This window comes from Medicago sativa, chromosome 4 (assembly GCF_051527215.1).
Source record: "Medicago sativa cultivar Bolivia chromosome 4, Bolivia_mono, whole genome shotgun sequence".
Lineage (NCBI taxonomy): Eukaryota > Viridiplantae > Streptophyta > Magnoliopsida > Fabales > Fabaceae > Medicago > Medicago sativa.
Genome location: NC_140752.1, coordinates 25,807,856 through 25,952,034, shown reverse-complemented (window position 1 = coordinate 25,952,034; position 144,179 = coordinate 25,807,856). Strand labels below are relative to the sequence as shown.

The following is a 144,179-nucleotide window of genomic DNA, read 5'->3' as shown; positions in this document are numbered from 1 at the left end:
AGAACAAATAGAGAGCTATGGACTAAAGAAAAGGAAGCTTAAAAGCATCTGAAAAGAAGTGCATCTGAAGTCATAAGTGCTCCTGAAGAATGATGACGTCATCAGAAGCTGAAGATCATCAGAAGCTGAAGGTCATCAGAAGCTGAAGGTCATCAGAAGTTGAAGGTTAACAGAAGCGGATAGCCTTCAGAAGCGAATAGTCATCAGAAGCAGATAGTTCAGAAGCGACTTTATCAGAAGCTGAAGCTCATCAGAAGCTGATTATCACCACAAGCTGAAGATTCAAAGATCAACACTTCAAAAGCTGTCTATTGGATTCGAAAACACTGCAGAAGACTAGTGGATGGTTGCAACGGTCATTTTGGTGAAGATTTGAAGGCATTGGAACCTTATCTTCAAAAAGCGTTGACATTGTACTTTGTACGAACTGTACAACCACCTTCTCCACTACTCTGTTTTGTGTCCACGCTACAGGACAAGAAAACAGCTCCAGAATAACAGCTTGCCTGCAAAGATGTTCCTTCACAATGGGAATGGATTTCAAATTGGTTCTTCATAGGACAACAACCAAATCAGGCAAAAGATCATTGGTGAAAGATCAATCTTCAACAACGACTCTTTGATGTGCTGGCAATTTCACAACGTCTCTTTCACACCTCTATATAAAGTAGTGAAGACTTAGAGATTTGGTAATGTTGAGCGAAAGACTCACAACATTTTTACAAGTGCCAAACCTCTGCTGAAATTGTTCTGCATTCACTTAGAATTTCTGTTTCTCAAAGTTTCATCTTAGAAATTCTTAAGTTATTGAGTCTGTATCTGATTTGTATTGTGAGCACCTCTGATTGTATAACAAGTGTTCAACCTTAAACAATTTTCTGTGTAATTTTGTTTAGTTAGAAGTCTCATGCAGTTGTGCTTGAGCAGGGAAGTCTCTTGATTGTGTTCTTGAGCATAGGAAGACTCTTGCAAAGTGTGCTTGAGCAAAGGAAGTCTCTTGCAGGTGTGCTTGAGCAATTGTAATCATATATTAGTCTTAGTGAAATCTCCTTGGAAGTGCAAGGGGGACTGGACTACTTCCGGATTGTGGAAGGAACCAGTATAATTGCTTTGTGTCGTTCTTCTTCTCTCTCTCTGTTTTATTCCGCTGCATTTAGATTCTGATTACCACATCAGAAGCTGTTTCACTTAGCTTCTGACAAGTGTGTTCAGTTTTTAGGAGAAACGAAGAATTTTCCAAAAACACAATTCAACCCCCCTTCTTGTGTTTTTCTCACCTTCACACAACCCATCCCCGAATCAAAACCGATAAAGAAAGTGATGAAAGAATGAAAATGTTGAAGAATAATGAGAGGCTATTTATAGCCACAAAACGGTCTTGGATTGTAACTTCAGTAAAAAAAACATTTAAAACATTCAAACCGACGATAAATGCATTAAACACACCACAAGCCATCCAAACATTGTTTGTAACACCACTGTCCATATTTAGAAGTGGTTCGGATTTTATAATCCATATATATTCCTATATTTTTTTCAGATTATATAATATGAAACATTCTCGGACTATGTTAAAACTTGAGGTTTATAGGGTTTGACATTATTCAAATTATATAATTTGAATCGTGTCTAGAACATAGAAAATAAAATAAAAATGTCATTTATTAATATCATGAAAATATCTTACCAAAGAAGCATCTAACTCGATTGGTCCCTTAAAACTATGCAAACCAAATATAGAGAACATGGTTCTCACATCTATGTTGTTCTGAAACTTCATATGGGTGCCTGTCACTTCAAACTGAGTCATTCAACGATCGATGATACTCAACACTGGTCAGCCACCTTTTTTCTCTATGGTTTAGCCGACCGTTTATTTGGTCAATTTGACCATTCAATCCAGACAATGTGACATTAACGTGGAACCTAACAGATTAGGTTTCCCCCCATTGTAGTAAACTACAACTAGCTTGATGCTTACATCAACTTGGTAAGTGGTAACAGTTTTATGGTGTAGTTTGAAAATTAATAAAACACATCAATTTATAAAAGTGTTTGTACATCGTGGACCACATAAAATGTTGGTGCAATATGGACTACCGAAAAATGTCAGTGCGTCTAGGACAATATATAATTCTAATTGAACCAAACCTTCCAAAGTACAATTTTTAACAGAGCTATTGGATGTTTCAGGTAATATAATACAAAATAATATGGGAATTATTTTTGATTATATTATCTGGAATATGTCAGAATGTGGACGGTTGCTTGGTCAAGATGGTTGGTTGGCTCCAGGGTTATTTAACATGTGCTTTTTTACTGCTCGAAAAGATTGGCCACAATTTTTAGCTTCCATTGACTGTCGTTACAGTCAATGTTTGCATTATGTCCCTTTAAATTGTCATTCTAATTTTTGCAATTTTAATAATTTTTGTTATTGTAATTGAAAAACTAGTAAACACAATTCAAATTTTATAATCCGAAAACAATCAAATATGCTTCGGGTTATAAAATTCAAATGGGATAAAATGGTCAAATGGGTTGAAAGCCTCTAACAAGAAGATATTAAGTCAAAGGAAAATTAGATCTATCGATATGAACCATCATGGTTGCGTGAAGGATATTTTTTGAGGAAAAATTCTCACCCCAATTGATATGATTTTCATGCACTAAAGTTGGAAGAAATGTTAACTACATATTGAATGACCAAATTTCATACCTTCTACCTTATTATATGCTTATATAATTTTACAATTTTTAAGATGAATTTGCTCTTTATTTCGTTGACGCCAACAAGTTTAACAATAATAAATGGGTTGAAAGCCTCTAACAACAAGATATTAAGTCAAAGACAAATCAGATCTATCGATATGAACCCTCATGGTTGCGTGAAGGATATTTTGTGAGGGAAAATTCTCACCCCAATTGATATGATTTTCATGCACCAAAGTTGGAAGAAATGTTAACTACATATTGAATGACCAAATTTCATACCCTTTACCTTATTATATCCTTATATAATTTTACTATTTTTGAGATAAATTTGCTCTTTATTTCGTTGACGCTAACAAGTTTAACAATAATAAATGGGTTGAAAGCCTCTAACAACAAGATATTTATTAACACATGAAGAAAATGAAGCAAAAGAAGATAACTTGGCGCGCAAGACAACTAGTTAAAATGCATTTGTATTTTACAATTTCATTTACTTGTAATTTCATGTGCATTTAGTTAGTTAGAGTTATCATGAGCTGGCACTATTTGTGTATATAAACAGTTTGTAACAATCTTTCACTATCAATGAAAAACAATTATCTTTCTCTCTTTCTCTGAAGCTTTTTCTTCCACCTTCAATGGCGGTTTATTCTTCTTACATGGTATCAGAGCAAGTTCATGCTTGCTCTGCTTCCGCAAACGTTACTACTCTGATTTCTTCATGTTGATTACGTGTTTCTCTTCATTGATCACGAATCACGTTTTTTTTCTTTCTCTTTTCTTCGTTTGTTTCAAGTTGAATCTTGATTCAATTTTTGCTTTTGTTCTACGTTTGATTCAGATTTTCTTCAGTTGATTTCAAGTTGAATCATGGTGAGAAATAACAATAATCAGAATCAAGATCAAAGTCTTGATCCATTTTTTGTCCATTCATCAGAAAACTCTTCAACGGTGAGTGTTACACCACAGCTAACTGGTGATAACTATCATGCTTGGTCCATGAAGATGCGAAGAGCGTTGGCCATGAAGAACAAGTTCAAGTTCGTAGACGGTTCCATTCCAATTCCTGATGAAGATGATTTGAACCGGAGCGCTTGGGAAAGGTGCAACAATCTGGTACATACATGGATTATCAATTCTATTACACCTTCTATTGCACAGAGCGTTGTTTTCATAGAAAATGCAATAGATATGTGGAATGATCTGAAAGATAGGTTTATGAGAGGTGATAGAATTAGAGTTGCTCAACTGCATCAGGAAATTGCTAATTTGAAACAAGGGAGCAATAAAATCACAGATTATTTTACTGAATTGAGGGGTCTATGGGAAGAGTTGGAACAATATAGACCAATGCCTCATTGTAATTGCCCTATAGCATGTACTTGTGCTGCTATGAGAAATGCTAGAGACTTTAGAGCAGAAGATAGAACTATACAGTTTTTGATTGGCCTGAATGAAGAGTTTCAAGGAGTTGCTTCTCAGGTTCTATTAATGGATCCTATGCCACCAATAAACAGAGTCTTTTCTATGGTGATGCAGCAAGAAAGGAAATTGCAATATGGTGTTGTTAATGTTCAAAACACACCACTAGAAGATAATACAAGTTTGGTTAATGCTGTGAATGGACAAAAGCAATTTGGTACTGGAAATGGATATGGTAGAGGTAGAGGAAATAATGTTTCTCAGGGTAGAGGTAGAGGCAATGGAAGGTATTGCACTTTTCGTGAAAGAACTAATCACACTGTTCAAACATGCTATAAGAAGCATGGTTATCCACCAAACTGGGGAAAAGGTGGAGGAAATTCTTATGCAAACATGGTTGATGGGGATGATGTGGAAAGAAAGAAGGCATCTGCATCTTCTAGTAGAAATGAAGAAAGTACAGGACTCAATCTTACCATTGAGCAATATCAGAATTTGATGTCCTTGTTGGAAAAGAACAATCTTGAAACAAAATGCTCAACAAATGTGATTAAAGGTATCAATCTCTGCTCATCTAGTGGAGGTAATGCTAATTTTGATAATAAGCATATTGATACTGGTTGGATTGTAGATACAGGAGTCACTCACCATACTTGCTTTGATATGAAATGATTTAGTAATTGTACTAAGATTGAACCTATTAGGGTTAATTTACGCAATGGAAATACTACAGAAGCAAATTGTAGAGGAAGAATAAGATTAACACAGGAGTTGAGCATAGATAATGTTTTGTATCTGCCTCAATTTGCTGTAAATCTTATTTCTGTTTCCAAGTTGATTAAAGAGCAAAATTGCACTTTGCAATTTAAAGCTAATGAATGTATCATACAGGAAAGGAACACTTTGAGGAAGATTGGTTCAGCTGAAGAGAGACATGGTCTCTATTACTTGAAGATTGATGATAAGAACCATCAAGTTTCAGTTTCAAGTGTATCTGCTTCAGAAAAATTACAAAAAGAACATGTGCCTAATGGAGTTTTCTGGCATCTCAGGCTTGGTCATCTGTCTAAGGATAGAATGACATGCATGAATAAACTGTACAGCTATGTCTCCACTAGTCAACACACTGCTTGTGATGTTTGTCAAATGTGTAGACAAAAGATTTTACCTTTTCCTGTTAGTAGTAAGAATGCTAAGATTCCTTTTGAATTAGTTCATTTTGATATTTGGGGACCATTTGGTACAGCTTCTGTCCATGGTCACAAATACTTCCTTACTATTCTAGATGATTGTACAAGACATATTTGGATTGCTATGATGAAAAATAAATCTGAGACTTCTCAGAAAGTGAAAAGTTTCATTTCTATGATTGAAAGACAATTTGAATGCAAGGTTAAGACCATTAGGAGTGATAATGGTCCTGAATTCATGTTAAGGGATTTTTATGATGAAAAGGGAATCATACATCAGAGAAGTTGTGTGTATTCTCCACAGCAAAATGGAAGAGTGGAGAGAAGACATCAACATATTCTCAATGTCAGCAGAGCCCTTATGTTTCAGTCCAAACTACCTAAGAAATTCTGGTCCTGTATTGCATGCTGTCTATTTGATAAATAGAATTCCTACTAGGATTCTAAACAATAAATCCTCCTATGAAGTGTTATATAATGAGATCCCTGATCTTAGCAATCTCAAGGTTTTTGGATGCCTAAGCTATGCATCAACTCTACCTGTCAACAGACATAAATTTGATTCAAGGGCTAAGAAATGTGCTTTCTTAAGATACAAGTCAGGCATCAAAGGCTTTGTCCTTGTTGATGTTCATACTTCTGAAATCTTAGTGTCCAGAAATGTAAAGTTTTTTGATCTGGAGTTCCCTTTTCACTCTTCTAGTATCACTCCAGTTTCCTCTACACAAATGTACTTTGATACTTCTAATATACATATTGGTAATATTGGTGTGAGTTCTTCTGATGATGATATTGAAGTTCTACAGGAAGAATCTATCAGTGATACAGAAGAAAGGAACATTGAAGTTGCACCAGTTACTATCAGAAAGTCATCTAGAAATACCCATGCACCATCTTACTTGCAAGATTATGTTTGCAATTCAAAGGATGGTAACTACTCTATAAATAACTTTGTCAGCTATTCAGCTCTTTCTCCTAAGCATCTAGCCTATGCATACTCCTTGAACATTGAGCTTGAGCCCACTAGTTTCTCTTCAGCCAGTAAGGATTCTAGATGGTTGACTGCTATGCAGGCAGAAATAGAGGCACTCAATGCCAACCATACTTGGGTTTTTGCTGACCTTCCCCCAGATGCCAAACTTATAGGTAACAAATGGGTGTACAAGATAAAGAGACATGCAGATGGTACTATAGAGCGTTTCAAAGCACGTTTAGTTGCACAGGGTTTTAGTCAAACTGAGGGACTGGACTACTTTGAAACTTTTTCACCTATTGCAAAATTATCCACCATCAGAGTACTGCTTGCCCTAGCCTCCATTCATGGTTGGTAGTTACATCAACTTGATGTAAACAACGCTTTCCTACATGGAGATTTACATGAAGCAGTGTATATGAAGGTACCTCCAGGTGTCTCTTCTCCCAAACCTGGTCAAGTTTGTAAGCTTCTAAAATCACTTTATGGGCTTAAACAGGCCAGTAGGCAATGGTTTGAGAAACTTACACAGTTTTTGTACGCTCAAGGATTCATTCAAACCACTGCTGATCACACATTGTTTACTAAGATCACTGCCACCTCATACACTGTAATTTTAGTGTATGTGGATGATATAATCTTAGCAGGAACATGCCTCAAAGAGTTTGATTCATTGAAACAGGCTCTTCACAATACATTTCGTATTAAAAACCTAGGGGAACTCAAATTCTTCTTAGGTTTAGAGGTAGCACGTTCTTCTAGGGGCATCTCTCTTTGTCAACGCAAGTATTGTCTAGAACTGCTTGCTGAAGCAGGTTTAACTGATTGTAAACCTGATTCCACTCCTCTTAACCCTTCCATACGTTTGTCACAAGATACCAGCTCTCTTTATACTGACATCACTGGATATAGGCGTTTGGTTGGGAGATTGTTGTATCTTACCACTACACGTCCAGATATAGCTTTTGCAGCCCATCAACTAAGCCAATTCATGGCTTCTCCTACTGAGTTACACAACAAAGCAGCACTTAGACTTTTACGTTACTTGAAACGTTCTCCAGGCAGGGGTCTCTTCTTTCCTCATTCCTCTGAACTTCAGCTGCTTGGCTTCAGTGATACAGACTGGGGTGGATGTGTGGATACTCGTCGTTCTATATCAGGGTATTGTTTCTTCATTGGGCACTCTTTGGTTTCCTGGAAATCAAAGAAACAACCAACAGTTTCTTGTTCATCTGCTGAAGCAGAATACAGAGCTTTGGCTTCTGCAACCAGAGAACTGCAATGGCTGTGTTTTCTTCTTCATGATTTGAGACAAGCTCCTTCCCGTTTGCCTGTGCTCTATTGTGACAATCAGAGTGCGTTGCACATCTCAGCTAATCCGGTTTTTCATGAGCGTACCAAGCATTTGGATATAGATTGCCATTTGGTGCGTGAGAAAATTCAAGCTGGAGTCATGCGCTTGTTACCAGTTACTTCCCAGCATCAAACAGCTGACATATTCACCAAGGCCTCTGGTCCCAGGCAATTTCATGAATGTATGCTCAAACTAGGGATGGTAGACATCTACCAACCTCCAGTTTGCGAGGGGGTATTAACACATGAAGAAAATGAAGCAAAAGAAGATAACTTGGCGCGCAAGACAACTAGTTAAAATGCATTTGTATTTTACAATTTCATTTACTTGTAATTTCATGTGCATTTAGTTAGTTAAAGTTATCATGAGCTGGCACTATTTGTGTATATAAACTGTTTGTAACAATCTTTCACTATCAATGAAAAACAGTTATCTTTCTCTCTTTCTCTGAAGCTCTTTCTTCCACCTTCAATGGCGGTTTATTCTTCTTACAATATTAAGTCAAAGGCAAATTAGATCTATCGATATGAACCCTCATGGTTGCGTGAAGGATATTTTGTGAGGGAAAATTCTCACCCCAATTGATATGATTTTCATGCACCAAAGTTGGAAGAAATGTTAACTACATATTGAATGACCAAATTTCATACCTTCTACCTTATTATATCCTTATATAATTTTTCTATTTTCGAGATGAATTTTCTCTTTATTTCGTTGATGCTAACAAGTTTAACAATAATAAATGGGTTGAAAGCCTCTAACAACAAGATATTAAGTCAAAGGCAAATTAGATCTATCGATATGAACCCTCATGGTTGCGTGAAGGATATTTTGTGAGGGAAAATTCTCACCCCAATTGATATGATTTTCATGCACCAAAGTTGGAATCAATGCTAACTACATATTGAATGACCAAATTTCATACCTTCAACCTTAATATATCCTTATATAATTTTATTATATTTGAGATGAATTTGCTCTTTATTTCGTTGACGCCTTCTTGTTTTCTATTCTGTAAGCCAATTTTATTTATTTCTCTGTGCTACTTTAAAAGACATTCATCTATCAAGTTTTGTATCTCATCATTGACAAAGGTAAATAAGATAGCTTCTTGTATAGCATACCATATATGCATGTTTCAATCAACTTTAAAAATTCCAACAGATTTCTAAGAATTAAACTTTTTTAACTACAAAATGAACTTAATAAATCGAAATGACTGAAGTACGAATAGTAATAAAGCCATGTGACATGTATATGTACAAAGGGGTATGATGATACCAATTGGTCATGAGATGAGCCCTGAGAATTGTCCATATTGGACTCAGAGCAACTACACAAGTGAAAGAGAAACCCCAAAACTTTAAGACATAGGATTTACACAAATATATAAATAAATAAAAAATAAAAGAATTATAATAATCAATGTCGAATTTAAAAAATTTCATTAAAACAAATAAGTAAAATACAACATTAATTAAATATAAAACAAAACAACCAACTTCGGTTGGCCTCATGCTATTGACTTGAGACCTTGGAGTTTGCTCCTCTTCAAGGTCATAGGTTCAATTCTCTTCTCACCATTGCCAATTTTGGTGAGCTGATTTATCTTCTTAAAAAAACCACTTTTTAAAATATATTAATTAATGTTGAAATTAATAAAATTTAATTAAAACAAATAACAAGGTCATAGGTTCAATTCTCTTCTCACCATTGCCAATTTTGGTGAGCTGATTTATCTTCTTAAAAAAACCACTTTTTAAAATATATTAATTAATGTTGAAATTAATAAAATTTAATTAAAACAAATAAATAAAATAAAACACCAATCTAAAATGGCTAACAAATCAACCCTTGTTTCCAAATCTCAACCACCACCTCACTTGATTTTCTTTGTACTAGACCGTCAACCCATGCTCTATATGGGTCCTATCAACTAATGAGGCATCATTTTGTTTGTGCATAATACTTTTTTCTAAGGAGTCTTACCATAATAGTTGTCAAAAAAAATATTATAAAAAATTAAAGGATAGTTCTCATATAAGTCGTATCATAAACATGGATTATTTCTAATCATATCATGAAAACATTCATATTGATTCACACTAATTATATCAAGAAAACATTCATATTTTTGAAAAATACTAAAGACACCATTAGTTATGATAAATTACGAAATACTTCTCTGTAGACCACATTTGACGTCACATTAGCATCTCCACCGTCTTCGTCGTCGTTTTTTAAGATAGATGACATCACTATTTTTCTAAAGCCCTATTGTTAAATATTAATGAGGATACAGCATTGTAAAAATCAACTAAAAACAATAAATTGTAGACGAAAATTTTGTGAACAACTAAAATAAGCAAAATAAGATAATCCAGAAAAATGATTCAAATAACTTACCCTAAAAAAAAGGATAAAGCAGAACAACATACACAATCTTACCCTAAAAAAATCAGATCAAGAGTCTGAACAAAAATAAAAGACGCATTAAACAGTGCTTCAAATGACAATCTTCCCGCTATTTCACTCAGAAGGCTCAACTTTAACAGAAACCAATATATGTGGCTTAGTAGCAGATGCATCTCCAATTTCAACAACGATAACGTCACGGGGATCTACACTTTCATATGACCGCTTCACACTAGATTTGCTGGATAGAGTGTTATTGATGTTAGTATTGCTACATGAATCGCCACACTCCAAAGTTTCCTGTATTATAAAAAAATCAATTAAAAATCAATCAAAGTTTCCCACATCATTATTAGCCATCGTTTCAATTTCATCATTAGCATATTCAACAGAGTTCCCTTCGTTTCACTTCGGGTGATATTAAAATTTGATTAACTTCTATAATATAACATAAGTAAAAAACATGTTAATACTACTTGACATACTATGTTACCTTCAAATTATATTCAGTCATAAACTGATGAATGGTACCACCTACATCAATAGTCTTCGACGGTGTAATTTCATAACTTCCTATTCACATTTTTCTCATTAACTTCAACCTTGAGAAGAACCTGCTTGTTTACGAATACGTTGAATTATGGAGGTTAGTCAACATCTTTGTTTAACTGAAAAATAATGCAGATTACATATGAGCCACACGAACCTTCACCTTCAAATCTTTTTAGGTTTGAAAATGAATAAATTAAACACGTCAATTTATAGAAATTTTTGTGCGTCGTGGACCACATAAAATATCGGGGCAATATGGAGTCTGGAAAAATATCGGTGCATCGTGGACAACATAAAATTCTAATTGAACCAAACCCTCCCAAGTACAAGTTTTAAAAAAGCATGCAGATGTTTCAGCTAATATAATCCAAAATAATATGGGAATTATTTTTGATTATATAATCTAGAATATGTCAGAATGTGGACGGTAACAAGGTTAGTTGGCTCCAGAGTCATTTAACATATTTTTTATTTTTTATGGTGGGAAAGGTTGACCGCATTTTTTAGCTTTCATTGACTGTCGTTATTGTCAATGTTTTCATTTTGCCTATAAATAGCACCTCATTCTTCGCATTTTCTTATGTCACTGTAAATTGTCATTTTAATTTTATGTTATTGTAATTCAAAAACTAGTTAAACACAATTCAAATTTAATAATCCGAAAGCAATCGAATATTCTTCAGGTTATAAAATCCAAATTGGGTAAAATGGTGAAATTGGAGGGCGCATGAGAAGTAAGTAGGGTGAAAAAAGAAATTAAAAAAGAAAAAAACCAAACTTATTCATTTTACGAATCTTGATAAATGGCCCACCAATTGCTTCTCAAAATTTGCTATAAATACAAAAAAATTTGTCTCTTGGATTTAGGGTTTCAAATTACAAAATTCAATTGCCACAGCTGCTGCTCCATTGTTTGTTATAACTTAGATCTAATCTTTTGAAATTACACATAGACAAATGCTAGCTGCCATGAATTTGTTTAAACGTCTTTGTTCCTTTGTTTTAATAACAGGTATATGCCCAATTCTCTTCTCTGTTGATTCATATGCTGCGTTATTTTTTTTAATCTCGCTCTAATCTCTCCACCTTTCAGGGAACACTTTGATGCGCAACATGTTGAAGATTATCTTTATTTTTTCACCCTTGTCATCTACCAAGCGTGTTAATTGGTCGATCATCATATACATATTTTTTATCATTTCGACCAAGTGTGATTTCTTTGATTAAGAACACAAGAGGGAGCATGCACAACCCAAAACAAAAAGCTGTCAGATTTGTGAATTTGCATCTCAGATATGTTGGCTCCTTCTGTTGTTTGTATTTATAGCAGGATGGTTGACAGCATTCACGGCCATTGATGATGGGACCAAGTGTAGATATGATAATGTCCACAGATTGTCATTCATCATCTTATTTAGTTGGGTGTTTCTCTTTATCTTAAAGAATACTTCATTTCCATGGTTCAGTCAAATCATTAAAAAATAGATTTTAAAGCAGTTTTCATGAGCCAAACATCCAAGATTTTGTTAGTCAAAACAAGCTCAAGTCGAAACAAGCCGTCAGATTTGTGAGTGTGCATCTTGATATCTGTCATGATAAAATGTCATATGGAAAATACTCATATTTTGGCAGCTATTGTAATTTGTAGATTGTAAATATACAAATCCTTTACCTATTTCTTCAAATACTACAAAGAATATTAAAGTTGGTGAATTTTGTTTGAACTTTGTAATTGCCCTCTGCTGTATGCTTTTACCCACAATTGGTTATGTTTTTTAGTTGGTTTACCTTTCTTAACAAGAAAGAGTGTATATAAAGCATTTGATTGCAAAAATAAAGAAAACGATGAGAAAAGATATAACATGCTGTTCATGAAAGATAACAATAGGGAAATTACGGCTTTCTGCCTCGTGATGTAGATTTAAGTTATGTTTAGCACATTTTCTTAGATAGATTACAGTTTTACATGACCACGGAATTTTAAATCTATAAATCAAATATTAAACACAGTGCCAAAAGAAATAAACACGAAAATTTGTTAGTGATAGAAAAAGAACGATAAACACAGACTAATATCACATGAATGTCAACAATAAACTAAACATGATTTTTCTCTAAAACTTCACATCAGATACGACATATAACCTGCTTCTGAATTGGTAAGAAGTTTCTGTCCTTTTTATTAAAAGGAAAATGCTGAATCTCGAGAAGCTTGGCTTCACGATGTTTCATGAATGAACATGTTAAATCTTAATTAGTCAAATAAAGTGAAGTAACTCATGTGTACTAGTAGTCTATTACTATGTAAACGCCTGCATGTTGCATCTATGATTCAATCTCATTACCAAATCTCCCCTTCTACATATCAACTTGAAAACCCGTTAATGGTGGATGCAAAGGTGGTTCTTAACTGTATCAGCCTCCGCGACGGCATCACCGTCAATGGTATGTGCCTCACCATAATTCACAGTCGATTGAAAGCTTACCTGCACCGCATGCTTTGAATACACTTGTGCATCTGTTAACAACACATCAATAACATAGCACACCATAGTTCTAGAAACTTTTTATAACAGATTTGGCAAAGCTTTTTATTGTAGCAAGGAAAACCTTGTGGCCAAGTTTCTCATTGTCGGCAAACGGTTGCATTACTTTCTTATTTTAAAAAAAATTAAAAATAAGCATAGTATACTATATGTTAAAACCAGATTCGTGATATATTCGTGAGGATACACGTCACGATATATAGCATTTGTCTTATAAAATGCTATTATTTCGATAATTATGACCTGCATCCATTAGTAATGCTCGCATAAAAGCAAATGTTAAATTTGTGCTTGATTTGTACTAGACCTTCAAGCATTTAATTACCGTTTACTTTATACTACATCTTCTAAAATATGTTCTACTGATTTGAAAATTATTGTGGATGCACGTCGCGAACATATTTAATTACTTTCGATAAATATGTTCTACTAGACCTTCAAAGAATGGGTGGATTTGTTGTGTCATGAATCTCTAAGACTTTTAACTTTTGATGCATGTTCATATGTAATTTCTCTTGATTTGGAACACTTATTCTATATGTTATTTGATAGAAAAGCTTGATTTACATCCTCCTTATTGAAGATTTAAACTGGGATTAATTTGAAAATCTGGGTTGATTTTTAGATGCTTATAATTTTTTGTAAACATGAATTTTTTTTATATCAATACGTAATTCCTGGCACATGTTGTGGATTTAAGTTATATATGTTTGGCACATTTGCTTGGATAGACTGCCAGTTTTACATGAATGTCAACAATAAACTAAACATTTATTTTTCTCTAAAACATCACTTCAGATACGATTTATACCCTGCGTTTGAATTGGTAAGTAGTTTCGGTCCTTTTGATGAAAATGTTATTACTTCAATAATTATGACCTTCATCCATTAGTGTTTCTCACATAAAACCAAATGTTAAATTATTGTGATTTGATACTAGACCTTCATCCATGAATGTTATAATATGTTATACTGATTTGAAAATGATTGTGGGGGAGATTAAGGAGTTAGAGTTTGATATCCTTCCAAATACAATACAAAAGGGCTATCACCAAATCCCAATGGCACGCCAAAGTTCCTGCCTTGAAGATGAAATATTTGCATGCATTTTAAAGATAACCTTACTTTATGCTACTGTCTCCGGATAAACTAAATGCGTTGATGCGTTTGGGATCGTTTAATGCTCCAAGCAGCACTTGTTGATATCTACGGATTTAGTACTGTAAAATAGTTTAATTCCAAAGGCATTTGTTGTTTAATATCTTCTTTCTGAACGGTTTATGAAGGATGATTAGCCTAGCGACATCATTTTATGTGTAACGTTTTGAGGATAAATCATCATGGCTATTAAAGCTATATCCTTACAAATAAAATTAATAAATTTAATATTTATCTAGTTTGTGACTCATACTAATTTGTACATCAGAGACAATTTTTCCACAAAGGGTCATTAACATGTTGATTACAAGTCTGTGGCAGTCATATTACATCCTCTTAATCGAAGATTTGAACTAGGATTAATTTAAAAAATCTGAGTTGATTTTTAGATGCTCAGAATTTTTTGTATACTTGAAAAAATAATTTTGGGTAATATTCATTACCACTTTCTTATTTTGGGTATTTTAAAGATTGTATTTATTGGGTATGGAAAATATTTTGTTGATTGTAGAATGTTGAATTGTTGTACTTGTATTTTGAGTATATCAACACAAGTTTTTAATATATGTGATAGGATATTATCTATTATTTAAGAAACTACTAAGGACATTCTCATGTGTTGAGTTCAACGTGACCTTTTATTTGTTTTGAATCAGCAAAATATTATTAACGGATAGCATATACAAGAGGCATTGACCTAGCCACAGATGAACTACAAAACAATGGAATGAGAAGGCCTTGACTAAACTGCTACTGCCCCCAAGCCAACTGATAGCAAAACCGACAAAAACAGCTGCAACATAACAGGGCTGCAAAAAAGAAAAGTATTGGAATGAACTGAAAACCCTAGGGCAGCGGTGAAAACCTCAGCAGAAAATGCAAAAACAACAGTTGAAAAGCTGGAAAAAACAGCAAAAATAGAACCTTCAAAAGACACACCCTCTGCCTCACGAGGAAATCGTCGACGGGGTTACCTTCAACCTCATTAAACTCCATCAAAAAACAGAAACAGTAGAACCCACTACAAGAAAACGTAGCATTTACTACTAATATTTTACTGCCAACTGTGTTGGTAGCAAATCACAATTAAAAAAACCTCTGTTTAACCGGAATATACTACAATATTTTACTGACCCATGTTTTTTGCATAAACAAACAAACCATTATATTTTTACTTACAAAATAATTATTATTCCCAAACTCTCAAAATTCAATTGTGATTCTTCATCCTCCACCATCCACGAAAATTGGTTCTTCATTCATCCCAAGAAAATTCTCATTCTCCAGAATCACATTCTTCATTGTTGTTCCTCATAGTCGGAATCCCTAATCAAAGTGAATCTACGCATACGATTGAATTTTTTCCATCAATTTAACTAATCACGAACCCCTAGCTATTGTTCCTCATAATCAGAATTGTTCATCATTGAATCCCTAATTGTTGTTCTCATTCATCACCAAATCCCTAATTTCTCTTCGCATTATGGCTTATCACCGATTCTCGATCTCATCTGAATCGTTCATATCAGAATCGTTCTCAGATTTTGTGCAACACCCATACTAAATTGTCATTTTAATTTATACAAGTTTCATTCAAGCCATTTATTTGATCAAGTGGATCATTCAAGCCAGACAGCTTGACATCAACGTGGTGCCTAAACAGAGTAGGTTTCCACCCATTGTAGTAAACTGATATAGTTTGATGCTTACATCAAATGGATAAGCGTTCATAGTTTTTTTTTTTTTTTTTTGACAAAAATAAAGGATATTCATTCATTCAAATTGATAGAGTACATCGATACAATGAAAATTCGCCAAAAACAAAAAGGATGAATCTGTGAACAAACTCACAACATCCGTGTTAATAGCATAAAACGGCAAAGTACTAAAGCCTACACATATGACTATATTTAAATCACCGGAATATTCATGTCTCCGGATCTGCAACATTGATGGCTCCAAAGTCATTGATTTGATCTGCACTAGATCGAAGCTGATCTGACAATCTGAACCAAACAAATACCTGAACGAAATAAAAAAAAGACAAACAACGTCGCACAAAGACGACGAACAAAACAACGTCGCACAAAGACGACAAAATCACAAAAGAAAATTCGAAATAGATGTGAAAATCACTTATTTCAATAAAAGGGAAATAGAAAAAACGAGTTAGAGGGGTGATTTTGGGTCAAAAATTGACCCTAAATCACCCCTCTTTGGTGGATGAAGGAAGAAACTAGGGTTTTGACGGGAGTCACTTAAGCGTTCATAGTTTTATTACGTGGTTTGAAAACGAACAAAACACATCAATTTATACAAGTTTATATGCGTCGTGGACCACCGAAAATGTCTGTGGAATATGGATTAGGGAAAAATTTATGTATTTATTTGGTTTGGATTATATAATTCAAATTGAACCAAACCATCCAACTTACAAGCTTTTACACAACTTGGGGTTGTTTCAGGTAATATAATCCAAAATAATATGGAATATTATTTTCGATTATATAATCTAAAATATGTCAGAATGTGGACGGTGGCTTGACCAACAAGGTTGCCTAGCTCCGAGATCATTGGACATGTGTTTTTTTTATTGGTTTGAAAGGTTGACCATATTTTTTAGCTTCCATTGACTGTCGTTATAGTCAATTTTTCCATTTTGCCTATAAAGAGCCCATCATTCTTCACAACTTTTTGTTGAGTTGTTTATAATGCATTTGTTCCATGGTTGGTCTTTAATATAAAGGTTCTTGTCATCTTTTGGGATAATATAAATGGTAATTGTGGGTTGTTCCACTATGCAAATTTGTACCCTCTGTCTGGATCTGGGGTTGCTCTTCAGAGTCGACTTTTCCTACTTCGTCATCTTGTATTCCCATATTCTCTGAAGGGTGTGCGAGGGGGATGGCAAACGGCAAACAATTTCCTTATTCTCCCTCCATCTTCTATATCACCACATTTAGTATTAGGTGTCTAATACTTTGTCGTAATAAGTGTTATGGTAATCTAAATGTATTATGAATTCTTGATCGGATAATAAAATATGTTGAAGGCTTGCCGATTTATATTATGTCTCTTTAAATTGTCATTTTATTTTTTGCAATTTTAATAATTTATGCAATTGTAATTGAAAAACATGTTAAACACAGTTCAAATTTAATTGTATAATTTAAAAACAATCAAATATGCTTTTGGGTATAAAATCCAAACAGGATAAAATGGTCAAAATGGAGGGCTAATGAGAAACGAGTAGGGTGGAAAAAGAAATAAAAAAAAAAAACACCAACCTTATTTATTTTATAAACCATGTTTATAAATGGCCCACCAATTGTTTCTCTCAATTTGCTATAAATACAAAAAATCTGTCTCTTGGATTTAGGGTTTCGAATTAAAAAATCCAATTGCCGCAGCTGCCTTCTCTCTTTTAGATAAATGCATGCTGCCATGAGTTTGGTTTAACAGATACCTTCTCTCTGTTGATTCCACATCACACGTCTTCTTTGTTCCTATGTTTCAACAACAGGTATATACTTTTTCATTTATGATTCGTTTAATCCCAGTTCCATGTTGATTCTTATGTTGCATTTTGTTTTTAATCTCGGCCTAATCTAGATCTGCAACCTTTCCTCCTTCCAGGGAACACTTTGATGCTCAACATGTTCAAGATTACTTTTATTTCTTTGTCATCATCATCCACCATGTGTGTTGTTTGGTCGATCATAAGATACATTTTTTTTATCATGTCAACAAGTGTTATTTCTTTGATTAAAAACACAAGAGTGCACATGTTCAAATCAATGGGGATGCAATTGTGCACTTCTGATGGTCAAAACAAGAAGCCTGGGATTTGTAAGTGTGCATCTGGCTCCTTATGTTGTCCTCATTTTTTTAGGAAATAGTTTTTTGTACTCTATCAATGAAAAAAAATTAGACACAAGGCATATGAGAGTAAAGAAGAAAATATGATCATCACAGTAATGCGTCCTTCAAAAAAAAAAATTATTTATAGTAAAAAGATCCATCTGTTTTTGCTGCATGAAGTAATTTGTATATGGTTACTAAGCTATTCTAGAACCTTCTTTAGTTTGTTACAGTACAAGTTCAACTAGTTGTATAAATAGTCTAATAGATGCCGGGCTTTGTATCTTTTGCATCAGTTTCTTAAAAATCAAACTCAAGGAGCCACAGGGAGGAGGTTTCAAAGAGGAAGTTCCAAATGACGATTTGGAGGGAACAATGCAAGTAAAATCCAAAGTGAAAGAGGATTCAAACACATTGGAAAAAATTGATATGAAACATGCTTCACATGATTATCAACAGCTCAAGGAGCGCAAAAGTTATATAAGGAGTTTGTTTGATGAAGGGGAAAGTGAAGTCACGGATAGCTCTAGGATCGAACAGCCTGATAGGCTATCTAATGGTAAACATAAGAGGGGTTCAGAACTGATTAACATTGATGACAAATCTGAAGGTGCAAAGAGGTTGAAAGCAGGAGACTTCGCTCACGAATCATATTCTCCGGATACAGATGTGCAAATGTTTGGGAACTCTAGAAATTTTTTACCATTTAAATTTACTGAAGACACTGGTAGAGCTGACAGACAAAGAAACTGCAATCTTGGTTTCCAGAAAGGATACAGTCGAGCATTGCCTGGAAAGGTCAAAGGTCAAAGGTCTTTTGACCAAAGACCTCAAGGAAACCCTTCCTATCCAATTGAAAAAAAAAAAAGAATCTCAATATATGTTGGCTCCTTATGTTGTCTGTATTTTTGCAATTATTGTAATTTGTAGATTATAAATATACAAATCCTTTACATATCAAATTCTATAAAGAATAATTTATAAAGTTGGTGAATTTTATTTGAACTACGTAATTGCCCTTTGCTCCATGCTTTTACCAAGAATTGATTATGTTTGAGCTGGTTACCTCACTTAACGAGAAAGAGAGTATATATATATATATATATAATAAAGCATTTGATTGCAAAAAAAATGTCAACAGTAAACTAAACATTTCTTTTTCTCTAAAACATCACTTCAGATACGGCAGATACCCTGCATTTGAATTGGTACGAAGTTTCAGTACTTTTGATGAAAATGTTATTACTTCGATATTTATGAGCTGCATCCATTTACTTTATACTAGATCTTCTATAATATGTTCTACTGATTTGAAAATGATTGTGGAGAAGCTTAAGGAGTTAGAGTTTGATATGATTTGAAATTTTTTGTGTGGCATTTATTGTAAATAGGTTAATTCCAAGAACATTTGTTGTCCAATTTCATCTTACTGAAGGTTTGAAGAAGAACGGTTCATGCAAAAGCTATATCAGGCAGTAGGATGCTATACATACGGCCTACAAACCTAACCTACTCTGCTAAATCCTTACCAATAAAATTAATAAATTTAATATTTATCTAGTTTGTGACTCATACACTTGTACATCAGAGACCATTTTTCCACCAAGGATCATTAAAATGTTGATTTACAAGTCTGTGGCAGTCATATTACATCCTCTTTATCGAAGATTTGAACTGAGATTAATTTAAAAAATCAGAGTTGATTTCTAGATGCTCGGAATTTTTTGTAAACTTGAAAAAATTATTTTTTATCTCAGTTTGTAATATTCATTACCACTTTCTTATTTTAGGTATGTGATTGCATTTATTGGGTATGAAAAATATTTTGATGATTGTAAAATGTTGATTTGGTGTACTTAGATTTTGAGTATATCAACACAAGTTTTTATTATTTGTGAAATAATAATATTATGATATGTCTTAACTAGTGGTGGGATATGATATGATCTGTTATTTGAATAATTACTAAGGACATTCTCATGCGTTGAGTTCAATGACCTTTTATTAGTTTTGAATCAGCAAAATATTATTAATTAACGAATTGCATATACAAGACACATAGAGCTAGCCACAGATGAACTACAAAACAATGGAACGAGAAGGCCTTGACTAAACGGCTACAACCCCCAAGCCAACTGATTGCGAAACGGACCAAAACAGCTCCAACATAACAGGGCAGCCCTGAAATACTCAGCAAAACTACAGCAGAAAATGCAAAAACAACAATTGAAGATCAGCTGGACAAAACAGCAACGGTAGAACCTTCAAAAGACACACCCTCTACCTCATGAGGAATTCATCGAGATCCCAACAACACTTATAATGATGGGGTTACCTTCAACCTCATTAAACTCCATCTCCATGAAATCACCTTCGGGTAATTTTAAATAATTCTCTCATTTCTAGTCTTCCAAAGCACCTAAATCGCCAATTCCCAAATTAAGTAAAACCCTCCTCCGAATTTTTCTGTTTCTAAACTCCCCACTAAAACACTTCAACAAAACACAGATTTTGAGGTATTATCTAGGTGAAACCAAGCCAATGAAAGACTTTCACCCAAACCAAACATGCTACAATACAATGCCAAAAAATGTGAATGAATACTCCTCATGGCCTTTGGCAAAGAGGAAAATCGCTAGAACTGTCCTGAAGCATCACATTACTATGCGCAAGATTTCCTTTTGTTCGGATATGATCAAAAGCAAGGTTCCAAGAAAAAGCAATCTCTAGTTCAATGTGATCTAAATTAAAAGGATAGACCAGAATCAGAATTCAAAACACTGTCGAGATCTGTGACTCATCTGAAGCATTTTGTTCTGTGCTAAAATTAATAACTAACTAAAAGGTAGCTTTGATTAATAAGTGGCATGTTACTATACTTTTGTACAATGTCTTAGTTCATCCAAAAAGATAACATTCAAAACATGTATAAAGCAATTAGAAAGCCATTGTAAAAAATAGGAATCATAGAATTGTATGATACTGATTTTGTGACAGATTTGGATCAAATTTTTAATGATAGTATATGTAGCTACCGTCCAATTGTTTTGATTTTGCTCCTTACCCAGATGATTTAATGTTGTTATAAGAAATTTATACATTCTAATTTTAGATATCATTTTACGCTAATTTGTTTTTCTAATCCTTTCATCTGACAACTTCGAAGGGAATTAAAATTTTGTTGTCCCTTGACACTAAGACTTAGAAATGGAACAAGATTGTGGTTTGAAGTTTAATATTAGGAGAATTTGTATATCCCTCTTCTTAGGCAAGTCTAATATTTCTCTATCTTTCATTGCAATGAATTCAATGAACTGGTTTAATATCAATAAATGTGTTGAAAGCCTCTTACAACAAGAGCTGAAGTCAAAGGCAAATCACATTCATTAATATGAACCCTCATGGAAAAATTCTCACCATTAATATGAACCCTCATTAATATGTGACTTCACTATTTTTCTAAAGCCCTAATGACAAAAATATTAATGAGGATACAACATTGTGAAAATCAACTAAATACAATGAATAGTAGACGAAAATTTTGTGAACAATTGTTTTTTTGAAGAAATTTTGTGAACAACTTAAATAAACAATATAAGATAATCCAGAAAACTAACTCAAATAATTTGCCAAAAATTGACATAAGTTTTACGGCAACACAAAAAGGATAAAGCAGAACAACAAACACAGTCTTACCCTAAAAAATCAGATCAAGAGTCTGAACAAAAAGAAAAGACACGTTAAACAGTGCTTCAAACGACAATTCATCCCGCCATTTCACTCAGAAGGCTCAACTTTCACACGAACCAACTTATGTGGCTTAGTAGCAGATACATCTCCAATTTCAACAGCGATAACATCACGGGGATCTACACTTTCATATTGCTGGTTAGAATGTTATTGATGTTAGTATTGCTACATGAATCGCCACACTCCAAAATTTCCTGGAATATAAAAAAAAAAATCATTTATATTTTTGCGCACATATTGTAGTTTTGGATATACAAACTGGAAAATTCTTACCGCCGCATGATTATTAGCCATCGTTTCAGTTTCATCATTAGCATATTCAACAGAGTTCCCTTCGTTTTACTTCTGGTGATATTAAAATTTGATTAACTTATATAATATAACATAAGTAAAAAACATGTTGATAATACTTGACATACTATGTTACCTTCATATTATATATAGTCATAAACTGATGAATGATTCCAAATTCATCAGTAGCCTTCTTGACGGTGTAATTCCTAAATTTCCTATTCGCATATTTTTCATTAACTTCCACCTAGGAACGAACCTGTTTGTGTACGAATACGTTGAATTGTGGAGGTTAGTCAACATCTTTGTTTAACTGAAAAATAATGTAGATTACATATGAGCCACACGAACCTTCACCTTCAAATCTTTTTAAGTTTGAAAATGAATAAAACACGTTAATTTATATTAGTTTTTGTGCTTTGTGGACCACATAAAATGCCGGGGCAATATGGAGTACGGAAAAATGTCGGTGCGTCGTGGACATCATATAATTCTAATTGAACCAAATCCTCCAAAGTACAAGTTTTAACAAAGCCTGCGGATGTTTCAGTTAATATAATCCAAAATAATATGGGAATTATTTTTGATTATATAATCTAGAATATGTCGGAATGTGGACGGCAACAAGGTTGGTTGGCTTTCGGGTCATTTAACATGTGTTTTTTTGTTGGTGGGAAAGGTTGACAACATTTTTTAGCTTTCATTGAATGAGGTTATTGTCAATGTTTGCATTTTGCCTATCAAAAGCACCTCATTCTTCACACTTTTTTATGTCACTGTAAATTGTCATTTTAATTTTATGTTATTGTAATTGAAAAACTAGTTAAACAAAATTCAAATTTTATAATCCGAAAGCAATTGAATATGCTTCGCGTTATAAAATCCAAATTGGGTAAAATGGTGAAATTGGAGGGTGCATGAGAAGTAAGTAGGGTGAAAAAAAAATTCAAAATAAAATATAAAACCAAACTTATTCATTTTATGATCCTTGATAAATGACCCACAAATTGCTTCTCTAAATTTGCTATAAATACAAAAAAAAAAAAATTGTCTCTTGGATTTAGGGTTTCAAATTACAAAATTCAATTGTCGCAGCTGCTGCTCCATTGTTTGATTTAACGTAGATATAATATTTTGTCTCTTTGGATTCAACATAGACAAATGCATGCTGCCATGAGTTTGTTTTAACGTCTTTGTTCCTTTGTTTTAATAACAGGTATATGCCCAGTTCTCTTCTTGATTCATATGTTGCGTTATTTTTATTTTAATCTGGGTCTAATCTCTCCATATTTCAGGGAACACTTTGATGCGCAATATGTGAAGATTATCTTTATTTTTTCACCGTTGTCATCTACCAAGAGTGTTAATTGGTCGATCATCATATACATATTTTTTATCATTTCGACCAAGTGTGATTTCTTTGATTAAAAACACAAGAGGGAGCAGGCACAACCCAAACCAAGAAGCCGTGAGATTTGTGACTTTGCATCTCAGATATGTTGGCTCCTTTTGTTGTTTGTATTTTTCATTGAAGCATAGTAGCATGGTTGACAGCTTTCAAGGCCATTGATGATGGGACCAAGTGTAGATATGATAAGAAAACAATTGAGTTAATGTCCACAGATTGTCATTTATCATCTTATTTAGTTGGGTGTTTCTCTTTATCTTAAAGAATACTTCATTTCCATGGTTCAATCAAATCATTAAAAAATAGATTTTAAAGCAGTTTTCATGAGCCCAACATCCAAGATTTTGTTAGTCAAAACAAGCTCAATTCGAAACAAAAAGCCGTCAGATTTGTGAGTGTGCATCTTGATATCTGTCATGATAAATGTCATGGAAAATACTCATATTTTGGCAGCTATTGTAATTTGTAGATTGTAACTATTCAAATCCTTTACCTGTTTCTTCAAATACTACGAAGAATATTAAAGTTGGTGAATTTTGTTTGAACTTTGTAATTGCTCTCCGCTGTATGCTTTTACCCAAATTCGATTATGTTTTTGAGTTGGTTTACCTTTCTTAACAAGAAAGAGTGTATAAAAGCATTTGATTGCAAAAATAAAGAAAACGATGAGAAAAGATATAACATGCTGATCATGAAAGATAACAATAGAGCAATTACGGCTTTATGCCTCATGATGTAGATTTAAGTTATGTTTAGCACATTTTCTTAGATAGATTGCAGTTTTACATGACCACGGAATTTTAAATCTATAAATCAAATATTAAACACAGTGCCGAAAGAGTTCACCCAAAAAAAAAAAACACAGTGCCAAAAGAAATAAACACGAAAATTTGTTAGTGATAGAAAAGAATGATAAACACATGATTTTTCTCTAAAACATCACATCAGATACGACATATAACCTGCTTCTGAATTGGTAAGAAGTTTCTGTCCTTTTTATTAAAAGGAAAATGCTGAATCTCGAGAAGCTTGGCTTCACGATGTTTCATGAATGAACATGTTAAATCTTAATTAGTCAAATAAAGAGAAGTAACTCATGTGTACTAGTAGTCTATTACTATGTAAACGTCTGCATGTTGCATCTATGATTCAATCTCATTACCAAATCTCCCCTTCTGCATATCAACTTTGAATACACTTATGCATCTGTTAACAACACATCAATAACATAGCACACCATAGTTCTAGAAACTTTTTATAACAGCTTTGGCAAAGCTTTTTATCGTAGCAAGGAAAACCTTGTGGCCAAGTTTCTCATTGTCGGCAAACAGCTGCATTACTTTCTTATTTTTAAAAAAATTAAAAATAAGCATAGTATACTGTATGTTAAAACCAGGTTTGTGACATATTCGCGAGGATACACGTCACGATATATAGCATTTGTCTTATAAAATGTTATTATTTCGATAATTATGACCTGCATCCATTAGTAATGCTCGCATAAAAGCAAATGTTAAATTTGTGCTTGATTTGTACTAGACCTTCAAGCATTTAATTACCGTTTACTTTATACTAGATCTTCTAAAATATGTTCTACTGATTTGAAAATTATTGTGGATGATATTAAAGAGTTAAAGTTTTGATATCCTTCCAAATACAGTACAGTTTTTGTGTGGGGGATTACCGGCCAAAAGGGCTTTCAACAAATCCCAATGGGATGCCAATGCTAATGTCTTAAAGAGTTTAAGATGTTCTGAATATTAAACTTGTGCATGCATTTTAAAGACAGCCTAACTTTATGCTGCTTTCTCCGGACAAACTAAATGCGGTGACATGTTTGGGATCCTTTATTGCACCTGGCAGCACTTGATGTTTTCGGATTAAGAGGATGCTAGGATATGATGCTTGGGTACAAAGAATGGGTGGATTTGTTGTGTCATGAATCTCTAAGAATTTTAACTTTTGATGCATGTTCATATGTAATTTCTCTTGATTTGGTACACTTGTTCGATACGGTATTTGATAGAAAAGCTTGATTTACATCCTCTTTATTGAAGATTTAAACTGGGATTAATTTGAAAATCTGGGTTGATTTTTAGATGCTCATAATTTTTTGTAAACTTGAAATTTTTTTATTTTTTTATATCAATACGTAATTCCTGGCTCATGCTGTCGATTTACGTTATGTTTGGCGCTTAGATAGACTTCCAGTTTAACATGAATGTCAACAATAACTAAACATTTATTTTTCTCTAAAACATCACTTCAGATACGACTTATACCCTGTGTTTGAATTGGTAAGTAGTTTCGGTCCTTTTGATGAAAATGTTATTACTTTGATAATTATGACCTTCATCTATTAGTGTTTTAACGTAGATCTATCATTTTGTTTCTTGGATTTAGGCTTTGAAATTCAACATAGACAAATGCATACTGCCATCAGTTTGTTTTAACGTAGATGCCACGACCCACGTCTGTGTTCCTTTGTATCGACAACAGATATATGTCTTTTCATTTATGATTCCACAACCCAGTTCTCTTCTCTGTTGATTCATATGTTATGTTTTTTTTTAATCTTTGTCTAATCTAGATCTGCAATCCCTCCACCTTCCAGGAAATACTTTGATGCACAACATATTGAAGATTATTTTTATTTCTTTGTCCTCGTCACCTACCATGTGCGTTGTTTGGTCGATTACAAGATACATGTTTTTTATCAATTCAACGAGTGTGATTTCTTTGATTAAAAACACAAGAGGGAACACGTTCAAGTCAACAGGGACGCAAATTCAGTCTAGCTGGGTGTTTCTCTTGGATAATACTTCATTTCCATCCTACAAGTAACCGTCGGATTTGTAAGTGTGCATCGCAATATATGTTAGCTCCATATGCTGTGTGTATTTGTCATTGAATTTGTGAATATTAGTAAATAGTTTTTGGTACTTTATCAAAGAAAAGAAATTAAACACAAGGCATATGACAGTAATAAAAGTGTTTAATATGGAAAGGAAGAAAATATGATCATGATAAAATATGATGGATGGGGTATTTTTTGGTCTTGAAGTATGAATGATGAATTTGGATTAGAAAGTTGTAATCAAATAAGTTGTCTTTCATGACTAATTCTTTGTTTGTGCTTTATATTTTTTGCTTTGTGTCTCTAAGTGCATGCTTTATAAATCGTCTTGTTTTTATTTTATTTTTATAATTGGACTTTTTAGGTATGTGTTGACATGCTTGATAATTCATCTTCTTCTGTAATTGCTTCAGATGAGCACAATAGTGTTCGAGTCATGGAAAATAAAGGTGGACGAGTCATGGAAAGTGAAAGTGGATTATGTGATTCAAAGGTGGTTGATCCAGTTCATCAAGAAAATAGTTTAGATGGTGCTCTCTGGGATATTTTTCGGAGAGAGGATGTACCTAAATTGAAGCATTTTGGAGATATCTATTGCTCTCCTTTAAAGCACGTAAGGTCAGATATGCAAATAAGAGATCTCAATTTTCTGTTAACATTTTCCTTCATTTTCTATTGTTTTCTCAGCTAGTGATAAATAAAACCTGGTTGGTTCACTAATTAAGTATGTATGTATCTTCTTGAATGACGTATTTATTGGTAATGTAGGTTATTTACCCCATCCATGATCAGACCTTTTATCTTACTAACAATCATTAGAAGAAGCTTAAGGAGGAGTATGGTTCGTAGTGTTTAACATGTAAGTATATAGTAAGAAAATATGATCATGGCAATTAAGTGTATCTATTATATGGATCGATATGTTGTTTTGAAATAAAATAAAAAATTTTAACTTTTGTTTGAGTAAGCTTTGTTCTACTGATGACAGAATCAAACAAGATCATCAATTTCCGATCCTTAATTTGCGAAGGACAACAGTGGGAACTTTATCGCATCAACAAGAAAAACAAGATTCTTTTAACACGGTTGACAATTGTTGATGGCAACCATGTGCAAATATGTACTGATAACATAATCAAACAAGATCAGCAATTTCTGATCCTATGCCAAGCACAACAGTGAGAACTTCATCGCGTCAAGACAAAAAAGATTCTTTTAGCATGGTTGACAGTTGATGATGGCTACCAAGTGCAGTTAGTATGAAAAAAAACACAATTATTGGTCAAATTTGCAACAGATGCGCTGCTGCGACACGAAAGTCTAATTTGTAATTTGTCCATTAATCACTAATCAGGCCCATCAGGTTAGAATAACCTATATGTAAACACATTAGCAACGTAGGTATTATTTGCCGCTGTTGCGATGCTGAACTTTTAGATGCATGCAGAAGGTGATCATATGCAACAATACAAACATATTTGGGTGATCTGATAAGATTAGTGTAAAGAAATAAGGGTTGATTTCTAGGGATCTGGATTAACTACATATTATTGTACATGTACTTCAGACAAGTGGCTTTGATGCCAATAAAGTTGGGATTGTTTGGTTTCTTTGGAAATGTCATATAGAAAAATACTCATAATTTGGAAACTGTTGTAATTTTTAGATTTCAAATATACAAATCCTTTACCTATTTCTTCAAATACTACAAAGAATAATTTATAAAGTTGGTGAATTTTGTTTGAACTATGTAATTGCCCTCTACTCTATGCTTTTACACACAATTGATTGTGTTTTTGAGTTGGTTTACCTTTCTTAAATAGAAAGATTGTGTATATAAAGCATTTGGTTGCAAAAATGGAGAAAATGATGAGAAAAGATATAACATGCTGATCAGAACAATAGAGGAATTACGGCTTAGATAGATTGCCAGTTTTACATGACCACATCATTTTACATCTATAAACTAATTTTAGATCCTGTTGACACAGTGCCAAAAGCAATAAACAAACAAAACTCGTTAGGGATAGAAAAGAACGATTAACATGAACTAAGATCACATGAATGCCAACAATAAACTGAACATTATTTTTCTCTAAAATATGACTTCAGATAATTGGAAAGAAGTTTATGTCCTTTTGATAAAAATGGTATTACTTCGATAATTATGACTTGCATCCATTAGTGATGCTCCCATAAAACCAAATCATAAATTTTTGCTTGATATTTACGAGATCTTCAAGCATTTACCATTTACTTTATACTAGATCTTTTATAATATGTCCTAGTGATTTGAAAATGATTGTGGAAGATATTGAAGAGTTAGAGTTTGATATTCTTCCAAATACAGTACAATTTTTGTGTGGTATTACCGTCCAAAAGGGCTATTAAATCTATATCAGCGAGGAGGATGCTAGCATATGATGCATGTTCATATGAAGTTCTCAAAGAATGGGTGGATTTGTATGTCATGTCATTTCAATGTTCCTACTTTCGCAGCAAAGCTTTAAATTACAAATAAAAATTATCAAAACTATAAAATTCATTCTCCTTATAACCAAACAGGTGCTTATTTTACATGAGTCTGATCGCTATGAGGGTCCTCTCGTTTTGGATTCAATTCGACTACTCAGGCATGTTGAATCAGTACTCTAAGCATAAGCATATCAATGATGAATTCATATTCAAAAACTTGAGCAATTAAAGAGACCAGAAACATTGAAAATTAAGAATGGAAGAGTAATCTAAACGGCAGTAGCAATTGCAAAAATTTAAAGAAAAACCACAACAGTTGCAATCGCAGCAACAGTGAATAAGAAATTGAAAACTTGAGTTAAAATAAGCACTTAAAAGCTGTTTTAAACTAATGAGTTCGATGTGTAATCAAGCGTAAATGAAAATGAGTTTCTTTGTGTTTTTTATAGTCGAAATCCTTCTTTAAAAAGACTCCAATCCGTCAGAAAAAGAGTGGAAACGGTTGGATTCCAGTGCATAAAAAAGTGGAAACTGTTGGATTCGATTCAGAATAAGTTGCGTTTTTCCTGGAAATCGTGTTTCTGGGTTCCATGACGGGCGTTATGGAGGCTGACATTAAAACACCAGAAATCAATTATGCAAAGCACAATAAATGACTCTAAAACCAGAGCAAATCAAGCTATTTAAACATTTATCAAGGACCACTTCTCCGTCATATTGAGTAAAAGTTTTGTTTTCTGTTAAAAGGTACTATTGAAGACCATTTATCAAGTTATGCATCGCATCATTGACAAAGTTAAGTAAGCTAACTTCTTAGATAGTATACCAATTATGAATGCTTCAATCTGGTATAACATTTCCAACATATTTTTACGAATAAAAGTTATTTTTAATTGCAAAGCAAATTTTATTTGATCAAAATGAGAAATGTACAAATAGTAATGAACCCGCATATCAGGTATCCTTATTTATTAATTTTGTTAGGTCTATAGCAATTTAACCTAATATTTTCCCGCTCATATGCTGTATTAGGTTAGCAGTAATTTAACCTAACAAATTTCATCTAAAAAAATGTATCGCACCAATTTCATTCCTATCATGTTGCCTTTTTTTTACAATATTTTCTACACTTATTTAATACATTTACAAACAGAATACCCTAATCCTTATTTATTAATTTTTTTAGGTCTGCAGCAATCCCTTATGTGTCAATCCCTTTACAATGAACCTGTGTGGAGCACGGGTCAAAAATCTAGTAAGTTCAAATGGTACTCTACCAACTAAAATAAAATCACCCAAACTATAAATTAGTACAAAAAATAGGATTTGAAAATACTTTTAGTAAATACAAACGCCATTTTCTTTCTTGTTAAAACAACCTCTAAGGGGTGGACTTAATGGCATCTACAACTTCGTAAACCACTAGTAACATAGTTGTGAAAATAATTCAATTTCTACCCTCCTAAACTTCCAATGGGTTGTGTGTCAGATAAGAGTTAGGCCTTTATAATGAATCTTGTTGCAGGAAGAGGAGGAGAAATAATAGGTTTTTAGCACAAAAGGGACTAAATACATAAGACCATCTTTAATATAAATTTATTGAATGTAAGTTAAATAAAATCAAATCAAAAGTAGTTTAGACATAAACCTTTTAAGTGAACAAAGAGAAATTAGAAAAAGAACAAAATACGTCGGTGCTTTGTGGACCACAAATTCGAATTTAACCAAGCCCTCCAAACTACATGTTTTTACACAGCTTGAGGATGTTTTAGGTAATATATTCCAAAATAATACAGGAATTATTTTTAAATATATAGTCTGGAATATGTCAGAATGTGGACGGTTGCTTGGTCAACAAGGTTGGCTGGCTCCAGGGTCATTTAACATGTGTTTTTTAATTGGTTAGAAAGGTTGAGCACATTTCTTAGCTTTCGTTGACTGTTGTTTTAGTCGATGTTTGCATTTTGCCTATAAATAGCCGCTCATTTTTCACAATTTGTTTTATTCCAACTCACATTTTATTCTTTTCTTTCTTACTTTAGTTTTGAGTTGTTTATGATACAAATATTCTACTATTTGCCTTTCATATAAAGGTTCATGTCTTCTTGTGGGGATAATATAAATGGTAAAAGTGTGTTGTTCCACACTATGCAAATTTTCATGCTTTGTCTGGATATGGGGTTGGTCATCGGAGTCCACCTCTCCTACTCCGTCATCTTGTATTTTAATCTTCTCTAAAGGGTGTAGGAAAGGGATGACAAATATTTTCCTTATTTTCCCTCCATCTTCTTGCACCATAGATTTAGCATTAGGTGTCTAATATTTTGTTGTAATAAGTGTTATGTTAATGATAAAATTTGTTTAATTCTTGCTGATTTATATTATGTCTCTTTAAATTGTCATTTTAATTTTTTCAATTTAAATAATTTATGTTATTGTATTTGAAAAACAAGTTAAACACAGTTCAAATTTTATTATTTAAAAACAATCAAATATGGTTCGGGTTATAAAATCCAAACGGGATAAAATGGTCAAATTGAAAGGGGCATGAGAAGTAAGTAGGGTGGAAAAAGAAATTCAAAAAATAAAACACCAACCTTATTTATTTTACTAATCTCGTTTATAAATGGCCCATCAAATCTCTCTCAGTTTGCTATAAATACATAAATTCTGTCTCTTGGATTTAGGGTTTGAAATTACAAAACACACTTGCCGCAGCACAGCTCCATGAGTTTGTTTTAGCGTAGTTCCATTGTTCCTTTGTTTTAACAACAGGTATATCCCACATGAGTTTGTTTCAACATAGTTCCTTTGTTTCTTTGTTTTAACAACATGTATATGCCTTTTCATTTATGATTCCACAACCCACATCTCTGCTGATTCATATGTTGTGTTTTTTTTTTTTTTAATCTCTGTCTAATGTAGCTAGATCTGCATTCTCTCCACATTGCAGGGAACACTTTAATGAGCGGCATATTGAATTTCTATGTCGTCATCATCTACCATGTGTGCTGTTTGGTCGATCACAAGATACATGTTTTGTATCATTTCAACAAGTGTATTTCTTTGATTAAAAACACAGGAGGAGACATGTTCAAGTCAACTGGGATGCGAACTCATGATCATCTTCATTAGTTGCGTGTTTCTCTTTATTTTAAAGACTATTTCAAGTAGGTAAGTGTGCATCTCAATACATGTTAGCTCCTTATGTTGTCTGTGTATTTTGTTGAAATTGTGAATATTAGTAAATAGTTTTTGGTACTCTATCAATGAAAAAAAATAAAATAAACAGAAGTATTGATCGATCTGTTCTTTTGAAATAATTTTTGTTTTCATTTTTTTTTTTAGTAAGCATTGTTCTATTGATGACAGAATCAAACAAGATCATCAATATCTGATCCTTTTCCAAGCACAACAATGGGAACTTCATCACATCAACAAGAAACACAAGATTCTTTTACCATGGTTGACAATTGATGAAGGCGACCTAGTGCAGCTATGTATTGATGACGGAATTATACAAGGTCAGCAATTTCTGATCACTTGCGAAGCACAACCGTGGGTGGGAAATTCATCGCGTCAACAAGACAAAAAATGTTCCTTTTAGCATGGTTGACAGATGATGATGGTGACCATGTGCAGTTATGATGGAAAAAAACCAGTAATTGATCAAATTAGCATCATATGCCGCTGTTGCGATACGAAAGTCTAATTTGTAATTGGCCCATTACTCACTAATCAGGCCCACCAGGTTAGAATAACCTGTATGTAAACACATTAGCAAAGTAGGCATTATATGCCGCTGTTGCCATGTGGAATTTTGAGATGCATTTGCAAGGTGATAATATGCAACCATACAAACATATTATTGTACATGTACTTCAGACAAGTGGCTTTGATGCTAATAAAGTTGGTATTGTTGGGTTTCTTTGGAAGTGTCATATAGGAAAATACTATTGTAATTTGTAGATTGTAAATATACAAATCCTTTACCTACTTCTTCAAATAATACAAAGAATAATTTATAAAGTTGGTGAATTTTGTTTGAACTATGTAATTGCCCTCTACTCTCTTTTACCCACAATTGATTATGTTTTTGAGTTGGTTTACCTCTGTCGACAAGAAAGAGTGCATATATAAAGCATTTGATTGCAAAAATAGTGAAAATGATGAGAAATGATATAACATGATGAATCATGTAAAATGATGACAAAATGATGTTGATTTAAGTTAGGTTTAGCACATTTGCTTAGATAGATTGCCAGTTTTACATGACACCAGAACATTATACATCTATAAATCTAATACTAAATTATGTTCACACAGTGCTTAAAGCAATAAACAAGAAAATTTGTTACTGATAGAAAAGAATGATAAACATGAACTAATATCACATGAATGTCAACAATAAATTGAACATTTATTTTTCTCTAAAACATCACTTCAGATACGACATATACCCTGCTTTTGAATATGTCCTTTTGATGAAAATGTTATTACTTCAATAATTATGACTTTGCATCACCTTAAAAAATTTACCGTTTACTTTAATACCAGATCTCCTATAATTATGACTTGAAAATATTTGGGGAGGAGATTAAAGAGTTAGAGTTTGATATCCTTCCAAATACGGTACAATTTTTGTGTGGCATTACCAGCCAAAAGGGCTATCACCAAATTCCAATGAGACACCAAAGTTGATGCCTTGAAAAGTTTGAGATGTTCTGAAGATGAAATTTTTGCGTGCATTTTAAAGACGGTGTCTGGACAAACTAAATGCGGTGATGCATTTGGGATCCTTTAATGCTCCTGGCAGCACTTGATATTTTCGGATTTACTATTCTAAAATAGGTTAATTCCAAAGGGATTTGTTGTTTAATATCTTCTTTGTGAAGGGAAAAAATTAGAGTAAAAAATATCATTTTACTCTAATTTGTTTTTCTAATCCTTTCATCTGACAACTGAGAAAGGAATTAATCCTTGCCTAAGCCTTAGAAATGGAACAAGATTGTGGTTTGAAGTTTTATATTAGGTGAATTTGTATATTCCTTTTCTTAGGCAAGTCTAATATTTCTTTATCATTCATTGCAATGAATTCAATGAACTGGTTTAATATCAATAAATGTGTCGAAAGCCTCTTACAACAAGAGCTGAAGTCAAAGGCAAATCAGATCTATCAAGAGCTGAGTGAAGGATGAATTTGTGCGGAAAAATTCTCACCACAGTTGATATGATTTTTGTGCATAAAAGTCGGAAGAAAAGTTAATTAACTACATAGTGAATGACAAAATTTCATACCTTCTACCTTATATCCTTATATAATTTTACTGTCTTTGAGATGGATTTGTTATTTACCTCATTGATGTCTTCATGCTTTCTATTCTCTAATCCAATTTCAATGATTTCTATGTGCTACTATAAAAGATTCATATGTCAATAACAAAGTTAAATAAGCCAATTTCTTAGATAGCATACCATCTATGAATGTTTCTATCTGGTATAACATTTCCAACATATTTTTACAAATAAAAGTAATTTTTAACAACAAAACAAATTTTATTAGATCAAAATGTCAGGTACAAGTACAAAGTACAAATGATACTCTACCAACTAAAATAAAATCACCCATACTATGAATTAGTTCAAAAAAAAAAAATAGAATGAGGATTTGAGAACGAGTCGTAGTACATACAAACGCCATTTTCTTTCTTGTTAAAAACAACCTCCAAGGGGTAGATTTAATAGAATCTAAAATCATGTACACCTCTGGTACGTTAGTTGAGAAAATAATTTCATTTCTACCCTCCAAGACATCTAGAGGGTTGTGTGATAATGAAATCAATACAACCAGCAATACTAAGGTTATAAAAAAGGGTAACGAAAAATGTGATTAATGAAAGAAATAATGTGCGAAAATAGGTCTCAACTTCATAAAGAAGAGGGTGGATACAGTAATATGTCATACTTGCATGATAAGGTTTGAATATTTTTTTTTTATTTGGCTTGAAAATAAAAACAAATTGGTGTTGTTAGTGTAACCCCATTTCAGTAAGAGTTGGTCTGGATTAATGTCGATATTTCTTTTGATAGAAGTTTTCTAAATGGTCACTAAACCTCTTTTCTAACCACCTAACTGTTGAGGCAAAATCCCTAATTAATTTTAAAGATAATAAACTTTAATGATTAAAGGATTAAATGGACTTTGATTAATTCCTTGGTATTTAACTTGTGCTCTTGAGTGTTTTTACTAAGACAGGAACAGGTTTAAAACATACCAAATCAAAGGACATTTGAAATCATGAACTAACTCTGAGTTCAGAAAGTTAGTTCAGAAGGTTGTTCAGAATGTTGATCAGTGAGTTGATCAGAATGTTCTGATAAGAGTTCAGAAGCTGAAGCTGAAGTTCAGAAAGCTGAACGTTCTGATGGAAACCCAGAAAGTGTTCATAAGCAAACACAGGATCATCAAGAACGTGAAGAACCTGCTAGTACATTTGATATAAATGAAAGGTCCAGAAAAGTACATTTGCATGGGTCTATCAACAAATAAAGGCATGAACAAGGAATCATGTGTAAAGGATCTTTAATGTTCATCCAAGACTATGAACATTAAAGTACTAGGAATATTCCAATGTGAATTTAATCCTAGATGTTGCATTCACTGCACTTCAGTAGTGTCCTTACTATTAGGATTGATTACATTAAAAGCTAGTCTTACAAATCATCCTAAAGTAAGCACAAATAGAACATTCTGATGGTCAGAATGTTCATGTCTGCGCATGCTTCAACCAATGAACAGTGTAGTTGGTGAAAAGTTAGCAAGCAAAGCAAAAGAGATCTTGCATCAGAGATAACCTGACCTCTGAGCTGTAAACAAGCAGATTTCTTTGAAGCATGGGCCTGAAGTTGCAGATCCACTGCTCTCTCTCTCCTGCACAAAGTCCAAGACAGATTTGGTGTACTTTATCCCACCTTTTCCAGCAAAACTGGATGCATATGGAAAGGCTACTTTTTGGAGGATAAAACTCAAACAAATCTCACATCACGTGCTGGGCAAGCCCAGAAATTCATCCAACATTCATCCATGATGAACCCAGATGAAGAACATCATGAATATCCAACATTCTGATGAAGAACACAGCAACATTCTGATGTTCATCCTGGGAACTCAACAACATTCTGATGGTCAGAATGTTCACCCAGATTTTCAAGTAAAAGCTTGTGGGGCCCAGGACACGTGGCATAACACCATTGGTCACCTTACAACGGCTATATGAGCCCAAAAACTCTATAAATAGAGATCAAAGGCTCAACATTACTTGCACCATTGCAAAGCATACAAGAAAACAACTTGATTTTGTTTGAAGCTCTTGCAATCTGAAATTGATCAATCTCTAAGGCGTTCATTACTTAGTGCACATCAATACTCTTTGTTATCTTAGTCACAGATAACTTCTTCCTTCCTCTCTTCTTTTGTTTGTCTGATTCACAAACAAACTTTCACACAAATTGTAACAAAGTCTCATCTAGCTTTAGGGGTTCTAAAGTGTTAGCTTGAGCAAGAATTGTAAAAGTCTAAGTGGTTAACTTAGCAAAAAGGTGCAAGCCTGCTGAGTCTTAGTGAATACAGGTTGTAAGTGTTCAGGTGAACACAGTTTTGTAAGGTGCAGGAGTTGAGAAGTTATCTCAAGCATCATAGTGGAAAACTCTCACAAGATTGTGAGGAGAGGACTAGCCCACATTGGGTGAACCTCTATAAATCTCTGTGTGTTCTTTCCTTCTTCCTTATACTCTTTAATTTCAGTATACACAACACACACCAACACATTTACTTCATTAATCAGTTTCTGTGTATGAACTTCAGAACGTTCTGAGTTCAGAAAGTTAACTTAACCATTCCAAGAATTTTCTTGAGAATTATTTTTAAGTTACAGGTTATTTTTAAAGGGTCACAATTCAAACCCCCCTTTCTTGTGACTATTTTATCTACTTCAATTGGCACCAGAGCCTGGTTCTAAGGGTTTGAACACTTAAACAAGTGTTAGAGAAAAGATTCAGGAAGTATGTCTAAAGTCAAATACATAGCTGAAGGAGGATCATCAAACAGACCACCTCTTTTTGATGGCTCAAACTACTACTTCTGGAAAGGCAAGATGGAGCTCTTTCTCAGATCTCAAGACAATGATATGTGGCAAGTCATCACAGATGGAGACTTTGTTCCAACAACCAAAGAAGGAGCTGTCAAAGAAAAGAGTTCATGGTCAACAGATGAAAAGGCTCAGGTATTGTTAAACTCTAAAGCTAGACTCTTTTTATCATGTGCACTAACCATGGAAGAAAGTGAAAGAGTTGATGAATGTAAGAATGCTAAAGAGGTATGGGATACTCTGAGAATACATCATGAAGGTACATCTCATGTCAAAGAAACTAGAATTGACATTGGGGTCAGAAAGTTTGAAGTCTTTGAAATGAGTGAAAATGAAACCATTGATGAGATGTATGCTAGATTTACTACAATAGTAAATGAAATGAGATCTCTTGGAAAGGCATATTCCACTCATGATAGGATCAGAAAAATCCTAAGATGTCTTCCTAGTGTGTGGAGACCTATGGTCACTGCAATCACTCAGGCCAAGGATTTAAAAACCATGAATCTAGAAGATCTCATTGGTTCACTGAGGGCTCATGAAGTTGTACTTCAAGGAGACAAACCAGTAAAGAAGGTAAAGACACTTGCCTTGAAAGCATCTCAGCAAACTCCATTAGTAGCTGATGATGATGTGCAAGAACCACATGAATTAGAAGAAGTTCATGAAGAAGAAGCTGAAGATGAACTTGCTCTAATCTCCAAAAGAATTCAAAGAATGATGTTAAGAAGAAATCAGATCAGAAAGAAGTTTCCAAACACCAACAACAGCACCAGAACTGAAGCTGACAAAAGCCAAGTCACTTGTTATGGATGCAACAAAACTGGACACTACAAGAGTGAATGTCCTGACATCAAGAAAGTACAAAGGAAACCTCCTTTCAAGAAGAAGGCAATGATCACTTGGGATGACTTGGAAGAATCAGAACCTCAAGAAGATGAAGAAGCCAACATGGGACTCATGGCTCAATCAGATGATGAGGAAGAGGTAATTATCTATAAAACTGATTCTTTATATAAAGATCTTGAAAACAAAATGGATAGTCTCTTATATGATTCAAACTTCTTAACTAATAGATGTCATTCTTTAATTAAGGAACTTTCTGAGATAAAGGCAGAAAAAGAAACACTTCAAAACAAGTATGATGAGTCTAAAAAAACCATACAAGTTTTGCAAGATGCCCACTTTGAAATGTCAGAAAAACAAAGAGAACTAAACAGAAAACAAAGAGACATTATTTCTATACCTTCTGAAATAAAAAAGGAAAACATACTTTTGAAAAAGGAAGTTGAAACCTTAAAAAATGATCTTACAGGTTTTATAAAATCTACAGAGACATTTCAAAACATCTTAGGATCTCAAAATGAAAGTTCTAAGAAATCTGGTTTAGGCTTTAAAGATCCACACAAAATTATTGAAAATTTTGTACCTAAGGCTAAACCAAGAACTAAATGTTATTTTTGTGATAGGTATGGACATAATGAAACAGTATGCCATGTTAAGAAAAAACTTATCAAACAAAATAAGATTAATCTTAGTTCAGAACGTTCTCATCTCAATAGATCAGAAAGTTCACAAAAGGCTGAGAAGGCTAAGAAGTCATGTTCCTACTGTAACAAATCTGATCATACAAGACAGAATGTTACAATAAGGAAAGATCTCTTAGAAGAACTAACCCTCAAGGACCCAACATTACATGGGTACCTAAAGTTTTTATCTTGTCAAATGTAGGTCCTGCATCAGGGTGCTAGAACAAAGCCATGGTACCTGGATAGTGGTTGTTCTAGGCACATGACAGGTGACAGAACCTGTTTTCTGACCTTTGAAAAGAAGGATGGAGGACTGGTAACATTTGGAAATAATGACAAAGGTAAGATCAGAGGTAAAGGTACTATAGGTAAACCTAACTCTGCTAAAATAGAAAATGTTCAGTATGTAGAAGGTTTAAAACACAATCTACTTAGCATAAGTCAATTGTGTGATAGTGGATTTGAAGTGATCTTTAAACCTAACATATGTGAAATAAGACAAATCTCCTCTAACAAACTATTCTTCACTGGATCAAGAAGGAAAAATTTGTATGTTTTAGAACTAAATGACATGCCTGCTGAATCCTGCTTTATGTCTCTTGAAAAAGACAAATGGATCTGGCACAAAAGGGCTGGTCACATAAGCATGAAAACCATTGCCAAACTTTCTCAACTTGATCTAGTTAGAGGGTTGCCAAAGATTAGCTTTGAAAAGGACAAGATCTGTGAAGCTTGTGTTAAAGGTAAACAAGTAAAAAGCAGTTTTAAAACCATTGAGTTTATTTCAACTCAGAAACCTTTAGAGCTTCTTCACATTGATCTTTTTGGTCCAGTTCAAACTGCAAGTCTAACTGGCAAAAGATATGGCTTTGTTATAGTTGATGACTTTTCCAGATTTACATGGGTTTTGTTTTTAGAACACAAAGATGAATCTTTTGAAGCATTTCAAAACTTTTGTAAAAGAGTTCAAAATGAAAAAGGTTCTAATATCATCACAGTAAGGAGTGACCATGGAGGAGAATTTGAAAATGCATCCTTCAAAACATTCTTTGATGAAAATGGTATTAAACATAATTTTTCTTGTGCAAGAACTCCACAACAAAATGGAGTTGTTGAAAGAAAAAATAGAACTTTGCAAGAAATGGCTAGAACAATGTTAAATGAATCAAATGTTGAAGATTATTGTTGGGCAGAAGCCATTAACACTTCTTGTTACATTTTGAATAGAGTTTCAATAAGAAAGGTTCTCAATAAAACCCCATATGAACTCTGGAAAAACATTAAACCTAGCATATCTTATTTTCACATATTTGGATGCTATTGCTACATTCTGAACAACAAAGAAAAATTGGGTAAGTTTGATCCTAAATCAGATAAAGCTATCTTTTTAGGATACTCTACAACTTCTAAAGGTTATAGAGTGTACAATCTAAAAACCCAGACAGTTGAAATTAGTATGCATGTCATATTTGATGAATATGATGAACATTCTCAACCAAAAGAAAGTGAAGACACAGAAGTGCCAGCACTTCAGAATGTTCTCAGTCAGAACACTGAAACTTCAGCAGAGAAAGAAGATGATCAGAATGTTCAAGATCAAACCTTCCAAAGTCCACCCAGAAGTTGGAGAATGGTAGGAGATCATCCTGTAGATCAAATCATTGGAAGCACAACTGATGGTGTAAGAACCAGATTGTCCTTTCAAGATGCCAACATGGCAATGATCTCTCAAATGGAACCCAAGTCAATCAATGAAGCTATTATTGATGACTCTTGGATTGAGGCCATGAAGGAAGAACTTTCTCAGTTTGAAAGAAACAAAGTTTGGAACCTAGTTCCAAATAATCAAGAGAAAACCATCATTGGAACAAGATGGGTTTTCAGAAACAAGCTTGATGAAAATGGTAAGGTTGTCAGAAACAAAGCAAGGTTAGTTGCTCAAGGTTACAACCAACAAGAAGGTATTGACTATGATGAGACCTTTGCACCAGTGGCAAGGTTAGAAGCCATCAGAATTCTTCTTGCATATGCTGCACATAAAAGCATTAAACTTTTTCAAATGGATGTTAAAAGTGCATTTTTAAATGGATTTTTAAATGAGGAAGTTTATGTAAGCCAACCTCCTGGCTTCATAAATGAAGAAAAACCAAATCATGTTTTCAAACTCACTAAAGCACTCTATGGTCTTAAACAAGCTCCTAGAGCTTGGTATGACAGACTTAGCACATTTTTGATTGAAAATGGTTTTTCTAGAGGAAAAATTGATACCACACTTTTTAGAAAAACACATAACTCTGATTTACTAATTGTTCAAGTTTATGTGGATGATATTATTTTTGGTGCTACCAAAGAAAAAATGTGTGAAGAATTTTCCAACCTTATGCAAATTTAAAGTGAATTTGAGATGAGCATGATGGGTGAACTTGGTTTCTTCCTTGGTTTACAAATCAAACAACATCCAAATGGAATTTTCATTAGTCAAGAAAAGTATGTCAAAGACATTCTTAAAAAATATAAAATGAATGAGGCAAAAATCATGGTCACCCCTATGCATCCATCTTCAAGTTTAGATAAGGATGAGAGTGGAAAATCTATTTCTGAAAAAGAATATAGAGGCATGATAGGTTCATTATTATATTTGACTGCTAGCAGACCTGACATAGTGTTTGCAGTAGGACTATGTGCTAGATTTCAAACATGTGCAAAAGAATCTCATTTAACTGCAGTTAAAAGGATTTTTAGATATCTAGTAGGTACTACTGATCTTGGGCGCCTTTGGTATAGAAAAGGTTCTAGTTTTGATCTTGTAGCATATTGTGATGCTGACTATGCTGGAGACAAAGTTGAGAGGAAGAGTACAAGTGGCTCCTGTCAATTCTTGGGAGAAGCTTTGATTGGATGGTCTTGCAGAAAGCAAAACACCATTGCACTCTCCACAACTGAAGCTGAGTATGTATCTGCAGCTAGTTGTTGCTCTCAAATGTTATGGGTAAGAAATCAGTTGGAAGATTACTCATTAAGGTACACAAATGTTCCTATTTTTTGTGATAATACAAGTGCAATTAATCTGTCCAAAAATCCTATTCAGCATTCTAGGTCTAAGCATATTGAAATTAAGCATCATTTCATTAGAGACCATGTTCAGAAAAAGAATATTGCATTAAGCTTTGTTGATACAGAAAATCAACTAGCTGACATTTTCACAAAACCCCTTGTTGAGGATAGATTTAATTTTCTTAAAGAGAAATTACAAATCATTAAAAATCCCAATAAAGATTGATCATTAAATCACTAAGGGCCTAAGACTTACCCCCTTGATATTATCTGATTTAAATCAGTAAGATCAATCTTAATCTAAACATTCATCAGAATGTTCTAGAGTTCAGAATGTTCATCAGAATGTTCATACAATCAGAATGTTCATCAGAATGTTCATCTGATAGTTCAGGTCAGAATGTTCATAAGGTTCAGAATATTCAGTCTTAGATTCTGGATAAAAATCCTGTACGCAGGAAATCATGGGATTTAATCCAGTAATCTTCTCAAAATCTCTAGCATTTAATGCTTGATTAAGGGTTGTTGTGTTAAAGCTATGTCCATTAGACAAAAGCTTAAAAATTATTTCAACCACTCCCCTTCCATCTTGTCAAACGGCTAGTTCTTTCTCTCTCCCACAACTTTTCAGTTTTCATCTTTCCCAATAAAACTGCCAACACTCCTTCCCTTCCTCTTTCCACTCTTACACGTTGGGCTATAAATTATTAAACCAACTCCAAACCTTTCATCACATCTTCAAACATTCTTTTTCTCTCAAAAATTCTCAACACTCTGTTTTTCTAACGAAAATGGCGAGAACCAAAACCACCTCACGCTCTCACTCCCAATCACCACCACACGCTGCTGATCAACACTCTGATCATTCTCCACTCAACAAAACTGATGTTCATACCATTCTTCCTGATGAGATCATTCCTCTATTTGACTCTCCTAAACCTAAATCTTCTAAAAAAATCTGTCAAACCAAAACCTAAGGCTACTAGAAGATCAACAAGAATGAAAAGAGGATCTTCATCAACACCAACCACTTCTCACTTGGACCTAGTCTCTGATGATGAGAAGAAAGAAAAGGAAACAACTTCTGAGGAAGGAACACACTCTGAAAAGAACGAGTCTGACAAAACAGAGAAAGTTGAGGAAGAACTTTCTGATAAGGGAAAAGAAATTGCTCAAGAGGAAGCAAATTCTGAAGAAACTGGTGAAACTCTTCTTCAAATGGCTAAAACTGCTAAGAAGGTTTACCAAAGGAGGAAGAAAATTGCTGCTGATGCTCTGCCTCTAGAGAAAACTGCTTCTCCATCTCTGGAAAATGAAGAAGTTGGAAAAGAAGAGAATGTTGAGGAAGAAGTCCCTTCCTTGAGAAGAGGAAAAGGCAAGGACATTGCCATTCTTGCCTCTGCTTTGAAGGTTCAGAACTTGGAGAAAATGGCAGCTAGGCCATTAAGCAGAGCAAAGTTCTTTGATTTTGAAAGTCTCAAAACAAAGGGCTGGAACTTGGAAGTTTTCACAGATCCTCAAGGATGGTCAGGATTTGTCTCTACACAAGAACCAACCTTTGAGGACTTGGTGAAAGAGTTTTATGCATCAATGAGAGTCAAGGAAGAAAAAGGAGAAAAATTCCTAGAGTCCACAGTCAAAGGAGTAAAGTTCCAAGTCACTCAAGACTCTCTCTCAAACATTCTGAACATTCCCAATCAAGGTAAACAACTCTTTAACACTTGGTTTTCTTGCTCAGATGTGACACGTGAGCAACTCATCCTAGAGTATACCAAACCAAACCTTGATTTCACCTCCACAAACCTCAAAGATGCTCCCAAAATCCTTCATAACATGATTAGGCACACCATCCTACCTAGATGTGGAACCTTTGATGCAATCACAGATCTAGACCTTTGCATTCTTTATCATCTTATGAACAAGACTCCCCTCAATCTCTGCTATGTCATGATTCAATACATGATTGACCAATGCTTCTCTATCAAGCAAAAGGTTGCTGGCTTACCATATGGGATGCATCTGACACCCATCTTTAAAGCTGTTGGTATCTCTCTAGATGGAGAAGAAGGTCAGGATACCTTCATGAAGTTCACAGCTAAAACACTACTACAAAAATGAGCTTATATAGCGCTTTTTTTTTGCTTTAGATAGCGCTTTTGAAGCGCTACTGTAAATGGCGCTGGTAAAGGTAATATAGCGCTTTTTTTTTGTATAAAGCGCTAGCTAAAGTAGGGTTTATATAGCGCTTTATGTCAAAAAGCGCTAGCAGAGGTTCTCCTTAGATAGCGCTTTCGGAAAAAAAAACGCTATCTAAGACAGGTTTAAAAACAGCGTTTTTGTTTTAAAAGCGCTAGGTAACAATATGTTTAGATAACGCTTTATAAAGGAAAAAAAAGCGCTAGGAGAAGCATTTATTTTATTTTTATTTTTTTGTCAATTTTTTTTTCCTTGCAGATATCATTTTTTATTAATTTAAAGTAAAATATATATAAAGTCAGAAATTTAAAGGGAAATATATATAATTTTGGCACATTATAATTGAGACTATTATTTATCCAATAAAACTTAACCATATCATAAAAAATGTATGTATATATAGCATAAAAATCAGAAATGTATAGCCTCTAATATGGTAACATTGATATCTCTAAGAGTTACAACTAATTAGTTAACACAAAGATCAAAATCTTCTATGGTATCATACAGTCTTCATTTATCTTCTTGGTCTTCTCAACATTTTTATTCAAAACAAGCAGACAAATCATCATTCATTTTTCAAATTTCGTTCACTCTCCTCCACCTGAATCCTCCACCTGAATATATACCAGAAAACACCATTGAACAATAACACTATATTATATTAAAGATAAATTCAAAGTACTACCGTACAAATTAAAGCAAGATTATAAATTAAAACAACTACCACTTCTAGCAAATATATTTAGAAACATGAAACCCACCTTATCATAAAAAATATCATATAACTTTTAGGTTGATCATGAACTGACACCATTCTTGTTAGATTTCTCTCAGTTTATCTTTTAAGTATGTCTCACACTTGAAACCATCAATGTACTGCATATATTATAAGAAAAAATAACCATGTTACTTAATAAACTTAATTATATACAAATATTATACTTTAATATAAAAATAAAATACCAGCTTTGGAATCTCATTTAGTTTTGAAATGAGATTCTCTTTCATAAACATCATCACAAAGTACCCGCAATCTATACCGTTTTCTTGGCGAAGACACTACAAAAAATAAAATAAGTAATTGTATCAATAAAATTATTTAGATTATTCATACACTAATTTTTTAAGGTTGCTATGTTATATTATTAAACATGTACTCGGACCCATGATATGTTGTTAAATTTATTCTTTGGTACTTGAGCTTCCCTTCCAGAGCGAAATACTTTTAGAACTCTACAAAATAAGGTTACATACAACTGACCTATATATATATATATATATATATATATATATATATATATATATATATATATATATATATATATATATATATACTTACGTGTCAAACTTGTCTAGGCATTCTACTATCAACCTAACTCCCTAAAAGATTAACACTTTAATTGCTTGAAGGAACTACTGTTTCATCAAATCAATTGTGGAATAGGTCAATAGAATGACACAAGAAAGGGACTCAATCCTCAATGACATATAAGTAGGCGATTGGACCTACATGAAATTGCAGCCATAGAGATTGATGTCATTAGCCAAAAAGATGAATGAGAAACCCAATCCAAGATTGCATGGCCTATTGTCAACTCAATAAGATCATATTGATCATTGAAATAGGATTAGCAGGACTATTTCATAATGGACACAAAAGATAAAGTGTTGGTTACCATGACCATGATCTAACTCACGTGTTTTATACTCCAAAAAGCCTTATGTCTAAGGCATCAGTTTACAAAAATTGTACTTGAGGGCAAAAGTTAGCAGAACAAAATTAATAAAATAAGTATAGCAACTAAGTAAATAGTAGCAGCTTGTTAAACAGAAACAAAAGTTATGTCAATCAAAAGCCCAAATTCAGTTTCACAACACAATTTCAGTTTCCATTGATAAATTATCCTAACTACTAACACTGCAGTCTTAACTTTAGTTTAAACCCTAAAACTCTAAAACATCAAATATGAAGAATTGAAGATTAATTGAGTGAAATTGAATTGACAAAGGAATGGTAAGGAAAGAATTAAGATGGTACCTTGAATGAAAAAAGACGGAAACCGGTCGACGGCACATCGGAGAGAGGTGGTGGTCGATAGGTAGGAGAGAGACCGCAACTGTGAGAGGTGGTGGTCGTACCATAGGCTGTATGTGATGAATGAATCGAAGGGGAGAGACATGGTGGTTCTGGAATGAATGGATGGTGAGAGTGATGACTGAATGGAAGCAGAGAGGCGGTTACGGAATGAATCACCATCTAAGAAAGTTTTTGAGGAAGTAATTAAAAAAAAAGATTTTAGTTGAATTTTTCTATTTTTTTGGAGGATCAAACAAAATAGCTCGGTTAGTTTTTTTTATAAAGAAAGTTAGTTTTTTTTTTTTTATAAGGAAAAATAGCTCTTTTAGTTAATTATAGTGTTTTTAAAAATAAAAAAAAACATAGAATTCCAAGGATCGAAAAAATAAAAAAAAAACATAGAATTTTGGACGGTCAAACAAAATAGCTCCGTTAGTTTTTTTTTTTTTATAAAGAAAGTTAGTTTTTTTATAAAGAAAAATAGCTCTTTTAGTTAATTATAGTGTTTTTAAAAAATAAAAAAAACGTAGAATTCCAAGGATCGAAAAAAAAAAAAAAAAATAGAATTCCAAGGTGACAAGCGACCTGGAACTTAAGCCGAACAAACTTAACCGCTAGGCTGAAGTAAATCAATTAATATATAGCGCTTTTCTTCAAATATAAACGCTACCTTTAGTCAAACATATGCTAGCGCTTTGAAAACGCTATTTAAGGTTGAGCCATAAATAGCGCTTCCTATAATAAGCGCTACTGTTAAATAATCCAGAATTTTTTTAAAATTTATTATTTTTTAAACGAGCATATGCTGACGTTTTGCAAATAAAGTGCTATATATAGTTAGTATTAAAGATAGCGCTTTTTGTAAAAAAGTGCTATCTAAGACCTCCGTATTTCAATATATAGCGCTTTAGTGTTTAAAGCGCTATTAACAAGGCGCTATTTTTTCCATATTTTGTAGTAGTGAAACCATAAGCCAACTACGTCTCACTTCAACCAACATGCCCATTCCTCAAAGGACTGAATCAGTAAAAAGAATTGCTGATCAGAAAGTTCAAGAAGTTAGGAAGAAACAGAAATCTGACAAGCCTACCAAGAGGGAAACTGGATCCAGCTCTCACAATAATGAGAAAGGAAAACCCACCCCAGCTCAAGAAGTATTTGCTCATATTGCTGAACACGCAAGAGAGCTGGTTGAAGCAAGCACTCAACAGTTTGAAGCCATGCTTGCTAGGAAAGTTGTTGAGAATGTTGGAGAATCTGCTGAAGGTCAGCAGAAAGTTGAAGCACCTTCTGGAGATATAAGAGTTGAAGAAAATACTGAGCAAGATGCTCAGAATGTTGAAAATGATACACAGGAAGTTGCTGCAATCCTGGCATCAAACACTCTTGGAAGTGAGAATCAACAAATGGAAGTTGATGATGAAGTTCAAGTGAATGTTGGAACACATTCTGATTTTGATCTCAACATTGAAGATACTACAAATGATCTCTATAATGAGATCTTTCAAGATGCTCAAGGAGAAGACATTCAGCCAAATGATCAGAATGTTCAAAACAATACTGATCAGAATGTTCAGGAAGCTGGAGATCAGAATGTTCCCACTGAGCAGCTGTCAGCAGATCCAAATCCACTGGATTCAGGATCTTTGCCCTCTATGGAAGTTCAGCATCTTGTTCAACCTAATCAGAATGTTCAGGTTAATCAGAATGTTCCCTCTGATCAAAACATGGAACATGCTCAGTTTGTGAACTTGTCAACATCAACTATGGGGTCTACTGCTGGAATTAGCCAATATTTGGTGTCCTCTCTACCAACACCAAACACCATTCCATCATCCACACCACCACCTCCTCAATCCAGAACCACTCCAAAGCTTCCAAACATGTCTGCCCTGTTTGACTCTTTGAACACTTTTGTCACAGCCAATAGAGAGAAATCTGAACCTTCTCATGCTGCTGAACCTGCTAAGCCTTCAAAGGCTGAGAAGTTAGCTGTTAGGGCTCTCAGGGTTTCAACAAAAACCCACAAGATTGTCTGTGCACTTGCTGATTGGACTAAGAATGTTCATGCTCCTGGTCTGGCTATTGATCCACCAATCTTTGATGATCCATCTGTCTTTGAGTCTGAACCATCCTCAGATTCTGGGGACTCAACTCCCTGAATCATTTCTGATCCTACTCCCTATCCTTTTTGCAGATGACTAAAGGGGGAGAAGCTTTAGGATATTATGTCTTAAGTTTTCTAAGTATTAGGCCCTAAGTAGGCTAAGTGATCAATAGTTATTGAAGTCTTATAAAACTTCATTTTTGCATGATCATATGTACTTTGAATTTCTTTTTTGTTTTTGAACCATGTTCATCATATAATTGTACTTCATGAATGATAAGTAATGAATGAATATTGATGTTGGTTCAAATTTGCATATTTTTATTTATGCTATGGATTATAAAAATGAGGGGGAGCTTTTATAACTTCTAAAAACTCAAAATGGATTATAAAAATGAGGGGGAGCATTAAAATAAATTTTTTAAAAGCTCTAAAATTCTTCATATATAATCAAAATCCATAATCCTAAATCACAAGTTTATCATCTTCAAAAAGGGGGAGATTGTTGAGGCAAAATCCCTAATTAATTTTAAAGATAATAAACTTTAATGATTAAAGGATTAAATGGACTTTGATTAATTCCTTGGTATTTAACTTGTGCTCTTGAGTGTTTTTACTAAGACAGGAACAGGTTTAAAACATACCAAATCAAAGGACATTTGAAATCATGAACTAACTCTGAGTTCAGAAAGTTAGTTCAGAAGGTTGTTCAGAATGTTGATCAGTGAGTTGATCAGAATGTTCTGATAAGAGTTCAGAAGCTGAAGCTGAAGTTCAGAAAGCTGAACGTTCTGATGGAAACCCAGAAAGTGTTCATAAGCAAACACAGGATCATCAAGAACGTGAAGAACCTGCTAGTACATTTGATATAAATGAAAGGTCCAGAAAAGTACATTTGCATGGGTCTATCAACAAATAAAGGCATGAACAAGGAATCATGTGTAAAGGATCTTTAATGTTCATCCAAGACTATGAACATTAAAGTACTAGGAATATTCCAATGTGAATTTAATCCTAGATGTTGCATTCACTGCACTTCAGTAGTGTCCTTACTATTAGGATTGATTACATTAAAAGCTAGTCTTACAAATCATCCTAAAGTAAGCACAAATAGAACATTCTGATGGTCAGAATGTTCATGTCTGCGCATGCTTCAACCAATGAACAGTGTAGTTGGTGAAAAGTTAGCAAGCAAAGCAAAAGAGATCTTGCATCAGAGATAACCTGACCTCTGAGCTGTAAACAAGCAGATTTCTTTGAAGCATGGGCCTGAAGTTGCAGATCCACTGCTCTCTCTCTCTTGCACAAAGTCCAAGACAGATTTGGTGTACTTTATCCCACCTTTCCCAGCAAAACTGGATGCATATGGAAAGGCTACTTTTTGGAGGATAAAACTCAAACAAATCTCACATCACGTGCTGGGCAAGCCCAGAAATTCATCCAACATTCATCCATGATGAACCCAGATGAAGAACATCATGAATATCCAACATTCTGATGAAGAACACAGCAACATTCTGATGTTCATCCTGGGAACTCAACAACATTCTGATGGTCAGAATGTTCACCCAGATTTTCAAGTAAAAGCTTGTGGGGCCCAGGACACGTGGCATAACACCATTGGTCACCTTACAACGGCTATATGAGCCCAAAAACTCTATAAATAGAGATCAAAGGCTCAGCATTACTTGCACCATTGCAAAGCATACAAGAAAACAACTTGATTTTGTTTGAAGCTCTTGCAATCTGAAATTGATCAATCTCTAAGGCGTTCATTACTTAGTGCACATCAATACTCTTTGTTATCTTAGTCACAGATAACTTCTTCCTTCCTCTCTTCTTTTGTTTGTCTGATTCACAAACAAACTTTCACACAAATTGTAACAAAGTCTCATCTAGCTTTAGGGGTTCTAAAGTGTTAGCTTGAGCAAGAATTGTAAAAGTCTAAGTGGTTAACTTAGCAAAAAGGTGCAAGCCTGCTGAGGCTTAGTGAATACAGGTTGCAAGTGTTCAGGTGAACACAGTTTTGTAAGGTGCAGGAGTTGAGAAGTTATCTCAAGCATCATAGTGGAAAACTCTCACAAGATTGTGAGGAGAGGACTAGCCCACATTGGGTGAACCTCTATAAATCTCTGTGTGTTCTTTCCTTCTTCCTTATACTCTTTAATTTCAGTATACACAACACACACCAACACATTTACTTCATTAATCAGTTTCTGTGTATGAACTTCAGAACGTTCTGAGTTCAGAAAGTTAACTTAACCATTCCAAGAATTTTCTTGAGAATTATTTTTAAGTTACAGGTTATTTTTAAAGGGTCACAATTCAAACCCCCCTTTCTTGTGACTATTTTATCTACTTCACTAACACACTTTCATTTTTTTTCTCTGGAGGGTTTTCCCCCCTTTTCATTGTAAAGTTAATTGAATTCAAATAGACACGTAAATTTTGAAGTATTTTATTTAACTATATTATGTTACAATGTTGTAGATATAAAGTTTTCAACGTTACTAATCTCCATCGATCTGAACCCTAACTACTTTTCATAAGGGGTTCAAATGAAGTTGCTCATGTTCCAGCTAAAGAGACTACATCTCTAGTTGTTTTCTAAATTATAACATTTTCATTTTCCACAAAAATTACGTAACAATTGTGGAGATTGTATGAATGGTCAACATTGACCATGGTATCATAAGATGGGAGGAGAGGATAATTCAAGGTTCTCACATATAAGAAAAGTGTAATTTACTCTGAAAATGACTTCCTAATAATAAATAACCTCTAAAATATTTAATAATAACTCAAAATTAAAACATGACCATCATTCTAAATATACATCTTTAATTACTCAGCTTCCCTCTCAGATTAGGTTAGACTTTTTTTGAAATAGATTAGGTCTACTAATTATAGATTTTGTTAGCTCCTTGAGGGTTTGGTTTTATGTCCCCCTCAGTTATCTTGTTTTGTTCTCTTTTTCTTATTGAATATATTATGGGGTTGTAGTACCTGCTACAATTTCCTTTCTTAAAAAAATTACATCTTTAATGAATGACAAGTCTCACAGCATATTTTAAAAACATTTCCCCTTTTCGTACTGTTGTGTTTGACTACTTGTCATACAGTTGACCATTATCACATTGCACAAATAATTGCGATTGAAGAATTCATAGTAGTGAGAAATCTATATTTTGTTTTATACATTTAATGGCGATTTACCATTTTTGAAGAATCCATAATGGTGAATGTTAGAGAAGGATGGTGAGATATGATTAAAGCTTAATCGTTCTTTAAAAAAAATTATTTTATTTTATATATTTTTTTGAGGGAATTTTTATAACTATTCTCAATAAAGATAATGAACAAAATAATAATAAACATAATAATATTGTTGGAAGGGTTAAAAAAAATTAATTAATTAAGGGCTCAGGGACCAATACCAAGGTGCAGGGACCAATATTAAAAGTTTGGAATCTTTTATTTATAAAAATTATAACTTTTAATGTGCCATAAGGCGTGTAATAATTGGTCCATGTGGCACATTGTTAGTATTGTTTTTTTAAATGTGTACTTAACAGAAGAACCAATTGTAAAATTTTTAAAAAGTGCAGGGACCAATGTCAAATCTCGTAAAATTTTTAAAATGTGGTGAAAGTGTATGGACTAATAACTTATTTAAGTCTTCTTTAATTATATTGGGTTACCATGTCGTAGATATAAAGTTTTCATCGTTAACTAATCTTGTCCAATTTGAACTCTAACCACTTTACTTAAGGGGTTCAAATCTCTTACAACCAGAATATGTTCATAGTTGGTACCGTTATTTTATTTACTATCTATATTAAGGATTGACAATATTTAAATATGGTCAACACTCAAGTGTAAGTTTGGTATGGTATAAACCAATGAAGTTTCTCATGTTATAGGAAAATTAACTACTCTCTTGTTTTTTTTTTATGACCAAGACTACATCTCTAGAGAAAGAAAGACTACGTAAAAATTGTGGAGATTGTATGAATGGTCAACATTTACCATGGTATCATAACCTCCCAACCGAATCAACCTTTTCTTAATATCATGAAAATATCTTACTAGAGAAGTATCTAACTTGATTGATCCCTTAAAACTACGCATACAGAATATGAAGAACATTGTTCTCACGACATAGTTGTTCAGGAACATCAGATGTGTGAACCTGACACTTCAACCTTAGTCGATCGACGATAGATGGGAGTCAACACTGGTCTCGCATTTTTCTCTATGGTTTAGCCATCCGTTTATTTGGTCAAGTTGGCCATTAAATCGAGACAATGTGACATCAATGTGGAGCCTAAACATATTAGGTTTTACAACTAGTTGGATAATTACATCTACTTGATAAGTGGTAATGGTTTTATGGTGAGGTTTAAAAATGAATAAAACAGGTCAATTTATAGAATTTTTTGTGAGTCGTGGACCACATAAAATGTTGGTGCGATATGGAATACGAAAAATTGTTGGTGTGTCGTGGACCACATATAATCCCAATTGAACGAAACGCTCCAAAGTACAAGTTTTTACACAGTTTGGGAATGTTTCAGGTTATATAATCCAATTAATATGGGAATTATTTTCGATTATATAATCAGCCCCTCATTCTTTGCAAAAAAAAAAATATTCCAACTCACGTTTTATTCTTTTCTTACTTTTGTTTTGAGTTGTTTATGATGCAAATGTTCCAGTGTTTGACTTTCATATAAAGGTCCGTGTCTTCTTATGGGGATATATGGTAAAAGTGTGTTGTTCCACTATGAAAATTTGCAGCCTCCATTTGGATATGGGGTTGCTCATATGAAGAGTCTACCTCTCAGACTCCATCATCTTGTATTCTCATCTTCTCCGAAGGGTGTGCGAGAGGGATGCCAAATATTTTCCTTATTCTCCATCCATCTTCTTGCACCATAGATTTAGCATTGTGTTTGTAAAATTTTGTTGTAATAAGTGTTATGTTTTTTTTTTGGTCAGGTAGCCTAGTGGCTAGAATTCACCTTATAAGGTGAATAAGTGGGGTGTCCAGGGTTTGAACCCGGCCCCTGCATATAATAATGCATTGTCCTACCAACTGAGCTATGCTACGGGACTGTAATAAGTGTTATGTCAATGTAAATGTATTATGAATTCGTGATCAAATAATAAATTTTTTTTTGATTCTTGCCGATTCATTTTATTCTCTTTAAATTGTCATTTTAATTTTTGCAATTTTAATAATTTATGTTATTGTAATTGAAAAACTAGTTAAATATTATTCAAATTTTATAATCCGAAAACAATAAAATATGCTTCCGGTTATAAAATTCAAATGGGATAAAATGGTCAAATTGGAGGGGGCATGAGAAGTAAGTAGGGTGGAAAAAGAAATTAAAAATGAAAAATCAACCTTATTTAGTTTACGAACCTTGTTTATAAATAAATGGCTCACCAATTGCTTCTCTAAATTTGCTATAAATACATAAAATTTGTCTCTTGGATTTAGGGTTACAAATTCCAAAATTCACTTGCTGCAGCTGCTGCTCCATTGTTTGTTTTAAAGTAGATATAATATTTTGTCTCTTGGATTTAGGCTTTGAAATTCAACATAGACAAAGCATGCTGCCATGAGTTTGTTTTAACGTCTTTGTTCCTTTGTTTTAATAACAGGTATATGCCTTTTCATTTATGATTCCACAACCTAGATCTCTTCTCTGTTAACTCATATCTTGCGGTTTTTTTTTTTTAATCTTGGTCTAATCTCTCAACCTTTCAGGGAACACTTTGTTGCACAGCATGTTGAAGATTATTTTTATTTCTTCGTCGTCATCTACCAAGTGTGTTATTTGGTCAATCATCAGATACATATTTTTTTATCAGTTCAAGTCAAGTGTGATTTCTTTGATTAAAAACACAAGAGGGAGCCTGCTCAACTCAAAACAAGAACCCGTCAGATTTGTGAATGGTCATCTCAAATCTGTTGGCTCCTTACGGGCGTCTCAAATCTGTTGGTTCACATAATTCAAAAAAATAAAAATAATCTGTTGGCTCATTATGTTGTTTGTATTTTTCATTGAAGCATCTTAGCATGGAGCACTAGCATTAGCATGGTTGATAGCTTTCAAAGGCCATTGATGAAGGGGACCAAGTGTCAATATGATAAGAAAACAATTGAGTTAATGTCCTCAGATTGTCGATCACAACAGGCATTCTTCATCTTATTTAGTTGGGTGTTTCTCTTTATCTTAAAGAATACTTCATTTCCATGCTTCAGTCAAATCATTAAAAAATAGATTTTAAAGCATTTTTCATGAGCCAAACATCCGAGATCTTGTTAGTCAAAACAAAGTCGAAACAAGAAGCCACTAGGTTTGTGAGTGTGCATCTTGATATTAAAGTTGGCATTTTTGGATTTATTTGGAAGTGTCATACGGAAAATAGTCATATTTTGACAACTATTGTAATTTGTAGATTGTAAATATACAAATCCTTTACCTATTTCTTCAAATACCACAAAGAATAATTTATAAAAATGGTGACTTTTCTTTGAACTATGTAATTGCCTTCTACTCTCTTTTACCCATTATTGATTATGTTTTTTGAGTTGTTTAACTCTCTTAACGAGAAAGAGTGTATATATAAAAGCATTTGATTGCAAAAATTGAGAAAATGATGAGTAAAGATATAACAATAGAGTAATTTCGGCTTTCTGCCTCATGATGTAGATTTAAGTTATGTATGTTTAGCACATTTGCTTAGATAGATTGCAGTTTTACATGACCAGAACGTTTTAGATATATAATTAAATCCTGTTGACACAGCCAAAAGTAATAAACGAGAAAATTTGAATTGCAGTTCGATAATTATGACCTGCATCCATTAGTGAAGCTTGCATAAAACCAAATGTTAAATTTTTGCTTGACTTGTACTAGACCTTCAAGCATTTACCGTTTACTTTATACTAGATCTTCTATAATACCGTTTACATGATTTCAAAATGATTGCGGAGGAGATCAAGGAGTTAGAGTTTGATATCCTTCCAAATAGAATACAATTTTTGTGTGGCATAACCAGCCAAAAGGGTTATCACCAAATTCCAATGGGACGCCAAAGTTGATGCCTTGAAGAGTTTAAGAAGTTCTGAAGATGAAATTTTTAAAAATAATGCTACTGTCTCTAGACAAACTTAATGCAGTGATGCATTTAAGATCCTTTAATACTCCTGGCAGCACTTGATATTTTCGAATTTAGTTGTATAATAGGTTAATTCCAAAGGCATTTGTTGTCTAATATCCTCTTAGACTTTTAACTTTGGATATGATAGACTCTTTTGATGCATGTTCATATGTAAATCCTCTTTATTGAAGATTTAAACTGAGTATATTAACGCAAGTTTTTATTATTTGTGAAATAATATTATGATCTGTCTTAACTAGTAAGGACATTCTCATGTGTTGAGTTCAACGTGACTTTTTATTTGTTTTGAATAAGCAAAATATTATTAACGGATAGCTTGTACAAGACGCAGAGAGCTAGCCACAGATGAAATACAAAACAATGGGCGTCCAAATACCCTAAAACAGCCACAAGAAGGCCTCTACTAAACTGCTAATGCCCCCAAGCCAACTGTAGCGAAACGGACAAAAACAGCACCACCTGAGCTGCAAAAAACCCTAAGGCAGCCGTGAAAACCTCATCAAAATCAAAACTACAGTATAGAAAATGCAAAAACAACAGTTGAAGAGCTGGAAAAAAAAGCAGCATTAGAACCTTCAAAAGACACACCCTCTACCTCATGAGGAATTCATCGTGATCCAAGCAATACTTACAAAATAAGGACGACGGGTTGTATCATCAACGATATCTAGTACAACCTTCGGATATTTTAAAAATTTCTCTCATTTCTAGTCTTCAATGCACCCAAATCCTCATGTGCCAAATTAAGTAAAACCCCCCTCCGAATGTTTCAGTTTCTAGCCTCTGTTTTAAATCACTCCAACAAAACACAGATTTTGAGGAATAATCTACATGAAATCAAGCCAACGAAAGACTTTCGCCCAAACCAAACACGCTACAAAACAATGCCAAAAAATGTGAATTGAATACTCCTCATGGCCTTTGGCAAAGAGGAAAATCGCTAGAACTGTTCGGAAGCATCACATTACTGCGCGCAAGATTTCCTTTTGTTCGGATACGATCAAAAGTAAACTTCCAAGAAAAATCAATCTCTAGTTCAATGTGATCTAAATCAAAAGGATAGACAAGAATCAGAATTCAACACTCTGTCGAGATCTGTGACTCATCTGAAGCATTTTGTTCTGTGCTGAAATTAATAAATAACTAAAAGTAGCTTTTATTAATAAGGGCATGTTACTATACTTTTGTACAATGTCTTAGTTCAACCGTAAAGATAACATTCAAAATATGTATATAGCAATTAGAAAGACATGGTCAAAAAAAAAAAATATCATAAAATTGTATGATACTGCTTTTGTAACAGATTTGGATAAAATATTTAATGATAGTATATCTTTTCTACTTATATTTTTTCTACTTATATTTTTTATTTTACTCCTTACCCGTATGATTTTTTCTACTTCCGTCCAACTGTTTTGATTTTACTCCTTACCTATATGATTTTTTCGACTTATATTTTTTCTATACTTTCAACTTCTAACCTATTTGGAGGCTCTTATTTCATCTGATTTAATGTTTAATGCAAGAAGGGTTTTGTCGGCATTTTCACCTATAACAAAGATCTTATTCTTCTTCCAAAAAAAAGACAAAGATCTTATTCTATTTTTGCTTTTAAAAATGTGGCCGAATTCTAATCAATTGCATAGCAGATAGAATAAGATCTATCAATATGTACCCTCATGGTTGAGTGAAGTATGAGTTTGTGCGGGAAATCAGATCTATTTGTTTTCCAAAAAAAAGACATAGATCTTATTCTATTTCTAAATATGATTTTACTCTAATTTGTTTTCCTTATCCTTTAACCTGATAACTGAGAAAGGAATTTGTTCAAATTTGTTGTCCCTTGATCCTAAGATTTGTAAATGGAACATGATTGTGGTTGGAGTTTTTTTTTTTTTTTTTTTGACAAAAAACAAAACGATATTCATTCATTCAAATCGATAGAATACATCAGAATCAAGATCGCTAAAAACGTAAAGGATGAATCTGCGAACAAATTCACAACACCCAAGTTAATAGCATACAACGGCAAAATGCCTACAAATAACATGATAAAATCTAAATCACCAGAATACTCTTGCTTCTGGATCTGCAACGTTGACGTACAAATCATTGATTGAATCTGTGATTGACTAAAGCTGATCTTTCAATATGAACCAATGAACACCGCAACAAGATGCCAAATCAAACAACGCCGCACAAGACGACGAACAACACAAGGTCGCACTCAGACGACGAAATCACGAAAAAACACAAAAGATAACGCTTGATATTTGTGAAAATCACTTATTTAGATCGAAAGAAAGGGGAAAAAAGATGCAGAGGGATGATTTTAGGATAAAAATGACCTAAAACCACCCCTCCTCGATGAGTGAAAGAGAAGGAAAACTTAGAGGGAAGTTAGAGTTTCTCTCATTAAAAGGAACAATATAAGTTTGTATCACAGGTGAATTTGTATATTCCTCTTTTTAGGGCAAAGTCTAATATTTATTTTTTCATTCATTGCATTAAATTCAATTAACAGGTTTAACAACAATAAATATACTGAAAGTCTCTTACAATAAAAGATTAAGTCAAAGGCAAATCAGATCTATCAATATGAACCTTCATGGTTGAGTGAAGGATGAGTTTGTGCGGGAAAATTCTCTCCACAATTGATATGATTTTCATGCATAGAATTTGCAAGAAAAGTTAACCACATATTGAATGACAAAATTTCATACCTTCTACATTATATCTTTATATAATTTTAGTATTTTTGAGATGAATTTCTTTTATATCTCATCAACGCCTTCTTGTTTCATGTTCTGTAATCCAAGTTATGTATCTCATCAATGACAATGGTAAATAAGCTAACTATGGTAGGTATATGTACAAGGGGTACGCTGATACCACTATTTGGTCAAGAGAGGAGCCCAGGAAATCGTCTATATTGGACTAAGAGCAACAACACAATTGAGAGAGACACCCAAAAATTTTATGAAATTGGATTTATACAAACATATAAATAAATAAAAAATAAAACAAATATGTTAATTAATGTATAAATTTAAAAAAATTCATTAAAACAAATAAATAAAATAAAATACCATTTAAAAATAAAACAACACCCAACTTTTTAAATATATTAATTAATTTAGAATGTAAAAAATTTAATTAAAACAAATAAATAAAATAAAACACCAATTAACAATTGCCACCAACCAAAACCCTTGTTTCCAAATCCCAGCCACGACCTCACTCAATATTCTATGTATTTATACTATATATAAAGAAAATACATTGTTTTGGTATGGCTTTTCCCTTCCAATTATGCCCTTAAACAAATTTGAGTATAAAATTGTAATTTTGTTGGTGTCATTCAAAAAGATAGGAGAAACTGACAAGGACAACCTGGAAGAAGATAAAGTCACTCAAGAAAAAAGAAAAGGATTTCAAAAGTTTGGTGACTAGAACTTTATGGAAGAGATAGGGGGAAAGTATGGATGAACATAATTCAAAAATTTGGTGACTAGTGGACATCAAAAAGATGAAGAGGAAGACAAGAAGCCTGAAGGATTGGGGCTCCCAAGATCTCCTTCGACAAATGCGTCAAGCTCGAGACGCTAAACAAGCAATGAATGGGAGGTAACACATACATTATTTTTAATATTTCAATTTCAATCATTTATCTAGCAAATTGAAACACCCCTACTAGAAAATTACATAGAATATCTAGCATGAGTGTTAAACTCGGCATCGGGTACATTAAAATTACAATAATTAAAAACTCTCTGAACAATACATATAACTTCTCACCTGTTAATTCAGAAAAAGTACCACTGACGTGTACTTTATATGGTCTAGCTACTTCTGCTCCTTCCTCAAGTATCATCCTGTCGTATAACAACTCGTATATCTGAAATAAATAAAAGGGATTGGAATGAGACAAGATGTCTCAGTGAGTTCCACCTATCCTAGGCTATAGGCAACCTCGGGGAACCTAGGATCGCCATCTGTTTCTAAACTTAACCCATTTCGGGTTTATAGGATTTCACTACGCATAGCTGAGCGATTAGGGGATAACTAGAATCGCTCTCTCAAATACTACTTTGATTATATAATTCATATAGTCATACTCATAACCTTAATCATAATTTCATAAACATAATCACCATAATCATAATAATCATAAACATATCTCCAATATATCGTATTCTGGTATAGCTTACATTCTGACATACTTATCTACGTATGTTTCCGATCCTTTTCTGATAACAACTAGTTTCGGCTAACTAAGCCGGAATTCCATAACTAAAATTCCACATTTCCTACTTTTGATAAAAAAAATGCCCATGAACTATTGCTTCGTAGCTAATTCATTCTAAACATAATTTTCATGATAATATGCGTATGCTATGTTAATATTCATGTTGGAGGGTCCTTAAAATTTTTCCTTGGTTCCATAATTTTATTTTTTATTCTCTTTCAAATATTATTCGAACAATTCTTGACTTAATTTCATATCATTGATTATATATATATATTTCATTTGTTACTATGAGTCGTACCTCATAGGCTACATTATCTCTTCGTTGTAGCAAACGGAGTTTTCATATTCGTTACTATGACCCGTACGTCATAGGCTACATTATCTCTCGTTGTAGCAAACGGATATAGAATTCATTACTATGACCCGTACGTCATAGGCTACATTATCTCTCGTTGTAGCAAACGGATATACTATGACCCGTACGTCATAGGCTACATTATATCTCGTTGTAGCAAACGGTTTACTATGACCCGTACGTCATAGGCTACATTATCTCTCGTTGTAGCAAACGGTATACTATGACCCGTACGTCATAGGCTACATTATCTCTCGTTGTAGCAAACGGTTTTTCCATATATTCTCTTTTTTTTTTCTTTTTCTATGAGCATGTTACTCATTTCAATTTTTTTCTCCTCATTTCCATTTTTCTGCGATTTTCTATAATTCACTGTGAGCATATTACTCATAGGATGCATTTCAAATTTTTCTTTCAATTCTTTACTATAAGCATATATGCATCAATTTCGTTGTTAATTTCCCTCCAACATTTATACTAACATCACATACTAACATCAATTAATTATGCACAATTAACATTACTATCTAATCACTTATTCTTAAAATCATCACTTATAAATAATATAAACAATCCTCTTACAATTATCACTTATAAATAATATAAGCAATCCTCTATAGGTTATCAAACGTGGGAAAACCTCGATAACCTAAACTAACCGACTTGTGAACATAAATGATCGTTACATCAGAACAATCACTGACAAGTTAGTTATCTCAACACTAATAGGTAAGGTGGAGATATATTAACTCCGATAAACGGTGCCCCGTTTACTCCTTCTTACACGTCACGTCGTAGACGGAGAATCCACCTAGCTAGGATGAATCCTAATTTTCTCAGCCATAGCATAGCGAAATTAAAGTTTTCTAAAGCCCACTTCATGTTAAATTCTGTCTATTTTTCCAATGGTACAATTCTCACTCAAAAACAATTCCTTTACACGTACTTACGACAGTTTTTCCGACAGCAGGTCTATAGGAATTTTAGCCAATTATTCATAAAACTCAACCGTAACCAATCTAACAATAGCATTCAATTTCGACAGCAACACCAATTCAAAATACCACAACAACTGTACATTTTAAGGTTATTAAATTACTATCCCCTTAAGCTATCATCAATATCAAATTCATCTCTATATATTACAATTTCAAACCTAGAAAAGGAACTCACCTTGTAAATTGTGAATGAACTACCATTGATGAACATAAGCTCCAATTCTTTAAAATTCTCTATCAATTCTTCTTGTCCTTGCAGCTCCAAACATACATGTCATACCATTCCTCTATACCCCACTTCAATTTCTTGCCAAGAACCAAGCTTTTGCCTCAAAACCACAAACACATAACAAAACTACCAATTTAACAAATTTCCAAGCCAAGAGAACAAGAGAAAGGATGGGTCACGTGGCATAGAGGGAATAATAAGGGGATTCAAAGCTTGCTGAAGGTTCCTAGTGTGTTGAGGAACAAGAATGATCACTTGCATATTGATTTCTAAAAGGATTAAGGTTGGATATTGGTGGTTTTTTTTTGAGAATGAGGGAGTGAGCCGAGAGGGAGGAAGAGATAGGGGAAAGAGCTTTTCAGCAAAGTGAGAGGAAGTGTGTGGAAGGATAGAGAAAAATGTGGACTTTTCCACTTAAAAAAATCTCAAGACCCAAATTGCCAAAATACCCTCCAAGGGAAAAGACACATTTACCCTCCATTACTTGTTACCATATAATTTCTCAATAACTAATTAACCCTTTAGAAATTATTTCGGTCTTGACATGCTCGACTGATACATCAGTCTATTTATAATTTCGCGGGATATTACAATCTACCCCCCTTAAAGAAATTTCGTCCTCGAAATTTAGCGATATACTTGCTAATAAGCACAAATAATTTCTCCAACTTTCAACTTTAGATTCCAACATACGTCTGTTACGAACTGATTCTTTCTGACTGACTAATTTAAACTGCACAGGTACCAGCCACCATTGGCGTTGAATACTTCCTTAAGAGAATTCATTATAAACTTCACATCATGCCTTTCCTTCTTCGTACACTTCATTCCTCCAAGGTCCTATTCAGCTCTCAGACATTTGTTCTAACTGTCATATACTAGTCTGAGTTGATCAGGCTCAGCAGACATGACATTTGGAATAAATATCTGGAACCCAAGAACCACACTACATCTTATTGAATTCTAATGACCCAAGGCACGATCTGAATCGACCTGCTCTGATACCAAATTGAAACACCCCTACTAGAAAATTACATAGAATATCTAGCATGAGTGTTAAACTCGGCATCGGGTACATTAAAATTACAATAATTAAAAACTCTCTGAACAATACATATAACTTCTCACCTGTTAATTCAGAAAAAGTACCACTGACGTGTACTTTATATGGTCTAGCTACTTCTGCTCCTTCCTCAAGTATCATCCTGTCGTATAACAACTCGTATATCTGAAATAAATAAAAGGGATTGGAATGAGACAAGATGTCTCAGTGAGTTCCACCTATCCTAGGCTATAGGCAACCTCGGGGAACCTAGGATCGCCATCTGTTTCTAAACTTAACCCATTTCGGGTTTATAGGATTTCACTACGCATAGCTGAGCGATTAGGGGATAACTAGAATCGCTCTCTCAAATACTACTTTGATTATATAATTCATATAGTCATACTCATAACCTTAATCATAATTTCATAAACATAATCACCATAATCATAATAATCATAAACATATCTCCAATATATCGTATTCTGGTATAGCTTACATTCTGACATACTTATCTACGTATGTTTCCGATCCTTTTCTGATAACAACTAGTTTCGGCTAACTAAGCTGGAATTCCATAACTAAAATTCCACATTTCCTACTTTTGATAAAAAAAATGCCCATGAACTATTGCTTCGTAGCTAATTCATTCTAAACATAATTTTCATGATAATATGCGTATGCTATGTTAATATTCATGTTGGAGGGTCCTTAAAATTTTTCCTTGGTTCCATAATTTTATTTTTTATTCTCTTTCAAATATTATTCGAACAATTCTTGACTTAATTTCATATCATTGATTATATATATATTTCATTTGTTACTATGAGTCGTACCTCATAGGCTACATTATCTCTTCGTTGTAGCAAACGGAGTTTTCATATTCGTTACTATGACCCGTACGTCATAGGCTACATTATCTCTCGTTGTAGCAAACGGATATAGAATTCATTACTATGACCCGTACGTCATAGGCTACATTATCTCTCGTTGTAGCAAACGGATATAGAATTCATTACTATGACCCGTACGTCATAGGCTACATTATCTCTCGTTGTAGCAAACGGATATACTATGACCCGTACGTCATAGGCTACATTATATCTCGTTGTAGCAAACGGTTTACTATGACCCGTACGTCATAGGCTACATTATCTCTCGTTGTAGCAAACGGTATACTATGACCCGTACGTCATAGGCTACATTATCTCTCGTTGTAGCAAACGGTTTTTCCATATATTCTCTTTTTTTTTTCTTTTTCTATGAGCATGTTACTCATTTCAATTTTTTTCTCCTCATTTCCATTTTTCTGCGATTTTCTATAATTCACTGTGAGCATATTACTCATAGGATGCATTTCAAATTTTTCTTTCAATTCTTTACTATAAGCATATATGCATCAATTTCGTTGTTAATTTCCCTCCAACATTTATACTAACATCACATACTAACATCAATTAATTATGCACAATTAACATTACTATCTAATCACTTATTCTTAAAATCATCACTTATAAATAATATAAACAATCCTCTTACAATTATCACTTATAAATAATATAAGCAATCCTCTATAGGTTATCAAACGTGGGAAAACCTCGATAACCTAAACTAACCGACTTGTGAACATAAATGATCGTTACATCAGAACAATCACTGACAAGTTAGTTATCTCAACACTAATAGGTAAGGTGGAGATATATTAACTCCGATAAACGGTGCCCCGTTTACTCCTTCTTACACGTCACGTCGTAGACGGAGAATCCACCTAGCTAGGATGAATCCTAATTTTCTCAGCCATAGCATAGCGAAATTAAAGTTTTCTAAAGCCCACTTCATGTTAAATTCTGTCTATTTTTCCAATGGTACAATTCTCACTCAAAAACAATTCCTTTACACGTACTTACGACAGTTTTTCCGACAGCAGGTCTATAGGAATTTTAGCCAATTATTCATAAAACTCAACCGTAACCAATCTAACAATAGCATTCAATTTCGACAGCAACACCAATTCAAAATACCACAACAACTGTACATTTTAAGGTTATTAAATTACTATCCCCTTAAGCTATCATCAATATCAAATTCATCTCTATATATTACAATTTCAAACCTAGAAAAGGAACTCACCTTGTAAATTGTGAATGAACTACCATTGATGAACATAAGCTCCAATTCTTTAAAATTCTCTATCAATTCTTCTTGTCCTTGCAGCTCCAAACATACATGTCATACCATTCCTCTATACCCCACTTCAATTTCTTGCCAAGAACCAAGCTTTTGCCTCAAAACCACAAACACATAACAAAACTACCAATTTAACAAATTTCCAAGCCAAGAGAACAAGAGAAAGGATGGGTCACGTGGCATAGAGGGAATAATAAGGGGATTCAAAGCTTGCTGAAGGTTCCTAGTGTGTTGAGGAACAAGAATGATCACTTGCATATTGATTTCTAAAAGGATTAAGGTTGGATATTGGTGGTTTTTTTTTTGAGAATGAGGGAGTGAGCCGAGAGGGAGGAAGAGATAGGGGAAAGAGCTTTTCAGCAAAGTGAGAGGAAGTGTGTGGAAGGATAGAGAAAAATGTGGACTTTTCCACTTAAAAAAATCTCAAGACCCAAATTGCCAAAATACCCTCCAAGGGAAAAGACACATTTACCCTCCATTACTTGTTACCATATAATTTCTCAATAACTAATTAACCCTTTAGAAATTATTTCGGTCTTGACATGCTCGACTGATACATCAGTCTATTTATAATTTCGCGGGATATTACACCTATTCCATCTAACAATTCTTTTCTTTTATTGTCTAAAGCAAGTAATTTGGTTTCTCAATTGAGCTGTCTTACTCGGGGAAAGTATCTTGTAAGGAAAGCTTTTTTCCACTCATTCCATGTTGTAATTGAGTTTGATGGGAGAGACTGTAGGCATGTTCTGGCTTTATCTCTTAGGGAGAATGGAAAGATTCGAAGCCAAATGGCTTCTGGGTCTAGTCCGTTACACTTCAAAGTATCAGAAAATTGTACTATCACGGAGAGGTGCAGGTTCGTGTCCTCCGTTGGGTTCCCGGAGAATTGGTTCTGCTTCACGATTTGCAGCAGAGAGAGTTTCAATTCAAAATTGTTCTCTACAATTGCAAGACGAACAATGCTCGTAAGAGTTTCCTCCTGTGAAGGAACAACGAGGTCCTTAAGGGACCGGTTGCCATTATTGATATTGTCACCCATTTCTGTGTGAGTTTTAGAACCTGACGGGGTGTCAAATTGCAATCGGCATATAACTCAGAAGTATAGCTCAATTTCATCCATGTACTTAGTAAGATTACCGTCACCTCAGGTTTTTCGCATGCAATTAAAAATAAAAATAAAACGGGCCTTAGTCTAGACGGCGTAAGAATATATTACGATATTGCGTTAAAAACTTGATGCGCCGCAAGTGTACAGTGTATTTATTACAGCTCTAAAACTCAATGGTCCAGACTTGGAGCATCTTCTAATACATATTGGTCGCAATTACTATTTAAATAAGAGTATTAAAAGAATATCAAAGATTAAAGACTTTGAATTCATCCAAAGAACGATCAGCCCTAGTAAGTTATGGAAATAAAGAAACATAGTAGGCCTTCACACTAGTTTGGTCTACTTCATCCAATCAGATTTTGTATGTTATATACATTTATCATAATGAGAAACTCTTAACAAATAGATAAGGGATGATTTTCATGTATAAATTCAATTAAGTTTTCTCAAATTGAGATCTTAAGAATGTTTCAAAAACAAATTCGGAGTCTAAGTTGTAACCTCATATAGTTGAGAGGACTATTCCATTAAAAGCTATCTTCATCAATTCATTTTCATTTGAAAAATATTTCATAGTAAAAATAGTTGTAACCATGAATGTCTTAGTAAAAATAATTGCCACCCTTATGTTTTTACAAGTATACATTGTTTTTCACTTCCTCAGAAACAATCATAAACACTACAAGAAAATATGTGATTTCCTACGACCAATTTCGCAGCTACTCCGTAGCTTATTTCTAGCAAACCCGTTTTGCTAGAGATATACTACGGATTAACTATTGAATCAGCCGTAGCATGGATTGAGAGACAAATTTGCTAGGGAATTAATTCCTAATAAATCCGTAGCCAGTAAAACAAAAATCCTAGCAATTATTTAGTTAATCCGTAGCAAAAAGCATTAAATATGAATTTTCCGTAGCAACTTATCTATAACTTCCCATGGCAATTACGCAACAAATATGTAGCAACATAACTGAGGACATTCAAAGCAATTGCACATCAAATCTACAGCGATATAGCTATGGACTTATCGTTGCAATTTCATATCAAATCTGTAGCAAAATTTTAAAATGAAGTTTTACATAATTAAATGCCTGTCCATAACCAATCCTAAACAAATGCATAAATTTGAAACTATATATCCCCTTTTAAGACTATTCCTAGTTTTGTCTACAAAAAAAAAAGACTGTTCCTAGTATAGAAACATGTTCGTATATCCCCTTTTAAACATGTTCGTATAGAAACAAAGACACAACCAAATCAAGTAAAATAAATTTGTGTATGCATAAATGTCAATAGAAAAGAGCCAAGCAAAGTTAAGAAGACACTTACAATGACAAGAATAGAAGCAAACCAGAAATATTTGTGCCAACCTGGAACAATAAGCAAACATCTTAATTTTGATTTTGACAATGGCATAATTGTGACTTCTATTATTCATATAAGTTTGTTACAGGGTTAGAGACCGCCTCGACAGATATAATTGTTCTCCTATCATGATAACATGGCAGACCTTGTGTCCACATATGGGAAAGTACACCAGTTCTCGTATGTTAGTCAAAACTGTTTACATGCTCTATCATCTAAATAAAACTAAAATCTGTCAATTCCATCAATGCTAACCACATTTCAGGATCATTAGTACTATTACCTGTTATGTTTAATAAAACAAATCTGTCAAAACTGTGTGATTCCATCAATGCTAACCACATATGGGAAAGTACACCAGTTCTCGTATGTTAGTCAAAACTGTTCACATGCTCTATCGTCTAAATAAAACTAAAATCTGTCAATTACACTCGGTCAATTCAAGTTACACTAAGTCAATTACAAAAGTAAAATCTATCAAATGCATACCTTGTGTTTGATTCTATCATAGGCATCAAATTTTGAACCTTCCAAAGCCAGACTTGCAATCACTGCCTAAAGTTACATGACATAACAAATTATATAGCAGGTGTTAATTCATATATTTTCCAATGATTCTCTTGTCTGGTTATATGTATTGTTCAATAGAAGAGGAAGTACCCTACCACATCAACAATAACAAAAACCACTATTGTAAATCAAGTAACAACTTGTAAAGTACAAATGTGGATAGGTCTTTGATTTACCTCTGGTCATGAATTAAGGACTCTAAGAGACATTCCAAATTCCAGCACCTACAGGCCATATGCTACAATTGTATTTTCAGTAAGAAACAAAGAATTGGACAGGTCAATATGGACAACTACATAGCCCTGTGTTTACATAGCCCTGTATTTACATCATCCTTGCCCGTGCACTGAGAATTGCACAATCCGGAGTCGAGTAGAATATTACTAGCTTTTACATCATGGAGCACAATCCGGAGTCGTGACTCCTCGTGTAAATCCGGAGTTGGGACAAGTTTTGGCATCTCTAGTTTAATGCGGATGATGAGTTTTTTTTTTCGGAACACCCTTTTACAATCTGAGAGTTGTCTGAAATCTCGACTCCGCTGCACGCCGGTGTTAGGGACCATATTCTAGATCATTGAAACAACCACTATACCTGCAAAGAAAACACACATGTAGACATGTGTCAGCAACATAAAACCCTGCTTCCCTAATACACCCAAAATCTGTCCCAAATTGCTCAAAAAACTCTACATACAAGATGATATTGGTGAAGATATACAAAAGGCTAGAGAACAATGAATCAAAAGAGTATTTAGAGAATAGTCCAATATCAGCTAATTCACACCCACGTTAATCGAAAAGAATTGATCAATTGTGGTCTTAAACGATGAATAATTGATTGCACTGATCACATCATGATAGGCAGATTGTTAGGCATCTGATAATGACAGTGTATTTCTTCCTATCATGTTATCTATATATCAAGATTCAATATTTTTTGGAAAAAAAATCTAAGGATTTATAATGCTGCAGAATGAAAAAGGCTTAAAGTTAAAGAAGCTTACTTAACAGCCCCGTAACCAATTGCCTCTGATGTTTTCTCAATCTCCTCCTCAGACCAATCATTAGCATTTCTAGAAGAATATAGAATATGGAATGTTACCTTTCTGGTGTCTAGACACTAAAACATCACCAAAGGAAAATAAAATAGGCACACTCACAGTCATTCATGGATCTTGATCACGAAGGCACACTCATTCCGTGGAAGCCAACCTGCACGCCTAAAGGCCTGAAGGAAAATCAAAGGGGAACTTAGTCATCTTAACTCATTGAAATATTAGTAGTACCACTGGTCTCTGATTATTCTCTTTCAAAAAAAGCAAAGAAAATGAAACGACTGATGCAATAAAAGCACTTTAAGAGATAACTATTATTTAAGGGTGATATCAGCAAAACCTATAGAAGTTGATAACAACTTATCAAGGAACAATATAACGTGGTAACCATAATATACCATGAAAATCATGAAAACAATTCAACTTTATTTTATCATTTGTTGTAGAACTAGCTTATGTAACCTTATAGATAAGCGCTTATCATGAAAAGTACTTTTGCTATAAGCTCCAAATAAGCTGTTTATCTAAACAGACCCTAACAAGGTTGATTCAGCATAACAACAACTCACACATACTACAACATAATTTCAACCTTGAATAACACCAAGACAAGTTTCTAGGTTGCAGAGGAATGAATTGAACTAAAAACAAAAGTGAAAATTTACAGATTTCATTGAATATTTCACTTACACAAACACACTTTCATTGCAATTCAAAGAAAATGATAGTAATTCAAATCAATTTGACAACAAGCTAGGTTATTGGTGAAGCATTAGAAGAAAGTCATGTAGAAGATGAAATTGAGGTGAAAGTACAAAAATTAGGGTTCTTACCGAATAAACATAGATCCGAAAATTGATTGTATTGGAAGAGATCAAATTGCATGAATCAGAAATGAAAGGAAAACACAGATCGATAAACTCGTCGGATTTGACAGATTGGAGAGTTAGATCAACAGAACTCCCATACAGAGGTAGATTGGAGAAGTGGTGGATATCGGCGCTATGGTGGTGCTGCGGCGGAGATCGGCGCTCCGGTGGTGCTACGGTGGAGATCGGCGCTCCGGTGGTGCTACGGTGGAGATCTACGACGGTGAAAGAATTTGTTCTTAGATAGCGAAATGGTGCACGTGTTTTCTGTGTGAACGTGTTTCTTTTGTTTTTTTAACAAAAAAGATTTTGACATAAAATTATTTAAATATACAAAATCTAAATAAAACTAATTTCAGTGAAATGGTAGCTTATTATATTGATATTTGCTACCGTTACATTCCATAGCACAGTTATCCTAGCATATCTTATATTTTCTTGTAGTGAAAGTTGGAAATTGAGAACAAAGGTTAAAATCAATCATATAGAAGAATAAAAACATATCGCAACAAAGGGGGAAGAAAGTGAGTGATACAATATTATCCCAAAAACAAGTCTGAAAGCTTATGATATTATCTAGATAAAAAATGGCTTGAGAAAACTGCACAAAAAGAAACTACCAGAAGTGAGTAGCAAAACAAGGCGCATGCACGCATCAGAATCAATCATTCGTATTACACGAGCAAAGTTTGTAATACTGTTTTCACCACAATAGACCTATACCCTAAATGCAACAATAATCAATAATTTAAGAATATCTGAAACAGATCTGCTTTTACCTTATAAACTCTCATTTTACTGTATAAACTCTCATTTTTATTTCAAAACAAGAATTTAAATTAACTTTTCCCTCAAAAAATAATTTAAATTAACTTTTAGTCTAAACACAATTTAGAGTATGTTTGGTTAAAATAAGCTATAAGCTTCCTATAGTGACAGAAACTTAGAGTCACTACAATGCAAAAGATGAGCTACTGGACTCGCCTCTTCCATGGCAGTGGCAACATCAAACTTGGTTCTTTTTCTTGATGACATAGACTTCTCACGTGCCTGCAATATGAATTTCAAAATCAATGAACGAAATAATACAGTGAATGTCATAAAGCACCTACAAAAAACAAATCAAATCATATCAATTCATAAACTATAAATCGAATCCATGAAAAAAAAACAGCGAAAATACCCAGATCAGATAAACTAACTTGCTGAGCTTTATAATAAATTCAGTCTTCACGATCAACAATTTACCACTTTTAGCATGTGTTCGATACCGGAGCACGCTAAATGTGAGGAGTGTGCGCTTCATAGGTTGTTGAATCCAAATATAGTAAACAACAAATCAATGTGAAAAAGATATTAGGCTTCAGATTTTCATATTTCAATTTCTGAGAAACAACCAAAGCAAAAACAATATCTGAAAACTCACATTTACAAAGAAATTATAAAAGGTATACATGCTATCCGTTAATAATATTTTGCTGATTAAAAACAAATGAAAGGTCACATTGAACTCAACACATGAGAATGTCCTTGGTAGTTATTTAAATAAGAGATCATATACAACCAATTAAACATGCTACAATCATCAAAATATTTTCCATACCCAACAAATGCAATTTTTAACATACCCATAATAAGAAAGTAGTAATGAATATTACAAATTAATATTAAAAAAAGAGAAATGCTACATATCGCGAAAGAACTTATCACGAAATTTTCACGAACCTGTACAAGCACTGTAGCACACCAACTTGCAGTATTTTATTATTATATTATTTAATTAAAACAAATTCAGCTTCTCTCTCACCATAATATTTCTCAGCATCTCGCCGTCTCCAATCTCCATCCACATACCACGATCACTTCATCTCTCTCACTACTTAACACAATGATTTCACGGCAGCAAAACTAAACTGAAAACTTAGGTGCAGTCTAAATTATGCAAGACTTGTTGCAAGAAATGGGAGGAGAGATTTGGTGTTGTTTTGTACTGTTTATATGCAGGTTGATTGTTTTGATAGAAGGATAAATATAAGGATAAGGATGAAGTAAAGGAGGCAAAATGGCAAATGGTTATGTAAAAAGAAAATATATCAAAGCTTCTTAAACAGGACCCACTCATGAATTCTACAACCGCTCCTACTTATGCTAAAGTGAAGATCTAACAGTGATGGGGCACTCGGGAAGTATTCGGGAAATCGTTGTCGCGTTATATAGCAACGCTCTTAAAAAAGTATAAAATTTTAAGTTTACAAAAAACCGTCTGAGCATCTAAAAATCAAACCAGATTTTTCAAATCAATCTTCAATAAAGAGGATGTAAATCAAGCTTTTCTATCAAACACCATATCAAATAAGTGCCAAATCAAGAGGAATTGCACATGAACATGTATCCAAAGTTAAAAGTCTAAGAGAACAAAACGAGAGACATGACGTAACAAATCCAGCCACTCTTTGAGAATTTACCCAAGCATCATATGCTAGCATCCTCCTCCCTGATATAGCTTTAATAGTCACGATGATTTATCCTCAAAATGATCCACATACTTTTGTAGGAATAACTCATCAGACAAATAAAATGGTGTATGTAGCTAGGCTAGAATCGTCCTTCAACAAATGCTCCCTGATATGTCTTTAAAATGCATGCAAAAATTTCATCTTCAGAACATATCAAACTCTTCAAGGCATCAATTTTGGCGTCCCACTGGGATTTGGTGAAAACCCTTTTGTCCGGTAATGCCACACAAAAATTGTATTGTATTTGGAAGAATATCAAACTGTAACTCTTTAATCTCCTCCACAAGCAAAAATTTAACATTTGGTTTTATGCGAGCATCACTAATGGATGCAAATCATAATTATCGAAGTAGTAGAATTTTCATCAAAAGGACATAAACTTCTTACCAATTCAAAAGCAGGGTATATGTCGTATCTGAAGTGATGTTTTAGAGAAAAACAATGTTCAGTTTAATGTTGGCATTCATGTGATAGTTCGTGTTTATTGTTCTTTTTTATCACTAAATTTTTTTCTTTTTTAATGCTTTTGGCACTTTGTCATCAGGATTTAGTATTAGATTTATAGATGTAAAATGGTGTGGTCATGTAAAAGAGCAGTCTATCTAAGTAAATGTGCTAAACATAACCTAAATCCAGATCATGACCCAGAAAGCCGTAATTGCTCTATTGTTATCTTTTCTGATCAGCATGTTATATATCTTCTCATCATTTTCTCTATTTTTGACTCAAATGCTTTATATAACACTCTGGTTAAGAGAGGTATACCAACTCAAAAACATAATCAATTGTGGGTCAAAGAGATCAGTATAGGGAAATTACATAGTTCAAACAAAATTCACCAACTTTATAAATTATTCTTTGTAGTATTTGATGAAATAGGTAAAGGATTTGTATATTTACAATCTACAAATTACAATAGTTGCCAAATTATGAGTATTTTTCCTATATCACACTTCCAAATAAACCTAACAATCCAAAATGTATTAGCATCAAAGCCACTTGCCATCATCAACTGTCAACCATGCTAAAAGAATCTTTGTTGTCTTGTTGACGCGATGAAGTTCACACCGTTGTACTTGGCAACGGATCAGAAATTGGTGATTTTGATTGATTTGGTCATCAATACATAGCTGCACTTGGTCGCCATCATCAATTGTCGACCATATTTTTGTCATGTTGACACGATGAAGTTCCCATTGTTGTGCTTGGCAAAGGATCGAAAATTGATTATCTTAATTGATTCCGTCATCAATAGAACATAGCTTACTGAAGGAAAAAAAAGTAAATTAAAAAAAAATTAAAACAACAGATCTATCCATATATACTATATAGATACACTTTATTATCATGATCATATTTTCTTCTTTTCTCATATTAAACACTTTTATTACAAAACTTAACACCGACATGTAATGACTCATACAATGAGCAACAATGTTCGATTCCAAATTACAACAAAGTTTCAGGACATATGTATGAGATGTAAAGGAAATTCTTGATTAAATAAATTATAACATGGTTGTCGAGGATTAAAATCAAAACGACTGTAAAGTATGAGAAAAAATTCTTTAGGGCATGCACAATGCCAAACAAGATCAAAAACAAAATATAGTGATGTCAATAAGATTAAACGGCCATTTCTAAACAAGTATCACTAGCTTACCACTTCTTAGGTCACTCACATCTAACACATCATCATGTATCAAACTTGCAGTAGGAATCATTTCAACTATCTGAGCTAAACGTCGATGCTTTACAGTATGATCCCTGCAATCATTCATTTCAACATGAATCTTCTAAATTTTTATTGTCATAGACATAGAATTTTCAGGACAAGAAAATGACTTCTCTTTGTGTGTGCAAGCGTGTGACAGGGAGAAAGATAGATTTCTATACTTACTCAAGGCCATGTAGCTCTGCGGTCGCCCTTGACACCAAGAACACAAGAGGCGGTCTCATTCTCTTCCCACCAGCACTAAAGATCTGCTCAGTTGCAGATATTAAACTGGATTCTCTGCGCCTACAATCTATCAAGAGCATCTTCATCAGATAAAACTAACATATAGGCAACAAAAATCAAATCATTTCCACCCTACAATCAAATCATTCTGGTCTGTTGACGTCAAAAGAACAACAGAAATACTCAAACAGACAAGACAGGACACAATTATAAGCAACTAAGCCGGGTAGTAAAAAATGGCACACAACATGAATATAGAAAGAAAATAAGTACTTACAGACTGAAGATTTTTATTGAGTGTTAGAAGATCATCAGAGAGTACTTCAAAAAACCTATTAGGTGAAATAGGGGTTTCTGGATAACCCTTCAAGTTCAATCCTTTTGCAAGGTCTTTAATTGCTTGAGTTCCACCTATTCAAAAATCAAATCAAATCTTCTATATAGTTTTTGGTACTCTATCAATGAAAAAAAGAAGCTAACATATATGGAGATGCACACTCACAAATCAGCATCTTGTTTCAACTTGAGCTTGATTTGTGGAGTTGAAAATTTCTTTAAATTTTTTTTTAATGATTTGATTATAGGGTGGAAATGAGGCGGACAAAGAGAAACACCCAACTAGATGATTATGAATTTGCATCTCCATTGACTTTAATCAAAGAAATCACACTCGTTAATGATGACGACGAAGAAATAAAAATAATATTCTAACATGTTGCTCATTACAGTGTTCCCTGCAAGTTGGAGAGATTCAGATCTAGATTAAAAAAAAAAAAACATATGAATAAGCAGAGATCTGGGTTGTGAAATCATAAATGAAAAGGTATATACCTGTTGTTAAAACAAAGGAACTACGCTAAAAGAAAGAAACTCGTGGAGCATTGCTGCTGCAAGTGTGTTTTGCAAAGTGCCAAGAGATAGAATTTATGTATTTATAGCAAAGTGAGAGAGATTTGGTGGGCCATTTATACACAAGATTTTTAAAATAAATAAGGTTGGTGTTTTTTTTTTAATTTCTTTTTCCACCCTACTTACTTCTCATGCCCCCTCCAATTTGACCATTTTATCCGGTTTGGATTTTATAACCCGAAGCATATTTGATTTTTTTTCGGATTATAAAATTTGAATTGTGTTTATCTAGTTTTTCATTTACAATAAAATAAGTCCCCGTGAGCTTAACTCAATTGGTAAGGACAATGCATAATATATGCAAGGTCTGGGGTTCGAACCCTGGACACCACCAAAAAATTACAATAAAGTAAATTATTTAAATTTGCAAAAATTAAAATGACAATTTAAACAGACATAATATAAATCGGCAATAATCAAACAAATTTTATCATTAACATAACACTTATTACAAGATGATGGAGGGAGAATAATAAAGAAAATATTTGTCATCCCTTTCGCACACCATTCGGAGAAGATGGAAATACAAGATGACGGAGTAGGAGAGGTAGACTCTCATGACCAACCCCATATCCAAACGAAGGGTGCAAATTCGCATAGTGCCGAACAACACACTTTTACCATTTATATTATACCCACAAGAAGACACGAAAACAGTGGAATATTTGCATCATAAACAATTCATATGCCCATTTATGTTCTACTCCTTACCCATATGATTTTTTCTACTTCCGTCCAATTGTTTTGATTTTACTCCTTACCTATATGATTTTTTCTACTTATATTTTTTCTATACTTTCAACTTCTAACCTATTTGTAGGCTCTTATTTCATCTGATTTAATGTTTAATGCAAGAAGGGTTTTGTCGGCATTTTCACCTATAACAAAGATCTTATTCTTCTTCCAAAAAAAAAGACAAAGATCTTATTCTATTTTTGCTTTTAAAAATGTGGCCGAATTCTAATCAATTGCATAGCAGATAGAATAAGATCTATCAATATGTACCCTCATGGTTGAGTGAAGTATGAGTTTGTGCGGGAAATCAGATCTATTTGTTTTCCAAAAAAAAGACATAGATCTTATTCTATTTCTAAATATGATTTTACTCTAATTTGTTTTCCTTATCCTTTAACCTGATAACTGAGAAAGGAATTAGTTGTTTGTTCAAATTTGTTGCCCCTTGATCCTAAGATTTGTAAATGGAACATGATTGTGATCGGGAAAATTCCCTCCACAATTGATATGATTTTCATGTATAGAAGTTGCAACTTGTAAGAAAAGTTAACCAAGTATTGAAGTTGCAAGAAAAGTTAACCAAATATGAAGAACATTGTTCTCACGTCATAGTTGTACAGGAACATTATATGTGTGAACCTGACACTTCAACCTTAGTCGATCGACGATCAATGGCAGTCAACAATGGTCACGCACCTTTTTTTCACTATGGTTTAGCCGTCCGTTTATTTGGTCAAGTTGGCCATTAAATCCAGACTATGTGACATCAATGTGGAGCCTAAACAGATTAGGTTTTACAACTAGTTGGATACTTACATCTACTTGATAAGTGGTAATGGTTCTATGGTGAGGTTTGAAAATGAATAAAACAGGTCAATTTGTAGATTTTTTTTGTGCGTCGTGGACCACATAAAATGTTGGTGCAATATGTAATACGGAAAAATGTCGGTGTGTCGTTGACCACATATAATTCAATTGAACCAAACCCTCTAGAGTACAAGTTTTTACACGATTTGGGAATGTTTCAGGTTATATAATCCAATTAATATGGGAATTATTTTCGATTATATAATCAGCCCCTCATTATTTGCAATATTTTTTTATTCCTATCTTCTCTGAAGGGTGTGCGAGAGGGATGCCAAATATTTTCCTTATTCTTCATCCATTTTATTGCACCGTAGATTTAGCATTATGTGTGTAAAATTTTGTTGTAATAAGTGTTATGTTAATGTAAATGAATTCTTGATCAAACAATAAAATTTGTTTAATTCTTGCCAAGTTATTTTATGTCTCTTTAAATTGTCATTTTAATTTTTGCAATTTTAATAATTTATGTTATTGTAATTGAAAACCTAGTAAAGCATAATTCAAATTTTATAATCCGAAAACAATATATAAAATATGCTTCCGGTTTTAAACTTCAAATGGGATAAAATGGTCAAATTGGAGGGGACATGAAAAGTAAGTAGGGTGGCAAAAGAAATAAAAAAAAAACCAACCTTATTTATTTTAGGAACCTTGTTTATAAATAAATGGCCCACCAATTGCTTCTCTAAATTTGCTATAAATACATAAAATTTCTCTCTTGGATTTAGGGTTACAAATTTCAAAATTCACTTGCTGCAGCTGCTGCTCCATTGTTTGTTTTAACGTAGATATAATATTTTGTCTCTTGGATTTAGGCTTTGAAATTCAACATAGACAAAGCATGCTGCCATGAGTTTGTTTTAACGTCTTTGTTCCTTTGTTTTAATAACAGGTATATGCCTTTTCATTTATGATTCCACAACCTAGATCTCTTCTCTGTTAACTCATATCTTGCGTTTTTTTTTTTTTAATCTTGGTCTAATCTCTGAACCTTTCAGGGAACACTTTGTTGCGCAGCATGTTGAAGATTAATTTTATTTCTTCGTCGTCGTCATCTACCAAGTGTGTTGTTTGGTCAATCATCAGCTACATATTTTTTTATCAGTTCAAGTCAAGTGTGATTTCTTTGATTAAAAACACAAGAGGGAGCGTGCTCAACTCAAAACAAGAAGCCGTCAGATTTGTGAATGGTCATCTCAAATCTGTTGGATCCTTATGGGCGTCTCAAATCTGTTGGTTCACATATTTCAAAAAACTAAAAATAATATGTTGCCATTCTTCATCTTATTTAGTTGGGTGTTTCTCTTTATATTAAAGAATACTTCATTTCCATGCTTCAGTCAAATCATTAAAACATAGATTTTAAAGCAATTTTCATGAGCCAAACACCTGAGATCTTGTTAGTCAAAAAAAGTCGAAACAAGAAGCCGTTAGATTTGTGAGTGTGCATCTTGATATTAAAGTTGGCATTGTTGGACTTATTTGGAATTGTCATACGAAAAATACTCATATTTTGGCAACTATTGTAATTTGTAGATTGTAAATATACAAATCCTTTACCTATTTCTTCAAATACTACAAAGAATAATGTATAAAGTTGGTGAATTTTGTTTGAACTATGTAATTACCCTCTGCTCTATGCTTTTACCCACAATTGATTATGTTTTTGAGTTAATTTACCTTTCTTAATGAGAAAGAGTGTATATATAAAGCATTTGATTGCAAAAATTGAGAAAATGGCGAGTAAAGATATAACAATGGAGCAATGATAGGATATTAGAATAAGGAGTACAAATGTGGTGACTCAGATAGTTCTAGAAGTTATTATGACTCACCTTAATCAAGAAGGATCTAGAAGGTATATTGTTAGGGGATAATATTGAGTATGTTAGGGTGCACTTATCTTACTATGAGTATGCACAAGTCTATATAAGCATTGTATGCCTCATTATTAGAATCAATGAAAAATATAATGAATTTCTTTTCGTTTATCTCTAGTTTTCTCTCTTAATTTTTGGAGTGTGATCCCTACTCGAATTGGGTCATATCATTTGGTGCTTTCATTTTGTTCTCATTCCCGCTAATTGAAGTTGATAATGGAGTTTTCTATTTTTGATGGAGAAGATGATGCATATTGGTGGATTCTCTGTACTGAAAAATACTTTAGGGCAAGAGGAACATCAGATGCGATGAAGATGATAGTGGCTGCACTGGCTATGCGTGGTGGTGCTCTCAGATGGTGGTTGTGGTGGTCTCGCCGTCATCCACAATCAAATTGGGACACCTTTACAACTGATCTCTTATGGCGTTTCAAGCCTGAATGGCGGCATCTCTTGCCTGTGTTAGATGAAGAAACGGAGGAAGCATGTGAATCCTCAATGTTGGAGGTGAAGCCTTTCCGAGTTGCCGATTGTGTTGTTGATCTCGTACTAGACATTGCAGGTGAACAAAATCAAGATCTTCCACCATGCTCGAAGGTTGTTGAGAAGCCTTCCAATTTGGTTGATTCTATCACTACCATTGCAAGTGAACCAAATCTGGAGTTGGAAATTGCAGAATTCAGTGGTAGTGTTAGGAGTCCCACATCGAGTATATCAAAGTGCTTGATGTGGTACTTAAGCCTTGATGAGGTTCTCCCACCTATTGGACTAGTCTTTTGGGTTGGGCTCTTCTCATGGACTTAAGTCCTAACAATTGGTGCTTTCATTGAGAGTCATTTTCATTGAGAGTTATTATTGAGAGTTGGACCACGGAAAGGGCTACCTATAGGCTGGATTAAGGTGTTACACCGAATACTGATAGGTGAGTGAAGCAGCCAAAAAGGAAAGGGCTACCATCGGGTCAGTGCCGATAGAGTGAAAGCCGTCGTGGACGTCGGCTCTTAAAGGGCGTGGCAATGTTAGGAGTCCCACATCGAGTATATCAAAGTGCTTGATGTGGTACTTAAGCCTTGATGAGGTTCTCCCACCTATTGGACTAGTCTTTTGGGTTGGGCTCTTCTCATGGGCTTAAGTCCTAACAAGCAATTACGGCTTTCTGCCTCATGATGTAGATTTAAGTTATGTTTAGCACATTTGCTTATTAGATAGATTGCAGTTTTACATGACCATTACATTTTACATCTATAAAAAGTTTCGGGATCCTTTTGATGAAAATGTTATTTCTTCGATAATTATGACCTGCATCCATTAGTAATGCTTGCATAAAACCAAATGTTAAATTTTTGCTTGATCTGTACTAGACCTTCAAGCATTACCGTTTACTTTATACTAGATCTATAATATGTTCTACTGATATCCTTCCAAATAGAATACAATTTTTGTGTGGCATTACCGGCCAAAAGGGCTATCACCAAATCCCAATGGGACACCAGAGTTGATGCCTTGAAGAGTTTAAGAAGTTCTGAAGATGAAATATTTACATGCATTTTAAAGAAAACCTAACTTTATGCTACTGTCTCCAAACAAACTAAAAGTGGTGATGTGTTTTGGGATCCTTTAATGCTCCTGGAAGCACTTGATACTTTCGGATTTAGTATTGAGAAAAGGTATAATTCCAATATCTTCTATCGGATTCTAGCCTAGCTTTATTTGTCTGATGAGTTGTTCCTGCAAAAGTATCCTACCATATGATGCTTGGGTAAGTTCTCAAAGAATGACTGGTTGTTATGTCATGTCTCACGTTTTGTGTCAAGTATCATATGTAAACTCTATCAGACTTTTAACTTTGGATATGATAAACTCTTTTGATGCATGTTCATATGTAATTCCTCTGGATTTGGAACACTTATTTGATGGTGTTTGATAGAAAAGCTTGATTTACATCCTCTTTATTGAAGATTTAAACTGAGATTGATTTGAAAAATCTGATTTGATTTTTAGATGCTCAGAATTTTTTGTAAACTTGAAATTTTTTATTTTTTTTATATCAATTGATAACATTCATTACCACTTTCTTATTATGGGTATGTTAAAGATTGCATTTATTCAGGGACGGAGCAAGGTATATATGTATTGGGGCAGCCGCCACCCCCAACAATTTCTAATACTATAGTACCCCATGTATGTTTGTGGAGCTCGCCACCCCAGCCACACGTGTTCATAAAGGATTAACCAATGAACGATTACATCTTTCAAACTAATATATAATAGAATATAATACCAATATATTTAATATATTATTCTTACAATTGTACAAAGAGAGGAATAACCGACTTGCTTATGAGCACTTGACACTTCTTGCTTTTTTTCCCTTTCTTTTCATGTACTCCCTCCGTTTCAAAATGAGTGTCGCTTTACCCAAAAAAAAATGTTTCAAAATGAATGTCGCTTTCAGTTTCCAATGCAATAATAACTTTTTCTTTTCAATTATACCCTCCAATTAATATTCTGCACACTACTTCCAAAGTATTACTTTTAAAACTAACCAATAATTAATAAGGATAATTTGGTAAAATAACCATTCTATTTCTTTTAATCATTGCATTTCTTAATATGTGTGTAAACACCTAAAACGACACTCATTTTGAAACGGAGGGAGTACATTTTAATTTGATGTTTCAACTTTCTTTTTTAAAAGAATGTTTCATTTCATTTAAAAGTTAAAATATGGCACTTAACTTCTATGTCAAATAAGATGATTTTGTCAATTAAAATAACTTAAATAAAATATAGCTTAACTTAACTTTCAAATATAAACACTATAGTCACATTCTCTCATTTCACAAATCAAATTGTGTGGAGTTACACATTGCGTGTTTGGTATTATAGTAAGCTTGTAAAAATTACGGTAGTTTATTGTGATTTCGGTAAATTTAACTTTATTTTAAAGATGCATAAGACTTAACTCTCATATCCCACAAAATTTGTTTACCTTGATGAGGCTATTACAATAATCATTCATCAAGCTCTACGACTATAAGTGTGAAACAAACAAAATACGAGAGAGCAAATCATGCCTCATTAGTTTCGTTGCCCCCCTCAAGAATATTTTCTGGCTCCATCCCTGCATTTATTGGGTATGGAAAATATTTTGATGATTGGTGTATTTAGATTTTGAGTATATCAACACAAGTTTTTATTATTTGTGAAATAATATTATGATTTGTCTTAACTAGTGGTGGGATATGATATGATCTTTTATTTAAATAACTACTAAGGAGTAAGGATCTCATGTGTTGAGTTCATTGTGACCTTTTATTTGTTTTGAATCAGCAAAATATTATTAACGGATAGCATGTACAAGACACATTGAGCTAGCCACCGATGAAATACAAAACAATGGACAACAAGGCCTCTACTAAACTGCTACAGCCCCCAAGCCAACTGATAGTGAAACGGACAAAAACAGCGGCAACATAACAGGGCTGAAACAGTAGCACAACAGCACCACCAGAGCTACAAAAAAACCAGTGTCGGAATGAACTAAAAATCTTAGGGCAGCCGTGAAAAACTCAGCAAAACTATAGCAGAAACCCCAAAAAAAAAAAAAAAAAAAAAATTGAGTCATTTTAGTTCCTAACATGTATTTGATTAAAATTTTAGTTCTTATTGTGGATAAGAAAAAAAAAATCTTTTAAATGAGTCATTTTAGCACTTTTTTTTTTTTTTAAAGTGACATAATGCCTAGTAATTAACCTCTTAAGGTGAATCAATCTCACGGGGACTTTAGTCAAGTTTGTTCATATAAAAGAAAAATAGGGAGTCAAATTAAAAACAAAAAAAAAGGTTGATGTAAGATCAGCTTTTAATTTTTTGAATTACTGGCATATTTTTGTGACTTAATAAAATCCTTCACAACTTACAATGAATTAGAGACGAAAAGTCTTATTTCTAACCAATATCAAAATTCCTTGTATTCACATTGTTAGTGTTATATGCTTTTTTAATAAAAAAAAAAATGGTAAATTGTTAGTGTTTAGGGTTGTAGAGATAATTGATGTTTTTGTTAGGTTGTGATCACGTATTTGAATGTTTTGGGTGTTAATGTTGTTTTGATTAGGTTTAAGTTAAATGTGGTTGCTTAAAATTTGAAACAACACAATGAATCAATGTTGAATATTTTGTACAAGTTTTTAATGAAATACCTGAATGAGTTTTTCATTGATTTTTTCCTGTTTTTTTGTTGTGTAGATATGTTTGAGAACTAACATAGGCGCCAACGAGAAGAGAATGGCAGAGAACCCTACTAGACTGGGAAGAGGCGTATGAACCCTGATTGTTTAGAGGGCTCACAGACGATCCTGTCATAGGTGGTTGATCCTACACAGAATCAATACCATGGACTCATGTTTGCACATCATACCTCAACCATAGTGGGGTCTGGATGTGGAGTCTCCGTGGAAATAGGCACCAGGGGTATGTGGCGTGGTACCTTTTGGTATCTCACTGAAAGGTATTCTCACCTATCGAGGGAGATCTTTCTAGGCCGGCTAATGAAGAACATGTCATTAATCAGAAGCATGCTAGAGATATGCGCGATTCAGTGGTGACTTGACAGCCGAGAAGTATTGTGATGTCTTCAGTAGGATTAGGACTACATGTATACCAATCACTACATATTTGTTGACTAGTGTGACACCCTATTTTTTTATGCATTATTTAGTGTGTTTTTGCGGTATTTTATTCTGAATTAACTGTTAATTAAATTCTTTTTAGAGAGTGAATTTAGGAAAGATAATGTTATATATTAGTACTATAATATCATAACAAGCTATGATAAAAATTTCAGCTTAAAATTCTACCGGATTTCGGACAGCGATTTGCTCGACTGTATAAATTTTATTACCGAAATAAATAAATAAATATATTTTTGAAACCATAAAAATATATATGATAGGATTATATGATTAATTATATTATTTATGATTTTTTAAAAACAGTATTAGATAAGTATGAACACTATGTTGATAAGAATTAGCTTATCCAATGGCGTGGCATGCATGAATTTTACTGAATTAGCAACTTAAGCATATCTCTTACTGTGAATGAACTAAACACGTGTTGTTTCTTTGCACCACAAAAGATTTCACTTGTTTTGCTATAAATAGGCATCTTGTATTCTTTGTTAATCACAAGCTTGCACATACACAACAGCATAATTAAAACTAGGTAACTCTTAGTTCTCTCTACTCTTTTTAACTACTTTGTTTAATATTCCAAAAATAAACTAGTTCTTTTATTCCTTTGTTTTGTTTGTATTATTTTAGTCCAAAATGTTTATTCATGTAACTTAGCTAACCACTATAAAATAATTTGGCCTTTCAATAAACTTTTGTTGAAATTAATGTTATGCCTTAGAGAATCAAAACTATAAATCTCACTAGATCTTCACAAATTAACCAAAAATAATGAGTTATGTTAGCCATATTTTTAGTGATGGAGTTGATCATTTTCTTTAAAGATTAGAAACATGAATTTATTTATTAAATTCTTACTACACATTTAGGAGTTTAAACACTTGACTATATTAATTATGTAAATTTAATTAAGTTGTATCTATTGATATATATATATATATATATATATATATATATATATATATGTATATATATATAAATGGTAGGTATTAGAATTTATTTTTAATGTTTTATTAACTCATAATTATTTATGGAAGTTTTGGTTAAAATTAGGAGAAATTCATCATGTTAAAATTTCTAAAGTTATTCTTTTAGAATAAGAAAGAAAGAATAAACTGATATCACCACTTGTATTAACTAGTTCATTGTAGCTATTGGAAAAATTGTCTTTAGAATTTTTTTCAATGTTCATGCTGTTACGTTCCAAATATATAGTTAACTCTATAATTCTTAAATATTTAGCATTTAATAATTAGTGTTTATTATAATGATAGCTAGTTAAGAGATAGTTATTTTGATGAGTAATTAGGTGATTGAAGAAGGTGATTACTCAAGATTTGAAAAGCTCAAAGGTAAGGGGATATACTTTAGAGAACGCCCAAGATATATATGTATATTATCACATGAGATTAAGAAAATTTGTGTATTTAATTGTAGTATTAATCTGTTTTAAATATATATTATTAATGAGCAAATTTGATTATTTATATTATTTATTGAAACGGACAGTAAATAGAAAGAAGAAATTCTAGAAAACATTCTAAATATTATGCATACATATATATATGATAAGTAATCAGTTAAACGTGGTATTGTAAGTATATATAATATATTTTTCTTAATTTATTTATCTTATAACTAACTCACAGTTATTATTATTAATTTTATTTGAAGAAATTTCTCTTAAGGTACATTTATGACTTTTGACAATTAAATTGTTAAGTTGATTGTTGATGAAAACAGTTGTGTTGAAGATTTACAAAAATAATAATTTTTGTAAAGAGTAATACAGGTTGTTTCTTATAATACGATAACGTATATAAGACTGAGGATAGGTTCGGTTGGGTCGACTACAGACCTTCTGGGGATCACAGGCGTTTTGAACTCCTACCAATAGTTAGTGATAGCTTCTCTAACTGGAGGAAATCATAATACCCGACGCAGTGATACCTGACTGTGCAGGACTATCTATAATAAGGTGCAGCGATCGGGCCAGAATGGTTGGAGTAGAGATTGTATATCTACTCATTTCAAACAATCATGTTATGGCAGTTGAGACGGCCTTACACTCATAATAGAGGTCTCCATGGAGTAGGTTTAACCAAGATGCTACTAACAAGTCAAAACTATAACCTTTGTATTGATTATGATAGTGTTAAGTGATCTTTGTTTTGACTAACTTTGATGTGTGTGGTTGCCATAGATTTTTGTGTTCTCAATTGATTTATATTTTCTTGTGATTATTTAATTTCTATGTGGTTATATTAATTTTTGAAGGATTTTATAGTGAAAGAAATTACATGTATAATTTTGTTATATATTTCTTTATTTAAAAAAATATTACATGTAACTATAAAATATTATGTATCATCATGTAATATTATTAGCATTTAGTTAACCTTGTGTGCGAGTATTTCACCCTTACAATTTGCAGATAATGTCGGGGAAGTCATTGAGTCACTCGGGGAACCGAAGGATTGAGTGTCTGGAGGAAATAGGAGATGCAGTTTGGGAATTGGATATGGTGTCCCAAACACTGATATGCACAGGAATAAGTAGGACAACCATAGGAATCGAAAAACTAGTTATCTCTCATTATGTTTAATTAGTTTGACTTAAATATGACGTACTTTAACTTGCAGTTGTTTGTAAAATATCTAACTAACCCTGACAAGCCTGAGTATGTAAGCCTAAGGGCAAGATAATTAACGTCGTGTAGAATATATTGATGCATATTTTATATCCTTGTGTTTTATTTATTTTTATGTTTTACGATCAAGAGCTAAGACTTTTATTTAAAAAAAAAAATGCAAGAAAGATATTTATTTAAATTAAATTTTTAGTAACCAAATTAATTTACTAGTAAAAGTAAGTTTTATGAACTTAATTCGCGTTAGACACTTAAGTATTAAGATGTAACACCATTTTCTAACGTTATGGAAAATGGGGCGTTACATTAGTGGTATCAGAGCACGGTTGATTCTTTCGGGAACGTTAGAGGATGTCTGTACTAATTGCGTTTGTTTGTACTAACTTTGTATAGATTATTATATTATTTAATAATTAGGTTCTAACTAATTAGGACTTTTAGGGACCCAATGAGTCGTAGAAATAATCATATAGAAGCCGAAAACGGAGAGGCAAGCAATACCGAAGGAGGTATGGGAAGAGCTATTCAAGCTATGGAAAAAATGGCAGCAATCATTGCAGAACAAACTGCTGCAAAGGCTGAAAGGGATATTCGAAAGCAACAAAGGGAAGAACAAAACGCTGAAAATAAAGGATTGATAGATTTCAGACGTCACGATCCTCCACAATTTCTTGGAGAAACCGAACCAGAGAAAGCTGACTTATGGCTCCAAGAGATAGAAAAGATATTCACTGTGTTGAGATGTCCTGACGAAGTAAAGGTAACATATGCATCTTACTTACTATTGGGAAATGCCGAATACTGGTGGAAAGGAACTCGCAAGATGATTGAAGCTAACAATCAAGATATTACTTGGGAAATATTTCGTACGAAATTTCTCGACAAGTATTTTCCTAGAAGTGCTAGGACTGCAAAGGAACAAGAATTTCTGACCCTGAAACAAGGAGGAATGACGATTGGAGAATATGCAGCAAAGTTTGAGTCGTTGGCAAAATATTTTCGTTTCTTTCAGGACCAGGTCGATGAAGATTGGCTATGTGAACGATTTGAAGGTGGACTGAAGCATAGCATCAAAGAATCTGTCTTGCCACTAGAAATTCGTCAATTCCAACCACTTGTAGAAAAATGCAGGAAGATAGAAGCAATGAAGGAAGGTGGAATCAATCGAGGAAGTGTGGGTGGACCATCTAGGTCTAAATATCCAACTTAAGGGTGGAATCATAAAGGAAAGCAGCCGTATAAAAGGCCTTACTCTCGAACTGCGAGTAATAATCAGAATCAGCGACCCTATCGTCCAGTTACACCAGCCATTGGAAATGGATCAAACCAAAACCAGAATCAAGAACTCACTCGAAGGTGCTACAAATGTGGAAAACAAGATCATTTGGCTAACACTTGTCCTGAAACAGGAATAAAGTGTTTCAAATGTGGGGATATAGGACACATGGCCAGGGAATGCAGGAACCAAAAAGTTGAACCCGTGGTGAACAATGTGAGAGCTGCAAGGCCAAAGGAGAAAGGAAGGGTTTATACTCTAAGTGGTGTTGAGGCTTCTCAATCTAAAGATCTTATACAAGGTAGTTGCGATATGACGGGTAATCTCTTAACTGTACTATTCGATTCTGGAGCAACTCATTCTTTTATCTCAATAGATCGTGTGAAACAATTGAGTTTGTTTGTAACAACATTGCCTTTTGATTTAATCATTTCTACTGCAACTGCTAAACCCATAGTTGCAAACACTGTTTGTTTAAAATGTCCTCTTGTCATCCACAATAGGAAATTTCTTGTTGACTTGATATGTTTGCCTTTAACACAATTAGATGTGATTTTAGGCATGGATTGGTTATCTTTCAACCATATCTTTTTAGACTGTGCACGTAAAACTGTAGTGTTTCCTGATTCTGGGAATTCCGAGCTTATATCTGCTAATCATGATATAACTTCTTCAAAAGAAGGAGCTCAAGGGTACATGTTATTATCTTCTGTAGAAGTTGCGAGAGAAAACGTTTTGAACCAAGTCCCAATAGTGAATGATTTTCCGAAAGTATTTCCAGAAGACGTTCCTGGTTTACCCCCGGTAAGGGATATCGAGTTTTCGATCGATCTAATCCCTGGATCAGGTCCGATCTCCATCGCACCATATAGAATGTCACCTACTGAGTTAGCAGAGTTAAAAACCCAACTTGAAGATTTGTTGTCAAAACAGTTCATTAGACCAAGTGTATCACCTTGGGGAGCTCCAGTACTGTTAGTGAAGAAAGAGCAGCATAATTCAGTTTGGGAACTGATGGGATTTAGAGATGCAATGGGAGAGTTTGTATCCCAAATAATTTAGAAACGAGGAAACTAATTTTAGACGAAGCACATAAGAGTACATTGAGTATTCATCCAGGAGCAACCAAAATGTACCAAGATTTGAAGCTAAGGTTTTGGTGGCCCGGAATGAAAAAGCAAGTGGCGGAGTATGTTGCTTCATGTCTAACATGCCAAAAAGCAAAAGTGGAACATCAAAGACCAGCCGGTATGCTTCAATCGTTGGACATTCCAGAATGGAAGTGGGAGAGTATTTCGATGGATTTTGTTGTGGGATTGCCGAGAACCAGACATAATTTTGATTCAATTTGGGTTATCGTAGACAGACTAACCAAATCAGCACATTTCTTACCAGTGAATATTAACTACAATGTGGACAAGTTAACTGAGATTTATATCAAGGAAATCATCAGATTACATGGGGTACCTTCAAGTATTGTTTCAGACCGAGATCCAAAATTTACATCTCACTTTTGGCAGAGTTTACAACAAGCATTGGGGACAAAATTAAGAATAAGTTCAGCGTATCACCCTCAGACGGATGGACAAACTGAAAGAACAATTCAATCTCTAGAAGACTTGTTGAGAGCATGTGTTCTAGACAATAGAGGGAGTTGGGACGATTTACTACCATTGATCGAGTTTACATACAATAATAGTTTCCACTCAAGCATAGGAATGGCACCTTATGAAGCTTTGTATGGGAGAAAATGTCAGACACCGTTGTGTTGGTATCAAGATGGAGAGAGCATCATGTTTGGACCAGAAATTGTTCAACAGACAACTGAGAAAGTTAAACAAATTCGCGAGAAGATGAAGGTTGCACAAAGCAGACAGAAAAGCTATTCTGATCGGAGAAGAAGACCTCTTGAATTTCAGGAAGGAGAACATGTATTTTTGAGAGTCACATCAACGACTGGGGTAGGTAGAGCTATTAAGGCCAGAAAACTCACTCCAAAATTCATTGGGCCATACCAAATTATTCGTCGCATTGGTCCAGTAGCCTATCAAATTGCTTTACCTCCTTTTCTTTCAAATATTCACAATGTGTTGCATGTTTCACAATTAAGGAAGTATGTCCCTGATCCATCTCACATAATTGAACCCGATGAAGTCCCGTTAAAAGAGAACTTGTCATACGAGACGTCTCCTGTAAGGATCGAAGATAGAAGAATCAAACAACTAAGAGGGAAGCAGATTTTGTTGGTCAACATTCTATGGGATCAAGTAACCGGAGATTCAACGTGGGAGTTAGAGGATAATATGAGATTGCAATATCCATATTTATTTCAAGGTATACAATTTCGAGGACGAAATTTTTTTAAGTGGGGTAGTAATGTGACACCCTATTTTTTTATGCATTATTTAGTGTGTTTTTGCGGTATTTTATTCTGAATTAACTGTTAATTAAATTCTTTTTAGAGAGTGAATTTAGGAAAGATAATGTTATATATTAGTACTATAATATCATAACAAGCTATGATAAAAATTTCAGCTTAAAATTCTACCGGATTTCGGACAGCGATTTGCTCGACTGTATAAATTTTATTACCGAAATAAATAAATAAATATATTTTTGAAACCATAAAAATATATATGATAGGATTATATGATTAATTATATTATTTATGATTTTTTAAAAACAGTATTAGATAAGTATGAACACTATGTTGATAAGAATTAGCTTATCCAATGGCGTGGCATGCATGAATTTTACTGAATTAGCAACTTAAGCATATCTCTTACTGTGAATGAACTAAACACGTGTTGTTTCTTTGCACCACAAAAGATTTCACTTGTTTTGCTATAAATAGGCATCTTGTATTCTTTGTTAATCACAAGCTTGCACATACACAACAGCATAATTAAAACTAGGTAACTCTTAGTTCTCTCTACTCTTTTTAACTACTTTGTTTAATATTCCAAAAATAAACTAGTTCTTTTATTCCTTTGTTTTGTTTGTATTATTTTAGTCCAAAATGTTTATTCATGTAACTTAGCTAACCACTATAAAATAATTTGGCCTTTCAATAAACTTTTGTTGAAATTAATGTTATGCCTTAGAGAATCAAAACTATAAATCTCACTAGATCTTCACAAATTAACCAAAAATAATGAGTTATGTTAGCCATATTTTTAGTGATGGAGTTGATTAAAATGGAATAGTCATTTTCTTTAAAGATTAGAAACATGAATTTATTTATTAAATTCTTACTACACATTTAGGAGTTTAAACACTTGACTATATTAATTATGTAAATTTAATTAAGTTGTATCTATTGATATATATATATATATATATATATATATATATATATGTATATATATATATAAATGGTAGGTATTAGAATTTATTTTTAAAGTTTTATTAACTAATAATTATTTATGGAAGTTTTGGTTAAAATTAGGAGAAATTCATCATGTTAAAATTTCTAAAGTTATTCTTTTAGAATAAGAAAGAAAGAATAAACTGATATCACCACTTGTATTAACTAGTTCATTGTAGCTATTGGAAAAATTGTCTTTAGAATTTTTTTCAATGTTCATGCTGTTACGTTCCAAATATATAGTTAACTCTATAATTCTTAAATATTTAGCATTTAATAATTAGTGTTTATTATAATGATAGCTAGTTAAGAGATAGTTATTTTGATGAGTAATTAGGTGATTGAAGAAGGTGATTACTCAAGATTTGAAAAGCTCAAAGGTAAGGGGATATACTTTAGAGAACGCCCAAGATATATATGTATATTATCACATGAGATTAAGAAAATTTGTGTATTTAATTGTAGTATTAATCTGTTTTAAATATATATTATTAATGAGCAAATTTGATTATTTATATTATTTATTGAAACGGACAGTAAATAGAAAGAAGAAATTCTAGAAAACATTCTAAATATTATGCATACATATATATATGATAAGTAATCAGTTAAACGTGGTATTGTAAGTATATATAATATATTTTTCTTAATTTATTTATCTTATAACTAACTCACAGTTATTATTATTAATTTTATTTGAAGAAATTTCTCTTAAGGTACATTTATGACTTTTGACAATTAAATTGTTAAGTTGATTGTTGATGAAAACAGTTGTGTTGAAGATTTACAAAAATAATAATTTTTGTAAAGAGTAATACAGGTTGTTTCTTATAATACGATAACGTATATAAGACTGAGGATAGGTTCGGTTGGGTCGACTACAGACCTTCTGGGGATCACAGGCGTTTTGAACTCCTACCAATAGTTAGTGATAGCTTCTCTAACTGGAGGAAATCATAATACCCGACGCAGTGATACCTGACTGTGCAGGACTATCTATAATAAGGTGCAGCGATCGGGCCAGAATGGTTGGAGTAGAGATTGTATATCTACTCATTTCAAACAATCATGTTATGGCAGTTGAGACGGCCTTACACTCATAATAGAGGTCTCCATGGAGTAGGTTTAACCAAGATGCTACTAACAAGTCAAAACTATAACCTTTGTATTGATTATGATAGTGTTAAGTGATCTTTGTTTTGACTAACTTTGATGTGTGTGGTTGCCATAGATTTTTGTGTTCTCAATTGATTTATATTTTCTTGTGATTATTTAATTTCTATGTGGTTATATTAATTTTTGAAGGATTTTATAGTGAAAGAAATTACATGTATAATTTTGTTATATATTTCTTTATTTAAAAAAATATTACATGTAACTATAAAATATTATGTATCATCATGTAATATTATTAGCATTTAGTTAACCTTGTGTGCGAGTATTTCACCCTTACAATTTGCAGATAATGTCTGGGAAGTCATTGAGTCACTCGGGGAACCGAAGGATTGAGTGTCTGGAGGAAATAGGAGATGCAGTTTGGGAATTGGATATGGTGTCCCAAACACTGATATGCACAGGAATAAGTAGGACAACCATAGGAATCGAAAAACTAGTTATCTCTCATTATGTTTAATTAGTTTGACTTAAATATGACGTACTTTAACTTGCAGGTGTTTGTAAAATATCTAACTAACCCTGACAAGCCTGAGTATGTAAGCCTAAGGGCAAGATAATTAACGTCGTGTAGAATATATTGATGCATATTTTATATCCTTGTGTTTTATTTATTTTTATGTTTTACGATCAAGAGCTAAGACTTTTATTTAAAAAAAAAAATGCAAGAAAGATATTTATTTAAATTAAATTTTTAGTAACCAAATTAATTTACTAGTAAAAGTAAGTTTTATGAACTTAATTCGCGTTAGACACTTAAGTATTAAGACGTAACACCATTTTCTAACGTTATGGAAAATGGGGCGTTACAACTAGAAAGAGGAAGCGGTTGAGGAGGAATGACAGGACACCTTGATTTTCTTGTTAATTTAATTTTAATACACATTGGTTTTAATTTGGATGTAAGTTTTGGTTATAGATGTCAAAACGTACTAAAAGAAACATAATCCTACTCAACCAAATTAAATGATGAAGTCGTTCAAATTAAAACGTTGAAGTCATTCATTAATAATAAAAGAAATGATGAATGCATGTATGATGATGACTGTATGACTGATTGGATCAATGTATGAAAGAAATTTTTGTGATAAAAAAATATCAATTTTGTCAAGAGTGTTGTTCTTCCTTTGTTAACATGGCGTAATAAGTTAATTGTCGTTGGTGCCAGTGGCAGTTTACTGTGTTGCATACAATTTTGTGAGGTGAGGTTTGCCTAGATTTTGTGGTCGACAATGCACAAAAACTTCAATAAATAGGCGTGTTTAGTTAATTTGTTGTAAACTTAACAAAAAACCATCAACCCTAGTCCACCGGATAAGAACACGAAGATGTTATTTTTAACTTATTTTGTTGCTCTGCCAATAGAAATATGTCAATCAGTGAGGCAGTTGGATCAAGTTCATAGCATCTTGGAACACCTTCCTATCATCATTCATGTTATAAATTCAACGTGAGCATGTTAACCTTCGTTAATTGTGTTTTTGTACTAATATTATAAATTCAACATTTATTGTTTTATATTTTTTAACATGCAATGTTTATATCTAGGTAATTTTATTTTAGCTTAAAAAATCTAATCCGACTGATACATCAGTGTGTGTTTGCTTTGAATAAGTGTAGGAATGTGAGTTGTTGTTATGGTATAAGCTAGAACGCAACGACAATTAACTGCTGCTGGCACAACAACAGTTAACTGCAGTTGGATAGCGAACGACATGTAACTGTCTTTGGGGTAGAATGGTCATTTTGTAGTTCGGGGGAACAATTCTAACAGCTTAAAAGGTAATTTTCATATCATTAATAGGCTTCTTATAATACACTTGACTCGACATTATTCTACTTACACTTGGGCCAAAATTATTATTTCTTTTCAACTATATATAGATGCAATCATATTTGAAAGTTGTTCAATAGACACCTCAATTCTGCCTTCGATCGGGTCGTAACTGCCAATCTTTTTTTTTTTAAACAAAAGAAACTTGCAGCTTAAGGAACTGCAAGCCTCCAAAATAAATATATTGATGAAAAGAGAAAGTACACCAAAAGGAGGGGGGACATAAAACCAAACCCTCAAAGATCAACAAAGTCTAAAATAAGGGAGACCTAGCCTATTTCTAGTGAAGTCACCCCCAATTTGAGTAGGGATTTGATCCCACCAAGTAAAGGACTGAGATGATAAGCCAATGTTGGCCAATTTGTCAGCACAGTGATTGCCTTCCCTGTAGATATGTGTGACCATGAAAGCCATTGAAGAGATCAAATGGATACAATTATCCCACCTGTTTTGCAAATGCCAAGGAACCAGTTTTGAAGACTTAAATGCCAAAGTGACAAGCATGGAATCTGTTTCAATCCATAGATACTTCCAGTTTCTCTGATAAGCAATCTCAATTGCAAACATTGCACCAGTAAGTTCAGCATTGAGGGACACTACAAGAAAACTCGCTTTTAGTGACCGATTTAGAGACCTAAATATTTCGGTCACCACAGTGACTGAATTAGAGACCGAAATGATGACCATCATAACCAAAATATAATATGTGTCTAAAGCAGTCGCTGATAACTTTAGCCTCTGATTTGGAGACTGCAATATCTGATGGTTTTTGGAAAAAGCAAAATGTAAAAAAATAAAAAAGGTGCTTCAGGTCAGATTTGAACTGTGTGCCCCAAATACCCCAGACATATATGAGTATTTTTTTTAACGCCTGCATATCCCTAACTTATTTTAACTATTTTCCCTAAAATAAAAAATTCCCTCTTTCCCTTTCACTCTTCCGCCCCAAACCCTAAAACTTCCAGTTCCCTCTCCGCTTCACCCAAACCCACCATCGATTCTCTCTTCACCTGATCTATGTCTTTCTTCCCAAAGAGCTTAGTCCTTTTCAATTTTCAAACCCTACTTGTCTTCTTATATTTTCTTCTCCTCCACAACTTCAACCCTATACTCTCTATTTGATAATAATGATGCTGATGCTTCTTTGTTGTTGAACCGCACGATCCATGAGAACACGCAGTGGCTCTTTTGGTTTGGACCATGGTATTTTCGTTTTTTTTGTAAAGTTGTTAACTTTATTACTGATTGTGATTGTTTTTGTTGAATTTTAATATGGGTTTGTTGTTAATTTCTGTTTGATTCTTTGATTTTGTAGAATTTTGGAGTTCTTTGGTTGATGATGAAAAAGGGTTCTTTAATTTGACACTTATTTGTGTGTGTGGGTTACCTAATTTTTGTGGGGAAAATGTTAGTTGATTGTGTAAGAAAAAGGAAGGGGGCTGTATGTTGAAGTTTATACCTGAGCCTGTAAAGATTAGTTTCTAATTAACACATTTAAGATTTTCAATTGAAAGATGTAATTGGTTCCCAAAGTCCCTTATATAAGTATATTGTTGTTTATGGCTGTAAAACTTGAGATTTTGAAGTTAATTTATTGTGTAAATAGTCGTTTTTGCACCTAAATATATAAGGGGCTGTCACATTAGTTTTGAAGTATCAAAATTATTAAAACATGCCTAAACGTGTCTTTTGTTAGTTATGTTGGTCCTCAAACGTGACTTGTTATTTTGATTAGTACTCGAATGCGTCATGTGTTAGTCGATTTGGTCCATAAAAATTTAGATTTGATGATTGTTTGATACGTTTCTTGCTTGAATTCACCCTAACCACCATCGTTTCAGAGCTTCATTTCGAACCACTTCGACCACCCTCTCACTCCGCTCTATTTTACAACTGAGCAGACATAACCCAAAGTTAAATCGCCAACTCAGATAAAAACACTTCGCCCTCTCTACCCTAGTAATTCAATATTCAATTATCAATTGATTCATGTATTGTGTGTGTTTGCCTGTTCTGTTCATCACTTTGATTCATTCACACCTCTTCCAAATTCGTTTATTGAATTTATCAAATTTGCAAGGCTACATCGGACTCCATCTAGGATTTAACATGACCGGAAATTCATTTGATTATTTTATTAATATGTGTTTGGCAATTTCAGGGGTGAAGTACAAACATCTGCGAGACTTTTGTTCTTCGTCGTCTATCGCAAGCCAGACAGTAAGGAACTTATTTTGTGGGTCTTCTTGAAGTTCTAATTTGTATAATCAATTTCTTATGTACAAGCAATCCAATATAACTAAATGACTCACTATGTGGAGAATGTTGAACTTATTTGATCTTCATTGAATGCATGCCAATAAAAGAGGAATAAATGGAATTAGAAGTAGCTAAAGAATTAAAAACTATATAAGTGCAATTAATAGACTTTCACATTTGACTTTAACTTATGAAACTCATTCAAGAAAACAATTTTCTTAAATGAATGAGAAAATTAAAATCTAAATAATTGTTGATTTTGGCTTCATTTAGTTACATATTTCTTGTGTTGGATATTTTTGTAACTGATATAGTTTTGCGTTTGTTGGACTGGTTTTTGTCTGCTGTTTTCTAGAGTAGATTTCAGGTTTCTGCTGCATGTGTTCCCCCACTTCTGTAATAGAATTCTGCCCTGATATGTGCCTTGATTTCAGTTTCTCTGAGTGGCTCAGTGTCCTTAAATTTCCACTAGTTTAGACAATGTTGATCAGGGTGGTGGTCGTTTTGGTTTCTTGCATTTTTGTTGAGTTTTTCTTTTAGTTTTGGGGTAAGATTGGTTCTGAAGTTGTTGGGGACTGTTTTGGTCCCCTGGCTCTTTACTTGATGTTGTATGGTTTAGTAAGGGGTGGTATCTAAGTATATTTGTTTAATGTAGCATCTATTTTCTCTCCTGAATATACAGGATCTGTAATTTAAGTTCCAATTTCGGGTATACTTGTGCTCCGATTGGTGTTTAGTGCAATTTCTTTTGTTAAAAAAAGTACCAATTCAAATTATTTTTATATGTAGATATTCCGGAGATTGCAGTGTGCAAAGGGAAAACACCAAAAAATAATTGAAGGTAAGGTCCTCAAGTTTTCTCATGAGTGTGATAGTTTCATATCTCTTATGTGCCATAAATTCTAGCCATTGGTTGCTTATATTGGAGTTAACTACATGTATGCTCCTTGGATTTCATATCTTCTCATGTTTCTATAATCACTGCCTTTGAATGTTTCAAGAACTTGTTAGTATCAGTTTCTTTGTTTGGTGTTTTCTTTGTAATATTAATTGATGCTTGATGTAAAACTATTTGGACAATAGTTCACAACAAAAAGGACTTAAAAGAGATTTCCATCAGTGGTATCAAATATACATGTTGCTGATTATACTCAGGCAAGGTTCTTCTTTCAAATGCATTCATTCACAAGTTGGTAAGAGTTTCTTTTTACCATTAGAATATGCCTGGAAATGCAACAATTGTGCTAAGTGTTAATTTGCTATATAAATGGACAGATATTGACTTGTTTTCCATGTCACAAAATGTCTTCTCAATCAGACCTCTCCTAGTCTCTCATGGTCATAATTCATTTCAGAACTGGACAATATAACTTGTCTAAACTACGGATATGATTCTTAAACCTGGTTAGATTCTTTTTTTTTAAGAGGACCCAATTATTTTAGAAGTGTGATAATTTATGTTTTCTTGTGAACTTATTTTCCATACCTGTTATCGTATGTCTACTGAAAACATTGATTATATATATCATGTCAATGGATACTTGTAGAATTGGCTTATTTCAATCTAAGAATTAGTTCTGCATATGTCAATGGATACTTGTACAATTGGCTTATTTCAATCTAAGAATTAGTTCTGCATATGTCAATGGATACTTGTACAATTGGCTTATTTCAATCTAAGAATTAGTTCTGATCCTTCTTTACACTATTAACCTGCTTTTGTCATGAATAGATTTCTTTCTCTAATCAATCTGTTATGCAAAAAAAATAGTATGAGCTTTTACATATAAATTGTTATATTATTTAGGTTGGTACCTGTGCAAAACATGTAGAAAACTACCACAACCTTATGACGACAGTGCCCGATTCATGAAAGTTTGACAGTTGATCATCTTGACACACTACTTGTGGGGATCAAAACTGATTTTTTACAAGCTGAAAGATTCATATACAGGACAAATTCTTCGGGTCTATTTTCTTTTATAATTCAGTTTGAAGGAAGCCACTATTACCATGTCATCTTATACGATAAAGTTAATTTCTTAGTTAATGTAATATCATACTACCATACGCTAAGGCTTATTTTATTGTGCATACTGTTGGATTGAGTTTAATGTATAAATGTAATGTATATTTTGTTATGTATGATATTAATATATAAAGAGGTAATTTATATTTTTTTTTGGCACAAAATGAATTAGAGACCGATTTGGTGACTGATAGATTTTCTGGTTATAAATGTCGGTCAGAAAGTCAGTCACTACATCAGTGACAAAGTCAGTCACAAATTTCGGTCACTAACTAGGTCACTAAAATCAGCCACAAAATCGGTGTCTGATTTGGGAAGCGCTGAGTTCGTCTCTAATTCGGTCTCTGAGTACGGTTGCAAACTCAGTCGCTGAAATCCAGTCGCTATTTTGGTCACGAAGGATCAGCGACCAGCATATTAGCAACTCTATTTTTCCGTCACTTTTTCGGTCACTAAATCTGTTAGTGACCGATTTTGATGATATAGTGACCGAATATTCAGTCTCTAAAAGACTGATTTCTGGTAGTGGGAGTTGTTGTGCCCTAAATTAGAAGCAAAAGCTCCTAAAAAATTAGAATCGCTGTTTCTAAAAATTCCACCGCAAGAAGAGATTCCAGGGTTGCCAATTGAGGCACCATCTATGTTACATTTAATCCAGTTGAAAATTGGGGGCTGCCATATGACCTCTATGATCTTAGGAGCATTAGGAGGTCGAAGGAAGATTTTGAAAGCTTTTAAGATTGTAAAATCAGTAATAGAGGAGGTGGCATGTAACTTACAAAGATTGCCTGAAAGGGATGTAGCTGATATAATCAAATTGATGGCTGACTTAGGGTGTATAAGCTTATCAGAGAACCTTCTTTGATTTCTGCAAAACCAAATCACATTACAACAGTTGATGATAGCTGACAAAATTGTCAGTTTACAAAGAGGGGACCAATTTCTGTCGCAAAGGGCTAAAGCTTCATGGAAAGATAGAAAGCTGCATTGGACATTTATGGTTGATGAAAACCAGCTCCAGATAAAATTTGCAAAGATGCACCGAAAGAAAAGATGCTCAGAGGTTTCCACTTCTTTACCACAGAGATTGCAGATAGATGGGAGGTGACATCCTCTTTTAGATAAGTTGTCATCTGTTGGTAACTTGTCGTGTAAGGCTCTCCAAATGGTTAAGGATTTTGAAGGAGGAATTGATGAGTTCCAAATTAACTTGGCCCAATTAATGTTTTGCCCAACTGGACAATGAAACAAGTATGCATCTTTGAAGGATAATGACCCATCATGAGAGTGCTTCCAAATGAATTGATCATCTTTTTGAATGATAGGCAGAGAAATAGTTTCAGTAAGATGTTTCAAAGGAGGGTAAGCTTGTAATATACAACCAGGGATATTCCATTTAGAATTAGAGATCATGTTGCTAACATTACTCTTCAAATCATCATGCAGATCAGGAGGGATGTTAAGAGTTTGGATTAGAGGGTCACCACACCAAGTGTCTGTCCAAAAGTTGATAGATTCACCATTACCAATCTTCCAAGAACCATTATCCATAACTCCAAAGTATTTATGCTTAATGCTGCTCCATATGGATGAAAAGACATGATATCTGATTGGTTTTCTGTTCTTGATGACTTTATCTTTAAGAACTTGAGCCCATTGAAGTTGAGATTGATTGAGTTCCCAGCAAAGTTTTAAATTTGCAGCTTCATTGATCTTAGATAAGTCTCTGATGCCTAAGCCACCTTCTTTCTGGGGAGAACAAACTTTGTGCCAAGCTACGGACACAAGCTTTCTTTTGTTTACATCACCACTCCAGATAAAATTCCTCATTCACCTTTCAAGATCTTTAATTAAAGCAACATGCCAAGAGTAGATTGAAATACTATGAAGAAGCATACTTTGGATGACACTTCTGATTAATTGCACTCTTCCAGCTATAGATAAAAGAGAGGCTTTCCAGGCTGAGAGCTTTGTTTTAATTTTGTCAGCAATAGGTAAAAAATAAGTTGTTTTGGGCTTGCCTTTAAAGATTGGAACACCAAGATATGTAAAGGGTAGGGTACCAATATTGAAACCAATCAAATTTGAAATTTGATTTAATCTAACATTTGATATTGAACCAGCATAAATTGAAGACTTTTGAGGGTTGACAAACTGACCTGAAGCTTCTGAGTATCTTTGAAATAAATCAGTCAAGACATGAATGTTAGACATGGTACCTTTGCAAAAAAGCATTATATCATCAGCATATAGGATATGTGATGGTATAGCAATGTTTCTGGCTCCTTGAATCAAACTAAGATGCCCATCTCTGACCAATTTGGTTAAGGCTCTGCTGATAACTTCTTCAGCAAGGCAAAATAATAGAGGGGAGAGGGGGTCCCCCTGTCTCACTCCTCTAGTGCAGGAAAAGAATGAAGGTGAGAAAAAACACAAGAAGGGGGGTTGAATTGTGTTTTAGAAAAATTCTTCGTTTCTCCTAAAAAAACTGAACACACTGATCAGAAGCTAAGCGAGACAGCTTCTGAAGTGATAATCAGAATCTAAATGCAGCGGAATAAAATAGAGAGAGATAAGAAGAACGACACAAAGCAATTATACTGGTTCCTTCCACAATCCGGAAGTAGTCCAGTCCCCCTTGCACTTCCAAGGAGATTTCACTATGAGTAATATCTGATTACAAATGCTCAAGCACACAAGCAAGAGACTTCCAATGCTCAAGCACACAAGCAAGAGACTTCCTTTGCTCAAGAACACAATCAAGAGACTTCCTGCTCAAGCACAACTGCAAGAGACTTCCTAACTAAACAAAATTACACAGAAAATTGTTTAAGGTTGAACACTTGATATACAATCAGAGGTGCTCACAATACAAATCAGATACAGACTCAATGGACTTAAGAATTTCTAAGATATGACTTTGAGACACAGAAATTCTAAGTGAATGCAGAACAATTTCAGCAGAGGTTTGGTACTTGTGAAAATCTTGTGAGTCTTTCGTTCAGCGTTCTTGCATTACCAATTCTCTAGGTCTTCACTCCTTTATATAGAGGTGTGAGAGAGACGTTGTGAAATTGCCAGCACACCAAAGAGTCGTTGTTGAAGCTTGATCTTTCACCAATAATCTTTTGCCTGATTTGGCTGTTGTCCTATGAAGAACAAATTTGAAATCCATTCCTTATCCAAAGGAACATCTATGCAGGCGAAACCGTATTCTGGAGCTGTTTTCTTGTCCTGTAGCGCGGACACAAAACAGAGTAGTGGAGAACGTGGTTGTACAATTCGTACAAAGTACAATGTCAACGCTTTCGTCCAAATTGCAAACACACGCCTTCAAACACCTTTGAAATGACCGTTGCAAACTCCACTAATCCTTTGTTTGTGTTTTCGAATCCAATAGACAGCTTTTGCATTGATAATTCTTCAATTCTTGATTCTTTGCAAATCCAGTTGATATTTAGCTTCTGGTGAAATGGCTTCTGATGATGCAGCTTCTGATGATGCAGCTTCTGATGATATGACTTCTGCAGCTTCTGATGACGCAGCTTCTGATGATGTGGCTTCTGGACCTCTTGTCTTCAGAAGCACTATTCTTCAGGAGCAGCCTACTTCAGGAGCGCTATTTCTTCAGGAGCAGCTTGACTTCAGGAGCGCTTTTTCTCTTCAGTAGCAAGTTGCCTTCAGGAGCGTCCAAGCTTCAAATTTTTGTTGTTTCCATAGCTCTTTATTTGCTCATTCAGAACCAATGATGATGTAACTTTATAATTATGGTCCTGTACACTTGAACAAATATTAGCTAGTCCAATTTACAATTTTTAATACCTTGTTATCATCAAAACCCTTTAAGGTTCATTGTTAAACACATTTTGTTCCAACAATCTCCCCCTTTTTGATGATGACAAACAAAAGTATTTAAAATTGATCAATTGTTGTTAATCTAATTAACAAGTTGACTTTGGGGTTCTGAGGTTTGTAAGCTCAGACTCCCCCTGAGTCTGATAGTCTTTAAGGTGAGGTTTGTAAGCTCCCCCTAAGTTCTATCCAGGTTAATTAAATTCATTTTTCGCGCAATAATATTATCAGAGCTTAAAAACAAAATTGAATCATTGAAAGAATTAACTTATAGATAAGAAGAATGGTTCAATTAATTTTACTTGAATTTTGATACTCCTTCGTTCGTTCATAGCTTATACCAATAAGGTAAAAAAAATGATAGAAGGTTTTCAAAAATTTCAAATGCCATTAATGGGGCTCAGAGCCTTTAAATACTTGTCACATATACTCCCCCTTTTGTCATTATCAAAAAAAAATTAAGCATAAAAGACAAAAAGATATGAGAAAAACTCAAACAGGAGAGAGTATAAAAGAAAGTGAACTAAATAAATCAGAGCAAAATATATGAACATGTATATCAATTGTCAGAAGCAGCTAAACAGTCAGAATCAGTAAGCATTCAGAAGCAAGAGAAATAAGACAAGATGGTTTCAGAAGCAAGGACTAAGAAATTTTAAAACAGACAACAAACAAAGAAAAACACAAGGGTGTGCAACTAAGGGTTGGTTTGTTGTTGTTTCTTCATCTCTTCCATTTCTTCAATCTTCTTCTTCAACAGTTCTTCAAGTTGTTGTTGCCTCTGAAGAAGAGCTTGTTCCCTTTCTCTAGCTTCTTGCTGCTGCTGTGCCATCTGTTTCTTCAGAAGCTTACACAGCCTTGCTTCTCTGGTCAAGTAATCCGTTTCAAAGAAGAAAGGCTGGTTTGCCAGAAGCAGTGTAGAACTTCTTACTCTAAGACTCTGATTCACTTGCTCCATTAGCCTTCTGACTGAAGCTTGCTTGACTCTGATGCATTTGGCCTTGATTTCTTCAATAACCGCAGCTGCCCGGTTTTGAAGAGATGCCCAGGAGTCTTCATATGCACCTGTGAGATCAATTGTCCTTCTTTGATCCACCAGATTATGCATCTGACTCAAGATTGTGAGAAGCTCAGAATTAATATATCCAGATTCCAGGATGTTTGTGGGTGGATGATCAAGGGTTTCAAGATCAGAATCACTGATTTCTAAATCTTGAATGGGGTTAGGAATTGGAAAGGTAAGGTGTGTTTGTGTGTTTGAAGATGAAGGCTGGTCAGAGGCAATGTGAGTGGTAGAGGTTGAGGCTTGAACATTGACTAGAGAGATGTCAACATCCATGGGAGTTGGTTCTGGGGATTGTTCAGGTAAAGGTTGAAAGTCAGTTTCAGTTGATGGTTGTTGTGGTGAAGTTGATGTTTGATTGTTGAGTTGGGGGTCAATGATGGCTATTGGTGATTGTGGGGGTGTTGTGGGTTTTTGTGGTTCAGGTGTTTGTTGATGGGGGTTTTCTGAAACAACATTTTCAGAAGCAGCTGCTTCTGGAGTTGTTTCAGAGGCCTTTTCTGAAGTTTTGTCTATGGGTAATTCACCTGAGTAGTGGAGAGCAAGACTGTCTAAGACAGAAGTGTCTTCTTCTTGCTCAGTTGCTTGTGGTGAAAGGGGTGAAATGGGGGTAGAGGTGACTGGAATCTGACATACCTTGACTGAAGAGCCAGCTACAGAAGTGGTAGCACTAGGTGCTTTCAGAACCGCTTCTGAAGCTTTAACAGCCACTTCCTTGACTTCTTCAGACTTCTTCTTGAGAAATTTATCACAATTCTCCAGTCCTGAAGCCTTGAGCCTTTGATCCCTTTCCTGATTGTGCTGAGCTTCTTTCCTCTTTATCTCAGCTAGCATCTGAACAGCTTGCTCATCATCTTCTTTCTTCATATCAGAAGTCACTCTTTTCTCAGGAATAGAAGCAGCCCTTATTCTCTTCTTCTCCTGTAACTCTGATAACTTAAAAGCAGCAAATTCCTTAGCCATTCTGGCCTTGGCAGGAGTCAGCTCAACCATAGAGCTTTTTATATCAACAGGTGCCTTTTTCTTCTTCAGCTTGGGCTCAACTTCCTCCTTTTCTATTTCATCCAAAGCTTCATCCAGTTTTTCCTTGTGATAAACTGTTTCAGCTTTCCCCCTCTTTCTTTTGACATCCTTCTTTTGCTTGCCCTTATCAGTAATTGCTTCTGATGCAGTGGCACTCTTTACCTTCTTTACTTTAGCAGGAACAGCTTCCTCCTGAGTGCTTGCATCTTCTTCCAGGACATACTCAGCTACTGATTGAACTAGGAAATCAGAGTCACTTTCCTTAAAGATGGGAGGAAAGTCCCTGATTATCTCAGTTTCAGCAGTTGTCATCTCTAACCACTTTTCATCTTTAGGGGCTTCTTTGATGAACTTCATAGAGCATAAGCTCCTGCTACTGATAGTCCTTTCAGCAGTAGAGACTTCGAAACATCTATCAGAAGCACTCCTTGTCCTTTTTAAGAACTCCAGCACCCTTCCTTGATAAAAGATTTCAGACAGCAATCTTCCATAGGGTACTTGTTTTCTTCCTCTGATAGTGCTTTCATTTATGGCCCAGCAGAGATGATCCATTACATATCTTGGGAAGTTTATCTTTTCCAGAATAGCCATGAAGTAAATTGCTAGCTTCTGTTGATTGTTGGGTTGGTCAGATCCTCCTGCTCTTTGAAAGAAGCAATCATTACTGAATTTCACCAACATCCTGTTGTGAATCTCCATTTCAGAAGGCTTTGCATCTTTCTTCCCACCCAAAAGAGTGTTGTAGTAACCTTGTAGCAGGACATCTTCCTTCCTGACTATTTCTTGGAATCTTCCCTCTGCATCCATCCTACAAGCTTTAGCTATAACGTCCTCAGTGATGGTTATAGGAATGCCCATCACTTCAGACCTTATTTCTAAGCTATCAAATGATGTAGGATTCATATCCATGACCATTTTCCCTTTCTTTGACCCAGCTTGTTTGCTTACGACTTTTGCAGGCTTTTCATTGTACACTTCAGCTTTTAACCAAAAGTCCTTGACCAAGTTCACATATGTTGGCCCATTTAGCATCTTGAAATACTCAGACAGCATCTGAGTCTCTATCAATCCTTCCATGTTTACTTCATACTTCTTGAGTGAAGCAAAATCCACCGGTGACTCTACTTGAACTATTAAGGATTCCCATGGAATATCCATAGTCTTCTCTTTGTAGATGGACCCAGATTCTGATACGCTTTGCTTGTTTGATGTAGATTCTGAAACTTTTGAGCTTGATGATGCCATTTGATGATTGACGAAGATTTGAAGAAGATGAAGATTTTAGGGTTCTAAGTTTGAGAGAATGCACTTACTTCGCAAGAGGTTTGAGAGCAAATGTGTTTGTTGTGAGTGAGTAGTGTGTGAATTGACAAAGTGTTAGAAGTAAAACGATTGCAATTCAAAAGAGACAAACAAACATAACATTAATGACAAAATTGGGGGCGCGTGAAAAGTACTTTCAAAGCTATTAAATCATCATTGCCCTTTTAGTTATACACCAACACATACAGGCCACGTAAGAAGTTCACAGAGTAACTACCAAGTTAGTGGGCCAGAAGTTACTTTTTAAAAGGTAACTTCCAACGTTTCCACTAATTCAACTATTCAGAAGCAACAAATCCAGCTTCTGGACTTCAGATGCTGACGTCATCATCAGAAGCGAGTTTTCCTCAGAACCTCAATAAAGAGCTTCTGATGGACTACCGCTTCTGAACTAACTTCAGAACCTAAAATCCTATTCAGGAGCAAGCAAGCATTTAATCAGATACAAAGTGCATGTTCAAATTTTTCTTTATAAAATCAAATCTTTCAACAGTTAAAGGCTTAGTAAATATATCAGCCCATTGATTTTCAGTATCAATGAATTGTATATCTAAAATTCCTTTTTGAACATAATCTCTGATAAAATGGTGTTTGATTTCAATGTGCTTCGCTCTTGAATGCAAAATTGGATTTTTAGACAAACAAATAGCAGCAGTATTATCACAATAAATGGGAATACTGTTAGCAGTTATCTGATAATCTTCCAACTGATGTTTCATCCAAAGTAGTTGTGTACAACAACTTGCAGCTGAAATGTATTCTGCTTCTGCTGTAGACATAGCAATAGTTGTTTGTCTTTTGCTAGCCCAGGATATAAGATTATCACCCAGAAATTGACAATTGCCACTGGTTGACTTTCTTTCAATCCTATCACCAGCATAATCAGCATCACAGAATCCAATTAGCTTATAATCTAAGGATTTCCTATAAAGGAGTCCAAGATTGGTTGTTCCTTTCAAATACCTGAAGATTCTCTTGACAGCAGTCATATGAGATTCTCTAGGATCTGATTGGAATCTTGCACACAAGCATACACTGAATAAAATATCTGGCCTAGATGCAGTGAGGTATAACAAAGAACCAATCATACCTCTATACAGCTTCTGATCTACTTTAGCTCCTTCATCTTCTTTGCTTAAGGTGCACGTAGGGTGCATTGGAGTGTTCATCACTTTACAATCTTCAAGTTTGAACTTCTTCAGAAGCTCCTTTGTGTACTTTGATTGATGAACATAGACTCCATCTTTGCATTGATTGATTTGAATGCCCAGGAAGAACTTCAGCTCTCCCATCATGCTCATTTCAAATTCATCCTGCATTAACTCAGAAAATTCCTTGCAAAGAGATGCATTAGTAGAACCAAATATTATATCATCAACATATATTTGCACAACAAGAATATCTTTCCCAAGGGTCCTTCTGAAGAGTGTAGTGTCAACCTGTCCTCTCTTAAAGTTATTTTTGATTAAGAAATTACTTAGTCTATCATACCAAGCTCTGGGAGCTTGTTTCAAGCCATATAGTGATTTCTTCAATTTAAAAACATGGTCAGGATATTTAATATCCTCAAATCCAGGAGGTTGCTTAACATACACTTCTTCTTCTATGACACCATTGAGAAATGCACTCTTGACATCCATCTGATATAATATTATGCCATGATTAACTGCATAGGAAAGAAGTAACCTGATTGCTTCCAATCTTGCAACTGGAGCAAACGTTTCAGTGTAATCAATGCCTTCTTGTTGACTATACCCTTGTGCAACAAGTCTGGCTTTGTTTCTTGTTACTTCACCTTGCTCATTCAGCTTGTTTCTGAATACCCATTTTGTTCCAATAATGTTCTTGTGCTGAGGTTTGGGTACCAGATCCCACACATCATTTCTTTGAAATTGATTCAACTCTTCTTGCATAGCTAGGATCCATCCATCATCTGAAAGTGCTTCATCAACTGTTGTAGGTTCAATCATTGAGATTAGTCCAATCATTGACTCTTCTTGTCTGAAATGTGATCTTGTTCTTCTTGGACTATCTTTGTTTCCAATGATTAGCTCTTCAGGATGTGAAGACTTGTGTTTGAATGTGTTTCTGGGAGGATCTTCTTGATGTGAGTCATCTTGTGCTTCATCAGAAGCAGCTTCATCTTGCGCTTCTGATGTGGGTTCAGCTTCTGGACTATCTTCAGACTCAGCTATCTGATCAGGTTCTGGAGTAGCTTCAGGAACCTGTATCTCTGCAGAACTTTCACCTTGCTTTGAAGTTTTATCTTCAAGCTCCTTGTCATCAAATTTAATGTGCATAGATTCTTCAACACAGAGTGTTTCTGAATTATACACTCTGTATGCCTTTGACCTTTCAGAGTAACCTAAAAAGATTCCTCTTTGGGCCTTGGCATCAAATTTCTTTAGGTAGAGCTTGTTGTTCAGAATGTAACATGTACATCCAAATTGATGAAAGTAAGAGATATTGGGTTTTCTTCCCTTAAAGAGTTCATATGCTGTTTTCTCCAAAATAGGTCTAATATAGATCCTGTTTTGAACATAGCATGCTGTATTCACTGCTTCTGCCCAAAAATGTTTTGGTAAATTGTTTTCATGAATCATGGTTCTGGCCATTTCTTGTAAAGTTCTATTCTTTCTCTCTACAACCCCATTTTGTTGTGGTGTTCTAGGAGAAGAGAATTCATGGAAAATTCCATGTTTTTCACAAAAAGCTTCAAATGGCTCATTTTCAAATTCTCCACCATGATCACTTCTGATTTTCAAAATTTTTGATTCTTTTTCAGATTGAATTTGAGTGCAGAAGCTACTGAATACATCACACGCAACATCTTTACTCTTTATGAATTTCACCCAAGTCCATCTGCTGTAATCATCAACAATGACTAATCCATATCTACTTCCATATAAGGATGCAGTACTCACTGGTCCAAATAAATCAATATGGAGTAATTCTAAAGGTCTTGAGGTTGAAACAATGTCTTTGGTCTTAAAAGATGATTTCACAATTTTCCCTCTCTGACATGCACCACAGAGTGCATCTGAATGATAGTCAATGTCTGGTAGCCCTTTCACAAGTTGTAACTTACTAAGCTTAGAGATTAACCTCCAGTTAGCATGTCCCAACCTTCTGTGCCACATCCATTTCTTATCATTCACTGATAGTAGGCAAATCACCTTCTGATCAGCCAGTTCAGAAAAATTGATTTTATAGACATTGTCAACTCTCTTTCCCTTGAACACAATGGATTTGTCTTCCTTGTTGATTACTGTACAGTTGGGTTTTTCAAAAAGCACATCATAACCATTATCACAAAATTGACTAATGCTCAAAAGGTTATGTTCAAGACCATCTACCAACCATACATTATTAATTGAGGTAGAGGAATTACCAATAGTTCCTGTACCTATGATCTTGCCTGACTGGTTGCCTCCAAATTTCACATTTCCTCCCTCTTTCATTGTTAGGCTGAGGAACATGGACTTGTCTCCTGTCATGTGTCTTGAGCAACCGCTGTCTAGGTACCATGATCTTTGCTTTGGCGCTGCTCTTAGACATACCTGCATCATTGACATTTTTAGATTTAGGTACCCATTGTTCTATGGGTCCTGGAAGGTTAGTACTTAAGGCTTTACTCTTCACTTCTTGTACCTTGTGCTGTGAGTTGGGTTGCTTCTGATTAACCATCACCTTAGGTTTTGGTACTTCAGAAGCAGTAACTGTCTTCTTCTGAAACTTAGACTTCAGAACCCCAGATTTTGGTTTCACCAGACTCTGAGGAATAGGTTCTGATCTTTTCAGGATCCTAACCTTTGAAGTCTTGGAATCAGATTTGATCATAGCCTTTGACTTAGAGTTCTTTGGCTTTGAAGTAATCTTAGCCTTAGAACTAGAAGCTTCAGGTTCTGATTGAACAACAGTTTCCAATTCAGCCCCTTCTGGTACAAAGAATGTTTTCAGACCTTCCTTGATGCATTCACAACAAGACTTTAGATTGGTTTTATCAAGTTTCGCTTCTGGAAAACCAATTCCTCTGCCATTGTTCTTGTAAATGCTATAAATCATAGAAGCTACTCTGCTTCTGTCAATGCCAGATATAATGAAATCTTCAAGAGCAATTTCATGATTACTTAAAGGTTTTTCATTACACTTTTCTTGTAGCTTCTGACATAAGAACCTGAGCTGATCTTCATATGTTTTACACATGAAATCAAAGCCCCTAAGTCCTTGTTCAGAAGCTTTCAGATCCAATAGAGTTGATTTTTGCTGTTGTACCAAATCAGCATATTTTTCTTTTAAATCCTTCAACTCATTGGTTCTTACTTCAAAATGTGTAAGAAGTTCTTTAAGTGACTCAACAAGTTCATCTCTGGGAATTTTGGAATATACCTCGTTTTCATCTTCTGAGTCTGAATCTGATCCAGCTTCTGAAGTTGCTGTTGCTACCAACCCAACAGCTACCTTTGCATCTTCATCAGCTTCCTCTTTATCAGATCCAGATTCACTACCCAAATCATCCCAGGTTGCCATTAAACTCTGCTTAATCTGCTTCTTGAGTTTGCTTGGTTTGAATGTAGACCTCTTTGACTTGTCCTTTGACTTTTCTCTTTGAAGATCAGGGCATTCAGCAATGAAGTGTCCAGGCTTCTTACAGTTGAAGCATCCCTTCTGATCTTCTTTCTTTGAGCTTCTGGAGTTACCCCTTCTGGAGAGAAACTTTCTGTTCTTCTTGGCCAGATATTGAAGTCTGTTTGAGAGCATGGCCATTTCAGCAGCATCTGGTTCAGAACCTGAACTTGACTGTTCTTCCTCTTCAGATTCAACCACTTTGAGAGCTTTTGATGACTTGCCTTTGGATGGAAGAGCTATTGATTTACTCTTCTTAGTAGACTCATGTTCATTAAGACTTAACTCATGAACTTTGAGAGAACTAACAAGATCTTCGACACTTAAAGTGTTTAAATCTTTAGCTTCCTCAATGGCAGTCACCTTTGGTCTCCATCTAGCAGGTAAGCTTCTGAGTATCTTGCTTATATGATCAGAAGCAACATAGCTCTTCTTTAGAATCTGTAGCCCAGAAACTAAAGTTTGAAACCTTGAGTACATCTCCTCAATAGTTTCATCATCCTTCATCTTGAATAACTCATACTGATGTACAAGCAGGAGAACCTTTGCTTCTTTGACCTTCTTGCTCCCTTCATAATTTGAACAGAGAGAAGCAAACATAGCTTTAGCAGTGGATTTGTCACTCATCTTCATGTATTCCGCTTTGGGTATGGCCGTGACAAGAGCTCCTCTGATAATATGATGCTTCTTGTAGAGTTTCCTCAGTTCTGGAGTATGTTTCTTTCTATCCACAGCAGCTCCTTCTTCATCAAGGACTAAACCACCAACGCCGTCTTCCAGAATATCCCACAATTCTTCATCTAGGCTCATGATGTAACTGTAAAAATTGGTCTTCCACCAAGAGAACTCTTCAGCATCTCCATTGAACTTTGGAACTTTTCCAACACTGGTTTTCTTACTATCACTATAATCATGTGAGACATTTTTATAGCTAGTATCACCATCAGGAGGAGGAGTAGTCATGTTTTTCTCAGATCTTTGACTGTTGCACGGTTAAGTGATACACAACAGACCAAGGCTCTAGATACCAATTGAAGGTGAGAAAAAACACAAGAAGGGGGGTTGAATTATGTTTTAGAAAAATTCTTCGTTTCTCCTAAAAAAACTGAACACACTGATCAGAAGCTAAGCGAGACAGCTTCTGAAGTGATAATCAGAATCTAAATGCAGCGGAATAAAACAGAGAGAGAGAAGAAGAACGACACAAAGCAATTATACTGGTTCCTTCCACAATCCGGAAGTAGTCCAGTCCCCCTTGCACTTCCAAGGAGATTTCACTATGAGTAATATCTGATTACAAATGCTCAAGCACACAAGCAAGAGACTTCCAATGCTCAAGCACACAAGCAAGAGACTTCCTTTGCTCAAGAACACAATCAAGAGACTTCCTGCTCAAGCACAACTGCAAGAGACTTCCTAACTAAACAAAATTACACAGAAAATTGTTTAAGGTTGAACACTTGATATACAATCAGAGGTGCTCACAATACAAATCAGATACAGACTCAATGGACTTAAGAATTTCTAAGATATGACTTTGAGACACAGAAATTCTAAGTGAATGCAGAACAATTTCAGCAGAGGTTTGGTACTTGTGAAAATCTTGTGAGTCTTTCGTTCAGCGTTCTTGCATTACCAATTCTCTAGGTCTTCACTCCTTTATATAGAGGTGTGAGAGAGACGTTGTGAAATTGCCAGCACACCAAAGAGTCGTTGTTGAAGCTTGATCTTTCACCAATAATCTTTTGCCTGATTTGGCTGTTGTCCTATGAAGAACAAATTTGAAATCCATTCCTTATCCAAAGGAACATCTATGCAGGCGAAACCGTATTCTGGAGCTGTTTTCTTGTCCTGTAGCGCGGACACAAAACAGAGTAGTGGAGAACGTGGTTGTACAATTCGTACAAAGTACAATGTCAACGCTTTCGTCCAAATTGCAAACACACGCCTTCAAACACCTTTGAAATGACCGTTGCAAACTCCACTAATCCTTTGTTTGTGTTTTCGAATCCAATAGACAGCTTTTGCATTGATAATTCTTCAATTCTTGATTCTTTGCAAATCCAGTTGATATTTAGCTTCTGGTGAAATGGCTTCTGATGATGCAGCTTCTGATGATGCAGCTTCTGATGATATGACTTCTGCAGCTTCTGATGACGCAGCTTCTGATGATGTGGCTTCTGGACCTCTTGTCTTCAGAAGCACTATTCTTCAGGAGCAGCCTACTTCAGGAGCGCTATTTCTTCAGGAGCAGCTTGACTTCAGGAGCGCTTTTTCTCTTCAGTAGCAAGTTGCCTTCAGGAGCGTCCAAGCTTCAAATTTTTGTTGTTTCCATAGCTCTTTATTTGCTCATTCAGAACCAATGATGATGTAACTTTATAATTATGGTCCTGTACACTTGAACAAATATTAGCTAGTCCAATTTACAATTTTTAATACCTTGTTATCATCAAAACCCTTTAAGGTTCATTGTTAAACACATTTTGTTCCAACAAAGAAACCATGCTGCTTCCCATTGAATGAGATTGAAAGCTTAGCAGATTTGAGAATACAATGAATCCAATTGCAAAAAGTTGAGTGGAAACCAAAAGTTTTGAGGACTTTAAGTAAGAAGCTCCAGCTAAGAGAATCAAATGCTTTAGCTATATCTATCTTTAGCGCCAAGTTTCCTCCAAAAGATTTCTTGTGCAGGGAGTTGATTGCTTCTGAAGTAAGGCAGATGCAGTCTTTGATTGTTCTGCCTTTGATGAAACCTCTTTGTTGAACAGATGTGATTGCTGGCATTATAGTAGCTAGTCTGTCAGCCAATATCTTTGAAATAATCTTGAATTTGAAGTTAGCAACTGCAATTGGTCTGAATTGGCTCACTGAATCTGCATTGTTAGTCTTAGGAATGAGAATAAGAGAATTTGAATTAAAGTTTGGCAATAACCAACCAGTGGTAAAAAATTGTAAAACAGCTTTGAAAACATCCTGCTTGATTATTGGCCAAAAAGTTTGATAGAAAACTGCTCCAAATCCATCAGGACTAGGAGCACTATTCTTGTTAAGTGAAAAAACTGCATTTTGAATCTCATCATGTGATGGAATCATGATTAGAATGTTGTTGAGTCTTTCTGTTAAAAGATTTGGAATGACATCCTCAATGATGCCGTTATCAATTTCTGTCTCTTGACTGCTGAAAAGATTTGTAAAGTGATTCACAATGTGTGCAGAGATTTCTTCTTGATTTGTAAGCAATTCATCACCATTCATAAGGTTGGTTATGAGGCTAGATGTATTTTTGATTTTGGCAATTTTGTGGAAGTAAGCTGTGTTTCTGTCACCTTCAGCATGCCATTTAACTTTTGCTTTTTCCTGCCAGAAGCACTCCTCCATATTCAAAACATTCTCTAAATTAATTTGGGCTTGCTTTTCTTGTTCCATCAGCATGTCAGTATGCCCATCTCTATCAATTTCTTCTTGAATTGCATCTAGCTTAGCAGTAGCATCTTTGACTTGCATGTGAATGTTACCAAAACTTTCTTTGTTCCAAACCTTCAGCTTTTCTTTTAACAATTTGAGTTTCTTTGTTCCACAACATTGTTGCTCCAAGCTTGCTCAATTATTTTGCTGCAATCAGGGTGAGAGATCCACATTTTCATGAATTTGAAACTGGATGCAAACTGAATGCTTTGAGTTTTGAAATCTAACAATAATGGGAAGTGGTCTGATCTAAGCTTTGTGAGAGTTGAGACTGAGACACTACAACAGTTGTTAATAAAATCATACTTACAAACAGCTCTGTCAAGTCTCTTTTGTGTATTGTTTCTTCCTTTTCTACCATTTGTCCAGGTCAGAGAGGCTCCTCTAGTTGGTAAGTGGATAAGGTTACAGGTATTGGTCCAGTTCTGGAAGTCTTCAATAGGGATTCTAGTAGGGGTAAATCTACTTCTTTGTTCATGAGCACCAATAATTGTGTTAAAATCACCTATATAACACCAGGGGATGGGATTTAGGTTTTGAGTGTTTGAGATGGCTGACCAAAGGTTTCTTCTTTTGATGTAACATGTAGAGGCATAGATGGCAGAAATGCCAAAGGTTTTATCATCAACTTCCACTTTCAGAGAGATATGTTGGTCATCAACAAAAATGAGGGAGGGGTTCAAGTTAGTAGAGCAAAGACACCAAAGGTTAGGTTGAAGGTTGTCTCTGATATTGACACAAAAAATTTTGAGGTTAAGTCTACTGAGCCATCTAGCAGATAGCTTTGATACTTCCATCCATGGCTCAGCAATGAAGCATAAATCAGGTTTATAACTATTAATAAGTTTCTTTAGTGCTAACCTTGACGGGTTGTTAGCTAAACCCCTTATGTTCCAAAATACACACTTCATCTTAAAGGTTTGGAAGTTCCAACCTTTGATCTGGTATTGTGTCTGCTTGAAGATGCCACTTTTGCTTTCTGCGCCATCTTAGTTGCTCTGGTAGTCACAAGGGTAAATCCTTGTTCATCAGTGAGTTGATCTTTTGGAGATGTTTGGACATTGCTGCTTCCATCTTGATGTGGAACATTGGCATTAGCAGCTGTTGGTGATTCAGCCTCATTATCATCTGTTTCTATCATATTTGCCCATGAATTCTTTAAAAAGTTGATATCATTTTGCACCACTTCATCTTGAATCTCATCAGTACCATCATCATCATTGCGTGCAAACTCTTCAGAAGCATTTGTTTGTGTAGCATCAACAAATTCTGAGCCATCAGAACTTTGTTCATCGTCATTTCTCACAATTGCACCATCATGGGACATACCCTCCTGAACAGGGTTATCCACAATATTGTTCAGTAAAGCCTCATTAACTTCATTTTCAAGCTGAACATCTTTTTCATTTCTAGGGGGAGTTGAAGCATCCAAAACAACATGTTCTGGTTTTTTCTGCTTTGGTACATATGTCTTAGTATTCTTATTTCTACCAGCAGGCTGCTCTTTAGCTTGTGAATCCTTCTTCAAATCTTTGTTTATGTTGCAAATCTCAAGATAGTGGCCAGTACACTTGCAAAAGGTGCAATAGTCAGGAAGGTTTTCATATTCAACATCTACAAAGAAAGCATACCCTTTCCTCTCAACCAGAATTCGATCTCTAAGTTTCTGAGTTAGGTTTAGGTCAACTAAAACCCTAACATAGTGACCGAAAGATCTCTCAATCATGGGCTTGTTGGTAATAGAATCAGTACAAATGGGACTGCCTACAGCTCCAACAATAGCAAAGATAATTTTCTGTCTCCAATACTCTTGAGACAATCCATAAATTTTGATCCATACCTGGGCTGATGACTGTTGTTGCAAGCTAGGGCGGAAGTCAGCAGACCATGCAAACAACTTTAGAAAGCCAGGGTTCAGGTTCCACGAACCGATTGACCTCACCCTTCTCAAATCTTCCAAAGAGGTAAAGGTAAACTCATAGAAACCTTTACCTAATGATGTTACTCCCCATCTACCAAGTGATTTCCACAAAACAGCAAGCTTGGATCTCAAGCTGTCTATAGAGAGAGGAGAAGAACCCTTTGGCCAGAGGACCCTACCCTGAAGGTTGTGCTTGCATGCAGCTACACCTGCATCATATTCGTCATCTGGTATCTCAATTGCAAGCCTGTCACCTTTGATACAAGGTTGAGGGAGTTGACTAAGGGTGTGTTTGGGAAGAGGGTTTAGGAGGGGAAGGGAGGGGAGGGCTTACATTTCTTTTTTAATTTAAAGACATTATAAAATGATTTTTAAAAAATTGAATTAACAACATGATAAATGATCATATAATACTTCAAAAACACTTAATTTATCTTAAAAATACATTTTACATTGTTCGTAATTTAAAAAATAAAAGTGAGCCCTCCCCTCCCTTCCCCTCCTAAACCCTCTTCCCAAACACACCCTAAGAGGGATGTCGCAAACATTGTTGAGCGCCTGCGCAAAAGTTTTTTGCTGGGTTGACAGAGGCGGTTTAGGTTTTGGAGATGAAGAAGTGGATTTGGCTGGTTGAGGTTCGTCATCTATAAGACAGGACCATGGAATATTGAAAGGTTTTGTGGAGGATGAAGGAGAGGCCATGGTGGTTTCGTCGTAACTGCCAATCAGTTATATCTGTGTGTAATTTTTTATCGGAATGTAATTCCTTATCGATTTTTTTCAGCGAAATAATTTTTTTTGAAGCGCCAGTTAAGCAACCATCATCGTATTTCTTTTGGGTTTACTACACCAGCCAAGTCACCGGTTTTGGCCCAATACCACCATTTAAGTACATGAGAATATTTTGACGTTTGATGAAATCATAAGTCTTCACAAAAAGAAAAGAAATATGATCATATAAGCATGTTTTTCAGCTCATGAAGATGGTGACAGCCATAGTCGTCAGTAATATATCAAAATAATGTGTTGAATACTTCTATGCCAAATTGATGTTTCCTTTTTTTTTTTTTTTTTTAGCTGCAGTTTTTAATTTTCTATTCTATTTATTAATGCCATTCAACTTTAACAAAAAAAATTGTTTGCAGGATAAGCCAAAATTACTTGATTTAATTTGTTGTTGTTCCTAAGCGAAGTGGAACAGGAAACAATGTCAACTAGTTTCATTGATCCTTCTTTTTCTAAATACCTTTAAAATATTTTCTTTCGATTTATTATAAAACTATAAGACTTTATAGTACAATATTTCTTATTAAATCATGATCGTTCAAAGTACTGTATAAGTATTAAGAACCACAATTTCAATGCACAAAAATGGAACCCTTGCAGTCAAAAAGTGACAGCAGGAAGAGGAACATAGTGGTTATGTATCACTTTTGATTTTTTTTGTCAGATACAAGCTTAAACTTTTTTGAGAAATTGAAAACAGATTTGGGTCAAGGAGTTCAAGTCAAATTGTTTTCTTGCTCATAGCACTATTGGCTTTGCAATGCATAAAAAATTTCAAGAAAATTGTGCTTCAATGAGGTTGATCTGTTGCAAAATCTAGAAAATCTTTAATTTTACAACATGTGTTTGATGCTAGATCAACATTTTTTTTTATAATAAAATGACTTTTTCTTCCTTAATTATTATTTGAATGAAAAGGAATTGAACCCACTTGAGTTGGCCTGCAAGTGGTATTGGCTGAGAATGGGAGTGTGCAGCCCCTCAAGGTTTTTCTTTAGTGTTTATTGTAGTAGCTGCTGGTGAAGGAACATGTTGCAGTTTTTCTTAGAATGCAAGAAATGAGAAAATGGTATTTCAACACAACGTCCATTAGCCTCATGTCAATTTACCAGATCTTATTCAATCTGTTTCGTTATTCAAATTGATGAATGACTAGATGATCATTATAGTCAGTTACTTGAGATGAAAACAAAAATATTTTCTAGGATAAATATTTAGTCACTAAGTATTTTGACAATCATATCATATTTAGTTTTATGTGGTCAATGAATTTGACTAACTTTATATAGTATTATACTCCCTCCGTCTCTTAATATAGGAATAATTTATAAAAATCATGGATATTAAGAAAAGAAAAAAAAAAAGAAAAGTGTTGGAATATGAAATTTGTTTGAAAATTGTGTAACTATTACTAAATTTACTTTGTTCAATTTCCAATTCAATTTTATATGCATCCATTGGCATGGACTAATTGTGTAAAGAAAAGGATATATGACATTCAGTTATTTTTTTATGGAAAATAATTTAAGCAAAAGTATGTGTTCACCTTCAAAAGTCAATGGCAACTAAACAATGAATTTGTCACATTACATGACACAAACGTTGATACCGACAATTAGAATAATTCACGAAAGTGTTGATCTTCAACCAATATTTTAAAATCAAACCAAAAGTTAATATGATAAGATATTTATAACACAATCTCAAAAAAAAAAGATATTTATAACATTATTTAATTATTCAATTGATTGAACCAAATGGTAAATAAATAAATAAATAACATACAAAGTATAGCAAAATAAATAAAAAGATTTCAAGATTGAGTCAAAAATAAAATATATAAAGTTTTAATGATTTAGTCAAAAAGAAAATTTCTCAAGGTTGACTAAAAAAATAAAAATTCTCAAGATATAAATGAGGTCCCACGTATTCATTTGTTACACCTTTTGCAAAATATGGACCCAACAAACCTTGTTCTTTCATCTCAAAACTTGCAAGAATGTACAAACAATTTCAATCAAAACAATCTCATTGGGTTGACACAGTTTGGAAGATTGTTTAGAGGAAACTTTCAAGGTCAACATGTATTGGTGAAAATATTGGATGATGAAAATATGAAGCACATAAATTCCAAATATAATGATGAGTATTTGATTATCAAAGTAAGTTCTTCTCTCTAATTTCTGTCTTTGACTTTATAATTTTTTTTCTTCTTCATTTCTACTCTAATTTGATTCTGTTTACTAGGAGGAAGTAAAGTTTTGGACAAATCCAAATTTGAAAGGTTGTCCCAATCTAGTTAATTTGATTGGTTATACTTGGGAGAGAGATATAAAAGGGATTGTTTATGATATTAATCCACTTGATACCTTGGACAATGTAATCAAGAAAGGTAATGCTTTTATCTGTGTTCAACATGAATTTTTCTTATTGTACATGAGATATTTTCAAGAGCCTAATTGTGGAATAATTTCAATAAATTATGTTTTGGTACTTAAATTGTTAATGGTGTGTTTGAAAACAATGATATATGGTTTATTTTTTATATTTATGATGTGATTTTTTTTTTTTTCTTCTGAGACAGATGGCTTAAATTGGCTTCAGAGAATAAATGTAATTCATGAACTTGCTATGCTCTTGAAATTCATTCATGATCAAGAGAAACAAAACATGGTGTTGAATATCAGTGCATCTCATATACTTCTTGATAAGGTTAGCATAGCACACTATCATAGCAGTAACCCTCTTTTTTTTTTTCTTTTAAAAATTAGTATTTTAATTCCAGTAGCACATGCTATACTTGATGTATGATAATATTTTCGAACAAGGATGAATGATTAGATCCACAAGATAGAGATAAATTTCTTTGCCATTGACTTATCTTGTTATTAATGTTTATAGACATATGCGTGTATCATCTTTACTTATTAAATACAACCTATTTTGTGCACCAAAAAAAAAAAAATTAAAAAAATACAACCTATTTTGCAGGAATACAAGCCAAAATTATTTGATTTGCTATTGATTAGTGAAGTGAAATTGCTCAAGGAACAATTAACAATGTCAACTAGCTACATTGATCCTTATTTTTCTCTAAGAGGTAATTTTATTAAATACATTAAACATATTTTATTTCAAATTGTTATGCAGCTATAATATTCTAAAACGTTACATGATCTTTTATTAAATTATAAAGACCGCCAACCAAGTGAACTTAAATGGTTAACGAGTTTCATCTAAGGATGAATCGTTCGGTAGAATCTGAGATCAATTTATAGGTGAAAATATTTTTTGGATTCCCTAGAAACTTACTAATGTCATTGTCCATTTTCACGGTTAGATAGAGATCGGATGTCTCTTATCATGGATTTGGGAAATCAAAACTTAAAATAGTAGATATCACCGACTACAATGACGCTAACATGTTGATACCACTAATAATTTTCTAATAAGTTAATAATTAAATGTAATCATATGTGTCAGTTTTGTGTCGAGGTTGAAGACCAGACACACTTTCAATCTGAAATATATGTACTACGTAACTTTGAAGTCAATGCACATATTTATAATACACAACAATAATATTTTCCCTTAATGGCAGGTGGTGAATGGGATAGAAGCTGTGAAGTTTTTTCATTTGGCATTATTTTGCTTGAACTAGTAACCAAAAGAACTTCAGACATTGGAAACACAGAAGATACAAGCTTAAACATGGATAATCTAGTACACATTTGGGCTAAGAAGGAGTATAAACCAAATTGTTCTCTTGTTCACAAACATCTGCAAGAAGACTGGCTTTATTATGCTGAAGATGGTGTTGCAATAACTCGACTTGCTTTGCAGTGCATAGAATTTTTTCCAGCAAATCGTCCTTCAATGAGGGATGTGTTGGAAAATTTAGAAAAGCTTTCAGTGTTGCAACATGTGTTTGATGCTAGATCAACTAAAAGGGAGAAGAAGTTGATTCCATCATGATGCAAATTTAAATTACACAACCCAAATATTTGACAGAAATAACTTTTTGTTTCTTAATTAACATTACAATGATAAGAAATTGCTATGTGACTCATATTTTTACTACTGAATCATTGGTAGATTTGCTTAATGTTTAAAAGAAATATATTCGTTGAATATTATTGGTATGTGTTATACCCTAATTTTGGACCTAAAAATACTAGCTCCATTCTCCTTTTCTTGCATTTTTAGTCATTTGAACTGTCTCTGACCAATTACATCTTTCTCTACACTTTATTTCAATATTACTTGCAAAATTCACAAAGAAGGGTATTTTAGTCATTTCCTATGTTAAATTTTCTTTCAGTCTTTTAAAAAAAATTTGTTTGAGTCTTTTCAAATAGTTTGAATAAGTCTTCATTTCAATTCTATGTCAAAACCCATTTCAAAAAATTGCATTTGAAGTCATTTTGAGTCAGTTTATCCCCTAGGGGCATTTTAGTCTTTTCAAGTGTTAAAGCTCTGTCTAATTTCTTAAAATTGTCTCTGAGTCTTTTAATTTTGCTTGTATAAGTTCTTGTTTCAATTCCCTGTTAAAAATCCATTTCAAGATTTGCATCTGAGTCATTTTTTAGTCGTTTTAGCCCCAGGGGCATTTTGGTCATTTCACACGAAATTTCGGCAGAGAGAGTTTACTTTAAAGTACCTCATTTAGGTAGTTGGTTCATTTTAGTCCGTTTTGTCAATTTTAATCGTTTCACTTTACGTTTAGTCAATTTCACCAATTTTTAATTCAATTTTATTTTTTATTTTCATTTTTTGCACTTTAGTCCTCTAATTCCTAAAATTTGCATATTAGTCCTTTTGTTACTTTTCTTTTTTTAGCTTTAATAATTGCATCTTAGTCCTTAGGGTCTTTTTTTGTTTGCATTTTGGGTCCTTTTTTTTTTCTTTCAGTCCTTTAATTTTTTTTTAAATTTACAATTAAGTCCTTTTCAATTTTTGCAGTCTAGTCCATTATTTTTAGTCATTTGCAGAGAGGTCCCTCCTTGTCCAGGTCATCAAGCCACGCCACATGTCAACAGGCTATTGGTCCAGGAGCCACTTGGTGGCCTATAAAAGGCCACCTAAGCCCAGCACAGAAAAGATACCAGTAATTCATTGACACATCATCTCAAAAGGTCCCAAAAGACTTTCTCTCTCTTCTCCCAAACCCTAACCACCGTAACAAACTTCCTACCACCACTTCCTCCGCCGTAACAGAATCTAACCCTCTCAAATCACCACCACAAAACTCTCAAATTCATACCAATTCTCCATCAAAATTCATCATCTAACATACGAAATCAATTCAAAGTGCCAGAAGATCAAAACAAAATGTGTTCAATTCAGCAAAAGTGGTTCGAATTTATAGAAGATTCTCAGTGATTTTCTTTGAAAATCATCATCATTGAACCTTCACCTTCGCAATTCAAGCAAGAATTCGTACAAAGACGAATCCCTTGCGATCACGAAGGGTTTTGGTGAAAGGAGGAAGAAGAAGGATCGAGTTCGAAGTAAACCAGAGAAGAAGAAGACGAATAGCAACGAGACATTCACCAGAGACCTAGAAAAGACTCGAGAAGATCTTCTTCGTCTTCTCACTCGAAGTCTCCGTTCGAATCCAGGTACACACACAGAAACCTTCTCGTTTTCATTTTAGATCATCATCGAAGGTTCATGAATGAAAACAAACGGTGAAACAAAGTAGGTTAACCAACTCTAGAACATTCTCCTTCGAAAAGTTTGAAAAAGATTAAAAAGATTCGAAATCGAAACATCAAAATGTAGATCTACAGAGTTTCACCGTTTGTTTCTCAAAACTAAGCACAGATTCGTAATCAGCATGAAAAATAGAACGGATTAGGGTTTGTTGCATTTGAATCGGTGGAAGTGTTAATCTCGTCGGAATCTGGAAGTGACGGCGGTTGGGATGAAGATTTCGGTGGAATCATGAAGATTCCGGCCGATCTTCATCTTCTCCGACCAGTTTCTTTCAGAAACCGGTGAGAAGAAGAGAGGATCTAGAGAGAGAAGGAGTGAGTTAGAGAGAGTGAGAAGAGAGAAGTGAATCAGACCGGTCCCCAAACCCTTATATAGCTGGCTGGACCGGTCCGGTTCAGCTTTGGTTCATCTGTCTGTGCATCCTAGCCGTTGAACTTAGGGTTTGATCCATCTGGATCAATCCAACGGCCTCTATCACTTCCTGAGATCCAAAATCCTTTTTCCTTTGGGCTTGGGTTCTTTCCTTCGTTTTTCCTGGTTTTTTTTGCTATATACACTCACATGTTTGCTATCTGAACCCTTGTGTTTGATAACTTTCTTGCGAAAAATTCCAAAAAAATTACCAATGTATTTTTGATGTTGCTAATTGTTTTTTGATGTTTATATGCTAATATTGATTTGAGAAATAGCTAAAAATATTTGTGACCTTTGTTAGTTCAGTATGTTTCTTTCCATTGAAGACTTTGAGAAAATTGTCAAAGATAATTCCCATGTGTTTTTTTAAGTATGTGTAACATTTTGTGATGACTCTATATGGTCAAAAGTGGATAAAAAAATGTGTGAATTTGTTTGTAGTCTTTGTAGTGCCTTTTGCCCATACTTGTGAAGTTTTCTTGTATATTTTGGTTCTAATATGTTGTCCCTTGGTGATTAATGCTTGATAGACAAAATGTGGTGACATGCTTGACTTTAGTTAGGGTACTTGGGGGCTGTTTGTGCTGAATGTTGTGTGTTTGCTTGTTTTACAAGTCATGAAGATTTTGCTTGTGAAAACAAAGTGCCAAGTGTGCCTAAAAGATACATCATGATTCTTGACTTGAATATATCCCTATTGTCCTCATATCTTTGAATGTGATAAAACTTTTAGAAAATTGGCATGATATGAGGATTATAGGTCATATACTTGGCTTGATGTCATGGAAAATTTTAGGTGCATCTTGCTACTTCTAGGTTAAAATTCCATTACTTTTTGTCAATTTTTTTTAGTACTTTCTTTTGCTTCTAGTTCCTATTCTATCATGCCTTATTCTACTAACCATTTTGTTTCATGTTTCATGCATCCCATAAGCATCTCATCTTCCATCTCACATTCTTGGCTTTTATTTTCTTACACTTTAACTTTCATGCAAAAATTAGAATGTAAAAACTTAGGAACTTTTGTACTTTACTTTCATGCAATTTTAATTTCTTGCAAGACCATAGAATGTAATTAGGGCATGATGTAATAAGGACAATGGACTCTAATGATGTACACCGACACAAGCACCGACACATGCACACACATCACTTTAGGTATATGGCTAGAATATGCATGTTTAGATGTATGTTTAGGATTGTATGTTTAGATGAATGCTTCGGATTTACACTTAGAAAAAATCAATTTTCCAAAAAACTTGAACAACATCACTCAAATATTTTTCTCAATAAACCTTGGGATCAAAATCCCATTGAATTTTCCTTTTCTTTTCTTAAATAAAAACTTAAAGAATTTTAATAATACTTAGACCATATTTTGCAAAATAACTAATCCCACCTCACCTTTTCTAAATCTCATGCCCTTGAGGCCTCTCTCTCTCTCATTCTTCAAATTCCAATTTTCAAACATAAAATCAACCAACAAAAACAAAAACATTTTTGGAAGAGAATTACGGTGGGTTTGATCCCTTAAACGGGTACGTAGGCAAGGACAAAATTCCTTCAATTCAATTAAAATAAAATTCAAACACTTCCTTCTCCCTCCAATTCTTCACCTAGAAAATTTTTAGGTGTGAATATCACTTTCAACATAGCATTTAAAAATAAAGCGCGCGCGTAGAAATTAAAGACGGTTCCTATAGGATACTATAGTCGTTATGGGTGCCTAACACCTTCCCATAGCGAAAACAACTCCAGGACCTCGATTCCCAAGGATTTTGCTTATTTTTTCCCTTCCCAAGAAAAAATAAGATATCACCGGTTAAAAGGTTTAAACGTAATCAATGTTTGACACCCGAAAACCAAGATAAAACAGTATGATCAAGTGATTATATACAAGTATTAGTCAGCTAAGAAATAGTAACTAATCATGATTCATAAAGGATAACCATTGACTAGTGCTACCTAATAAACACTAATAATAATATTTACATAAAAAAATAAAGATATTGTTTTGATATTCTATCACACCCCCGCAGTCTGAGTGGGAGGATATCCTATGTTGAGATTGTCCCTAAAATCTTGAAATAGTACAAGGGGAAGACCTTAGGCAAAGATATCTGCAATCTAATAATGTGAGGGGACATGAAGAACACGAACCTGACTACGGCTCACTTTTTTGCGGACGAAATGAATTTCCATCTCAATGTGTTTGGTCAGTTGATGATGAACGGGATTATCATATAGATATATTGCACTGGCATTATCGCAATAGATCATGGAGGCTTTGTGAATCGGGTAATGTAGTTCAAGAAGCAAATTAAGTAACCATGAGAGTAAGTTGTCACCAAGGAAAACACGGTGGCCAGAGGTGGAGTGTCGGGTGCTGGGCACCTGGCCCAATCAACATAGGTGTATGAGATCTTTGATGTGGTAGGCGATGGATACAGGCGTAGTCCACATTGAATAGTTCCTTTGATGTAACGTAAGATGCGCCTGAGAGCCTGCATGTGAACTTCCATCGGATTGTGCATAAATAAACATATTTGTTGGACCATATATGAAATATATGGTCTTGTAAAAGTGAGATGCAAGATAGCACCTGCAAGGCTGTGATTGAGGGATGCATCCTAATATTGAGCGTCGATTGCGGTGCTAAGTTTCACTTTTGTGTCAAGGTAGGACAAAACTTACAAGAAGACATACCAGCACATCCAAGGACCACTTGTCCATAATTTTTCTGAGATGAGAACATACCACCTAAATGTCGAGTTACAGAAATGCCCAAAAAATAACTGAGTGGTCCCAAGTCCTTCATTGCAAGTTAAAAGATGAGAAGAGATATGATAGATGTGCAAAGAAAATCAGTAGAAATGATGAGAATGATGTCGTCGACATCTAGCATAAGATAAGGTATAATAGTGTCTTTCCGAAAGATAAAATGAGTTTCCTGACTTGCTTTGGGAGAAACCAATTGATGAAACATAATCGGAAAATCGTTTGTACCAGGCTCTAAGGACTTGCTTAAGGCCATACAACGATTTGCGCAAAAGGCAAACATGATCTTGACAACTTGGATCCTTGAACCCCAATGGTTGATCCATGTAGACTGTTTCTTTAAGTTCACCATGTAGCTAGGAAAACATTTTTGAGATCTAACTGATGAATAAGCCATGCTTTTGAGAGAGCAAGACTAAGCCATGGTGAAGGAAAAATGAATGCAGAAAATCTTTATTTCTCTCCCTCAACCAAATAATCATCTATGAGACGATAAGTATCAATCTTTTGTCTCGGCTTCTCAAACATTTTACTTGGGAGTTACTTTGTAAAAGGCATTCAAGATTATCTCACAAACAAGTTTTATATTTGTTTAGATCACAACTCTTCTAAAGATCATGTGTGAAATAGCACTTTGAAAAAAAAACATGGTTGTGTTTTATCTCCCTTAATGTACCATCATTTCAATTGAGCAATGCACATGATAGTATATTCATAAAGGATAGTTGCATTCATTCTTCTGGAAGATAAATGATAGACGTTTGGCAAGTGCACCAAATACTATCAAAGTAGTAAAAATATCGATCCCACGAGGACTGTTTTTAATCTCAATAATTCAACTACGTTGTATTTTAGGATGTATAAAGGTTATTTTGATTTGCCACTAGGCAGTAGATTGGTTTGATTGCATAAAAGTAATTGCTGAAAATAAAATTGGTTTTTAAGAATAAGAGAGAGATGAGTTTAGGTCTTTCGAATCATCGATGTTCCCCTAATTGTTATGTTGCACCTATTCGTATGAATGATCTTCTAATCCCACGATAGTTAACAAAATAGTCCTAATCAATCCCTTGAGTTAGGACCCTCTTCTTAAACTACAGCCCCTAATCCCTTAGGTGGTCTAATAATCTTTGAAGGTTTAAAGCACGTTAACCTAATATCACTAATAAACGATTATCCATTCCTAAACTAACCATGTTTATTAGAACAATTCAATAGGTCTAAGTAGAAAGCTATGGTCAGTAGTCATTCATTCTCACTAAATCATATTTATATTTGATCAGGATATAAAAAGCATTAAGAACAATTGAATTGAATAAAGACTAGAATATCATTCACAATAAATAGAGTTTCACAACATAATATCTCAATTAGGGTTACAACGAATCATCTCAGACCTAACCTCTAATGAATTTAGCTACTCATAATAGTGTTTACAAATAACATAATCATTAGAGGTAATAAAACATACACAAAGTGGTTGGAAGATGAAGAAATCGTCCTCCTGGTCTTCCTTGTAGTTGCAAAATCGCACTTTGCTCTCTAGAATTCGTCACCATTGTTTTTGGAATAGACTTCAGCATAAATAGGCATAGAATATCGCCCAAATCGTGTCACGTTTTAAGTAAATCGTGACACGTTCTCACCTTGTAGAGCAAGAAAACAAATTAGGGTTTCTCCAAATCGTGGCACGTTTTACCAATCGTGCCACGTTTTCAAATGTCGAATCAACCATTCTGAAGCTTCTCAAATCGTGTCACGTTTCATCCAAATCGTGACACGTTTTCATTCTTTGCTTTTTCTTCAGTTTTTCTGCTCTTTTGCTGCATAAGTCTCCTTGTGAACTCCATTTTTGTGCTAAAATACATCTAAAATTACGTAATGACAAGATGTCATCACAACCCCAAACTTAAACCATTCCTTGTCCTCAAGGAATTTACTTGCAAGGTTGACAATCGACAGTAAAATAACAATTACCTATTCAAGCATTAGTGCCCAAAAAGTTCAACACCTTACTAGCTAAAGATGAGCTAGTGTGACTTGTACGCATCCACCAATTCACAATTCCACGCAAATAATTGAAATAGGGTTCTACCAGTCGACATGCAGGTCTACATATTACCATACGCTTGAAAAGTTTCTAAACATCAATCAAAGTCAATATCATTACACACTTTTGAGGTCTTTAGGGTTATAACGGGGCTTAGGTGAAAGGTGGGACATATTTGGATAAGTAGGCTACACAAAATTTGAGTTAGGCATTCCTACGGAAGTTAAAGCACAAATTCAATCCTACAATCATTCACCTTGTGGAATAACAATCAATGCAAATGTACTAGAGAATATTTTTAACATTAGGGACAATCGAGTCTGAAGTTACTCGGATGTTCAAAGTTTGGTCCCTTTTTTATCATTCATTTTCATATATTTTTTTTCATACACCAATTTTTGAGTGTATTTTTGCATTTTGCATGACATATTTTTTTCTTTTTGTTCTCTTATTCTCTAGTACCCCCACCCCAAACTTAATTGGTTACAAATTCCAATAGCAACCCCAAACTTAATTTTAAGCAACATTCTACAATGCCTATCTCAGAAAACAATAAGGGACAAATCCTAAAAGTCTCTAAGTTTGTAATGTAGTTTGTCACCGAACAAAAAGTTCTAATCCTATCGGCTCAAAGTGGCTAAGAAAAGGATAAAATTTAACAATTAAAATCAGGGTAGGCTTCAAAAGGCTCACAGGACCAAGCACTTTTGCCTCAGTGTGTAATTGACAAAGACCAATCAATCATAGAGAAACAATGCAAGTTCTAGAAATGTAGTTGCATGGAAAACTAATCTAAATATAAGTAAATTGAAAAACAAAATATGGCAATGAACCTTATGGCTGAGATTTCTGGGAGTTGTGACTACCTATCTTTACTGCCGTACACTTCGCCTTTGAATCAAGTCACCCCTCCTTTAGAACTTTTGGAATACCACTTGAACAAACATTTGTTACTAAACTGTAAAAAGTCAACTAAACAAACAAATTCATCAATAATAAACAAGTGCAAGAATAATTACATAAACGGGGGGGGGGGGGGGGGGGAGGGGGGGGTAAAACCGAGTTAAACTTAAATGAAAGCAAATAAAATTATTCGAACATAATAGTTAAAGTTACAAAACCAAAGTGCTGAAACAATAACAGAAAAATACAAAAGAATGGGCCATCAGTAGCCCACTCAATCATGCATCTGGTCCTCCGGAATCCAAGTGTTGGGGTCCTCCTCTGCATAGGTATCCTCCCCGAAGTGCTGCCTCGACTGAGCTCCACCAGCAGCAAAGTCAGCTCGGATCTCATGCTCTCTATCCTGAGCTTGACCTCTGGTGACATCAAAGTAATGGTCCATAGCCTCCTCGGACCCATCAAAGCGCTCGAAAGACCCAGTCATCTTCCTCCTGTTGAGGCAGACCGCCTCAGTGAACTCCTGACCAAACCTCAGACGGTTTCAATACTCCTGATCTGACACCTCATTCATCCAGTTGGCATGGCCGAACATATAGTCCAGCATCATCGGATGAATAGGCGCATAGGTAACCTGCTGACTGCTCCCCTCTCCATGAAAAGTCTGACTCTGAGGTGGTGGCTGTGGCTGATGTGGTGGTGGCGGTTGTGGCTGTCCTGCTGCTGCTGCCTCGGCAACCATGATAGCATGCATGCGGTCATGATAATCCTTGACAAAGCCATCCATGTAAGTGTCGGTGATGGGCTTCATCATTGCTGCACTCAAGTCATTAGCAAACAAATCGCACTCCTCCTCCTCACAAAGCCAATTGATAAGGCTCAAGTGAGGGAGTGCCTTCTTAGTACCTGAAGCAAACATATAAATATTGTTGGCAATCAACTCACCAACAATAGAATTCTATCCCAATAGTTTTGTTGGCCTGCTTGAAAATCATACTAACAAAGGACTCCCACCCTCTCTCAGTGATCACTTGATGGAACTCGGGGTTAGAGATGAGTTTGGTGAAATCAAAACCTCTCTCTGGGATCACCCTATAGCCTCAGATGTCCTTAAAACGGTCACGGGCAGCATTATTGTAAAACCGGTGGTTTATGCACGGCGGTGGAGCGGTGTTATGGCTAGGTTTAACGGGTTGTTTACGTTTGGGGGTTATTTTGGCCTTTTTGGATGGTTGGGATGTGGCTTGGGACTTGCCTTTGTTGCGGGTTTCAACCATGGTTAGGGTTAGGGTTTGAAGGAAAATGAATATTAGGGTTAGGTTTGGAGTGGAGATGATGGAGATGTTGGATTTGGGTTGTTTGTGGGTGAAGATGAAGGTTGATGGTGATGGTTTGGTGATTGGAAGATGAAAAGATGAAGATTTGTGCTAGAAAAGGGTTAGAAAATCGTAGGTTAGGATTCTGGCAAAATTTTGGCAGAGTCTGGCTACTTTTGGAAGTGAATGGAATGAAAATCGTGTTGGGTTTATTAATAGGCTGGGGAAATCGTGTCACGTTTGGCCAAAAACGTGTCACGTTTGGCCAAAAATGTGTCACGATTTGGTTTTGTAACGGTTTAATTTTTGAAACTGCCAAAAATCGTGTCACGTTTGGGCAAAACGTGTCGCGATTGCTCATTTTTGAAAAAAATTTTGCCCAAAAATCGTGTCACGTTTTGGCCAACGTGTCACGATTTCTCAATGTCGAAATGCACCAGTTTGAGACTTAGAAAAATTTTTAGGTGCCAAAATTCGTGTCACGATTTCAGTATCGTGACACGTTTTTGAAAATGTCGAATGGGGACCTTTTTAACTTAGAAAAATTTTTGAGAGGAGCTTTAGAGGGAGGCAAATCGTGTCACGTTTTGCCCAAAACGTGTCACGATTTGCACAGTACTGGTCATGAAAATTTTCTTTCCTCTGTCTGTTTCAGCTAAAATCTTTTTTATGTTTTTGAATATTTGAAAGCAATAAAAAAGAAATAAGAAATACTACTTGAAATTTAAATGTGGGTTGCCTCCCACCAAGCGCTTCTTTACCATCACTAGCTTGACTTCTGATGACCCCTAAGGATCATTCAAAATAAGTCCTACCCTTGCTTTCGGTAGGTCGCCACCCAGATATGGCTTAACTCTTTGCCCATTCACCTTGAAACTTTGGTAACCTTCAGGTGTCATCAACTCAACAGCTCCATGAGGTGACACACTTTTTACCAAGAACGGTCCAGACCACTTTGACTTGAGCTTCCCAGGAAACAGCTTCAATCTGGAATTATACAACAAAACTAGTTGCCCACAGTTAATATCCCTAGACACTAAGTTTTTGTCATGATACCTTTTGGTCCTGGCTTTATAAATGAGCGCATTTTCATATGCTCTAAGCCTCATCTCCTCCAGTTCATTAAGTTTCAAGAGTTTTTTCTTACCAGCGGCTTCTTGATCAAAGTTTAAGGCCTTAATGGCCCAGTATGCCTTATGTTCTAGCTCAACTGGAAGATGACATGCCTTTCCATATACTAACTGATAGGGTGAGAGCCCTAGATGAGTCTTAAAGGCAGTCCTAAATGCCCACAGTGCGTCGTCTAATTTTTTAGACCAATCCTTCCTATTTGACGCAACTGTTTTCTCTAAGATTTGTTTCAGCTGACGGTTTGAAACCTCTGCTTGACCACTTGTTTGTGGGTGATAGGGAGTTGCAACTTTTTGCCTTATGTTATACTTTTTGAGCACATTTTCAAGAAAATTATTACAAAAGTGCTTCCCCCCATCACTGATCAAGACTCTAGGTGTTCCAAACCTAGTGAAAATGTTTTTATGCAGGAAGTTAACAACTGTCTTAGCATCATTAGCAACACATGGTATTGCTTCAACCCATTTTGTGACATAATCAACACAGACAAGAATATGAAGAAAAGAGTAAGAGGAAGGGAAAGGTCCCATAAAATCGATGCCCCAACAATCAAATGGTTCAACTTCGATGATTCCTGATAGGGGCATCTCATTCCTCTTAGAGATGCTACCTGTCCTTTGGCATTTGTCACAACGTGCAACAAAGTCGTGGCAATCTTTGAAAAGGGTGGGCCACCAGAATCCACTTTGCAAAATTTTCGCCGCAGTTCTTTCTCCACTATGGTGGCCCCCATAAGCTGAGCTATGACAGTGCCACATGATACTAAGAGCTTCCTCACCTGCAACACAACGTCTCATCAAACCGTCAGTGCCTAATTTAAACAGATAAGGGTCATCCCACACGTAGTGGTTTGCATCTTTAAAGAACTTTTTCCTCTGAGGATAGGTCATATCATCAGGAACTATGTTACCGGCCTTAAAGTTCCCAATGTCAGCAAACCAATGCCTTTCTCCAATAGCAAGCAGTTGTTCATCCAGAAACTCGGCCTCAGTGGCCTTCTCTTTCTTTGTCACCTCATCATTCTCCAGCCTTGAGAGGTGATCAGCTACTACGTTCTCTACTCCCTTTTTGTCACGAATCTCAAGATCAAATTCTTGCAACAAAAGGATCCACCTCGACAGTCGAGGCTTCGAATCCCCTTTGGTCAAGAGATATTTAAGAGCTGCATGATCTGTAAAAACAATGACTTTGGAGCCTATTAGATAAGAATGAAACTTTTCCAATGCAAAAATTACCGCAAGCAACTTTTTTTCAGTTGTCGAATAGTTAATTTGATTCTCATTTAAAACCTTGCTTGCATAGTAAATTGCATGGAAAAACTTGTTCTTGCGTTGGCCTAGGACTGCACCAACAGCATAATCACTTGCATCACACATAAGTTCAAATGGTAAATCCCAATCGGGTGCAATGATTATTGGTGCAGTTACCAACTTGTTTTTAATCAAAGAAAAAGCATTCAAACATTCATCATCAAAATTAAATTCAGTTTCTTTGACCAAGAGGTTACATAGGGGCTTGGAAATTTTTGAAAAATCTTTTATGAAACGCCGATTGAAACCAGCATGCCCCAAGAAACATCTTACTCCCTTAACATTAACAGGTGGAGGGAGTTTCTCTATAACCTCTATTTTGGCTTGGTCCACCTCTATGCCCTTCTCACTTATTTTATGCCCCAAAATTGTACCTTCGGTCACCATAAAGTGACATTTTTCCCAGTTTAAAACAAGGTTAGTTTTGGTGCATCGTTTAAGGACAGCATCTAGGTGAAACAAGCATTGATCAAAAGACTTACCAAACACAGAAAAGTCGTCCATAAATACCTCAATATTCTTCTCTATCATGTCAGAGAAGATGGAGAGCATACACCTTTGAAAGGTCGCCGGCGCATTACACAGCCCAAAGGGCATCCTCCTATAAGCAAATATACCAAATGGACAAGTGAAGGTTGTCTTCTCTTGATCTTCTGGAGCTACCGCAATCTGGTTGTACCCCGAATACCCATCCAAAAAGCAATAAAAGGCTTGGCCAGCCAACCTCTCAATCATTTGGTCCATGAAGGGTAACGGGAAATGATCCTTCCTTGTTGCGGTGTTCAACCTCCGGTAGTCTATACACATTCTCCAACCAGTAACGGTACGGGTGGGTATTAATTCATTTTTTTCATTAGCCACCACCGTCATTCCACCTTTCTTTGGTACCACGTGGACCAGACTTACCCATGAGCTATCAGAGATAGGGTAAATCATATCTGCTTCCAGTAACTTTAGCACCTCTTTCTTCACCACTTCCTTCATTGTTGGGTTGAGCCTTCTTTGAGGTTGAACAAAGGGTTTGTATTCAGCCTCCATGTGTATTTTGTGCATGCAATAAGCTGGACTAATACCCTTCAAATCAGAAATATTCCACCCCAAAGCTCCTTGATTATCCCTCAACACCCTCATCAATTTTTCTTCTTCTAAAGGTGTCAAAGTGTTGCTGATGATTGCTGGCTTAGAGGCATCTTTAGTGAGAAAAACATACTTCAAGTGAGAAGGTAGTTCTTTTAATTCTGGGTTTTTCTCTCCTTCTCTACTCAAAGTAGATGCCACAGTGTAGTCTTTACCAATTAACTTTTCAATTTTTACCGGGCCTAACTCTTGCTTGCTTGCCTCAAGTTGCTTGACACAATCACTCACCTCAAGATCTTCATCAGGCTCACAACTCTCTATAGAATTTACAATTGCTCTTTCAAGAGGTTGTGGTGGTTGAGGTTCACGCGAGTTGTCTTCTACTATTTCTTCAACAACATCAACTCGGTAACACTTAGGGTTTTCCTCTCGGTGCTTCATTGCTTCAAAGATATTGAACACCACTTGCTCATTATGGAACCTCAGCATTAGCTCTCCCATCTCAACATCAATCAAAGCACGACCAGTTGCAAGGAAAGGTCTTCCTAAGATGAGTGGCATATCTTCATCTTCAGCCATGTCTAAGATCACAAAGTCTGCTGGAAATACAAGATCATTCACCTTCACTAACACATCTTCAAGCACACCAAAAGGATAAGAGATTGACCGATCAGCAAAAGTAATGGTCATTCGTGTTGGTTTTGGCTCACCACATCCAAGCTTCTTCATCATTGAAAGGGGCATCAAGTTGATACTCGCCCCTAAATCACATAAAGCTCTTCCGACGTTTACCGGTCCAATAGAACATGGAATAGTAAAAGCACCAGGATCCTTCAGCTTAGGTGGTAACTTCTTTTGAAGAATGGCGCTACAATTCTCGGAAAGAGAAATGTTTTCATCATTTTTAGGCTTTCTTCTTCCCGTTAGCAAATCTTTCATGAATTTGGCATACAAAGGCATTTGATCAAGAGCTTCACTGAAAGGAATATTCACCTGAAGTTGTGAGATAAGTTGCATGAACTTCTTGAATTGTCCTTCCTCCTTCTTTTTCTTCTTCTCTAGATGAGGGTAAGGAAGCTTCACATATGATGGAATAATTTGTGGCTTGTCTCCATCTTTCAAGATTTGACTCTTTGACTTCCTCAAGATTGAGTCTTCATCTATCAATTTCTCACTTTTATCTCCCTCTATTTTTTTCTTCTTTTCATTTTCAACTACTCCTTGATCATTCTCCTTTTCAACTACACCATTTTCACTTTCTTTTTCAACTTCGCCATCTTTTTCCACCTCCACCACTTTCTTTGGAGCTTTTGGAACTAAAGGTGTCAAAACCTTTTTTCTCCTCAATTCAATAGCATTGCAAGACTCATTCTTAGGGTTCTCTTTAGTATTACCTGACAACCCGCCTTTGTTTTGTTCAGCCAATTGTTTAGCTAATTGCCCAAGTTGAGTTTCAAGCATCTTCCTGGAGGCTTCATTGTTCTTTCTCTCGGCCTCTTGACTCTTCTTCATCTCCTCAAAGTTGCCTTGAGTCATCTTCATAAAGTTTATCATAGTTTCCTCAAGAGCTGAAGGCTTTCTTTGTTGTTGTGGAGGAGCAAGCAATTGAGAGTTCAAAGCATTGTTATTTGAGTAGCTCAAGTTGGGATGCTTGTTGATACCTGAATTATAGTACTGATTTTGTCTTTGGTAGCCCCCCATGTAGTTTGCTTCCTCACTAGATCCTTCGGGAACACATTCACCATTTGGATGTTCTTCACCACATAAGTCACACTTGATTGCAGCCACTTGTTGTTGCTTATGAGCCAAAGTGAACCCTTGAAACTCCTTAGTTAGAGCCTCTATTTGCTTGTTCATGGCTGCTTGGTTAGCTAGAATTGTTGTTTGTTCACTCACCCCAAACACTCCTCTTTCTTTCTTCTTTGCTTGGTCCCGATACTCATTGCCAGCCATGTTTTCAATTAGAGCTTGGACTTCATGATCAGTTTTGCTTTTGAGACTACCTCCCGCGGAAGCATCTAAGAACATTCTCATGTTTGGCGTGACCCCCTCAGTGAAGATTTGGAGGTATTATTTCTCGGTGAACTCGTGGTTTGGACATCTTTTAAAAAGCAAATTGAATCGCTCCCAAGCATCATATAGTGACTCATTCTCCCCTTGCTTGAAGTTAGAGATCTCCATCTTCTTTTCCCAATACTTAGACATAGGGAAATATTTCTCGAGGAACTTAAGCTCTAGCTCCTCCCAAGTTTGAACAGTCCCATTGGGTATTGTTAACAACCAATCCTTCGCTCTTCCCGTCAAGGTGAAAGGAAACAGCCTTAGTTTCTTCTGTGCATCGGTCACAGTGGCTGGTTGTACACAAAACTCACATGTTTCAGCAAAGCGGCTTAAGTGTTCATGTGGGCTCATGGCTTCAGTGCCATCGAATTGCTTGTCCCTCAAACCGTTGAGGACAGTTGTCTTGATGTCGAAAGCAACGGGGTTAGCAGGTTGAAAAGTATGGGTCAGTTGACCGCGATGAGTTGCTAACCCGTAGTCTCCTAGCTTAGGTCTCGGTGGTACAGGTTCTCCCATGATAGTAGATTTAGGAGAAGCAGATGTTTCAGATTCAGTTGAGAGTGGCTCCGGTATTTGTTCTTGAACACCCGGTGGAACGGATTGAGCTAACCTTTGCGACCGGATAGCTTTCCGAAGTGCTCTAGCAGTTCTTTCAATTTCCGGATCGTACTCTAAGTCGTCAGAGCTCTGTTTACCTCGCATAAACAGCAAAATACCTTAGTAGCGCTGCACGATAAAGAGTAATCAAATGAATACTGAAACAGAAAAATAAAAATTAAAAACAGAAAATTAAATTGCAGAAATCCTAAATTATAACGTAATTGCCTTGTTGAAATAAATCAACAGTCCCCGGCAACGGCGCCAAAAACTTGATAGACGTTTGGAAAGTGCACCAAATACTATCGAGTAGTAAAAATATCGATCCCACGAGGACTGTTTTTAATCTCAATAATTCAACTACGTTGTATTTTAGGATGGATAAAGGTTATTTTGATTTGCCAATAGGCAGTAGATTGGTTTGATTGCATAAAAGTAATTGCTGAAAATAAAATTGGATTTTAAGAATAAGAGAGAGATGAGTTTAGGTCTTTCGAATCATCGATGTTCCCCTAATTGTTATGTTGCACCTATTCGTATGAATGATCTTCTAATCCCACGATAGTTAACAAAATAGTCCTAATCAATCCATTGAGTTAGGACCCTCTTCTTAAACTACAGCCCCTAGTCCCTTAGGTGGTCTAATAATCTTTGAAGGTTTAAAGCACGTTAACCTAATATCACTAATAAACGATTATCCATTCCTAGACTAACCATGTTTATTAGAACAATTCAATAGGTCTAAGTAGAAAGCTATGGTCAGTAGTCAATCATTCTCACTAAATCATATTTATATTTGATCAGGATATAAAAAGCATTAAGAACAATTGAATTGAATAAAGACTAGAATATCATTCACAATAAATAGAGTTTCACAACATAATATCTCAATTAGGGTTACAACGAATCATCTCAGACCTAACCTCTAATGAATTTAGCTACTCATAATAGTGTTTACAAATAACATAATCATTAGAGGTAATAAAACATACACAAAGTGGTTGGAAGATGAAGAAATCGTCCTCCTGGTCTTCCTTGTAGTTGCAAAATCGCACTTTGCTCTCTAGAATTCGTCACCATTGTTTTTCGAATAAACTTCAGCATAAATAGGCACAGAATATCGCCCAAATCGTGTCACGTTTTAAGTAAATCGTGACACATTTTCACCTTGTAGAGCAAGAAAACAAATTAGGGTTTCTCCAAATCGTGGCACGTTTTACCAATCGTGCCACATTTTCAAATGTCGAATCAACCATTCTGAAGCTTCTCAAATCGTGTCACATTTCATCCAAATCGTGACACGTTTTCATTCTTTGCTTTTTCTTCAGTTTTTCTGTTCTTTTGCTGCATAAGTCTCCTTGTGAACTCCTTTTTTGTGCTAAAATACATCTAAAATTACGTAATGACAAGATGTCATCAACAAACTGCAAGTTTCTTATATGTGTTCAATCATGCACCTCAACCAAACACATTTTTGACTTTTTTTTATGAGCATCACACAAATAACCTGCATATCTAATATAACAAAGTAACAAATAATACATCATAACATGAATAATTAGCAAGGTACATTAAGCTTCATGATTCACAGAAGCTCTATTTTTTAAACACTAAACTTGTAATCTCAAATAAATATATATCATAGCTACATATTTCAAAAACTCTTCCGGAGTTCTCAAATATATTTTTAAAAGAACAAACACTATCATTTTTATACCACTCTTTTATAAAATATTCACTAAGACTATTATACAACATGTTTCAATATTTTTATTTGATTAAGTTATTTATTCAAGAATCTGAATTGTATGCCTCCATAAAATTAAATCCTTCAGGAAGTTTTATATAAAAATATCAAACAAGTCGTATATTGTAGCAAATACTTAATATATAAATTTAGCCTTTCATGTGGTAGTAGACTTAATCAAGTATGATAATGTGCTTGAATTCACTTTAGGTGAATACATATCTTCAAATTTAATAGTAGATTTTCACCAATACTTTTTTTTTTTTTTTGTGGTGGCCAAGGTTTGAACCCCGAATTTAATAGGGGCAGCTGTTATACCCTAATTTTGGACCTAAAAATACTAACTCAATTCTTCTTTTCTTGCATTACAAGCCATTTGAACTGTCTCTGATCAATTACATCTTTCTCTGCATTTTATTTCAATGTTATTTGCAAAATTCATGAAAAAGGGCATTTTAGTCATTTCCTATGTTGAAATTTCTTTCAGTCTTTTAAAAATTTGTTTGAGTCCTTTCAAATAGTTTGAATAGGTCTTCATTTCAATTCTATGTCAAAATCCATTTCAAAAATTGCGTTTGAAGTCATTTTGAGTCAGTTTTGCCCCTAGGGGCATTTTAGTCTTTTCATGTGTCAAAACTCTGTTTAAACTCTTAAATTTGCCTCTGAGTCTTTTAAGTTGCTTGTATAAATTCTTGCTTTAAATCCCTGTTAAAAATCCATTTTAAAAAATTGCATCTGAGTCATTTTTAGTCGTTTTAGCCCCAGGGGCATATTAATCTTGATAAAATTGTGTGAGAAATATTTTGTGTTTTGGTAATTCAATGTGGTTTAATTCTTGTGCAAATTTTGTTAAAACTTCTAAGTTTTTTGTGAACCTTTTCTTGATTAATTTTGGTACTTGAGGCTCAACTTTTGGAATGTATGTGCTTGTTAAAATTCCTTTCAAAATGTATGTGTTGTTTCTTGCACGCGATTTCCATTTTTTCCTCTCTTGTTTTTTTAGTGTTCTAACGGACTTTAGGTATATATGAAACTTTATGTGTTTAATGCTTCTTGATCTTTTGTGTGTTAATTTTCACTCTTCAAAAATACTTCAAATACGCGCTTGATACAATTTTATTGTCCTATATTTCTATGTGAATTTGCCTCTTGTATTTTCAATGTTTCTATGCTTACTACCGTTTCAAAATGCCTAAAAAGTCTATGTGATTTTTACATATTTCTAGCTATTTTTGCTGGCATCTTTACCATTTCTTTTATGCCACATTCCCATCATTTCATGCATTTTTGTTCACTAACCCCTTTATTTCCATCTTGTGTTTTTAGCTTTATTTCCCTTGCCATTTAAAATTCATGCCAATACTTAGAATGTAAAGACCTAGGAATTTTGTAATTTTCTTTATGCTTTTAAATTCTTGCAAGACCATAGCATGTATCTAGGCCAATGATGTAATAAGGACAATGGACTCTAATGATGTACACCGACACAAACACCGACACATGCACACACATCACCTTAGGTATATGGCTAGAATATGCATGTTTAGATGTATGTTTAGGATTGTATGTTTAGATGAATGCTTAGGATTTACACTTAGAAAAATCATTTTCCAAAAACTATGAACAACTTCGCTCAAACATGTTTTCTTAATAAACCTTGGGATCAAAATCCCATTGAATTTTCCTTTTCATTTTCTTAAATAAAAACCTTAAAGAACTTTAATCATACTTAGACTTTCTTTTGCAAATGACTAATTCAACCTCACATTTTTACAATCTCATGCCCTTGAGGCCTCTCTCTCTCATTCTTCAAATTCCAATTTTCAAACTTAAAATCAACCAACAAAAACAAAAACATTTTTTGGAAGAGAATTATGGTGGATTTGATCCCTTAAACGGGTACGTAGGCAAGGAACAAAATTCCTTCAATTCAAATAAAATAAAAATTCAAACACTTTCTTCTCCCTCCAATTCTTGACTTAGTAAACTTTTAGGTGTAAATATCACTTTCAAATAGCATTTAAAAATAAAGCGCGCGCGTAGAAGTTAAAGACGGTTCCTATAAGATACTATAGTCGTTATGGGTGCCTAACACCTTCCCGTAGCGAAAACAACTCCCGGACCTCGATTCTCAAGGGTTTTGCTTACTTTTTCCCTTCCCAAGAAAAAATGAGATATCACCGGTTAGAAAGGTTCAAATGTAATCAATGTTTGACACCCGAAAACCAAGATAAAACAGCTGGCGACTTCACTGGGGAAAACCGAGAGTTACGCCTAGTCTTTATTTCTACGCTTGCGCTCTTTTTTACTTATTTCTTTTACTTGCTTTCCTATGTGAATAAATGTTTAATTTCTTGCAAACGTGTGTGGGGTGAGAATATCAAAAGTCCTGCACCCGGGCTGAGTGAACTTAGGATTTAGGAGGGATATAATCGACAATTCATTCCGGGGGTTGCCTCGTGTTTTGGATTATGCGATCAATCCCACATAGCTAAGGCATTTTGGGGGTGATGTTGTCTGCGCGTGTTGTCGCGTTTAGGCACTTTACTTCCAATTGTTCTATGACGCTATGAACCGTAGATAACCAAACTCATCCATGGCCATTTTCTAGGACGTAGTGCGGAGGCTAAACCGAGTGTTGTCTCGAGTTTTAGTTGTCACGCGATACTACACTCAAGTTAGACCTTCCGCGGATAATCATGGAGCGAGTGTTGTCTCGTGACACCGTGATATACGTCGGAGAGGTTGCAGCTTGGGAACCTTTTTAGAACCCGGTTACTATTTCCTAAAGCCCTAGTTTCACCGGACACCGTGTCCGCCCATGACTCCTCGACTTTGAACTTTAACCCACCATGTTTTCTCCGAACTTGAACATAATCATGCATACATGCATACATGCATAAACTTTTTCCATGCATTTATCGGAGGACTTAGACAAGTCATCTTTTGAACATTACGGATGTGAACACCAAGTGATACCATCTCAACTAAACTTTTAGTTTTGCTCAAGATTTTCAAATAAAACCGTGTTTCTCCGTGATGTTCACAACCACTTTGACAAAGTCCTCTGACAAAAAAGAGTCTTTTCGCATTTGCATATCATGCATCATATGCATCATTGATCGGTCACAAATGGCTTCCCGTGCTCATTGTCTCCTGGTTCTTCTGCCGCAGTCTGAAAGGTGGCTCGTGCTCGCAAGATTCACCAACCAGATAGAGTTCATCAGACAAGATTGTACAAGAGAAGAAACATGGCTAACCTTGAGGAAGAGAATGCCAGCCCCTCGGGCCATCCCATTGAAGAGTCTAATCTGGACGAGATTCTAAGGCTTATTAAAAAGAGTGACTATAAAATTGTTGACCAACTGCTGCAAACTCCGTCAAAAATATCCATCCTGTCTTTGCTCCTGAGCTCAGAAGCGCACAGGAAAGTGTTAATGAAGGTGCTAGAACAGGCCTATGTTGATCATGAAGTCTATGTGGATCAGTTTGATGGAATAGTGGGTAACATTACTGCTTGCAATAACTTGGGGTTTGGTGGCGATGAACTCCCCGAAGCAGGGAAACACCACAACCTGGCTCTGCATATCTCAGTGCACTGCAAGTCTGACATGATATCCAATGTGTTGGTGGACACTGGATCATCCTTGAATGTAATGCCTGAATCTACACTAAGGCAGTTGAGTCATCATGGAATCTCCTTAAGGGGAAGTAGCTATTTGGTTAAGGCTTTCGACGGATCTCGCAAAGATGTTCTTGGGGAAGTAGACTTGTCAATCACCATTGGTCCTGAGACATTTCAAATTAATTTTCAAGTCATGGACATCAACGCTTCTTACAGTTGTCTCCTCGAAAGACCGTGGATTCATGACGCTGGAGCAGTAACTTCTACTCTGCATCAAAAGCTCAAGTTTATGAGGAACGGTAAGATTGTCACTGTACATGGTGAAGAAGCGTATCTGGTTAGCCAAGTGTCATCTTTCTCTTGTGTTGAAGCAGGATCCGCTGAAGGGACGTCATTTCAAGGCTTGACTGTTGAAGGTGTAGAACCCCGAAGAGCTAGTGCTAGCATGGCTTCATTGAAAGACGCCCAGAAGGCTGTTCAAGAAGGGCAAGCTGCTGGCTGGGGCAAAGTGATTCAGATTTTGGAAAACAAACGTAAAGAGGGCCTTGGATTCTCCCCAACTTCCGGCGTTTCAACAGGAGCTTTCTACAGTGCCGGGTTTATCAATGCTATTGCTGAAGATACTGCTGGAAGTAGCCATGTGCCTACATTTGTTGTACCAGGAGGCACTGTGAGATATTGGGAGGCCATTGATGTTCCTTTAGTCATGCATGCTTCCATGTAATGTGTCTTGTTGCTCATGTTTTTCTTTGTTTTCAAAATAACAATCCTTTTGCTCTGCCCAAGGCGAAAGTGATATCATTGTAAGGGCATGTTTGTTTCGGCATTGCCGTTATCAATAAAAGTTGTCGTCTTTCTCACGACTCTTTGTTTTTTACTTTTTAGTGCCTTTTTCTTGGAAATAATGGTAATGCCAGAAAAAACCAAAACATTTGTTATTTTCTTATTAATTTTAAAAATCTGCATGGAAAAAACATTTTTCTAAAATCATCCCAATCATATTATGCAGATTGAACCATAATAAACCCGTTGAACACAGTGACCCTATAGTTCCTCCAAATTTTGAATTCCCTGTATATGAAGCTGAAGATGAGGATGATGATGAAGAGATACCGTATGAGATCACTCGACTGCTTGAGCAAGAAAGAAGAGTCATTCAGCCTCACCAGGAAGAAATTGAACTCATCAACCTGGGTACTGAAGAAAACAAGCGAGAGATCAAGATTGGTGCTGCATTTGAGCCAGAAGTGAAAAGGAAGATTATTCAGCTTCTCCATGATTATCCAGATGTCTTGGCATGGTCCTATGAGGATATGCCGGGTCTAGATCCCAAGATTGTGGAACATCGGATACCGACAAGACCTGAATGTCCTCCTGTCAAACAGAAATTGAGAAGGTCCCGTCCAGACATGGCTCTTAAAATCAAGGCTGAAGTGCAAAAGCAAATTGACGCAGGTTTCCTCATTACAGCTGAATATCCTGAGTGGATTGCCAACATTGTACCAGTGCCAAAGAAAGATGGGAAAGTTCGAATGTGTGTTGATTACAGAGATCTGAACAAAGCCAATCCAAAAGATAACTTCCCATTGCCTCATATTGATGTGCTTGTTGACAGTACCGCTCAATCCAAAGTGTTCTCTTTCATGGATGGTTTCTCTGGTTATAATCAGATACGAATGTCACCTGAAGATAGAGAAAAGACGTCCTTCATCACTCCGTGGGGAACGTTCTGTTATAAAGTGATGCTGTTTGGCTTGATAAATGCTGGTGCAACCTATCAAAGGGGTATGACCACTCTGTTTCATGATATGATTCACAAAGAGATTGAAGTATATGTTGATGACATGATTGTGAAATCAAGTGACGAGGAGCAGCATGTTGTGTATTTGAAAAAGATATTTGAAAGATTAAGAAAGTACAAGCTGCGGTTGAATCCTAACAAGTGTACATTCGGTGTAAGATCTGGAAAGTTGCTAGGCTTCATTGTCAGTCAAAGAGGCATTGAAGTTGATCCTGACAAAGTCCGAGCCATCAGAGAAATGTCGGCCCCTCAAACTGAAAAGCAAGTCAGAGGTTTCCTCGGACGTCTGAATTACATTTCAAGGTTCATATCTCACATGACTACTACCTGTGGACCAATTTTCAAGTTGCTCAGAAAGAATCAACCTGTTGTATGGAATGATGAATGCCAGGAAGCTTTTGATAGCATTAAAGAATACCTGCTGGAGCCACCTATCCTTGTCCCACCAGTGGAAGGAAGACCTTTGATTATGTACCTGTCAGTGCTAGATGATTTAGTGGGTTGTGTTCTCGGTCAACAAGACGAGACTGGTAAGAAAGAGCATGCTATCTACTATCTGAGCAAGAAGTTCACCGACTGTGAGACTCGGTATACAATGCTTGAAAAGACTTGTTGTGCTTTAGCATGGGCTGCCAAACGCCTGCGTCATTATATGGTGAATCATACAACTTGGCTGATATCCCGAATGGATCCAATCAAGTACATCTTTGAGAAGCCTGCTGTTACTGGAAAGATTGTACGTTGGCAAATGTTGTTGTCTGAATATGATATTGTGTACAAAGCTCAGAAAGCAATCAAAGGAAGTATCCTTGCTGGGCATCTTGCTTGTCAACCTCTTGATGATTACCAGCCAATTAAGTTTGATTTCCCTGATGAAGAGATTATGTATCTTAAAGCAAAAGACTGCGAAGAACCACTAATCAATGAAGGGCCAGATCCCAATAGCAAGTGGAGATTGGTGTTTGATGGTGCTGTTAATGCTTATGGTAAAGGAATTGGGGCCATTATTGTAACTCCGCAGGGGCACCACATTCCTTTCACTGCTCGAATAACTTTTGAATGCACGAACAACGTAGCTGAATATGAAGCATGCATCTTGGGCATTGAAGAAGCCCTCGATCTGAGAATTAAGCACCTTGACATCTATGGAGATTCTGCACTTGTTATAAATCAGATAAAGGGTGAATGGGAGACTCATCATGAGAAGCTGATCCCTTACCGTGACTATGCAAGACGTCTGTTGACATACTTTACCAAGGTTGAGCTGCACCACATTCCCCGGGATGAAAATCAGATGGCTGATGCTCTTGCTACTCTGTCTTCCATGTTTCGTGTCAATCACTGGAATGATGTGCCTGTGATCAAGGTGCAGCGTCTTGATAGACCCGCTCATGTGTTCACTATTGAAAATATGCCAGATCAAGCTGACAGAAGTGTGAATGACAAAAAGCCTTGGTATTACAACATTAAACAATTCTTGCAGAATCATGAATATCCACCCGGTGCTTCCAACAGGGATAAAAAGACTTTGAGACGATGGGCTAGTAAATTCCTTCTGGACGGAGAAATCCTATACAAGAGGAACTATGACATGGTCTTGTTGAGATGTGTTGACAAACAAGAAGCTGAGAAATTGATGCATGATGTACATGATGGTACTTTTGGGACCCATGCTTCGGGCCACACCATGTCAAGAAAACTGTTAAGAGTCGGCTATTACTGGATAACTATGGAACGTGATTGCCACAAACATGCTAAAAGATGCCACAAATGTCAAATTTATGCTGACAAGATCCATGTGCCTCCACATGCTCTCAATGTTATCTCTTCCCCATGGCCTTTCTCTATGTGGGGCATTGACATGATCGAAAGAATTGAACCAAAGGCTTCCAACGGACATCGTTTCATCCTAGTGGCAATTGACTACTTCACCAAGTGGGTTGAGGCTGCCTCCTATGCAAATGTCACCAAGCAAGTGGTAGTGAATTTTATCAAGAATAACATTATCTGTCGATATGGTGTTCCCAACAAAATTATCACTGACAATGGCTCCAATCTGAACAATAGCATGATGCAAGCTTTATGTGAAGAATTCAAGATTGAACATCACAACTCTTCTCCT

The 144,179-nt window shown here is 34.7% G+C and overlaps 6 protein-coding genes, 9 long non-coding RNA genes and 1 pseudogene across 17 annotated transcripts; 9 read left to right on the top strand and 7 right to left on the bottom strand.

The window, feature by feature from the left end:
• Nucleotides 1–17,719: 17,719 nt before the first annotated feature.
• Nucleotides 17,720–18,208, top strand: LOC146927294 (uncharacterized). The gene is made up of 2 exons (XR_015008192.1): nucleotides 17,720–17,848; nucleotides 17,962–18,208. It is a non-coding gene; the product is annotated as an uncharacterized LOC146927294 (long non-coding RNA).
• Nucleotides 18,209–30,975: 12,767 nt separating this feature from the next.
• On the top strand, nucleotides 30,976–32,894 carry LOC146927293 (uncharacterized). The gene is made up of 3 exons (XR_015008191.1): nucleotides 30,976–31,742; nucleotides 31,921–32,141; nucleotides 32,340–32,894. It is a non-coding gene; the product is annotated as an uncharacterized LOC146927293 (long non-coding RNA).
• An 11,322-nt stretch (nucleotides 32,895–44,216) lies between these two features.
• Nucleotides 44,217–46,942, bottom strand: LOC146927292 (uncharacterized). Its single transcript, XR_015005635.1, has 4 exons — nucleotides 45,935–46,942; nucleotides 44,860–44,955; nucleotides 44,658–44,772; nucleotides 44,217–44,510 (listed from the first exon to the last, which is right to left on the bottom strand). It is a non-coding gene; the product is annotated as an uncharacterized LOC146927292 (long non-coding RNA).
• A 29-nt stretch (nucleotides 46,943–46,971) lies between these two features.
• Nucleotides 46,972–48,135, top strand: LOC146927291 (uncharacterized). The gene has a single exon (XM_085707055.1). It carries the CDS (start codon nucleotides 46,972–46,974, stop codon nucleotides 48,133–48,135), a length of 1,164 nt encoding a protein of 387 aa, XP_085563181.1.
• A 10,822-nt stretch (nucleotides 48,136–58,957) lies between these two features.
• LOC146927290 (uncharacterized) lies at nucleotides 58,958–64,723 on the bottom strand. Its single transcript, XR_015005634.1, has 3 exons — nucleotides 64,287–64,723; nucleotides 61,061–62,342; nucleotides 58,958–59,178 (listed from the first exon to the last, which is right to left on the bottom strand). It is a non-coding gene; the product is annotated as an uncharacterized LOC146927290 (long non-coding RNA).
• Nucleotides 64,724–64,989: 266 nt separating this feature from the next.
• LOC146927289 (uncharacterized) lies at nucleotides 64,990–65,385 on the bottom strand. Its single transcript, XM_085707054.1, has one exon. It carries the CDS (start codon nucleotides 65,383–65,385, stop codon nucleotides 64,990–64,992), a length of 396 nt encoding a protein of 131 aa, XP_085563180.1.
• Nucleotides 65,386–66,449: 1,064 nt separating this feature from the next.
• Nucleotides 66,450–68,515, bottom strand: LOC146927288 (uncharacterized). 2 transcript variants are annotated; one of them, XR_015005633.1, is made up of 5 exons: nucleotides 68,402–68,515; nucleotides 67,572–67,989; nucleotides 67,315–67,380; nucleotides 67,109–67,226; nucleotides 66,796–66,970 (listed from the first exon to the last, which is right to left on the bottom strand). It is a non-coding gene; the product is annotated as an uncharacterized LOC146927288 (long non-coding RNA). The 2 variants fall into 2 exon arrangements; XR_015005632.1 differs by having other exon boundaries at nucleotides 66,450–67,226.
• Nucleotides 68,516–72,660: 4,145 nt separating this feature from the next.
• LOC146927287 (uncharacterized) lies at nucleotides 72,661–74,699 on the bottom strand. The gene is made up of 6 exons (XR_015008190.1): nucleotides 74,629–74,699; nucleotides 74,300–74,531; nucleotides 74,075–74,208; nucleotides 73,738–73,864; nucleotides 73,501–73,604; nucleotides 72,661–73,103 (listed from the first exon to the last, which is right to left on the bottom strand). It is a non-coding gene; the product is annotated as an uncharacterized LOC146927287 (long non-coding RNA).
• A 9,397-nt stretch (nucleotides 74,700–84,096) lies between these two features.
• LOC146927286 (uncharacterized) lies at nucleotides 84,097–85,627 on the top strand. The gene is made up of 2 exons (XR_015005630.1): nucleotides 84,097–84,237; nucleotides 85,320–85,627. It is a non-coding gene; the product is annotated as an uncharacterized LOC146927286 (long non-coding RNA).
• A 230-nt stretch (nucleotides 85,628–85,857) lies between these two features.
• On the top strand, nucleotides 85,858–89,442 carry LOC146927284 (uncharacterized). Its single transcript, XM_085700600.1, has one exon. The coding sequence runs from the start codon at nucleotides 85,984–85,986 to the stop codon at nucleotides 86,743–86,745; it is 762 nt and encodes a 253-aa protein (XP_085556726.1). The 5' UTR covers nucleotides 85,858–85,983; the 3' UTR covers nucleotides 86,746–89,442.
• Nucleotides 86,980–87,873, top strand: LOC146927285 (uncharacterized). The gene has a single exon (XM_085707053.1). It carries the CDS (start codon nucleotides 86,980–86,982, stop codon nucleotides 87,871–87,873), a length of 894 nt encoding a protein of 297 aa, XP_085563179.1.
• A 246-nt stretch (nucleotides 89,443–89,688) lies between the features above and the next one.
• On the top strand, nucleotides 89,689–91,948 carry LOC146927283 (uncharacterized). The gene is made up of 2 exons (XR_015005631.1): nucleotides 89,689–89,726; nucleotides 91,641–91,948. It is a non-coding gene; the product is annotated as an uncharacterized LOC146927283 (long non-coding RNA).
• A 1,480-nt stretch (nucleotides 91,949–93,428) lies between these two features.
• LOC146927282 (uncharacterized) lies at nucleotides 93,429–93,872 on the bottom strand. Its single transcript, XM_085707052.1, has one exon. It carries the CDS (start codon nucleotides 93,870–93,872, stop codon nucleotides 93,429–93,431), a length of 444 nt encoding a protein of 147 aa, XP_085563178.1.
• Nucleotides 93,873–94,076: 204 nt separating this feature from the next.
• On the top strand, nucleotides 94,077–97,603 carry LOC146927281 (uncharacterized). Of its 2 annotated transcripts, XR_015008189.1 has the most exons (4): nucleotides 94,077–94,388; nucleotides 95,347–95,405; nucleotides 96,234–96,285; nucleotides 97,252–97,603. It is a non-coding gene; the product is annotated as an uncharacterized LOC146927281 (long non-coding RNA). The 2 variants fall into 2 exon arrangements; XR_015008188.1 differs by lacking the exon at nucleotides 94,077–94,388 and having other exon boundaries at nucleotides 94,406–95,405.
• Nucleotides 97,604–116,479: 18,876 nt separating this feature from the next.
• Nucleotides 116,480–119,663, top strand: LOC146927280 (cysteine-rich receptor-like protein kinase 24). Its single transcript, XM_085708139.1, has 5 exons — nucleotides 116,480–117,694; nucleotides 117,780–117,924; nucleotides 118,117–118,244; nucleotides 118,524–118,632; nucleotides 119,134–119,663. The coding sequence occupies exons 1-5, from the start codon at nucleotides 117,488–117,490 to the stop codon at nucleotides 119,505–119,507; spliced, it is 963 nt and encodes a 320-aa protein (XP_085564265.1). The 5' UTR covers nucleotides 116,480–117,487; the 3' UTR covers nucleotides 119,508–119,663.
• A 12,402-nt stretch (nucleotides 119,664–132,065) lies between these two features.
• LOC146927279 (uncharacterized) lies at nucleotides 132,066–137,944 on the bottom strand (annotated as a pseudogene).
• Between the last annotated feature and the right edge of the window lie 6,235 nt (nucleotides 137,945–144,179).

Bases quoted from the DNA above. Each gene is read 5' to 3' on its own strand.
- LOC146927285 (XM_085707053.1), top strand. From the start codon at position 86,980: ATGGCCAGGGAATGCAGGAACCAAAAAGTTGAACCCGTGGTGAACAAT.
- LOC146927282 (XM_085707052.1), bottom strand. From the start codon at position 93,872: ATGGTCATCATTTCGGTCTCTAATTCAGTCACTGTGGTGACCGAAATA.
- LOC146927291 (XM_085707055.1), top strand. From the start codon at position 46,972: ATGCCCATTCCTCAAAGGACTGAATCAGTAAAAAGAATTGCTGATCAG.
- LOC146927280 (XM_085708139.1), top strand. From the start codon at position 117,488: ATGGACCCAACAAACCTTGTTCTTTCATCTCAAAACTTGCAAGAATGT. The intron at 118,245-118,523 runs GTTAGCATAGCA...CCTATTTTGCAG, and splicing joins CTCATATACTTCTTGATAAG to GAATACAAGCCAAAATTATT. The intron at 118,633-119,133 runs GTAATTTTATTA...CCTTAATGGCAG, and splicing joins TCCTTATTTTTCTCTAAGAG to GTGGTGAATGGGATAGAAGC.
- LOC146927289 (XM_085707054.1), bottom strand. From the start codon at position 65,385: ATGGGTGACAATATCAATAATGGCAACCGGTCCCTTAAGGACCTCGTT.
- LOC146927284 (XM_085700600.1), top strand. From the start codon at position 85,984: ATGAGTCGTAGAAATAATCATATAGAAGCCGAAAACGGAGAGGCAAGC.